The sequence below is a fragment of the Beta vulgaris genome, chromosome 4 (assembly GCF_026745355.1).
Source record: "Beta vulgaris subsp. vulgaris cultivar EL10 chromosome 4, EL10.2, whole genome shotgun sequence".
Lineage (NCBI taxonomy): Eukaryota > Viridiplantae > Streptophyta > Magnoliopsida > Caryophyllales > Amaranthaceae > Beta > Beta vulgaris.
In genome coordinates, this window is record NC_079205.1 from 12320488 (window position 1) to 12464666 (window position 144179).

The 144179-nt window shown below is 35.5% G+C and overlaps 5 protein-coding genes across 7 annotated transcripts; all 5 read left to right on the plus strand.

Annotated features, from left to right (window-relative positions):
* Positions 1-48324: 48324 nt before the first annotated feature.
* LOC104891549 (uncharacterized) lies at positions 48325-49128 on the plus strand. Its single transcript, XM_010677254.1, has one exon. The coding sequence runs from the start codon at positions 48325-48327 to the stop codon at positions 49126-49128; it is 804 nt and encodes a 267-aa protein (XP_010675556.1).
* Positions 49129-52697: 3569 nt separating this feature from the next.
* On the plus strand, positions 52698-57078 carry LOC125496338 (uncharacterized). Of its 2 annotated transcripts, XM_048641827.2 has the most exons (3): positions 52701-54763; positions 55743-55886; positions 55979-57078. In XM_048641827.2, exons 1-2 carry the CDS (start codon positions 53977-53979, stop codon positions 55751-55753), a joined length of 798 nt encoding a protein of 265 aa, XP_048497784.1. In that variant the 5' UTR covers positions 52701-53976; the 3' UTR covers positions 55754-55886; positions 55979-57078. The 2 variants fall into 2 exon arrangements, with proteins under 2 accessions (XP_048497783.1, XP_048497784.1); XM_048641826.2 differs by having other exon boundaries at positions 52698-55886.
* A 7054-nt stretch (positions 57079-64132) lies between these two features.
* Positions 64133-64864, plus strand: LOC130591058 (uncharacterized). Its single transcript, XM_057393956.1, has one exon. The coding sequence runs from the start codon at positions 64133-64135 to the stop codon at positions 64862-64864; it is 732 nt and encodes a 243-aa protein (XP_057249939.1).
* Positions 64865-67827: 2963 nt separating this feature from the next.
* LOC125496880 (uncharacterized) lies at positions 67828-70250 on the plus strand. Its single transcript, XM_048642797.2, has 2 exons — positions 67828-68009; positions 69674-70250. Exons 1-2 carry the CDS (start codon positions 67884-67886, stop codon positions 70064-70066), a joined length of 519 nt encoding a protein of 172 aa, XP_048498754.1. The 5' UTR covers positions 67828-67883; the 3' UTR covers positions 70067-70250.
* A 23314-nt stretch (positions 70251-93564) lies between these two features.
* On the plus strand, positions 93565-109676 carry LOC104891497 (uncharacterized). Of its 2 annotated transcripts, none has more exons than XM_010677199.4 (8): positions 93565-93956; positions 99080-100454; positions 102009-102197; positions 105752-105847; positions 105934-106096; positions 106209-106341; positions 106690-108459; positions 108567-109676. In XM_010677199.4, the coding sequence occupies exons 2-8, from the start codon at positions 99101-99103 to the stop codon at positions 108849-108851; spliced, it is 3990 nt and encodes a 1329-aa protein (XP_010675501.1). In that variant the 5' UTR covers positions 93565-93956; positions 99080-99100; the 3' UTR covers positions 108852-109676. The 2 variants fall into 2 exon arrangements, with proteins under 2 accessions (XP_010675501.1, XP_048498755.1); XM_048642798.2 differs by having other exon boundaries at positions 93567-93956; positions 99322-100454.
* The last annotated feature ends 34503 nt before the right edge of the window (positions 109677-144179 follow it).

A 144179-nucleotide genomic window follows, 5' to 3' on the forward strand; every position in this document is an offset into this window, starting at 1 on the left:
TTACCATATTCAATCTCCTCTTTGCGGATGATATTCTGCTTTTTGGGAAAGCCAATGTCAAGACCGTTGATGCCCTGTTAAAAACTCTTGACCAGTTTCATGATCAATCGGGACTTAAAATGAATCCTCAAAAGAGCATGGTATACATCTCAAAAAACACTTAGCCTAGAATCTGCACTATAATATCTACAAGACTCAACATTTCTCCCCATCCAGACCTGGTATGTACTTGGGTTTTCCCAACACTGATAAGAGGCCACTTAGGAACCAGCTAAGCCATATTATAAGCAAAATGCAAGTCAAGCTGGCTAACTAGAAGGCTAAATCATTATCCAGAGTAGGTCGAAAAACTACCACTGCAACCCTTAATGCAATACCTGCTTATTCTATGAGTTATATATCAGCTGGCCTACTAAGGCCATAGAACCTATTGAATCCACTGTGAGAACTTTCTTTTGGGGATTAAGGATCGGAAGAAAAACATGGCCTTTATCTCTTGGGACAAAATTTGCGAGCCTAAGGAGATAGGAGGTTTAAGGGTTATGAGGAATGATATAGTAAATCGGATTACCTTAGCCAAACTCTGTTGGAAGATGCATATTCGTCCAATAATCCTTCAAAGGTGGATCCCATATTAGGCATGACATGGGGAAGTGGTGGAATATTTTTCAAAAGTACTCAAGCTCGAGTATAGGAAGGGGACTTTTGTGCTCTTCCGGTATGATGTTTGGACACCATTTGGGCCTCTTAGAGGTGCTATTTATGTATGTTTATCTCTCCATGAGAATAACATGACTATAAGTAGTATCATCTGTGATGGAAAATGGGATCTTAGAGATCTTACATTAATCCTTCCCTCATATAGTATTATGGATATCAGGTTTAAAACCTAGCCTCTGAATATTATAAAAATGAGGATGACCTGGTTTGTTGGGCAGCCAAAGGAAGTTTCTTATATTCTAAGAAAATTTATAAAGAGAAATGGATGACCTAGTGTACTCATATTTACCCTCATGAGTTAGAATGGGAATGTATCTGGAACGTTCCCTTTCATCATAAGATCCAATAATTTCTATGAATCTGTCTATGGAATGGTAGTCCTACAAAGCAAATGCCCCATAGTAGAGGAATCAGTTATAGCCCTTCTTACTCATGGTGTCAAATTCTAGATGAAACTATGGAACATATATTGGGAGACTGCCCTAAAGCCATGGAGGTATGGAAAAGATTCACATTGTCTCCTGATTTCTTGGACCTTGACTTTAATACTTGGATTTTAAAAAATATGACTGTCGATCATGAATGATGCCTTTAAGACTACTTGGGCTACTATGTTTTCGTACTTTTATTGGAGGATCTGGTTAAGGAGGACCATTGCGTTTTCAATAAAAAAATATTTAAAATTGGATCCTTTTTGGCATCAAATTTTCTAGCTATAGTACAATTGCTCAAGACCTATAATAACTATTTATCTAACCCAAAATGATAACCTTGAAACCTCCCAGAGTCATAAATTCACTATTGTAGTGGATGCATCCTTCTCCCATAATGCTTATCATGCAAGAATTAAAGCTACCAGTAAGGATAGCTCAAGTCGCTTGATTGAAGGGATATGTGCTATCATGGTGAGTAATGATGCCAATTTGGCAGAAATTATAGCTATCATGAAGGCAATATCATGGATAAACAGGAAAGAGTGGGATGACTATATTTTCCTATCTGATTCACTTATAGCAGTAACCAACATCAATCGGGAAGCAGACTTCAAAGACAGATACACTAATGCAACAAATGCATGCAGCGTTGTTATTGCAGGGAGGTCCAATGGAGGAGGTGCACAAAGTTGATTGGAATCAGACAAGGGAAGTGGATGTCCTAGCTAAACTAGTTCGACAGGGTATTACTGAAAATGATGTAGTTCTCAAATTTTGTAAATCAACTTGGGAGGAACTTCATATTTGTTTGGAGGAAACTTCTTTTGAACATTTGTGAAGACTTTGTAATAGTGGGGATGATGAACCTTAGCTACTCTTAGTATTATGTATGAATAATCTTTAGCTTCATTGGCCCCTTTAACCCAAAAAATAATAAATAAAAAAATGTTGAGGTCCAAATATTGGCCCAAGTCCATTCAAGTTGATCTCACCTTTCTATTACAAAGTCCTTGGCTTAATGAAGGAGTCGGTCTCCTTTTGACCCAAAAGGAAATGGTCCAAAGTCTTTCACCTCACAAATACTCCACTATAAATAAACCACATGGCTCCTATGTAGTGGTAACTTTTCATTCACATGCAAACCTAATTCTTACAGTTTTCTCCATCCTAATTGCTTACTTGCTCACACATCTGACTTAAGCATTGGAGAGGGTTCGTCCCAAAACACCTAGGTTACTCTTCCCTGTTCTGCAGGATTCCATCCATTGTCGGCGTGATCCAGTTCATCAAATTTTATCACTTGGGCTGTTGAAGGACTACTTGTTGGCCATCCTTAGTTTTTGTTGTTTTAACAGGATCAAAAAGTTTAGGCATTAAATAGAGGAGCATGGAAGCGTGCTTCTACCCAGTTGCTTGGCAGTTGGAGCGATTTGCTGTTCGCTGTTATGTAAATACATTGTGGCAAAACAGAAGAACGACATATTGACACAATAACACATCAGAAGATAAATACCATCATGTCAATTGTAAAATTTATTTAATATGTATTTTTTGTTTGGAAAATTGAATCTCAATATAAGCAATGGTTGCATTTGCCGGCTAATGCTAAATAATACTTCATCTGTTTCTTTTTACTTGCAGCAGTTTGATTTTCACATTATTCACAAACTCTATTTAGTTTATCTTTGATGATTTAAAGTTATTGAAAAAAATATTCATGTAGCATCTTATTAGATTCGTCTCAATGCTTATTTTTTGAATAACTATCTTTTATAATTTTTAATCATCAATAATTAAGGATGATAATGATTGAAGTTATATATTGACAAGCGTGAAAGTCAAACTATTGCAAGTAAAAAGAAAGTAAGAAAGTATGGATTTAGTTATTTTCTCTCAATAGTATCAACTATATCGACATATTTGTACTAAATAGTACCTCGATAACCGATCAATCCTTATTATTTGGATTTTCCTTAATCAATCATCATTACAGTTTGCACATTTTTGAAGTATATAGGGGGGAAAATAAGTGAAGAAGGGGATCTCTTCGATGAGAAACATGATTTAATAGAACAACTCAATTAAAAAACAATTTATTTCAATTTTGTCAAGTTTTCTCTAGTTCATTTGCATTATAAACCAAAATCCCCTTCTTAAATTATCTTAATTACCCCATTACATGAAAATATCTATATAATACATGGATTTCTTGATTTTGCTAGTCCTAGTGTATTTTTTGTTTCACAAACATTTTTAAAAAAATGAATGTCTCTATTATACTCTTTTTGTTTTCTTTTAATTGTTATACATATTTTTGGGGGAGGATGAAGGAAATAGTGCAAAAAACAAGAGAAACGTACAAAAAAAGAATGTTTCATTGTGGGAAATGTAAAAGAAGCAAGATAATAATATAATAGACAAAAAAGATGGAATAGGTGGGAAAATTTTGTTGATTAATAAAGTGGGAGGTGGAATATAGGAGGTGAGGTATGATAAAACCACAATAGTTAGTGCCGGGCATGCTACTAACAATAATTTTTTATTTTATTTTTTTTAAAAAAGTTATCTTTTGTAAAAAAAAATTGTTAATAAAATGCTACTTTTTGTCAAAAAGTAAACATGTGACCTCTGCTATAAAGCAAAAAATTACATTGATTTTCTTGTCTCAGTCATCTTTTCCCCCCAAAAGTACAACTGATTACTGATAAGAACACTTATTTGTGTGTTTGAAATCTTGATTATTGTTAAATCAACCACTATTTGTGTGTTTGAAACCCTTTTTTTGTGAAACCAACCCATGTTTGTGTATGTAAATTGTTGAAATTTACTTTTCGTCAAAAAGTAAACATGTGATCTCTGTCATAAAGCATAAAATTGCACCAATAGCTTTTCCCCCAAAGAGGACAATTGATTATTGATAAGAAAAACCCTGTTGTGCGTTTGAAACCCTGGTTATTATTAAAGTAACCCCTGTTTATGTGTTTGAAACCTTTGTTTTTATTAAACCAACCCCTGTTGTGTATTTAAATATGTTGAAATGATGATATACTTGCTAATGGGCAAGTGTCCACTAACTTTTAGCGTTTTATCATCCCTCATATATAGGAGGTACAATAATGGAAAAGTTATTGTTGATAGTTACCTTATAAGAAAAGAGGAAAAGTGTAACAATTGAAAAAAAAAAGTAATAAAGAGGATTGTGAACAATTAAAAGAAAACATAGGGAGTATTAGGCAACATATGAGGGACACCAAAAAATAGAAAAAGAAAAAAAAAAGTTAACTACCTACTTTAATTAAATAAGAAAACAAAATAATTGTATCTCTATCTTTATTTTAATATGAAGAATTTAATATGCTTTCGCACTTGAATGTATATAAGACTAGTTATGTATTATGTTAATGCATCAATGAGATTCCTGATTAAGTTTGAAAGGGTCTGGGTCAAAATGATGTCTCAATGGGCTTTGCGAGAATCATGCACTATAATTAAATTAGAATGCGCAACGTGTTACACAGGTACAACAGGAGATGAGTTGCATGGATCTTCAAAGATTTCAAAAATACACATGGAGATATTCCCAGAAAAGTCTACATGCAGGGCCGTCTCATAAAATTAGGGGCCCTGTGCTAAAATGAATTATAAAGATTAAATTTTTTGGTGAATAGAAGAGACAAAAGAGTTATAAATGGAGCTTTTCTTTGGAGAATAGGAATAGAAGAAGAAAAATAGTAAATATAATTAATCTCTTTAAATTTGTAATTATTAGATTTAGGTTTTCTTTTATTTTTTCCTTTAGGCATACAACTAATAGAATTGAGTTCTTATATTTCGGGGGCCCTGTGCAGTTGCTCACCCTGCACATGGCCTTAGCCGCCTATGTCTACATGTATGATGTATGGAAGGCAAGGATTCTTTCATGCATGTCATGATGTCAATATGTCATGCATGCCAATAAAGCTGATCGCCTACATCTAGGAAACTATATATGCAAGTACGGAAGTACCTTTCCTGCCTAGCAAAAAACTGTGAAAGAAAGAAAGACAGAAAAATCTGAATTGGGTTTATTCTTCACGTGAAGATCTTATAGGCGTATAGCCTGCAAATTAAAGACCATGCATTGCCCAAAGAAACGAAACCTGCTATTTACGTACATTTGATATGATCCAACCATGAAGAAGATTAGAAGAATGATCATGACCGATCTCTTTAATAAATCACAATGAAAGGTTGGTCATTGGGTTACATAGCGTGCTGGTCCTAATTCTCTAGTTTACGTGGCCTGGTGACAGTTTAACACAATGCTTCAGATTTGGTCGTACTTCGTTTTCTTTCCTTGTCCTTAGAGTCTTTGAGCATTGGACATGTTTTAGTTTGGTGGATATAGTGTTATGAAATCACTGATATAGACGGATTTGGTTTCACATCACAAGTATCATTGTATCAATGTATCATATTCTTAGAGTTTATATATGAATTGAACTGAATGGCAACACCATCTTAGAGACCTTGCTTGTACCAGACATCATGTCATGTGCTAGATACGATATAGGTGTGACCTTGTGAGTATGTTGTACTCTATTTAAACTTTAGGATGATAACATTTAGTTGTATAAGCTATTAAGCTATTCTTTCTATAGCGAATTGGTTTTAATAATATAATCTTATTTCTAAATTTCTAGTATAAAAGTTGACCACATATTGATGCAACCATCACACAAGCTAATAATATTTAAGTGTTTTCAGGAATTATGGAAAAGGAAATTAAATTCAGATTCTTTTATTTGATTAATATCGGTTTGATTGCATACATTGTACATTTGCACCACATTGTATATGAAATGTTGCACAAGATAATTTGGCCTCTCGGTTCACCTCCTGCATCCCTTAACCAAGAATAACAAAACAGTATGGAGCTGATATTTCAACCAATTACGCCAAAGGGCACTCGGTTCTAAGGCAGGATGAAGCTACGCCTCCCTTAAAATCCTTCAATAAAGGCTAATCTTCTTTTGTCTTAAAACAAAGTCAGTGTTGCCCCCTACGCGGAGACTGTCTATCCTTAGTGAGTGAAGAGCTTCCCCTGTTAGGGTTTGACTTGCTGAGATAGGATATAGACACAGCGCATAGTGCTACTGTGGCTAAGGCCTTTAACTGGCAGACCGAGAATAAGGGCAAGCGTAAAGTGGGATCCCATGAAAACTCGTGAGATTAGCAACACTTGATTAGGAGGAGAGAAATAGAACACACAAGAAGCTTGAAGAGTAAATCTATTATCAATCAGTTTTAGGATCAAATCTTAAGTCGACTAAATTTTTCGCTTTTAATAGATGTTGCATCATAGACTTATTTAACTAAATATGAAATTTAACTAATTTATCTATAACAATACATTAATTTTATTTCCCTTACTATTATTTATTACGAGTTAATCAAAGTTGGATTAATCTTGATAAATGATGGCAAAAAAAGATTATATGTACTATGTTAACTTTACCCACTCTTTGGCACACCGTGGAACTAGAGATCGAATGCATCTTGAGTATAACATGTTACACCATAACGTATTGTGTAACATGTATAAGCCATAGATTCCAACAAGAATGATATGTACTATACAAAGAATGACATGAATCGCATGTCATTTATTTCATCTGATCATTTGAGTTCTTTTTACAAAAAAAAACGGTGGTTATACCATGAGTTATAGTGCAATAGTTACACCGAGAATTTTGTGTTCTTTAATACTAGCTTCTACAATGTTCCTTTTTGGGCTATTTTGCATAAACTTCCACCATTTGATCTTCTTTTGGTAAGTTCAGGCCCTCTAATGTAACTTCTCTCTTTACTTTCATCATCAATTTTTTTTACACTTCCACTCTTACTTTAATTTTAACAATATCACATGAGTTCGAGATTGTTATACGTCTTTTATTACTGTCTCTAAAGCTCCGGGTCCGGGCCATTTAAAAATGGTAGAAGCAATAAAAAAACAAAAATCTACACAAACTATTTTCTGTTTTGTAGTTCAGTATATACTTAGTAAGATATCTAAGCATATTGCCGTGAACCATGGGAATTAAACTCTAGAACTCTTTAGTCTTGAATAGGATGAATATTTTGAACTAGAATGAACCCTAGAATTTCTGCTATATATTTAACCTAATACTCCTTTCGTTCCGGTTGAACTTGTGTTACTTTTTTGCTAGAAAACTAAAGAAGAAAAAACTCAGTGAATCAATTTAAGGTCCAATCTTAAAGTACTTTGATTAACTTAGAATCTAGAAAAGTAAATATGATACTCTTTAACATATTTAACTTACAATCTAGAAAAGTAAATGTGATACTCTTTAACATATATAACTTTGACATGAGAATATGAGATGGAGAGAGTATATAATAAGTTTCAAATATAAATCAATGCAACTAAGGATTGAGCTAGAAGTGTACATACCACAAGTGAAAATGGTGAGGCATAGAGAAAAAGGTTAGCCACAATACCCAAGCTCCCTAAGATCATCGCGCCGTGTTCTTTCTTCTTCACATGGCTCATGAAGAATTTAAGGATGATGGGTGTAACAATAGATGCCAAAATGACTACTTCAACAATGGTAAAAATAAGTAGTTGTTTTCTCTTCTTGCTATCAGCGTAGAAGGTGAAAAATATGATGTAGGCAAAGCTAAGAGAGAGGCCAATGGTGCTGGTGGTTAGCACTAAAATGCGGGTAGTAGATTGTAAGAATAATCCATATGCAAGCCAAATACCGGAACTGAGCACCATGGCAAAGTATGGTAATGGAGAAAATTTCCCTACCGACCTCTTTTTGTGAATTTCTTTGCAAGTTGGTAATGGAGAAAGGAAGAGAAAAGTTGATAGCAAATTTCCTAGAATTCCTAATGCTAATTCAGTCATATACCAAACATTCATATTGGATCAATAACTCAACAATAATGTTGTTTTGCTTGCAAATAGTATGATATTAATTCTCCTTAAGAATATTGGAGGAATGTTGATGGTCACTTGATAAAGGGCCATAGTATGGGTTATATGTATGTACAAAAGGTTTAGGTCCTCCTTTGTTAGTGTGTGACTACCAGCTTCAAAAATTCCACATGATCTGCTGATCAATTTTAACCCAACAAAACACTCCCTATGTCCTGATCAAACAATTGTTCTGTTGGGTTTAATTTGGACATGCATGTTAAAAATAAAGAGTAGAGATAGTAAGTAGTAGTTGAGAGCCCTACATGGTACATGACATGAATATATATAAAGATAAAGTGAAAGCAATAGAGAGATATTTAGTGAATGGACCATGTGACATGAGTTGATAGAAGTTAACTTTCCCTTTAAGGAAACAAGAGAATCATCAACTGACTAATTAAAATAGTATATAGTCAATTTTCGAGGATGGGAGAAGTAAAAAAAAATATACTTCATTTGCTTCAAAAGATCAAATGCAATTCAATTTTCAGCTTAAAACTTAAACTTTGGAAACTTAGACAACATATACCACCACATCTATATAAATAGTACATAAGTACCGATGGGTCCAGTTATATTGGATTTAATTTATATTGTCAAATTGATAACTCTTTATTAATTTTTTTTTTACTAAGTAAGTAAGTATGTATATTTCCACCGTCAACAACTTTACAACCTATAGCACCACTCTAAATAGAACAAGAGTTCTTAACAAAGAGAAGAGAACCATACATTAAGAATACCTATAAAGACAAAAACTAGTTATAACTCTCCTTGCAACCTTTTGAGGCATTACAACTCTAATTATTTACAATCTGTTTGATGAACTCTATCAAATTCTGAGGTCTTGGCACAATATTCTTCTAATAAGCATCATTCATGCTTCTCCAAATACTATAAACTACTGCTGAAATATCAGAAAACAAAATTGCCCTCTAAAATTTGGATTTCCTACTGCGGCTAATCCAGCAAATCAAACCAGTTGAAGCATGAGTAACAGTGGTAATACCAAGCCAGTTCTTCAATTCTGAGATGCAGATCTTACTAAAATGGCAGTCAAAATATAGGTGCTTATGTGTTTCAACACCAGCTGCACATAGTAAATAATATGGGGAATTACGTACTCACACCAATGCTAGCAAGCTTTGCTGTTGCCCGTAGCCTTTAATTTGCTGCGCAGCAAGCCATACGATAAATCTGTAACGAGGAATCCTCAGACTATTCCACACCATAATGTCCCAGTGAACATGAGGAGGATCTCCCATCAAAGCATCATAAATCTTACTCACCTTAGAGTAAGGCGGTGCATAAAATTCAACTGGTTTTTCATCTCACAGATTTTACCCCAATACCAACTGACACCAGAACTGGGGGATACTCCCACCAATCTTCATATTTGAGGTAAACAGAGTGAATCCATTTAACCCACAAATTATCTTGCTTAGTGCCTATGGCCCGTACATGTTTCCCCATATTAGCCATATTTCACTTGATGATGTTTCTGAAACCCAAGACTCCTCCAGATTTATCACAGCACAATCTCTCCCAATCCATATTTCCAGGCTTCAGACAATAAGAGTCACCACTCCACAGAAAAGCTCCACAAATTTTCTCTATGTCTTGCAGCACTTTCTTAGGAAGAACATAAATTTGAGCCCAAAACATATGAAGCTTAGTAAGGCATAATTGATTAATAATGCCCTGGCTGTAAGATAGATTTTTAGAGCTCCGCATTCTAATCTTAGCATCCATTTTCTCAACTAAGCAATCACATTGAGTAACGCTGATTCTTTTAGAGCAAATAGGGACACCTAAATATTTAAATGGAAGATCAGAACTCCTAACCAAACCAAAAGCATCAACAACCCTCTGCATCTCACTCTCAGATAACCCATACCAATACAAGGAAGACTTGGACACAATTGCTTTCAAACCTTAGAGAAAATTTTAAAGGCTTGGAGTAGAAGGTAAACCGAAGGAAATTCACCTTTGCAATAGAGAATAAGGTCATCAGCAAAACAAAGGTGAGAACGTTTCATGGCTTTATATATAGGGTGAAACTTGAATTGAGATAGTTTACTCACATTCATCAACAACCTAGACAAATATGCCATGCACACCACAAAAAGCAAGGGAGACATGGGGTCTCCTTGCCTTAAACCCCTAGCAGAGCTGAAATAACCATGCATACTTCCATTCACCATTAGAGAGAACTTAGGTGAAGAGACACATACATTCCATAACAATCTCAATAAAAGGATCAGGGAAGCCCAAATGCAACAACATCTCCTTTAAGAATTGCTAATCAATTGTGTCATAAGCCTTCTGCAAGTCTAATTTAATCATACAACTTGGACTAGCAGATTTCCTTCCATATGCCTTAACCAAATCCTGAACAACCATAATATTATGGACAATGTATCTCCCATGCACAAAGCCACCTTGATTCTTAGTAATAATATCAGGCAAAACTAGTTTGAATCTACTACATATGACTTTGTTTATGCACTTATAGATTGTGTTGCAGCATGAAATAGGTCTAAAATCACCTACATTGCTAGGGCATTTATATTAGATTGAGGAATCAAGGTTATTACTGTTGCATTTAGTTCCTTAAGAAGCTTCCTCTCCCTCAAAACATCTAGAATTGCATCAGTAATATCAGCTCGAATTATATCCCAAGCATCTTTACAGAAGTGCCCTCCAAAGCCATCAGAACCAGGAGCTTTATTTCCAAAGATTGAAAACAAAGCTTTTTTTCACTTTATCAACAGTGTAAGGAGCCATAAGAAGCTGTCTATGAGCATCGGTGATCAAAGGACCACTTTGCACAATTAAGCCACCACAGGCTTCCTATCAAACATGCCAATACCCAGCAGCTTCTTGTAGTAGGATAAAAAAGCTCCATTTTCCGCATGAGTATCTTTCCAAGCCCCGTCCATGTCATTAATTGCATCGACATTATTCTGGATTCTTCTAGTTCTAATACTTTTATGGAACATAATTGTATTTTTCATCACCATCTTTTGCCCAACTTAACTTGGACTTTTGCTGAAGAAATTCCAAGTAAGCTTTGTGCTTCATTTTGTATTCTTTAACTGCATCAGTCTCAGCATCAGTTATGTTCTGGTTCCCAAGATTAGCATGCATCAAGGACTGAGCACTAATTATATTTTTCTGAGCTTTTAGCTTTGCTGCTTGGGTATTAGTGAAACTCATTTTCCAGTTCTTGCAGAGACTTTTTTATTTTTTATTAGCTTAAGCTTCCTGCTAATAACAAACATCTTTGATCCAGCAATCTGCATTTGCCAACAATTCCTAACTCTTTGCAAATTCAGGAGATAACCTCCACATGATGAAGTATTTGAAAGGAATTTTCCCTTCATTTTGCCTTGGAAAAACAGACAATAGAGCTGGAGCATGATCAAAGTCTCTTTCATGTAGGAAACTACCCTTGGCATTATCATAACAATCCAACCAAGCTTCATTTGCCATGATTCTATCTAATTTTTAATAAACTCTTGCACTCCCTTGTTGCTTATTATTTTAAGTGAAGAAACATCATGTACTTCTCACAATATCCAATCCACACTCTAACATACATCTATTAAGTGATTCCATATTTACACTCCTAACTGGAGCTCCTATTCTCTCATCCCAATTTAGATCTCCAAGAACTAACCAAGGGGCACCAGATTTCAAGCATCTCAAATCATGCCAACGCTTTTCCTTGTTTACACTTACATTGTAAGCATCAATGAAGGTGCAAAAGAACCCGATCCTACCATTGATAAGTTGAACAAAACTATGAATCAACTGATCAGTTCCTTGAATAATGTTAACATTGAAGACCCAGGTTTCTAATCTAATAATATTCTCCCTCTTGTATGATACCCTATATTAGAAGTGGAACACCAGGACTTGAAAACATTTTGATAAAGGCTACCAAGATGGCCAACCTTTACCTTAGTCTCCAAGAGACCCACTAGCCCAACATTATGCCTTTGAATGAACTTAAGCACATCCTTCTGCTTATTGGGGTTATTGATCCCTAGGACATTCTAACTCAATATTCTATCCGTTATGGTTGGGAGGGTTCCCCCTGTCTATCTCATCTTATTCCTGACCACTAACATCAACCAATTCATGCCTTGAACTCTCACCAGTCTCCAACAACTGAAAATTATTAGTAGTGTTAGTTGGCTTCACCTGAGAAACCTTGACTCTTATTGGCTTTAAGGCCTTCTGACATCCATCAGGATCAACTACATTCTTTGCATCACCACTAGTAGCAACAAGTTGTGCATTCACAACCTTCTTGGCTTAACCTTCCAGACTTGTTTCTTTTTCACTCTGCAATCTGCCTCTACATTCCCCATTATCTTACAAGAATCACAAACCATTGCTTCCATTCATAAATTATATCAATTGTAGTTTTATCACCATGTTCATTCAAAAAATTTAATCTGATTAGGTAGATTTATCCATCTGAACCTCAACAAGCACTCTAGCAAACTGAACTTTGTCCCGCTTTTTTGTAGCTTCATCTCTCTGAATAGGTTTACCAATTGGCTCTATAATCTTGTACAAGGCTTTCTCACCCCAATATTGAATATTTAGTTTCAATTGAACGCAAGCTGGCACCACCTCAATATCATCTCTATCAAAATCCATATCAGCTTCCAAGGGCTTGATGATTAATGGTTTACTATCAAAGAAGTAATGACCATTTAGAATTTTATCTCTATTCTCCATAGAAGAAAACTCACAATGAAGACTCCCTTATTAATAAAAGCTACCTTATCAATTAACCTTGAAATTCTTCAATATTCTATGGATAAAACCCTTCATTACATGAATTGGAGGGTTCGCACCAACAACATAACATACCACAGTAGAATTCCAAAAACTCAATTTCCTCTTTAATATCATCAAAATCAATGCGAATTTCCGAATTATGATTAGCATATTATCATCAGCAACCTTTTCCAATTCTTTTAAAATAGCATTTGGTCTAGGAGTTACCTCTACATTCTGATTCGAAATTGATGCTCTGGAATGTCGATGAATCGAATTCAACCATTCATTGAAGATAGTGCAAATCTCTGATTGTTGTTTCAAACTCTAAATCGAAGTTTTTGGAGTAAGAACTTCGCCAAGTCCAGCGCCAAATTGAATCGCTTCTATGCCAATTAGCTCGTCCATTGAACGGACCTTAAGCGCTTGAGAATTCGAAAGAAAGCATTTTAGCAATCTTCCCTCGACCTCCAACTTTTCTTGCCATGTCTACGGTGCACAATAGTATCTTGCACCGAAAGAAAAAAAAAAAAGAGGGAAGGAAAATCGCATAAAAGAAAATTAACTCTTTATTAATTTGTAAGTGCATATTACGGTTTCTACAAACACAAATGCAACCCTTATATAAGCATTAAATACATTTTCTAAAATGGTATTTCCTCCATTTAGAAATATTTGCACCATTTATATAGTGTTTATTATTCACATACATTTACACTTTAATTGTCTTTGATGATTTATACTTTAGGAAAAACATAGTCATATAAATGTATATATTATTAGTATTAACTTTTTTTAACTTGAATCATGCATCGGCAAGCGTGAAAACATGAAACGATGAAATTATTTTTCAATAGGGAAATTATTAATTTAATTGAATGAACGACAGAAACCACGCGGCAACAGATGTTCTAAACTAGACTGGCATTTATCCATGGATGAATGGATTATTATTTACCCACTCGCCAGATGAATGGATGAAAACCAGTGGTGGGTATGGTGATCAGTGGATAACGGGTCGGAAATGGGAGAAATTTTTTTGTCCCACTACCTGCCACCCACCCCGGCCCATCCATCCATATAATAATATGCGTATATATATAATATACTAGTATATATATTCTAATTAGAACTCATTTTGGGCATGTATTATGAATTATTAATTGATATTTAGTGGCTTTGCTTTAGTGAATGGCAAAATTTTCATTTACTAAAATTTTTTAACTATTAAGTTTACAAAATACTTTTCTAGGACTCAGTTTCTCACCCACCCCATATGTGGTTAATGAATGGGGCGAATATGGGCGAAATTCTTCACGGATGATGGATGGTATCAACGGGAATTTCGGTCACGAATTATGGGGCCGATTGAGGTCTACTCGCCTTATTTTCGACTCGTTGCCACCCCTATATGCAACTCATAAGATGATATATACATATATGTGTGTGTGTGTATCATTTTCCTTATAATGTCATTTTCTATTATTTTAACTTTTATCTATTATATATTCTTTTTTCTATATTTCACATATTAATTTTAAGCAAGTGAAGCCCATGACACAAAATCATATGTGAGAATTCATTCGGGAAGCAAAAGAAAAGAAATCAAATCCACCTCCCTCGCTCTTTCATCCTCCAACGAGCAAGAAAAAAGTCCAAATTCAGCTATCTGCAAATTAAGGGGTAAAATTGTGATAAAAGGCACAAGACACTTGCAGTTTGGGGAGGGAACGAGTGAGAAAATAAGGCAAAAGATAAAGTTAATATGACACTACTAGTCTACTATTATTCTATCTACTATCTACTATCTACTATCTACTATTATGTGAAACTGCTATTAATAGCCATTTGTATGTATAATTTATTTTTTTTATTCCAAATTTTCTTATATCAATTTTCTCTTTCTCTACAAATTGTAATTTTCATAATATAATAGTCGATAAATATTCGAACTATATATTATATATCGTCATATTAAGTAATGAACGTTATAGATAGTAAAATAAAATAGATTAAATATAAAATAATATGTTAAACTTTTGGTAGAGAGTCTAGAGAGAGTCTGAAGGATAAAGTGTAAAACTGGAATGAGTCTGGAGTGAGTCTGAAGAATAAAATATAGGTAAAAATTAGTGGAAAGCTGATGTGGCACAATCTCAAGGTAGGGTTTGAGTCTGATGGATAAACTCACCCTTAATTGCAACATACTTCCTCCGTTTTAAAATAGTTGCACCATTTGCGTTTTCACGTTTGCCAAGACGTTTTTTGAGTGTTAATATCTCTAATTGCTTATAGGTAAAATTATAAAAAGTTGACATTTAAAATCCTCATATTGAGACGAATTTAACAAGATCTCACTTTACTATATTTTCTCTTAAATAATGGTGAGAGAAGGCTTGTTAAAGTTGGTTCATAAATAGTGGCCAAATGCCAAATGGTGCAACTATTTTGAAACGGAGGAAGTATATATTGGTACCTTGAATTTGGAATTAGAGAAAGTGAAACATGAGTCTTCCTGTTTTTATTGTAAAACTGATAGCATGTTAGCTAGGTTTTTTTGGGCTAATGGTCATGCTACGGGTATACACTGGCGGAAAAAAGCTACCCCTCATCATCCTAAGGGTCTCGGGGGTCTTGGCATCCGGAGTATCGGGGCATTAAATCAGGCCCTTTTGATGAAGCAAGTTTGGCGTATCCAGAACAATCCCCAACTTCTTCTTTCGCAAATGTATTCTCGGTATAAATTCTCTACTCAGCATTCCACTAGATGGCAGGGGTGTGCTTCATGGGCTGCCCGCGGGCTGCTCAAAGCTAGCCAAAACTTCTATCTCATAGTGTCTAGAAAGTGGGAGACGGGCGGCACATTCGGGCTGCGTCAGACAAATGGGTTCATGGCAACACTCCGGTTCTACGAGACCATGTTTGTCTCCGTGAGGCCGCTTCCCTTTCAGTGGCGGACCTTATTAACTCTTCCACAAAGCAATGGGATTATGGCTCCGGGGAGTATTCCACCAAAACAGGTTATGTAATAGCGTTACACCTTCAGCAAAATGAAATGTATAGCATGACAGACGATCAGGAGCGGTTTTTTCGAACTATCTGGCGTCTGAACATCATGCCTAAATGGAAACTTTTTCTTTGGAAATTATGGCAGAATAGCCTCGCTACCACGGATAATCTTGAAAATCGCGGCCTTACTGCCTCGGCAAACTACCCTATATATTTGCTTGGAGGATCGTGAGGATCCCCAACACCTATTTCGGTTTTGTCCGCTGGCGGTAGAAGCTTGGGACCTCAATCTTTGTCCTCTTGTTCCCCTTACGCACCCAGATGTGGCTATGGACTTCAAAAGCTGGCTCGTACACCATGTCCTGCATTTCGCGGGTACGCAAGGTTTGCAGGGTCATACCTTTCCAGTGTTCATCGGGATTTTGTGGGCTATTTGGAAGACTAGGAATGCTCATATTTGTAATGCCTCACGTGCTACCTTGGAGGCCTTCCGTGCCTTCTTTCAGGAAGGACAAAATCAGCAACTCGTGTTTTCTACTGCTATAGGCACGCCTACCGATCTTCTGGGTGGTCAACCTCCGGGGTTTAAGATGGTAATGTTTGGTCTTTTTAATCAGGCTCACCATACGCTTCTAATTTGTAGTGATGGCTCTTGGGACACGGATTCTCACAATGGCGTAGCTGCCTGGGTGGCCGATGTCCCTCTTTCGGAATATCAAGTTTCCGGGACTCAGGTTATGAGGGCCGCTCAGCCTTACAAATCGAACCCCATGCCTGTCGTCTTGGTCTTCTGTGGGCTCATGCTAATGCTTTTGAAAATGTCCTGGTCTATACGGATTCAGAAATGCTTATCAATCTCTTGACGACCACCCGCTCCAGTGATAATTGCCTTTCTCACACGCTTGCGGATATCAGGCATTTGGCTACTTCTCTCTATGGTTGTCGGATTATTAAAGTCGCCAGAGAAGAGGTGGGGGTAGCTCATGACCTGGCCAGGGCCTCTAGGAATATGAGCTTCCCCTTCTCAATCCACTAAGGTTGCAGGCTACCTTGGCTCGTTTTTAGTAGTTTTATGCTTTAGTTGGTTTTAGCTGCTTTATGTTTTATGGTACGTTTACAACGTTGTCAAAAAAAAAAATCATATGTGAGAATTCAATCCGGAAGCAAAAGAAAAGAAATCAAATCCACCTCCCTCGCTCTTTCATCCTCTAACGAGCAAGAAAAAGGTCCAAATTCAGCTATCTGCAAATTAAGGGGTAAAATTGTAATAAAAGGCACAAGACACATGCAATTTGGGGAGGGAACGAGTGAGAAAATAAGGCAAAAGATAAAGTTAATATGACACTACTACTCTACTATTATTCTATCTACTATCTACTATTATGTGAAACTGCTATTAATAGCCATTTGTATGTATAATTTATTTTCATTCTTCCAAATTTTCTTATATCAATTTTCTCTTTCTCTCCAAATTGTAATTTTAATAATATAATAGTCGATAAATATTCGAACTATATATTATCGTCATATTAAGTAATGAACAGTATAGATAGTAAAATAAAATAGATTAAATATAGAATAATATGTTAAATTTTTGGTAGAGAGTCTAGTGAGAGTCTAAATGATAAAGTGTAAAACTGGAATGAGTCTGGAGTGAGTCTGAAGAATAAAAAATAGGTAAAAATTAGTGGAAAGCTGATGTGGCACAGTCTGAAGGTTGGGTTTGAGTCTGATGGATAAACTCACCCTTAATTGCTACATACTTCCTCCGTTTTAAAATAGTTGCACCATTTGCTTTTTTACGTTTGCCAAGACGTTTTTTTGAGTGTTAATATCTCTAATTGCGTATAGGTAAAATTATAAAAAGTTGATATTTAAAATCCTCGTATTGAGATGAATTTAACAAGATCTCACTTGACTATATTTTTTCTTATATAATGATGAGAGAAGGCTTGTTAAAGTTGGTTCATGAATAGTGAACAAATGCCAAATGGTGCAACTATTTTGAAACGGGATAAATATTTGTACCTTGAATTTGGAATTAGAGAAAGTGAAACATGAGCCTTATTGTTTTTATTGTAAAAGTATTAGTTATACTTATTACCAACCTCCTCATTTCACCATTCGGATCTGATCACTTTGTCATTTTGATTTCACATTTTATAGGTTAGATTTTACTTGAACTACTTCCTCTATATTTATAGATTGCACCATTTTTATTTTTTATGTTTGTCAAAACACTTCTTTAAATATTTATTTTCATTGTGTAAAAGTAAAAAAAATTAAAAAATTGATACTTGGAATCCTTGCATTGATATGAATCTAACAAGATCCCGCTTGATTATGTTTTTTTTATATAATAATACAAAATAGCTTAATGAAGTTGGTTGATGAATAGTGTCAAAAAGAAACAATACAATTTTAAAACGAAGGAATTATAATTTCAGTTGTTGTAGCTTATATAATTATGTTATTTTCTTAGATTTGGTAATGCTTTTTTGTGCGTTTTTGCTTGATTATGAAAGTTAGACGAACGCACACCCAAAATAAAAGAGTAGAGGAAAAAAGAGTTGATTCAAAAGTTTTTAGAAAGTACTCGTTTGGTCTCATAATAAATTTTACATTTCTAATCTTGGCACGACTTATAAGTAAAGAAAAGCTTTTAAAAAAATTAACAGGTAAGGAAAAATATATTCGTGTGAGATCTTGTTTGATTCATCTCAGGGTGTAGATTACGAAATCAAACTTTTATAATTTTTACTAATAAGTAATTAAAGATATTATAATATTGATATAAAATGTGCATTAATAAATGTATAAAAGAGAAATAGAAATTCATTAGGGAACAAGATAGTTTAATTTGTACAATTCGGAATAGTACCTCATAGCATAATATTGTACTTATTAGCTTAGTTAGTTGTTACATAGAAAGAAATTTATAACCATCTCCAAGTTGTACTAAGCTTCACATTTTATTTCCTTGGGTCCCAACTCATACTATAATTGATCTTACTCTATATATCATAATATCAAAGCATCTTTCGTGAGATGAGTTCTTATTGTTAGTTTATGGGATCAAATCGATAGATGTTGAGTAAAACTTATATATGTTTTGGATTAAGGGCCTGTTCTCCCCAGCTTATTTTCAGTTCAGTTCAGTTCAACTCCAATCAGTTTAGTTGAGTTCAGTTCAGTTCAGTTCAGTTCAACTCCATTCTTTTATAACCATTTTGTTAAATATTATTATTATATTGGTATAATTTATTTTACTAATTACTCTTATTATTATTATTATTATTTATTTTTATATCATTACTATTAAGTACTATTATTATTATTATTATTATTATTATTATTATTGATGTTGTTGTTGTTGTTTCTATATATTATTTTGTTTATTATAGCTTTACTCATTATCATTACTATTATTATTCGGAGGAACATGGTTTAGGTCAAACCACAAATAAACCCACGTTTTTAGCCCATAAACCAATCAAATCGCGTCAAGACGGTTTATGATGTAATTTTTGCGGTCCAATCCAATCATTATTTTTATTACTAAATATGATTATATTATTAAATTTAATTATTAAAATAGTAATATTAATTTACTTCTTAGATATTATTGTTATTATATATCATCATCAAGTATTAATATGTTAATACAAATAATATAAAATAATTATTATTAATTATCATTATTATCATTAATGGTTATTATTAATAATTTATGATTATTAATATTATATATTTATAACTATCATTTAAAAATATCCAAAATATTATTATTATTATTATTATTATTCATTATTATTACTCATCATTATAATTATTATTTAATATTCATAATATTTTTGTTTAAATATTATTTATATATTTATTACATTTAATATAATTCAATTCAATTCAATTCAATTCAATTCAGTTCAGTTCAGTTCAGTTCAGTTCAGTTCAGTTCAGCTGTTTTATGCCGAATAGAACAGACCCTAAGTTAATTAATATATCTTGGGTTAAGCAGAGTGGATTTTTAGATTAAAATGATAAATGTCAGGTTTGAACTGATACCTATCTCAGTCATATCTTAGACTAAGACGACTTGTGACAATTTTTCGCAAGACTTCTCGATTACTGTACTACCTCCGTTCCTAAATAATGGTTACACTTACACTTTTCACGCATGTCGATGTACTACTTTTAGCCTTTATATCTCTAAGTTTGTATTTATAAAAAGTCGATATATATTTTTAAAGTACATATCGAAAAGAATCAAACAAGACCCCACATAATTATATTTTCTCCTAACCATAAATCACAAATGATAGTCAAAGAAAAATTTATGAATAGTATCAAAAGTGAAAGTGTTAACTATTACTCCCTCCATCCCAAAGTATAGTTCCCAATTCTATTTCTAGTGTCCCAGAATATAGTTCCCATGTTCATATTTGGTTCTACATTTTTCCTTAATTTGTCTAAAAAAAACCGTGTCTCGTCATCTATTTGTTTCTTGAATTTTATTTTTTTCCTTTGTTTATTCAACCAAACTGTTACAATTAATGCTCTTTGACCAATTATTCTCCATTCTCTCTCCTAAAATCATCGTTTTCCATACAACATTTATTTAAATAAAAAAAAATCTTTACTATCCCTCTTAGATTTTACTGGCATAAATTACCATGAAAAAAGGGAAATGGGAACTATATTTTGGGACGGAAGGAGTAAAAAGCAACAAAAATGGTATATAATAAAGGATTTTTTGTCCATAACTACCTTTATGTGGGACTTTTTTGTGAAAAAATGCCTTATGAAATTTTTTTTGCACACAACTGCCATTAAAGGGATTTTCGATTGTTGACTGTTGCCAAATAAAGTTTTCAGGCATTGACTTGTGATTTTCGGCAACTTAAAATCACGTACTTGGCACGTGTTTCATATTTTACGTTTTTTGGACCCAAGACTCAAGTTCTTCACTCTTTCTCTCTCTTCTTTCACTCTCTCTCTTCTCTCTCCTCCAATTTGGGCAGCAGAATTGAAGCCCTACAACTTCCAGAACCAGGTAGGATTTGGTTTAGGAGCCATGGATATAGTCTTTTTGCTGGAAGGAAAGAGATGAAGAGTGACAAGGAGCTTGCTGAATTTCTTGAATCTCCAAAAAGTGATGGCTTTTACCACTTATATGTGGTCCATGAGGAGAGAGATGTGGGGGTAGATTCCAACATAGGGAACAACAATGCTGAGTCAGCTACCACTAGTCGGGGACCACTAACAAACCTAGGTTGGACCTAAATAAGAAAGATGCTTCAGAAAAGAAAAAAAAAGTCACAAAAAACACAAAAAAGTGCTCCAAAAGCCTCTGTCAACAAGAACAATACACAAACTAGATCTCAAACCCCAAACATTGCAACTTCAGCAACTCAAACACACTCAACCTCACAAAAAACACCCCAAACTGCTCCAAAAACCTTTGTCAACAAAAACACTACACAAACCAGATCTCAAACCTCAACAGAAACTTCAACCAGACCTCTTAGGCATAGAGTGGAACCAATACTCTCTGACATAGCTTCATCTGATGAGGATAGTGATGAAGATGATAGTGATGTTGAGTTGAGTGATGCAGACTTTGAGGACGGGGATGATGATGACCTCTTTGCTGAGCATGTTGATGCAGATATCATTGAGAGAATTACTAGAAGCTTGGGTGGTATAGGATCAATTAACACAAGGAGTTCTTTGGAAGTATTAGAGGGTAATTCAGAGGCTTTAGAAGATGATTTGATTGTAGATGATGATGAGATTTTAGATGACTCAAAGGAAGAGCTGCACAGCCCTAAGAATTCTGATGATGAGGAGGATGATGGTCACAAGTTGTTCAATCATGAGGTTGACTTCAAAGGGATGAAATTCCCCTCCCATAGGATATTTAGAAAAGCTTTACAATGGCATGATGTACAAGAGGGCTATGACTTTTACTTTACACATAATGGAGTGAGGAGATTGACAGCATATTATAGGAAGAGGTGTGAGTGTGAATGGAAAAAGGGTAGATTTGTTGAATGTTCATGTAAGTTAACTAGGAAGTGTGGGTCTAGAGTTCACTGTAAGCAGCTAGTGTCTAAGAATTGTGTCCAAATTAGAACGATGGACCTGAAATATTCTTGTGGTTTTCAAACTCATAACACTAAGGTGACCTCTGAGTACCTTGTTGAGAGGTATTTGGATGACTTGAGGGACAACCCTACATGGAAGTTATTTGTATTTATGTTGAAATGCATAAGGGATCTTGGATTTGAAGTGAAGTATCATAAGTGTTATAATGCAAGGCAAAGGGCATATTACATGATCTATGGGGATGCAGAAGAGCAGTATAAGAGAGTATGGGATTATGTAGCAACAATTAGGAAATATAATGTGGACAGCAGTGCATTTGTGAAGGTTGCACTAGTAGAATAATTGCTATTTGTTGCGGTGATATTGCTGCGGTTTTACCCATACGCAGCCATATATCACATAAAAAAGAAAATGTAAAATATAAAATAACGATATTGCTGCGGTTTCAGCTTAAGCAGCAATATAATGTTAACAGGAAAATTTTTGAAAAAATTATTTGACCAGTCATATTGCTGCGGTTCTTGACAAAAACCGCAACAATATTTCAAAATAATATTAAAAAATAACAATTTAATATATTGCTGCGGTTTTTGACAAAAACCGCAGCAATATTATTAAAAAAATATATATAAGCGTTTTAGGTTTTTTGTCCTCCATTCTATCTGTCCTGCGCCTCTTTTCCCCCCTTCAGATCTCACGCTTTCCTCTCTCTCCTTCTATTTCCTCTCATTCTCATAAGCGTGTTAGGGTTTTGCTGGTCCTCCTTTCATATTTTGCGCCTCTTTCCCCTTCAGATCTAACGCCCTCCTCTCTCTCCTTCTCTTTCCTCTCACTCTCTCAGCGTTCTCTCATCCTCCACCGCTTCGTCGCCTTAATCCGATGTTCCAGCCTCACGTTCACGTCTTCAGCGAAGTTTTCAGCCTCACGTTCGCGCCTTCGCCGCCTTCAACTATCCGCAAGAAGAGAGAAAGAGATCCGAAGGAGAGAAGTAAATCGAAGGAGAGAGAGAAAAGGGTCGCGCGAAGGTTCTTTGGCGTCGCGCGTCGTCAGTGTCGCTCGTCATCGGTGAATGTCGACGGTGGCGGGTTTCATCACGCCGATTTTGTTGGTTTTGATTCTTTTGTTTTTGAACTTTCTTTTATTATTTTTATTTTCTAAATGTCTGATATAAATGTAATATTTGGGGTGACATTATAGCAAAGTTAATGTAATATTCCAGCTTATGTTATACTTGTTGGAAGATGTTTTCTGGTTTGTCGAAAATTGCGAATTTTTTTTTTTTGAGGAGTGAAGACTGAAGATGATGATGATGATTTATGAGGAGAAAATTAGAGGGCCGTTTTATGGGTGGTCGGAGAGGGGCAAAACGGTCCTCGGGAAACTCCCTAAGCCTCTACTTGCGAACTGGTTACAAAGCCTACGAGGCTATCTATTGGGTCAACAAAGGTTGGCAGATGGTTTTTTTTATTATTTGGAATGAATTTTTTTCCTTTTTTTTTCGCATGTACGCTTCTTCAGTTTTTTTTCGCATGTAAGCTTCTTCAGTTCTGTTTTTCTTCTTCATTCTGAATTTTTTGTAATTTTAATGGTGATTTTCATCTTAAATCTGTAATTTTAGTCTCTTCTTTTTTGTTTTTGTTTTTTTCATTTTGAATTTGTACTTTTAGTTTTTTTTTGTTTCTTCTTAGTTTTTTTTTTTTTTGTAATTTTAGGATTTGTAAAAATATATTTATATCATACGATTCAATGTTGTTTGTTGTAAGTATTTTTGATGTAATTGTACCATAATGTTCAATATATTGCCCTATCTACTTTAGTAGGGAGAACTACTGGATTATTTAACCAAAAAAAGTAAAAAAAAAAAAAAAAATTTGACCACCACCTAGTGTTGCGGATTTGGCCTAGAAACCGCAGCAATATGCTCTTTGAACTTGATAAAATGTAAATATATTGCTGCGGTTTTGGCTTAGAAGCCGCAGCAATATTTGTAGATATTGCTGCGGTTTAAAACCACATCAATATAATTAATACCTATTGCTGATAACATTTATTTTACTAGTGTTGAATCCATTTATAGGCCCACCCCTGTTTCAAAGAATGTGAATTTGCCTTCAACCATGCAAGGAAGGCTTCATGGCAGGTTGTAGGTCTATTTTGGGGGTTGATGGTTGCCATCTGAGGGGCCCATATCCTGGCATATTACTCACTACAGTTGGTAAGGATGACAACAATAACATTTTTCTTGTTGCCTAGGCCATTGTGGAGGCTGAGAACATAAAGTCTTGGATATGGTTCTGAGAGTTGGTGGTCAATGATCTTACCAGTGTAGCAGATGCAATAACCTTTATGCTTGAAAGGGAAGAACCTGTCACCTACATGAGTGACAGGCAGAAGGTAAAACCTATCCTTAGCTATGGTTTTATACCCTCATGTATACCCTTGTTTTATTCTTTTTAATATGGTTTGTTGTGTGTTGTAGGGTCAGCTTGATGTGTTCAAGGTTGTTGTCCCAAATGCTGAGACTAGGTTTTGTTCCAGACATATTTGGGCCAACTTCAAGAGGCAATTTGCTGGTGAGATATATAGGCAAGAATTTTGGAAAGCAGCTAGGGCATCAACAAAGGTTATGTTTTGGTTATAATTTGCTTTGTTGTTGTGTTTGTGTTATAACTTGTACATTCCTTTTGCTGGTTGAAGAGTAAGTTCAATGAGTCTATGGAATTTATCAAGAAGTTGAATGAGGATGCTTGGAAATACTTGAATGCAATCCATGCATCTAGTTGATCCAGGCATGCTCTTTCTATGAAAAGCAAATCAGGTATGCTCCTTAACAACTATTGTGAGAGTTTCAACAGTGTGATTAGAGAAGCTAGGGCAAAACCTGTGTTAACAATGATGGAGTGGATAAGAAGATGGGTTATGAAAAGATGTTGTCAAAAAAGGGAGGGGCATAAAAAGTTTCAGGGTGTAATAATGCCCTCAGTGGTGAATATAGTTAAGAAACACAAAGAGTATGTTAGGAATTGTGATGTGACTCAGGCTGATGTGTGGGAGTTTGAGGTAGATTATGAGGGAGATAGTTTTGTGGTTGATTTACAAAACTGGAAATGTGGGTGTTATAGGTGGAATTTGTTAGACATTCCATGTTGTCATGCTTTGGCATGCATAGAGAAGAAAAGACTGAATTATGAAGAATACATACATGAGGCTTATCATGTGGATGCATATAGGGCAACATATGCACCTGCTTTCCATCCTATGCCTCGGTAGAAATAATGGGAGAAAGCACAGGAACTTGAGCCCAGTCCTCCACCCATCAAAATCATGCCTGGTAGGCCCAGTCTTACGAAAAGGAGAAAAGAGCCTGGAGAGGGGAAGGTGGCAAGGGAAGTGAAGAAAAACAAGTGCTCAAACTGTGGTTCTGTAGGCCATAACAAGGCCAAGTGCAAGAATCCAACACAAGCTAAACATGTCAAGCCCAAAGGAGGATGGCCAAAGTCCACTGACCCAGTGACACAAAATCATGAAAAGAGGAAGAATAGGAAGAGGAAGGCAGGAGAATCAAGTGCTCCTAACTCTCAACCACCAAGCAACATCTTAAATTAGTTTGCTCATGTAAAAGAATTTTGTCCCAATTCCTTATTTTTTGTACTTAAAATCTGCTTTGTTGGCAAGTAGGATGAATTATGTCTTACTTGGCAAGTAGGATGAATTGTGCAAGTACTGTAACTTTTGGTATCAATGTAAATTCTGTTTTGATTAGCTACTATGTGTGTCTTATGTTGTGCTTAATTCATTAGATGTTGCAAAATGATATTGCGAAATGTGAAGCTTCAATAACACCAGAACAAGATAAGGCAGAAATTTCCATGTCATTCATTAGAGTGCAATACATTATCTAACATACTATACATGTTCCATTCCCAAAATACTAAGCTTGCATTGACATAAACCTACAACTAAGGTTACATTGACGTGAACCCTACAACATTAATACTAACCAAGGAACTTGGCAAAAACAATTGCAACTACAACAACTACAAGACTATAAAATTTGACACTAAAACGACCTACAACATGCTCTAATTTCCCCCTCTTCAGCTTGATTTTGAGCTCAGTTAATTCCTCAACACGGGATGTTGATTTTGCTCTAATATCCCCTTCTTCCAATTTGCCCTTCAATGCCCTAAGCTTTGTCTTCAACGCCTTATTCTCAGCAATGAGTTGATTGGCCACATTCCTTTGCCAATCAATAATTCCTTCATAAATCCATCTCCAATACCTGCATCCCAAACCATCCCCAGTTCTTCTAAAACATAATTTCCACCTCTTGAACCTCCTTCCAGGGTTCTTCTCAGTCCAAGATATAAATTCACCAACTTTGATTCCACAATAGCACATTCCAGTTCGTGGTTTAATTACTCCACCAATTGCACTCCCAGTAGACATTTTCTGCACCAAATTTTAAAAAAAAAACATCCATCAAAGACCAATTCTTTAGAATTAACCACCAAAATAGATAGAATTATGCAAAACAACTACAAAATATAAAACCCCACAAAATGGATGAGTAAACAAGGTACATGCACCTAAGATTGAAAGATTATAAGAGGAATCAGAGGAGAATTCGCTGTTGGGAGGCTTCAATTTTACTGCCCAAATTGGAGGAGAGAAAAGAGAGAGTGTGAGAGAAGAGAGAGAAAGAGTGAAGAACTTGAGTCTTGGGTCCATAAAACGTAAAAAATGAAACACGTGCCAAGCACATGATTTTAAGTTGCCAGAAACCACAAGTCAACGCCTGAAACTTTTTTTGGTAGCAGTCAACAATCGGAAGTCCCTTTAGTGGCAGTGGTGTGCAAAAAAAATTTCATACGGCAGTTTTTCACAAAAACAAAGTCCCAAATAAAGGCAGTTATGGACAAAAAATCTTATAATAAATTCAAAAATAATGCAAAACGAAACTTAACGCTCCAAAAAAAAAATGATAATGCTATTCCCTGTATCTGGCGGTACTTTTGCTTGTGAATTAGGGTGTCAATTTGGCCTGTAACTGACCCTGGTATGGTTTTTCCAACATTATTGGCTCTCTTGAATTACTCTCTCCTCTTTTTTTTTTCTAGTATTTACTCTTTATACGTTTGACACCGCACAACTTTATTAATCACATGTATAATTAGGTATAAGCAAAAAGTCCCCTGAAAAAGGTATAAGCAAAATTATAAAAAGTTGTTTGAATGGAATTCAAAAAATCTCACATGATTATAATTTTTCTTATATGTTAATAATATAAAATGATAATAAAAATAAAATTTATGAATCATTTCAAGGGTAAAATGGTAGAATCAAAATGAAAACGGAAGAAGTACTATGTAAGAGTATAACACTATTTTTGAGCCCTCGAACATCAGTTTAGTATCTCAAATGGATAAACAAAGAAGGTGGACATCACTTGATAATGTAAAGGGACTACTCCCCTTATTACCAATTCATTTTAAGGAGGAAACTCGCTCCTTAGTCTTGTGAAGTGGATTCTCTCTCCTTATAATGGGCCGGGTCAGATCCATATTAGATTAGTATCCCACATGGATAAATGAAGAGAGGCGACTTCACTTGATAATACAAAGAGGCTACTGCCCTTATTGCCATACGATTTCAAGGTGAAACCTGCTTAATCTTATAAAGGGGATTTTCTCTCCTTATAATGGACGTGACCCACGCCCATATTTAACAAGATAACCATCTCACCTAAACTCACGGTGAATTATCTTTTCTCTTTTATGATTTTTTTAGGAGATCTCTTTCCAGAACTTTTTTTTAAAGAGGAAACGCGAGAAACCGTTCTATAATCAAATTCATTTCCGCCAAAGTTGTGATACTTTGGAGAAAGGAGTTTGTACAAACTACCTCAGCATTAACATTAACATTCACATTCCACCTAGTCATTAGATGTGTAACGGTGTTTCCCGCTCTCCTAAACCGACAACACGAAAAAGCATTAAAAGCTTCACTAAGAATGAGTAGTCCGAGAATAGAGAATAGATAGGAGCAAAATCCATGTGTTTGCTACAAAGAATAGAGATGACAGACAACGCATCCCCTTCCAACACACATTTGTGAACCCAAATCTTCGAGCTACCATTACACCATAACGACCTGCAGGTGCTTCCGCCATACGAGCATCCCGGGCACCATTCATGAACTTCATTTGCCTTATTCTTTTAATAGAACTTCATTAGCCTTATTAATTGTCATTAGGTTTGCGTTGAAATTTTTGTTCTGTCTTATTTCTAAAAGAAATTATAATTAAATTCTAGAGTAGAAGCCTCACTGAAATTGTTGATGTGCCACAAGACATCAAAACCCACAATTTTAAGACACGTCTAACAGCATTTACGTGTCATGCTACAAGCTTGTGACATACTGACATGCATGCCACTTCCTTCTTTTACGTGTCTCCAAATTTTTCAGCACTTAAATGTAGAAAAATCATGACTTTACTCCCTAGTGTAGGAAAAGTTGATAACTTTATCGATTTAACGATACATGATGAAGTTTTGGAATAGTTCCTCTGCAAGAAGTATCCTCCATGCATCCAAGGCTGGCTTTCAAAATAACACCAGTAACATGCTTAGGGCTACCCGTTTCTCGCTATTAATCGCAATGACCAGGCAAGTAATTTCGGAAATTACTTTTTCTTGTTGCTTTTTTTTTTTTTTTTTTGTTAGAAAAATTCAATCAGCTCAAAGGCTAATTCCTATAAGACTACTAGTCTGTAGGAAACACCACTACATTGGCTGATAAGACATGTATAACATGTTAAAGAAATACCCCAGTATAATGCTGAGGGTAAAAATGAAACTCATGATCTCAGGGACCAAGGGGGAGCGCGCTACTCACTTGAGCTAACTTTTTTTTTTTGTTGTTGCTTATGATGCTAAAGATCTATTCGTCTACTATTTGTACTAATCATTAACAAGTCATGTTATTGGTATATATATATATATATATATATATATATATATATATATATATATATATATATATATATATATATATAGAAAGGAGGGCTCTTGTGAGAACACCTCCTCTATGTCAGAACACTTTTTTTAGAAATTGTGTTGGTTACTATGATACAGCAGAGGGTCACTATGATATATAGCAGAGGGTTATGTTGGTTACTATGATACTACAGAGGGTTACTATGATATATAGCAGAGGATTATGTTGGTTACTATGATACAGCAGAGAATCACTATGATATATAGCAGAGGGTTGTGTTGGTTACTATGATACAACCGAGGGTCGCTATGATATAGCAGAGGGTAACCATGATATGAAATTAGTAAATAAAATTTATTTTTCTTGACTAATTTCTTTAAACATGTGATAGATTGGTTATTATGATATAATACATGGTCACTATGATATTTTCTCATAGTTTTGCAGGCTTAGTTGCTCAATGTCGTTTTCTTGATTCTCTTGGTAACCTACGGATGAGATTCTTTCTCACATGAAAAAGTGTTATCACATAGAGACCTATTCTCACCGGATCCCGACCCTATATATATAAGGGCTCTTGTGAGAACATATCCTCTATGTGAGAACAAATCTGGACCTTTGGATTTAATCTAATCTAACCATCCTAAATACACTTATGAGTAATGGCATTTTCGTAATTTAGTTTAATCCTTACCTCCTTCTTCCCCACCCCTTTCACGCTACTTTTTTTTCTCTATCTTCTCTTTCTCTCTCCTTTGTATCGTTGTTCATGGAGTTTTAGTTCTTCAAAGTTTTAGTTCGATTATTTGCGGATTCCACACTATTTTTTCCAGAAATTGTTTGGTTACTATTAGAGGTGCTAAACGTGTCGTGTCGTGTTCATTTCGTGTCGTGTCAAAAATTAAACGGGTTGAGAATCCCCAACCTGAACCCGACCCGTTTAATTATACGGGTCAGAAGCTGAAACCTGAACCCGACCCGCATAACCCGAACCCGACCTGATAACCCGTTTAACCTGTTTTTGGCTTTTTCCTGTCAATAAAATCTGATTTTCTGCCCTATTTGTAACCTGTTTTTTGCTCTAATATTCTGCCATTTTTGGCATGCAACATAACTGATTAATTTGACTTAATTGAAATTGGGGAAATTGGAAGCCACATAAAATGTAAAGCAAATACCAATTCAAAGTCTAAAACAAATTACAAATACAAACACAAAGTCTAAAACAAACATTGAAACATACATGAATTCCAAACCAAATTACAAATTCCACACATTTTATAAAAAGCCTAAATGCAAGTCAATCTAAGTAGCTTCCGATACATTCTTCGAGCTCGCATGATCATCATCATCGTCTATATCAACGCTCATTCCCGCCACTTGATTACACAATACACTAATCTCATCTTCATTTGCATCTAGCCAAGTTAACATAAATAATAATATTAGAAATTAATGGATAATGAGTAAATAAAATTTCTAATTTTCAACTTATAATAATTTATATATACCTTTGTGAAATACCCAATCCCTTACGCAAATCAAAGCTTCGGCCGTGCTTGGATTTAAAGAACTCCTATAAGCATCTAACACCCTCCCTCCGATACTAAATGCCGATTCGGAAGCCACCGTAGAGATGGGAATGGCTAAGATATCTCTTGCCATTCGAGAGGCAATAGGATATCGTCCTTGAAGTCCCTTCCAATGATCTAACACATTAATCTTGGCCGTGCGAGGTAGTTTTTGCTCCTCCAAATACTTAAGTAGATCAGATTTTTCATTACTAGAAGATGAAGTGCCTTCATAATCATCAAAATCCTAAGAGACAATGAAAAAAAATTAAAAAACAGCAATACTAAAACAGAATACAAAAACAGAGTAAAAACTGATTAAAAAAACTGATTTAAAAAACTGATTTAAAAACTGATTTAAAAAACAGATTTAAAAATAGATTTAAAAAAACAGATTTAAAAACATATTAAAAAAACAGATTACAAAACTGATTTAAACAAACTGATTTGAAAACAGATTACAAAAACAGAATAAAAAACAGAAACATAAAACAGATTAAAAAAAACAGAATAAAAAAACAGCAAGTAAAAACAGATTAAAAAATAGAAGAAATTACCTCCATGTAAGTGTCCGAGGCTAGATCATCATGAGTAGGTCCGTTTTGAGTATTTCCTTGCCTATTCATTGAAATTGGAGTTGAAGAAGCATACTCATTGTACAAGGCAAATAGTTTGCCTTTGAACAATTCCATTTCGAATTCCCATCTGTCATTGTAAAGCTTCTTGTACGCCCACTCAACAACTTGCAATTTGAATCGAGGATCAAAAACAACCGCAATAGCCATAATAGTGCTAAACTCCGACCAATACTTATCAAATTTTTCCCACATCCTTGTTGCCATAGTTTTCAAAAACCTATCCGGACTTCCCATGTGCTCTTTCAACAACAACCTTACCTTAACCACATTAGGGAAGTAAAGATTGGATGGGGATACTTAGTACCCGAGAAGGCAAGAGTTACTTCATGAAACACACCAAGGAACTTGCATATTTTGTCAATCCTAGCCCACTCTTCCGCATTTGGACAACTAACAAAATTTGCATCCGTTGCTTTCATGTGGAGGAGTGCCTTTTTGAAGAACAAAGCACTCTCCAACATTGTGTAGGTGGAATTCCAACGAGTAGGCACATCTTGTCTTAATCCTCTAGAAGTGGAACCCTCAAGATTAACATGTTGGACACATTTGAGAAACTTTTGCCTACGACTTTGAGAACCTTTACAATACTTAACACTTTCCCTAACCTTTAAAATAGCTTCATCTATTTCTTTTAGACCTTCTTGCACAATCAAGTTAAGTATGTGAGCACAACAACGAACATGAAAGTAATCACCATTACACACCAAATCTAAGTCATATTTCAAAGTTTCAACCATGGAGTCATTAGCGGAAGCATTATCTAAAGTTATTGATGCAACTCTCTTCTCAATACGCCATTCTTTCAACATACAGGTCATCTTCTCAGCCAATGCAGCACCAGTATGGGGTGGTGGGATAAAAGAAAAGGCTAAAACCCTCTTTGCTAAACGCCAATTCTTATCAATATAATGAGCAGTTAAAGTGATGTACCCATCGGTAGTAATAGAAGTCCAACAATCAGAAGTTACCGCTACTCTACCAGGTGCATGTTTTAATGCCTCATTAAGTTTTGATTTTTCTTTGGCATATATCTTCATTACATCATTCTTAATGGTGTGCCTACTAACATGCTTAACCTCAGGACACAAGTAAGAAAACACAGCCCTAATACCTTCATACTCAACAAGTTGCAAAGGTAAATTATGTCTAGCAATGGCAAGAGCAAGTAATTCACGAAACTCATCAACTTTAAAAGTAGAAATCTTATTTTCAACAATACCAGAAGCATTAGATTGTAAAATCATTTGACCAACATCCCTATAAACCTTCCCCTTGCAACTCTTAATATGTCTACGCATATTCCCCGTTCCATGACTACTTTCAGCAATGTATTTAGTCCCACATTTAATGCATTTACATTGTATATTTCCATGTATATCCAATTCATCTATCATATCAAAATGACCCCAAACATCAGAAGTTAATTTTCTTACACGTTTACGGCCTTGAAGGAGATCACCGGTTAAATTAGGTTTGCTGGTTGGCGGCACACGTGCAGCAGGTTGAGGCTCGTTGTCATTCACCTCTTCATCAGAATCTAAGTTCACTGGGCTCTCCAAAGGACTCTCAATTGGACTCTCTCTTTCATTATCCATCTACATATTTACATAACAAAAAAACAAACACATTAGTAAACAATATAATTAGAGGTGCTAATTAATAAGAAACACATAAGAAAAACATACAGTCTGGTTTGAGTATACAATTATACAGCAATAATACAGCAATAATACAGTCAGTTTTGAGTATTTACAGCAACTATACAGTCCGTTTTGACAATTATACAGCAATAATACAGTCAGAAAAAACGCAGATTTACAGTTTGGTTTGAGTATACAATTATACAGCAATAATACAGTCCATTCTGAGTACTTACAGCAATAATACAGTAGTATATATCAGAAATATTACAGCAATTCAAGGTTATTCAACAATTTTACAATAAAACGCAGGCTTAAATGCTTAATCTACAATTATACATCAATTCAACAATAAAAAACGCATCACAAAAAAGCAGAAAATGACATAACAAAAAGGCAGAAAACGAATCACAATATTTACACATCAATTCAACAATTAAACGCAGGCTTAATCTACAATAAGGTATCAATTTAAAAACATGCAAAAAAAAATAGAAATTCGAACATTATACTGCAAAAAGAATGAACATGAAACATGTAAATTAAAGTGCAAAAACAACTAAAAGAATTTAAAAAAATAGCAATTTACCTTGTACAATTGAAGATATTGGGAGATTGAATCCAAAAAGTGAAGAAGAAGAAGTGAAAAAATTGAAATGGAAACCAGAAAATGACGTGAAACCAGAAAAGATATTGGGAGATTGAATCCAGAAAGTGAAGAAGAAGAAGTGAAGGTTAGCCAAAAATCCCGTTTTTTGCTCAGTTGATGGGTTTTCTCTCTCCTCAAAGCTGCTAGGGTTTCCTTCTGTTGGACTTTTATCACTTACATATTGGGCCCAAAAGGCCAAAACATAAGATAAATGGACCTGGGCAGCTTATTTATGAAAACCTGGCTTTTTAATTAAAACGGGTTATACGGGTTTGGCGGGTTGGAGACTCAAACCCGAACCAACCCGTTTAATTAGCGTGTCGTGTCGTGTCGTGTCATTTAATTAAACGGGTCGGAAACCTTGACCCAAACCCGCTAAAAACGGGTCGGGTTCGTGTCGTGTAAACGGGTCGTGTCAGATTTTAGCAGCTCTAGTTACTATGATACAGCAGAGGGTCACTATGATATATAACAGAGGGTTGTGTTGGTTACTATGATACAGCAGAGGGTTATTGTGATATGTATAGCAGAGGGTTGTGTTGGTTACTATGATACAGCAGAGGGTCACTATAATATAGCAGAGGATCACCATGACATGAAAATAGAAAATTTTATTTTTCTTGACTAATTTCTTTAAACATGTGATAGATGGGTTATTATGATATAATACATGGTCACTATGATATTTGCTCAATATCGTTTTCTTGATTCTCTTGGTAACCTACGGATGAGATTCATTCTCACATAAAAAAGTGTTCTCGCATAGGGATATACTCTCACCGGATCCCAGCCATAATATATATATATATATATATATATATATATATATATATATATATATATATATATATATATATATATATATACATACATACATACTAGTATTTTCTGCACGCATGTGTGTTTGGATTTTTTTCAAGAGAGATATTTATTTTCTTCGACATAAGTAAGAGTCAAAATTTAAATACGAAGTATAATTGTTTTTAGTTACAATTTGATTGGTTTAGTCTTCACTTAAGTCTCTCACTATTTTTATTTTTTTACTTTTCAAAGTTAAATTCTATAAATAAAATAGAAATTTTATTGAATTTATTTATAATTTTTTAGTTAATTTTTGAATTATGTACACTACTTCATAGATTGTGAAAAAAGTGGACCCTTTGATTTTAAGTTAATTTTTTGTAAAAATATTTTTGTGAGTATGTATGGGAAAGGATAAAACAGTCTCTTCATTTGGAGACACCATAACTCCCCTTTCCTTGTATATTCCCGTGTATAATATAGATATATATAGATAAATGAAATATTTTGTGGTACTTTGTTGGTGTTGTGTCGATTATGATATCAATTTTTTATAATATCTCCCTTATTTAGGTAATTAACCATATTAATTATCTAGCGAGTAATCAAGGATTATTATATCAAATTTTAGGATTTTATTTTCAAAAATCACCTTATAAAACATGAAATTTGCCAGAAACCATCTCATATAATTTTTTTGTAAAAACAAACTCTAAAACAATTTTTTTTCAAGAACAAACCTTATTTCAGATTTCGATTATTAATCTGAGGTTCCATCGTTCACCATGTGATGGATTACGGTTCCGGCATTTACCATGTGATGGATTAAGGTTCCGGCATTAACCATGTCATGGATTTTGTTGGGTTTAAAAGGTCTAGTGTGTTGCACATGGTGAATGCCGGAATTTTGGTTCAATAATCGGAATTCGCATAAGGTTTGTTCACTTCTCGCAAAACATATTTTGTTTCCTCAAAAAAATTATACAAGGTGATTTCTCAGAAATTTCATGTTTTATAAGGTGGTTTTTGACAAAGAAAACATTCACTCATTATCTGTAATTAACGAAATTAATGATCTAGTTATTAAAGCCATATAATGGAGATTATATATGGAAATCATGAAAAAGCAAATGACATGTCTTGACTTAACTGCATTGAGTGGAAGGAGTGAAGGAGCATAATGGGTGATCATACCTCCCCAATTTCAGTTTTCCAAATTAAATGATCCTTTAACTAGTTTGCCGGATCTAAATTTTACTAGAACGTAGTATATGTGTATCTTTTGTACTTTCATTGCTTTTGATCAAAAGCTAATGCGAGTTTATATATGTACATATGACACCAGAACATTCATAGCAACAAAGTAGACATACCATTTGCAAGACCCGAGCCTAATGTAACAAAGCCTATAATGAATGAGGACGACGATAAATCTTACCACAAGAACAACAAAGAAGATGAGAGTATGACCGAACAAGTGTCACATTATGTTGCAGATAAAGCGAAGAAAGGAACAAAGGGTGATGTTGAAACTGCCTTCGATGTGGGCGCAAGACTAGCGGCTAACTGTTTAAAAGAGATACATTGTTTAAAATGCTAGCGTCGACAATTACGAAATTTCAATAAATTTTGTCCATTCTAGAAAGCAATGGAATAGGGTAAAAACCCCGATTGATGAAATATTTGCATATTCAATAGCCTCATAAATCACCACTGATATCGAGGACACCGAACCAAGGTCGGTGGATGAATATCGACGAAGGAGTGATTGGCCTAAATGGAACGAGGCCATTCAGGTAGAATTGAAATCTCTCAAAAAATGAGAAGTGTTTGGTCCTATAACCCAGACCCCAAAGGGAGTAAATCCCGTTGGATATAAATGGGTCTTTGTGCGAAAGCGAAACAAGAAAAATGAAATCGTACGATACAAGGCCAGGCTTGTAGCCCAAAGTTTCTCCTAGAGACCTGGAATTGACTATGAGGAAACATACTCTCCAGTGGTAGATGCCATGACACTAAGATTCCTTATAAGTCTATCTGCATGCAAAGGACTACAAATGCGCCTTATGGATGTCGTGACAGCATATCTCTATGGGTCACTTGACACTGATATCCATATGAGAGTCCCAGAAGGACTTGAACTACCTGAATCCTTGAGGTCAAAACCTCGGAAGCTACATTCCATAAAATTGAAAAAATCACTGTACGGTTTAAAACAATCTGGAAGGATGTGGTACAACCGTCTTAGTGAATACCTCATAAATCGAGGCTACAAGAACGACCAAATTTGTCCATGTGTCTTCATCAAACAAACCGAAAATGGGTTTGTTATAATTGCAGTATATGTTGATGACTTAAATACCATCGGACACCCGATGAAATTGAAGAAACCGCTAAATGCATGATGAAAGAATTCGAGATGAAAGATCTTGGAAAGACCAAATTTTGTCTTGGATTACAAATTGAACACCTAAAGGATGGAATCCTTGTTCACCAATATAATTATGAAGAGAAAGTGTTAAAAAGGTTCTATATGGACAAATCACATCCGTTGAATTCACCTATGGTCGTTCGTCGCTTAAAAATTGATGAAGATCCTTTCTGCCATAGGGAAGAAGGTGAGGATATACTCGGTCCCGAAGTACCATACCTAAGTGCCATTGGAGCCTTTATGTACTTAGCCATCAATACTATACCAGACATTGCATTCTCGGTCACTTTATTAGCTAGATACAACTCCGAGCCTACAAACAGACACTGGAGTAGAGTGGAACACTTACTCCGCTATATACGCGGGACAACGGATATGGGATTATTCTATCCACGAGACGGAAATCCTACCCTTGTAGGATATGCCGACGCAGGTTACCTGTCCGATCCAGTCAAGGCAAAATCGCAAACAGCTTATATTTTCAGTTATGGAAATACGGCAATCTCTTGGAAGTCAACAAAACAGACTCTCTAACAGCTACTTCATCAAATCAAGCTGAATTAATCGCACTTTATGAAGCTGGTAGAGAATGTGTATGGTTGAGATCTTTGACTCATCACATACTCAAGGAAAGTGGTATCCAAGAGACACAAGAAGGTCCAACTATAATCCATGAAGATAATACCGCTTGCATTACACAAATTAAAGAAGGCTGTATCAAAGGTGACAGAACAAAGCATATCGATCCTAAATTCTTTTTCACCCACGATTTAGAGAAGGAAGGAACAATGAATGTCACACAAGTTCAATCATGCGACAATTTAGCCGACCTACTAACAAAGGCATTACCAGCAAAGCAATTCCAAGAGCTTGTACACCTAACTGGTCTGCGTCGTCTTCGAGATATACGTTAAATTGAGGGGGAGCGCTATATGCTCTGTACTCTTTTTCCTTCGTCCAAGTTTTTATCCCATAGGATTTTTCTTGGCAAGGTTTTAACGAGGCAGAAAAGCATATAGGCATATTAAAGCCCAACTGTACTCTTTTTCCTTTATATTTGTTTTTATCCCATTACGGTTTTTCAAATGTAATGTTTTTAATGAGGCAGTTGCCACCCCGTAATTTTTAAGATCCGTTCAAGGGGGATTGTTGTAATATTTTATGTAAACAGTGAACGGATAAAACGACACCGTCCATGATTAGACACTTCACTATAGTTATGCAGTGAAATGATGTATCATCGGGTGAATTATTCACCCGGCACTATAAATACAGCACTTCGCGGGAGAAAATGAAATACACAACAACAAGAGCATACTCTCTAATCTTGCTTAAAATCTCTCTACAATACAACACGTTATCAGCATGAATTCGCTCTACTATCAAAAGGTAGTTCTTCTCAATTGCTACTATTTTTTTTTTCAAAAAGAAAAATAAAAAAAAATGGATCACCAGTGTAATGGGATCAATACTATTTTAAACAATTTATCTCTTTGTAGTATATATTTTATCATAGAACGTAATAGTGTACCTTGTACCACAAATCCGGCACGAGGAGTTAGTAGTACACCCCAACGCCATAATACTCACATTAATAGCCATGTCGGTGAACGCCGACAAACCTCCGTCCCTAACCTCAATGATAACCCTCCTCCGGAACCACCAACTGAAATCCGGCAAACTCCTAATAGTAAAAGGAGTAGGGACGATGAGGGTCCTTCCAGCAACAAGCGACGGCAAAGTAATTAACTGGCGGTATCGGCTCGGCCGCCGCCAAGCAAGTCGCGCCACCTTCATGGAGGGCAAATGCCTTGCATTTAAAGCCGACTATATGGACGGGCTATTATGTCGCACTTGCCGCCTAAATGGACGGACTCTGCCGCCTGGATGGATGGCTTACACTACAAAGAGGATGAATTTTTGGCTGAAAAGTAGCTAAAATGGTGGAGCTACCTGCTACCTTTTTCTTGTTTGTTATTTATGTCTTGTATTTCTTTTAACTGTGAAAAAAAAAGGGGGAGAAAGCATTGAAAGAAAATGATGAAAGAAGTAGCTAGATTTTCTTTGCACCGAAATGAAACAGCTTATAAGTAGCATCTACCTTCAGATTTTCTATAAATTGCAAAACTACTACTTCCAATGCAAATGTGATGACACATCAATCTGATGACTTGTGCCATGTTAATGTTTGTCAGCAACTTTTCCCATGCTAACTTGAAACTTTGTCATCTAGCAACCAAGTGGGAATTAAAGTTTATGTTTCCTATTCTGGAGTTTGATGCAAGCTATATATGATAGTTCCAATGCATTATAAGGGTTGGAGCATCTTGTCAGTATGTTGTCATTGCTTAATATTTCGTATAATATGAATTGAATCTCTATTGAATGTGAGCTAATTTTTGAAGTACTGAACATACTTTAAAATTATAGCTTAGATAAAGCATCAAACAAAATCTTATCTATGGTTACCGACCATAGAGGAACCTGAATTAATTTTGAGTGATGAGACCATCTAGGACCATAAGTCGCCTTCCACCTTATAAACCACATACTCAGTTCACAAAAAGTTTTGGTGCTCACTCTTCAGTTTATATTATTTATGGACCATGTTTTTGTACTAATGTATAAATCAAAACAATGTCAAGTGGAGTCTTGTTAGATTTGTTTCCATGTGTATTTTCTGTTAGAAATATGTATCGTAGGCGCTAACAAATCGAACAATAAAGTATAATATACGCAGTAATTTATGTATGATTGTTCCTTTTCTGTAAATTATTACATATACCACTACAAAAAAAACTGAATCTAGCAACCAATTTTGGCAACCATTTTAAATTGGTTGCTAAATTGGCAACCAAATGTTGAAAAGTGGTTGCTAAGCTTGTGTTGTTGGTTGCTATTATAGATGAACAACGAATGTATAATTTTTCGTTGCCAATATAACAACTGATTTACTTTCCCTTGCTATTATAACAACTGATTTGGATTTTTAGTAGCCAATATATCAACCTAACCAAATCGTTGCTAATTGGCAACCAAATTCCTATTTTTCGTTGCCAAGCTAATGTTGCTAGAGTTTTAAATGGTTGCTAATTGACAACCAATATAAAATGGTTGCTAATATTTATTTTCGCTACTAAAAATTTATAATCGTTGCTATTTTAACAACCAAAACTATAATTTCGTTGCTATTTAGCAACCAAAACTATAATTTCGTTGCCATATGTAACATCTATGAATACTTTAAGAACAATTGTTATACTAGTTATGTGAATAGTGTTTTTACACCACTATAAAAGGGATTTTAACCCTTCTCATTTTCTCGTCCGCCTCCCTCACTCACTTCTACCCCGTAAAATTTTCTCTCTCATAAAACTTCACAAATTTCATCTCCACTATTTTCGGCCACCATGTACAATGCCGGAAACCGCCATCCTCAAAACGACACACCAGATCTTCTAGAATCTTTTAGACAGTTGAAGGTCATGTTCTACTGGGGAATGATACTTATAACAATTTTAGTAGGAATTATTGTAATTCTGTTTCTGCATATTGTAAAACGCAATTATAATGCTTAATCATGTAAATTTTCTATTAATATGCTATTAAAACATGTGGTTTATTTTTAGACAAGATAGTCACATTCTAGTTAAACCAAAAAAATGCAGCCTTTTTATATATATTTATTGTTCACCTTTCATGTTATTATCATGTTTCGAACCCTTAACCTCTTGAACGGTTAAGGATTCTCGGAAAACTATGGCTTACATCCAGTGTGATTTTCTTTCCGAACTCTATATATTTATGCATTAATTTTCTACTAATACTTTTAAAACATCACATGAACTCGGAATGGCCAGACTTGCAAACCGAGACTTTGAGATCCTTGAAACCTCAGGCCAAAGGTATCTAGAATGGAGGGTGGATGCAAAAGCTTACCTAAAGTCACTTAGCCTCGACCACACCATTGTCGAAGGTGGTGCCCCTACCCCTTTGGAGCAAGCGAAAGCATTGGTGTATCTCAAACACCATATACATGAAGAACTCAAATCTGAATACATCCTTGTGGAAGATCCCAAAGAGTTATGGGTAACCTAAAGGATAGATTTGAGCATTTGCAAAGAATTATCGCTCCAAGGGCCCAACATGAATGGTCAGTACTCAGGTTTCAGGACTTTGCATCAGTACGCGAGTACAATTCTACAGTACCTTGCATCACTCACAGCTAAAGCTGCGCGGAGAACCTGTGTCTGAACGAGCCATGATTGAGAAAACCCTCTCTACTATGCATGCCAATAATGTTGTTCGGCAAGAACAATATCGTGAAAGGCGTTTGCAGAACAGAACAATCAAATCCTGCTCTCAATTCATAATCAAAGGCCAGCAGGTACCAGTGCAGCAGCAGTTGAAACAAATGCCACTAGAGGTGGTAAGCGCTGGAATAAGCGGGGAGGTAACTCAAACTGGAATGGCCAGTTCAAAAATAGGGGTAATGGGGAAAGAAATGACAATGGAAGTGGCAGAGGAAGAGGAAGAGGACGAGGACGCCAAAACTGGCGCCCAAATAGAGGACGCGGAGGAAGAAACTCCCAACAAAGAACACAAGAAAAATGTTTTAAATGTGGCATTCAAGGGCATTCGGCAAATGAATGCCGCACTTAAATTATTTTTCTTGTGTTCTTTGTTGGGAGTTTCTTCCTCCGCGTCCTCTATTTGGGCGCCAGTTTTGGCGTCCTCGTCCTCTTCCTCTGCCACTTTCATTGTCATTTCTTTCCCCACTACCCCTATTTTTGAATTGGCCATTCCAGTTTGAGTTACCTCCCCGCTTATTCCAGCGCTTACCACCTCTAGTGGCATTTGTTTCAACTGCTACTACGCTGGTACCTGCTGGCCTTTGATTATGAATTGAGAGTAGGATTTGATTGTTCTGTTCTGCAACCAAAAGGATGGCAATTAGCTCGCAGAACTTTTGGCAACGCCTTTCACGATATTGTTCTTGCTGAATAACATTATTGGCATGCATAGTAGAGAGGGTTTTCTCAATCATGGCTCGTTCAGACACAGGTTCTCCGCACAGCTTTAGCTGTGAGGTGATACGAAGTACTGCAGAATTGTACTCGCATACTGATGCAAAGTCCTGAAACCTGAGTACTGACCATTCATATTGGGCCCTTGGAGCGATAATTCTTCACAAATGCTCAAATCTATCCTTTAGGTTATCCCATAACTCTTTGGGATCTTCCACAAGGATGTATTCAGATTTGAGTTCTTCATGTATATGGTGTTTGTGATACACCAATGCTTTCGCTTGCTCCAAAGGCGTAGGGGCACCACCTTCGACAATGGTGTGGTCGAGGCTAAGTGATTTTAGGTAAGCTTTTGCATCCACCCTCCATTCTAGATATCCTTGGCCTGAGGTTTCAAGGATCTAAAAGTCTCGGTTTGCAAGTCTGCCCATTTCTGAGTTCATGTGATGTTTTAAAAGTATTAGTAGAAAATTAATGTATAAATATATAGATTTCCAAAAGGAAATCACGCTGGGATGTAAGCCATAGTGTTCCGAGAATCCTTAATCGTTCAAGAGGTTAAGGGTTCGAAACATGATAATAACATAAAAGGTGAACAATAAATATATATAAAAAGGCTGCATTTTTTTTTGTTTAACCAGAATGTGACTATCATGTCTAAAAATAAACCACATGTGTTAACAGCATATTAATAGAAAATTTACATGATTAAGCATTATAATTGCGTTTTACAATTTGCAGAAACAGAATTACAATAATTCCTACTAAAACTGTTATAAGTATCATTCCCCAGTAGAACATGACCTTCCATTGTCTGAAAGATTCTAGAAGATCTGGTGTGTCGTTTTGAGGACGGTGGTTTCCGGCATTGTACATGGTGGCCGAAAATAGTGGAAATGAAATTTGTGAAGTTTTATGTGAGAGAAAATTTTATGGGGTAGAAGTGAGTGAGGGAGGCGGACGAGATAATGAGAAGGGTTAAAATCCCTTTTATAGTGGTGTAAAAACACTATTCACATTTAACAGGTAAAATATATACTAGTGAATTATACGTAAATTTTGACAAAAACCAAGAGAGAAATAAAGTATATGTAATAATTTATAGATTAGGAACAATCATACATAAATTACTGCGTATATTATACTTTATTGTTCGATTTGTTAGCGCATATGATACATATTTCTAACAGAAAATACACATGGAAATAAATCTAACAAGACTCCACTTGACATTGTTTTGATTTATACATTAGTACATAAACATGATCCATAAATATAAACTGAGCAGTGAGCACCAAATTTTTTTGTGAACTGAGTATGTGGTTTATAAGGTGGAAGGCGACTTATGGTCCTAGATGGTCTAATCACTCAAAATTAATTCAGGTTCCTCTATGGTCGGTAACCATAGATAAGATTTTGTTTGATGCTTTATCTAAGCTATAATTTTAAAGTATGTTCAGTACTTCAAAACTTAGCTCATATTCAATAGAGCTTCAATTCATATTATACGAAATATTAAGCAATGGCAACATACTAACAAGATGCTCCAACCCTTATAATGCATTGGAACTATCATATATAGCTTGCATCAAACTTCAGAATAGAAACATAAACTTTAATGTCCACTTGGTTGCTAGATGACAAAGTTTCAAGTTAGCATGGGAAAAGTTGCTGACAAACATTAACATGGCACAAGTCATCATATTGATGTGTCATCACATTTGCATTGGAACTAGTAGTTTTGCAATTTATAGAAAATTCTGAAGGTAGATGCTACTTATAAGTTATTTCATTTCGGTGCAAAGAAAATCTAGCTACTTCTTTCATCATTTTCTTTCAATGCTTTCTCCCCCTTTTTTTTCACAATTAAAAAAAATACAAGACATAAATAACAAACAAGAAAAAGCAGGTAGCTCCACCATTTTAGCTATTTTTCGGCCAAAAATTCATCCTCTTTATAGTGTAAGCCGTCTATCCAGGCGGCGGAGTCCGTCCATTTAGGTGGCTTTAAGTGCAAGGTCTTTGCCCTCCATGAAGGTGGCGCGACTTGCTTGGCGGCGGCCGAGCCGATACCGCGGCCAGTTAATTACTTTGCCGTCGCTTGTTGCTGACGGAAGGACCCTCATCGTCCCTACTCCTTTTATTATTAGGAGTTTGCCGGATTTCAGTTGGTGGTTCCAGAGGAGGGTTATCATTGAGGTTAGGGACGGTGGTTTGTCGGCGTTCACCGACATGGCTATTAACGTGAGTATTATGGCGTTGGAGTGTACTACTAACTCCTCGTGCCGGATTTGTGGTACAAGGTACACTATTACTTTCTATGATAAAATATATACTACAAAGAGATACATTGTTTAAAATACGAGGCAGAAAAGCATATAGGCATATTAAAGCCCAACTGTACTCTTTTTCCTTTATATTTGTTAGGATTTTTCAAATGTAAAGTTTTTAATGAGGCAGTTGCCACCCCATAATTTTTAAGATCCGTTCAAGGGGGACTGTTGTAATATTTTATGTAAACAGTGAACGGATAAAACGGCACCATCCATGATTAGACACTTCACTTCAGTTATGCAGTGAAATGATGTATCACCGGGTGAATTATTCACCCAACACTATATATACCGCACTTCGCGGGAGAAAATGAAATACACAACAACAAGAGCATACTCTCTAATCTTGCTTAAAATCTCTCTACAATACAACAATCTGCATTTGCCAACAATTCCTAACTCTCTGCAAATTCAGGAGATAACCTTCACATGATGAAGTATTTGAAAGGAATTTTCCCTACATTTTGCCTTGGAAAAACAGACAATAGATCTGGAGCATGATCAAAGTCTCCTTCATGTAGGAAACTACCCTTGGCATTATCATAACAATCCAACCAAGCTTCATTTGCCATGATTCTATCTAATTTTGAATAAACTCTTGCACTCCCTTGTTGCTTATTATTTTAAGTGAAGAAACATCATGTACTTCTCACAATATCCAAACCACACTCTAACATACATCTATTAAGTGATTCCATATCAACACTCCTAACTGGAGCTCCTATTCTCTCATCCTAATTTAGATCTCCAAGAACTAACCAAGGGGCACCGGATTTCAAGCATCTCAAATCATGCCAAAGCTTTTCCTTGTTTGCACTTACATTGTAAGCATAAATGAAGGTGCAAAAGAACCCAATACTACCATTGATAAGTTGAACAATACTATGAATCAACTGATCAGTTCCTTGAATAATGTTCACATTGAAGACCCAGGTTTCTAATCTAATAATATTCTCCCTCTTGTATGATACCCTATATTATAAGTGGAACACCAGGACTGGAAAACATTTTGATAAGGCTACCAAGATGGCCAACCTTTACCTTAGTCTCCAAGAGACCCACTAGCCCAACATTATGCCTTTGAATGAACTTAAGCACATCCTTCTGCGTATTGAGGTTGTTGATCCCTAGGACATTCTAACTCAATATTCTATCCATTATGGTAGGGAGGGTTCCCCCGGTCTATCTCATCTTCCTGACCACTAATATCAACCAATTCATGCCATGAACTCTCACCAGTCTCCAACAACTGAAAAATTATTAGTAGTCTTAGTTGGCTCCACCTGAGAAACCTTGACTCTTATTGGCTTTAAGGCCTTCTAAAATCCATCAAGATCAACTACATTCTTTGCATCATCACTAGTAGCAACAAGTTGTGCATTCATAACCTTCTCGGCTTAACCTTCCAGACTTGTTTCTTTTTCACCCGGCAATCTACCTCTACATTCCCCATTATCTTACAAGAATAACAAACCATTGCTTCCATTCATAAATTATATCAATTGTAGTTTTATCACCATGTTCATTCAAAAAATTTAATCTGATTAGGTAGCTTTATCCATCTGAACCTCAACAAGCACTCTAGCAAACTGAACTTTGTCCCGCTTTTTTGTAGCTTCATCTCTCTGAATAGGTTTACCAATTGGCTCTATAATCTTGTACAAGGCTTTCTCACCCCTATATTGAATATTTAGTTTCAATTGAACGCAAGCTGGCACCACCTCAATATCATCTCTATCAAAATCCATATCAGCTTCCAAGGGATTGATGATTAATGGTTTACAATCAAAGAAGTAATTACCATTTAGAATTTTATCTCTATTTTCCATAGAAGAAAACCTCACAATGAAGACTCCCTTATTAATAAAAGCTACCTTATCAATTAACCTTGAAATTCTTTCATAATCTATGGATAAAACCCTTCATCACATGAATTGGAGGGTTCGCACCAACAACATAACATACCACAGCAGAATTCCAAAACTCAATTTCCTCTTTAATATCATCAAAATCAATGCGAATTTCCGAAATATGATTAGCATATTATCATCAGCAACCTTTTCCAATTCTTTTAAAATAGCATTTGGTCTAGGAGTTACCTCTACATTCTGATTCGAAATTGATGCTCTGGAATGTCGATGAATCGAATCCAACCATTCATTGAAGATAGTGCAAATCTCTGATTGTTGGTTCAAACTCTAAATCGAAGTTTTTTGAGTAAGAACTTCGCCAAGTCCAGCGCCAAATTGAATCGCTTCTATGCCAATTAGCTCGTCCATTGAACGGACCTTAAGCGCTTGAGAATCCGAAAGACCTCTAGGCTTTTTAGCAATCTTCCCTTGACCTCCAACTTTTCTTGCCATGGCTACGTTGCACAATAGTATCTTGCACCGAAAGAAAAAAAAAAAGAGGGAAGGAAAATCGCATAAAAGAAAATTAACTCTTTATTAATTTGTAAGTGCATATTACGGTTTCTACAATCACAAATGGAACCCTTCTATAAGCATTAAATACATTTTCTAAAATGGTATTTGCTCCATTTAGAAATATTTGCACCATTTACATAGCGTTTATTATTCACATACATTTACACTTTAATTGTCTTTGATGATTTATACTTTAGGAAAAACATAGTCATATAAATGTATATATTATTAGTATTAACTTTTTAAATTTTTTTAACTTGAATCATGCATCGGCAAATGTGAAAACATGAAACGATGAAATTATTTTTCAACAGGGAAATTATTAATTTAATTGAATGGACGACAGAAATCACGCGGCAACTGATGTTATAAACTAGACTGCATTTATCCATGGATGAATGGATTATTATTCACCCACTCGCCAGATGAATGGATGAAAACCAGTGGTGGGTATAGTGATTAGTGGATAACGGGTCGAAAATGGGAGAAATTTTTTTGTCCCACTACCTGCCACCCACCCCGGCCCATCCATCCATATAATAATATGCGTATATATATATAATATACTATTATATATATTCTAATTAGAACTCATTTTCGGCATGTATTATGAATTATTAATTGATATTTAGTGGCTTTGCTTTAGTGAATGGCAAAATTTTCATTTACTAACATTTTTTAACTATTAAGTTTACAAAATACTTTTCTAGGACCCAGTTTCTCACCCACCCCATATGCGGTTAATGAATGGGGCGAATATGGGCGGAATTCTTCACGGATGATGGATGGTGTCAACGGGAATTTCGGTCACGAATTATGGGGCCGATTGAGGTCTACTCGCCTTATTTTCGACTCGTTGCCACCCCTATATGCAACTCATAGGATGATAAATACATATATATATATCTGTGTGTGTGTGTGTGTGTGTGTGTGTGTGTGTGTGTGTGTGTGTGTGTGTGTGTGTGTATGTGTGTGTGTGTGTGTGTCATTTTTCTTATAATGTCATTTTCTATTATTTTAACTTTTATCTATTATATATTCTTTTTTCTATATTTCACATTCTAAGATCCAGCATTTTACTCCTCTTTTGGACCTGATCTCGTCGAAGACTGCACAATGGCGTGGGCGTAATCTGAGTCAAGCAGCCAAATTGATTATCATTAACTCATTTCTGGTTGCCTCACTGGTGCATCACCTCTCGGTCTTCAAAATTCCTTCTACCATTGCAAATAAAATTGATAGCATGTTAGCTAGGTTTTTTTGGGCTAATGGTCATGCTACGGGTATACACTGGCGGAAAAAAGCTACCCCTCATCATCCTAAGGGTCTCGGGGGTCTTGGCATCCGGAGTATCGGGGCATTAAATCAGGCCCTTTTGATGAAGCAAGTTTGGCGTATCCAGAACACTCCCCACTTCTTCTTTCGCAAATGTATTCTCGGTATAAATTCTCTACTCAGCATTCCACTAGATGACAGGGGTGTGCTTCTTGGGCTGCTCAAAGCTAGCCAAACACTTCTATCTCATAGTGTCTAGAAAGTGGGAGACGGGCGGCACATTCGGGCTGCGTCAGACAAATGGGTTCATGGCAACACTCCGGTTCCACGAGACCATGTTTCTCTCCGTGAGGCCGCTTCCCTTTCAGTGGCGGACCTTATTAACTCTTCCACAAAGCAATGGGATTATGGCTCCGGGGAGTATTCCACCAAAACAGGTTATGTAATAGCGTTACACCTTCAGCAAAATGAAATGTATAGCATGACAGACGATAAGGAGCGGTTTTTTCGAACTATCTGGCGTCTGAACATCATGCCTAAATGGAAACTTTTTCTTTGGAAATTATGGCAGAATAGCCTCGCTACCACGGATAATCTTGAAAATCGCGGCCTTACTGCCTCGGCAAACTGCCCTATTTGCTTGGAGGATCGTGAGGATCCTCAACACCTATTTCGGTTTTGTCCGCTGGCGGTAGAAGCTTGGGACCTCAATCTTTGTCCTCTTGTTCCCCTTACGCACCCAGATGCGGCTATGGACTTCAAAAGCTGGCTCGTACACCATGTCCTGCATTTCGCGGGTACGCAAGGTTTGCAGGGTCATACCTTGCCAGTGTTCATCGGGATTTTGTGGGCTATTTGGAAGACTAGGAATGCTCATATTTTTAATGCCTCACGTGCTACCTTGGAGGCCTTCCGTGCCTTCTTTCAGGAAGGACAAAATCAGCAACTCGTGTTTTCTACTGCTATAAGCACGCCTACCGATCTTCTGGGTGGTCAACCTCCGGGGTTTAAGATGGTAACGTTTGGTCTTTTTAATCAGGCTCACCATACGCTTCTAATTTGTAGTGATGGCTCTTGGGACACGGATTCTCACAATGGCGTAGCTGCCTGGGTGGCCGATGTCCCTCTTTCGGAATATCAAGTTTCCGGGACTCAGGTTATGAGGGCCGCTCAGCCTTACAAATCGAAGCACATGCCTGTCGTCTTGGTCTTCTGTGGGCTCATACTAATGCTTTTGAAAATGTCCTGGTCTATACGGATTCGGAAATGCTTATCAATCTCTTGACGACCACCCGCTCCAGTGATAATTGCCTTTCTCACACGCTTGCGGATATCAGGCATTTGGCTACTTCTCTCTATGGTTGTCGGATTATTAGAGTCGCCAGAGAAGAGGTAGGGGTAGCTCATGACCTGGCCAGGGCCTCTAGGAATATGAGCTTCCCCTTCTCAATCCACTAAGGTTGCAGGTTACCTTGGCTCGTTTTTAGTACTTTTATGCTTTAGTTGGTTTTAGCTGCTTTATGTTTTATGGTACGTTTACAACGTTGTCAAAAAAAATCATATGTGATAATTCAATCCGGAAGCAAAAGAAAAGAAATCAAATCCACCTCCCTCGTTCTTTCATCCTCCAACGAGCAAGAAAAAAGTCCAAATTCAGCTATCTGCAAATTAAGGGGTAAAATTGTAATAAAAGGCACAAGACACATGCAATTTGGGGAGGGAACGAGTGAGAAAATAAGGCAAAGGATAAAGTTAATATGACACTACTACTCTACTATTATTGTATCTACTATCTACTATTATGTGAAACTGCTATTAATAGCCATTTGTATGTATAATTTATTTTCATTCTTCTGAATTTTCTTATATCAATTTTCTCTTTCTCTCCAAATTGTAATTTTAATAATATAATAGTCGATAAATATTCGAACTATATATTATCGTCATATTAAGTAATGAACAGTATAGATAGCAAAATATAATAGATTAAATATAGAATAATATGTTAAATTTTTGGTAGAGAGTCTAGTGAGAGTCTAAAGGATAAAGTGTAAAACTGGAATGAGTCTGGAGTGAGTCTGAAGAATAAAAAATAGGTAAAAATTAGTGGAAAGCTGATGTGGCACAGTCTGAAGGTTGGGTTTGAGTCTGATGGATAAACTCACCCTTAATTGCAACATACTTCCTCCGTTTTAAAATAGTTGCACCATTTGCTTTTTCACGTTTGCCAAGACGTTTTTTCGAGTGTTAATATCTCTAATTGCGTATAGGTAAAATTATAAAAAGTTGATATTTAAAATCCTCGTATTGAGATGAATTTAACAAGATCTCACTTGACTATATTTTTTCTTATATAATGATGAGAGAAGGCTTGTTAAAGTTGGTTCATGAATACTGAACAAATGCCAAATGGTGCAACTATTTTGAAACGGATGAAGTATATTTGTAACTTGAATTTGGAATTAGAGAAAGTGAAACATGAGCCTTATTGTTTTTATTGTAAAAGTATTAGTTATACTTATTACCAACCTCCTCATTTCACCATTCGGATCTGATCCCTTTGTCATTTTGATTTCACATTTTATAGGTTAGATTTTACTTGAACTACTTCCTCTATATTTATAGATTGCACCATTTTTATTTTTTATGTTTGTCAAAACACTTCTTTAAATATTTATTTTAATTGTGTATAAGTAAAAAAAATTAAAAAATTGATACTTGGAATCCTTGCATTGATATGAATCTAACAAGATCCCGCTTGATTATGTTTTTTTTATATAATAATACAAAATAGCTTAATGAAGTTGGTTGATGAATAGTGTCAAAAAGAAACAATACAATTTTAAAACGAAGGAATTATAATTTCAGTTGTTGTAGCTTATATAATTATGTTATTTTCTTAGATTTGGTAATGCTTTTTTTGTGCGTTTTTGCTTGATTATGAAAGTTAGACGAACGCACACCCAAAAAAAGAGTAGAGGAAAAAAGAGTTGATTCAAAAGTTTTTAGAAAGTACTCGTTTGGTCTCATAATAAATTTTACATTTCTAATCTTGGCACGACTTATAAGTAAAGAAAAGCTTTAAAAAAAATTAACAGGTAAGGAAAATAATTATTCATGTGAGATCTTGTTTGATTCATCTCAGGGTGTAGATTACGAAATCAAACTTTTATAATTTTTACTAATAAGTAATTAAAGATATTATAATATTGATATAAAATGTGCATTAATAAATGTATAAAAGAGAAATAGAAATTCATTAGGGAACAAATGAGGTATTAATTTGTACAATTCGGAATAGTACCTCATAGCATAATATTGTACTTATTAGCTTAGTTAGTTGTTACATAGAAAGAAATTATAACCATCTCCAAGTTGTACTAAGCTTCACATTTTATTTCCTTGGGTCCTAACTCATACTATAATTGATCTTACTCTATATATCATATATCAAAGCATCTTTCGTGATAGTGATGGCCACTGGTGGTGCGGGCTGGGCGGGCCGGACCGTGGGCCGTATCGGGCTGGGTTGAGATTTCACGGTCCAGGACCAGACCGTGAAATTCATGGGTTGGGTGGGCTGGTCCACAGGCTGAAAAATCTTGGCTCACACCGGTTTGTTATCGGTTTTCACGGTTCGAAAAGCGGTTCTGGCGGTTCGTGGGTCTAGTGGGCTGGATCGGGCTGGTTGACCGGCATGAGGTTTTTTTTTCAAAATTATTTAATCATTGAAATTATTCATTATTGTTATATAAAATCTTTAAATTGAATAAAAATATATACGATTATTAAAAATAATGATTAATTTCATTATTTAAATTTTTTATTGAATTATAATATATGCAATTTGATTAAAATATACACAATTTGGTTCAATAATAACTTGGACTGGGCTGGTCCTGCTCATAGGTTGGGCTGGACCGGTTTCGTGGTCAGGGCTGGGCGGTTTTAGTAGCGGGCTTTAGTGGGCTGGGCTCAAGAAATCTGGCCCACGACCCACCCACCAATTTTACGGTTCGAGCCGGGCTGGACCGGGCTTTTTGCGAGGCCGGCCCACACGACCGGATTAAGGGTCTATTCTCCCCAGTTTATTTTCAGTTCATTCAGTTCAATTCAGTTCAGCTCCAATCAGTCCAGTTGAGTTCAGTTCAGTTCAGTTCACTTCAACTCCATTCTTTTATAACCATTTTGTTAAATATTATTATTACGTTGGTATAATTTATTTTACTAATTACTCTTATTATTATTATTATTATTTTATTATATTATTATTATTATTATTATTATTTATTTTTATATCATTACTATTAAGAATTATTATTATTATTATTATTATTATTATTATTATTATTATTATTATTATTATTATTATTATTATTGTCGTTGTTGTTGTTTCTATATATTATTTTGTTTATTATAGCTTTACTCATTATTATTACTATTATTATTAGGAGGAACATGGTTTAGGTCAAAGCACAAATAAACCCACGTTTTTCAGCCCATAAACCAATCAAATCGCGTCAAGACGGTTTATGATGTAATTTTCGCGGTCCAATCCAATCATTATTTTTAAATTTAATTATTAAAATAGTAATATTAATTTAATTCTTAGATATTATTGTTATTATATATCATCAGCAAGTATTAATATATTAATACAAATAATATAAAATAATTATTATTAAGTATCATTATTATCATTAATTATTATTATTATTTGTTTATGATTATTAATATTATATATTTATAACTATATATTAAAAATATCCAAAAATATTATATTATTTTTTATTTTATTATTATATTATTATTATTCTTATTTATTATTATATCGTTATAATTATTATTTAATATTCATTTTATTATTGTTTAAATATTATTTATATATTTATTACATTTAATATAATTCAATTCAATTCAATTCAATTCAGTTCAGCTACAATAAGTGCAGTTCAGTTCAGCTCTAATCAGTTCAGTTCAGTTCAGTTGTTTTATGCCGAATACAACAGGCCCTAAGTTAATTAATATATCTTGGGTTAAGCAGAGTAGATGTTTAGATTAAAATGATAAATGTCAGGTTTGAACTGATACCTATCTCAGTCATATCTTAGACTAAGACAACTTGTGACAATTTTCTGCAAGACTTCTCGATTATTGTACTACCTTCGTTCCTAAATAATGGTTACACTTACACTTTTCACGCATGTCGATGTACTACTTTTAGCTTTTATATCTCTAAGTTTGTATTTCTAAAAAGTCGATATTTTTAAAGTACATATCGAAAAGAATCAAACAAGACCCCACATAATTATATTTTCTCCTAACCATAAATCACAAATGATAGTCAAAGAAAAATTTATGAATAGTATCAAAAGTGAAAGTGTTAACTATTACTCCCTCCATCCCAAAGTATAGTTCCCATTTCTGTTTCTAGTGTCCCAGAATATAGTTCCCATTTTCATATTTAGTTCCACGTTTTTCCTTAATTTGTCTAAAAAAAACCGTGTCCCGTCATTTACTTGTTTCTTGAATTTTGTTTTTTTTCCTTTGTTTATTCAACCAAAATGTTACAATTAATGCTCTTTGACCAATTATTCTCCATTCTCTCTCCTAAAATCATCGTTTTCCATACAACATTTATTTAAGTAAACAAAAAAATCTTTACTATCCCTCTTAGATTTTACTTGCATAAATTACCATGAAAAAAGAGAAATGGGAACTATATTTTGGGACGGAAGGAGTAAAAAGCAATAAAAATGGTATATAATAAAGGATTTTTTGTCCATAATTGCTTTTACCTGGGACTTTTTAGTGAAAAACTGCCTTATGAAATTTTTTTTGCACACAACTGCCACTAAAGGGACTTTCGATTGTTGACTGCTGCCAAATAAAGTTTTCAGGCGTTGACTTGTGATTTTCGACAACTTAAAATCACGTGCTTGGCACGTGTTTCATTTTTTACGTTTTTTGGACTCAAGACTCAAGTTCTTCACTCTTTCTCTCTCTTCTTTCACTCTCTCTCTCTTCTCTCTCCTCCAATTTGGGCAGCAGAATTGAAGCCCTACAGCTTCCAGATGCAGGTAGGATTTGGTTTAGGAGCCATGGGTATAGTCTTTTTGCTGGAAGGAAAGATATGAAGAGTGACAAGGAGCTTGCTGAATTTCTTGAATCTCCAGAAAGTGATGGCTTTTACCACTTATATGTGGTCCATGAGGAGAGAGGTGTGGGGGTAGATTCCAACTTAGGGAACAATAATGCTGAGTCAGCTACCATTAGTAGGAGACCACTAACAAACCTAGGGTTGGACCTAAATAAGAAAGATGCTTCAGAAAAGAAAAAAAAATCACAAAAAACACAAAAAAGTGCTCCAAAAGCCTCTATCAACAAGAACAGTACACAAACTAGATCTCAAACCCCAAACATTGCAACTTCAACAACTCAAACACACTCAACCTCACAAAAAACACCCCAAACTGCTCCAAAAACCTCTGTCAACAAAAACACTACACAAACCAGATCTCAAACCTCAACAGAAACTTCAACCAGACCTCTTAGGCATAGAGTGGAACCAATACTCTCTGACATAGCTTCATCTGATGAGGATAGTGATGAAGATGACAGTGATGTTGAGTTGAGTGATGCTGACTTTGGGGACAGGGATGATGATGACCTCTTTGCCGAGCATGTTGATGCAGATATCATTGATAGAATTACTAGAAGCTTGGGTGGTTTAGGATCAATTAACACAAGGAGATCTTTGGAAGTATTAGAGGGTAATTCAGAGGCTTTAGAAGATGATTTGATTATAGATGATGATGAGATTTTAGATGACTCAAAGGAAGAGCTGCACAGCCCTAAGAATTCTGATGATGAGGAGGATGATGGTCACAAGTTGTTCAATCCTGAGGTTGACTTCAAAGGTAAAATTCAACTCTTTCTTGGCATGAAATTCCCCTCCCATAGGATATTTAGAAAAGCTTTACCATGGCATGATGTACTAGAGGGCTATGACTTTTACTCTACACATAATGGAGTGAGGAGATTGACAACATATTATAGGAAGAGGTGTGAGTGTGATGGAAAAATGGTAGATTTGTTGAATGTTCATGTAAGTCAACTAGGAAGTGTGGGTCTAGAGTTCACTGTAAGCAGCTAGTGTCTAAGAATTATGTCCAAATTAGAACGATGGACCTGAAACATTCTTGTGGTTTTCAAACTCATAACACGAAGGTGACCTCTGAGCACCTTGCTGAGAGGTATTTGGATGACTGGAGGGACAACCCTACATGGAAGTTATTTGCATTTATGTTGAAATGCAGGAGGGATCTTGGAGTTGAAGTGAAGTATCATAAGTGTTATTATGCAAGGGAAAGGGCATTTTACATGATTTATAGGGATGCAAAAGAGCAATATAAAAGAGTATGGGATTATGTAGCAACAATTAGGCAATATAATGTGGGCACCAGTGCATTTGTGAAGGTTGCATCCATTTATAGGCCCCACCCCTGTTTCAAAGAATGTATATTTGCCTTCAACCATGCAAGGAAGGCTTCATGGCAGGCTGTAGGCCTATTTTGGGGTTTGATGGTTGCCATCTGAGGGGCCCATATCCTGGCATATTACTCACTACAGTTGGTAAGGATGGAAACAATAACATTTTTGTTGTTGCCTGGGCCATTGTGGAGGTTGAGAACACAGAGTCTTGGACATGGTTCTTAGAGTTGGTGGTCAATGATCTTACCAGTGTAGCAGATGCAATAACCTTTATGCTTGAAAGGGAAGAACCTGTCACCTACATGAGTGACAGGCATAAGGCAAAACCTATCCTTAGTTATGGTTTTATACCCTCCTGTATACCCTTGTTTTATGCTTTTTAATATGGTTTGTTGTGTGTTGTAGGGTCAGCTTGATGCCTTCAAGGCTGTTGTCCCAAATGCTGAGACTAGGTTTTGTTCCAGACATATTTGGGCCAACTTCAAGAGGCAATTTGTTGGTGAGATATACAGGCAAGAATTTTGGAAAGCAGCTAGTGCATCAAGAAAGGTAAAATGTTTACACTAGGTTCTGTTTTGGTTATAATTTGCTTTGTTGTTGTGTTTGTGTTATAACTTGTGCATTCCTTTTGCTGGTTGCAGAGTAAGTTCAATGAGTCTATGGAATTTATCAAGAAGTTGAATGAGGATGCTTGGAAATACTTGAATGCAATCCCTGCATCTAGTTGGTCCAAGCATGCTTTTTTTCTATGAAAAGCAAATCAGGTATGCTCCTTAACAACTGATGTGAGAGTTTCAACAGTGTGATTAGAGAATCTAGGGCAAAACCTGTGTTGACAATGATGGAGTGGATAAGGAGATGGGTTATGAAAAGATGTTGTCAAAAAAGGGAGGGGCATAAAAAGTTTCAGGGTGTAATAATGCCCTTAGTGGTGAAGATGGTTAAGAAACACAAAGAGTATGTTTAGAATTGTGATGTGACTCAGGATGATGTGTGGGAGTTTGAGGTGGACTATGAGGGAGATAGTTTTGTGGTTGATTTATGGAACTGGAAATGTGGGTGTTATAGGTGTATTTTGTTAGGCATTCCATGTTGTCATGCTTTGGCATGCATAGAGAAGAAAAGACTGAATTATGAAGAATACATACATGAGGCTTATCATGTGGATGCATATAGGGCAACATATGCACATGCTTTCCATCCTATGCCTGGGCAGAAACAATGGGACAAAACACAAGAACTTGAGCTCAGTCCTCCACCCATCAAAATCATGCCTGGTAGGCCCAGTCTTAAGAAAAGGAGAAAAGAGCCTGGATAGGGGAAGGTGGCAAGGGAAGTGAAGAAAAACAAGTGCTCAAATTGTGGTTTTGTAGGCCATAACAAGACCAAGTGCAAGAATCCAACACAAGCTAAACATGTCAAGCCCAAAGGAGGAAGGCCAAAGTCCACTGACCCAGTGACACAAAATCAATAAAAGAGAAAGAATATGAAGAGGAAGGCAGGAGAATCAAGTGTTCCTAACTCTCAACCACCTCAGCAAAGTCAAGCATCCCAATCAAGCTGCATCTTAAATTAGTTTGCTCATGTAAAAGGATTTTGTCCCAATTCCTTTTTTTTTTGCTTTTTTGTACTTAAATTTGCCTTTGTAGGCAAGTAAGATGAATTATTCCTTACTTGGCAAGTAGGATGAATTGTGCAAATATTGTAACTTTTGGTATCAATGTAAATTCTGTTTTGATTAGCTACTGTGTGTGTCTTATGTTGTGCTTAATTCATTAGATGTTGCAAAATGATATTGCGAAATGTGAAGCTTCAATAACACCACAATAAGATAAGGCGGAAATTTTCATGTCATTCATTAGATTGCAATACATTATCTAACATACTACACATTTTCCATACCCAAAATACCAAGCTTGCATTGATAAGGCAGAAATTACTGAAATTTCTAGAATTTGCTCGTCAAATTGTTCAATTTTCGCACAGCTTTACAATTGCTATAACACTAATGGGAGGTTGAAGATGGACTGTTCAATAGAAAAATCAAAAAATCAGAAAAGAAGATATCAATTAAACTACTTACTAGGCATAAATTAATTCACAGCAAGTCAGCAACTAAAATAATTCAGCATTATAACTACAATCAAGTGTCAATTGTCAACTAATAGAAGTTCAATTTATATTTCATAGCATGCTCTATTTAGCTATGCAATTGTATTCAAATCATCAAATAGACTTCTTAGACACTAAACTTATATTCTCAATTAAACTACAATAGTAAACATGTAATCAGGAACTGGTAAAATCAGCTTCAAACTTAGCTAACTTAAATTAAAAAAAAAATCAGTCATCTTTTATATACAATTAGTTTAACAACTAAAACTAAAATTCTAAATACAACTAATTTCACAATTTGCAAACGCTAAATTGAAATATGAAATTTGAAGGACAAAAGAAGAGTTAAGAATTTGAGACATACCTGATGAGCGCGCTTATTGCCGGCGGCGGGACCGACGGCGGCAAGTCAGTCCGTGGCAAAAAAACACGACATGCAACTGAAATTAAAAAAAAAATTGAGCAAGACTAAAATTCGCACATTCTACAAACAGGTGCAGCACCAGCGAGAGTAAGGACATTGTCTAATAGGGTAAAGGAAGAAGAAAAAACCTGTTGTAGGTTGGGGAAAGAAACCAAGAAGCGACTGTGGGTGGTTGTGCAGCACCGGCGAGAGTAAGGACGACTGCGGAGAAGCACCGAGAGTGAGAGAAGAGAGAGAGTTTTTTTTGCCGACAAGATAATGCCGTTGGGAGAAGCGCCGGCCGCCGGCGATAGTGAGGACGAGAGTATGAACGAGGGTGTCGCAGGAGAGAGAGAGAGAGAGTAGAGCAGCAGTTGATTCAAAGTTAGGGCTCGAAAAAAAAAGGCCGTTGGGAAATAATATTGAGATAGTGGGCCAAAGACATTTTGCGTCGTACCCACGCGCTAGTCCGACGCAGATTAGTCTCGCTCAGCTTCCCTGGACGCAGAATTGTGCGTCGCACACTCCTAACATGCGACGCAAAACCCTAATATGCGTCGCACATACGTACCATGCGACGCATATTAGGCGTGTCTGGGTATTGTTTTTGTTGTTTTGCGTCATACACTGTCTGTCATGCGACGCAAATATGTGTTTTGCGTCATGTCCGTGTATATGCGACGCAAATACGGGGACGCAAATCATGCTTTTTCTACTAGTGTGACATAAACCCTACAACTAAGGTTACATTGACGTGAACCCTACAACATTAATACTAACCAAGAAACTTGGCAAAAACAATAGCAACTACAACAACTACAAGACTATAAAATTTGACACTAAAACGACCTACACCATGCTCTAATTTCCCCCTCTTCAGCTTGATTTTGAGCTCATCAGTTAATTCCTCAACCCGGGATGTTGATTTTGCTCTAATATCCCCTTCTTCCAATTTGCCCTTCAATGCCCTAAGCTCTGTCTTCAACGCCTTATTCTCAGCAATGAGTTGATTGGCCACATTCCTTTGCCAATCAATAATTCCTTCATAAATCCATCTCCAATACCTGCATCCCAAACCATCCCCCCTTCTTCTAGAATATAATTTGCACCTATTGAACCTCCTTCCAGGGTTCTTCTCGGTCCAAGATACAAATTCACCAACTTTGATCCCACAGTAGCACATTCCAGTTTGTGGTTCAATTGCTCCACCAATTTCACTCCCAGTAGACATTTTCTGCACCAAAAAATTTTTAAAAAAAAAACATCCATCAAAGACCAATTCTTTAGAATTAACCACCAAAATAGATGGAATGATGCAAAACAACTACAAAATATAAAACCCCACCAAAATGGATGAGTAAACAAGGTATAGGCATCTAAGATCGAAAGATTATAAGAGGAATCAGAGGAGAATTCGCTGTTGGGAGGCTTCAATTCTACTACCCAAATTATAGGACAGAAAAGAGATAGAGTGAGAGAAGAGAGAGAAAGAGTGAAGAACTTGAGTCTTGGGTCTATAAAATGTAAAAAATGAAACACGTGACAAGCACATGATTTTAAGTTGCCAGAAATCACAAGTCAACGCCTGAAAACCTTTTTTGGCAGCAGTCAACAACCGGAAGTCCTTTTAGTGGCAGTTGTGTGCAAAAAAATTCATATGGCAGTTTTTCACAAAAAAGTCCCAAATAAAGGCAGTTATGGACAAAAAATCTTATAATAAATTCAAAAAAAAATGCAAAACGAAACTTAACGCTCCAAAACAAAAATGATAATGCTATTCCTTGTATCTGGCGGTACTTTTGCTTGTGAATTATGGTGTCAATTTGGCCTGGAACTGACCCTGTGTAATATCCCAAATTTTTTTAACTATTATTATAAAATTTATTTTGTTATAATAAGATTTTATAAATATAAAATTCTGAAAAATAAAAAAAATCATAATAAATCAGATTTTTTATGTAACTGTTTTTTTATTATTTATGAAATCAAATTTTTATCTCTAAAAAAAAATTTCAAAATCAGAATATTTTTTTTAAATCAGATTTTTTTTTCGTTCAAAAAAGAAAGATAGAGAGAAAAGAAAATTCTGAAATTTTTTTAATTACTTATCTTTTAGTGAAAACCCTAGATTTACACACATATATATACCCTAAACACCCAAAAATTCTCACGTAATACACTTTCTTCATCTTTTTGGTAAGTTTTAAACTTCAGTTCTAAAAACACCATTGTTGTGTTTCGAAGGTTTCAACAGGAAAAAAAAAAAACTTTTAAAACCCGACGACTTGGCCGGAGTCCGGCGTCGGTCTTCTTCTTCTTCTTTCTTATTTCTCTTTCTTCTTTCCTTTCTTCTTTCCTTTGACCTTTCTTCCTCCTACTTCTTGTTGCTGCGTGCAGCAGTTCTTAAAAAAAAACATCTTGTCAAGCTTTAAAAGTTTTTAATACAAAAAAAAAAGAAAGGAAAAGGTGTATTAGTATAGTGGTAGAATGGAAGTAGGTGCCAGTGTGTTCTGTCACACAGCAAAACCATTAACCATATACAAATTTTCCTTTTCATGGTGACATGTCACGTGTTTTAGTAGAGATTTTATTATTATCAATTCTTCTTTTCTGTTTTCGGATTTTGGTTAATATTAAGCTTGTAAATTTTGGTTAAATTATTTTTCGGAATATTATATCAAGTGACTAACTTTAGGAAACTGTTGATAAAAAATCTCGTACTTGGAAAAGGCTTGCTAGAGGGAGTATGGAGGATAAAGGCCAAGCACAAGGTATGGATATGGACCATTGTGATGTCTCCCACAAACGTGCCCAAGAAGAATTTTACAATGTGGAAACTGGAGTACCTGAGGGTGCAACGAAGCGTACAAAGCTGAGCTCACCTCAAGATTGTGGTTCCCTTTTTTCGGCGGAGGTTGGTGACGACCAACCCCGCCACTCATTATGAGTATTATGTGCTGGAACTGTCGAGGGATGGCTAACCCTCGGTCAGTTCGTCAACTCCAACGTTGGAGCTCTAGCCATGGTCCGGATTTACTCTTTTTATGTGAAACTATGATTAATAAAGGTGAAGTGGAGAAGCTCAAAAGTCGTTTGGGGTTCGAAAACGCATTTGGTGTTGCAAGTAGGGGTAACTCGGGGGGGCTCTGCTTGTATTGGAAGGAGAATCTAAAATTTTCTTTGACGTCTTACTCCCGAAACCACATTAGTGGTGACATTGAAAATGGTGACAAGTCTTGGAGATTTGTAGGTGTGTATGGTTGGCCTAAGGAAGAGGAGAAGCATAAAACTTGGACTCTTATTCGCCACTTGTGTGAAGAATCACCTCTCCCCATCATTTTTGGAGGTGATTTTAATGAGATACTTAGCTATGATGAAAAAGAGGGTGGTGTGGATCGAACTCGACATGAAATCACTGGGTTCCGTAGTGTTGTTGATGACTGCTCCCTTCGTGACCTCGGTTACTCGGGCTCATGGTATACATGGGAACGTGGACTTACTGCCTCAACTCGTATTAGAGAGCGTCTTGACCGCTTTCTTTGCTCCACTTCATGGCTCTCTATTTTTCCTGACATGTATGTTCAACATCTTATTCGCTACAAATCTGATCACTGTGCCATCATGACTCGGGTTAAGAAGTATGAAAGTGTTGGGAGAAAAAAGAAGGGGTTCCGTTTCGAAACAAGCTGGTTGCTAGATGATACTTGTGAAGCCACTGTCCGTACATCGTGGGCCAATTCTGTGGGAGATAATTTAGCCACACGGCTGGCAGCTCTAGCGGGGGAATTAAAAATGTGGAGTGCACAAACCTTTAACAAGCTAGGGGATAAGATAAAAAAAGTTGAGAAAGCTCTGAAGGAGGCTCAAAATTGTCCCATAACTGATGACACTTGTGCGCGGTGTACTATGCTTGAAAAAACGTTGGATGACCTGAATGAGAAATATGAGGCCTACTGGCACTTACGATCTAGAGTTTCGGAAGTTCGTGATGGTGACAAAAATACAGCGTATTTTCATCACAAAGCTTCCCAACGGAGGAAACGAAATTATGTTAACGGTCTTTGTGATGACCAGGGAGTTTGGCGTGACAATATTGATGACATTGAAAATGTTTTTGCCCACTATTTCAGTAAAATTTTCACCTCTTCTCACCCTTCTGATGTAAGCATTCAAGAAGTTCTGCAATATGTTACTCCTATTGTTTCTGATGTCTGTAATCAGTCACTTCTTCGTCCTTTCTCTAAGGATGAAATTTTTGCAGCTCTTAATCAAATGCACCCTTGCAAAGCTCCTGGGCCAGATGGTATGCATGCTATTTTTTATCAAAGGTTTTGGCATATTGTTGGTGATGATGTGACTAGCTTTGTGAGTAACATTTTACATGGCTATTCCTCTCCTGCTAGTATTAACAACACTAATATTGCCTTGATTCCCAAGGTGAAAGAGCCTATCTTAGCATCTGAATATCGCCCTATTGCTCTCTGTAATGTTCTCTATAAGCTTGTCTCTAAAGCTATTGTACTCAGGTTGAAGGAGTTCCTACCTGATATTGTTACTGAAAATCAGAGTGCATTTGTCCCAGGTCGGTTGATTACTGATAATGCTCTAATAGCTATGGAAATTTTCCACTCTATGAAGCATCGTCTCAAGAGCCAAAGAGGTACTATTGCTATAAGCTTGATATGAGCAAAGCTTACGATAGAGTTGAATGGGGCTTTTTGAGGAAGCTTCTGTTAACTATGGGTTTTGATGGGCGCTGGGTTAATCTGGTTATGGATTGTGTCTCTTCTGTCTCCTATTCTTTCATCATCAACGGTGGTGTCTATGGATCCTTGATTCCAGATCGCGGCCTTCGCCAGGGGGACCCTCTATCTCCTTATTTATTCATTTTGATTGCTGATGCATTTTCTAAAATGATACAGAGTAAGAAGCAGGAGAAGTTAATCCATGGTGTGAAGGCTAGCCGCAGTGGCCCAGAGATATCTCATTTGTTGTTTGCTGATGACAGCCTTCTCTTTACTCGAGCCACCCGACAGGAATGCGAAGTGATAGTTGATATTCTCAACAAGTATGAAGTAGCATCCGGACAGAAAATTAATTATGAAAAGTCGGAAGTCTCTTTCAGCAAGGGTGTTAGTGTTGATCAAAAAGCAGCTCTTATGGGTATTTTGAACATGCATCAGGTGGACAAGCACGAGAAATATCTTGGTATCCCCTCTATTGTAGGAAGATCGAAGACTGTTATCTTCAATTCTCTCCTGGATAGAATTTGGAAGAAACTCCAAGGATGGAAGGAAAAATTTTTATCGAGAGCCGGTAAAGAAGTTCTTCTTAAGTCGGTTATTCAAGCGATTCCCACTTATCTTATGGGGGTTTATAAAATCCCAGTTTCGATAATTCAGAAGATCCATTCAGCTATGGGGCGATTTTGGTGGGGGAGTTCGGTTTCTCATAGGAAAGTTCATTGGAAAAATTGGGATACAATGTGCACTCTAAAGTGCTTTGGTGGAATGGGATTTAAAGATCTAAATGTTTTTAATGATGCGCTTCTAGGGAGGCAAGCGTGGCGTTTAACTCGTTCCCCTCACTCTCTTTTCGGGCGTGTCATGAAAGCTAAATATTTTCCCAACTGTGATTTTTTTGATGCTCCCTTAGGTCACTCATGTAGTTTCTCTTGGAAAAGCATTTGGAGCTCTAAAGCTCTTATAAAAGAAGGGTGTTTATGGAGGGTTGGCAGTGGCTCTTTGATTGATATATGGGAGGCGCCTTGGATTGCGGGAGATAATGGCAGGTTCATTACTAGTGGCGCATAGCAGGGCTTCACCAAGTCAGTGACCTAGTAGATGTTGACACGATGGAATGGAATGTTCCGTTAATAGAATCTTCTTTTAATGAACATGATGTGCGAGGCATTTTAGCTATCCCCCTAAGCTCTACTGTGCTCCAAGATGAACTTACATGGGCCCTCACGAAAAATGGTGACTATTCAGTGAAGACCGCGTATATGCTCGGGAAGGGAGGAAATCTAGACAATTTTCATCAAGCTTGGGTGAATATTTGGGGTTCGGAGACCAGCCCAAAGGTGCGCCATTTCCTATGGCGATTATGCTCCAACTCGCTCCGGTTCGTGATCTTCTGAAATATCGACATTTTATTGAAGAAGCTGACTGCCCGTGGGTTGCGGTGAAGCTGAAACTATGGCTCACGCTATTTTTGGGTGCCAAAGAGTCAAGGATTTATGGGATGAATTGGCTGTGAAGTTATGTGCACTAATGCTATGGATGTGCCCATGTGTGATTTATTGGTGTCGTGGCAGCAAGTTGACCCAAAGGTGAGGAAGACTGGTATGTTCCTTGCGTGGGTAATATGGGGCGAAAGAAATAGGAAGGTGTTTGATAATCACACTACTCCACTGCAAGTGTTAGTGAACCGAGTTAAAAGATTGACCGAAGATCATGATAAATATGCGTCGCGTATTTACCACACCCTGCCTTCCAGGTCAGCTTCAACCCTGTCAAAGACGTGGTGTCCTCCCCCTCATGGTATAGTTAAACTTAATGTTGATGCCTCCCTTTCTGTCGAGGGATGGATTGGCTTAGGTGTGGTAGCTCGTGGTTCGACTGGGCAGGTTCTGTTTGCTGCCACAAGACGCATCAAAGCGTTCTGGGCCCCTGAAGTTGCGGAGGCCAAAGCAATAGCTTTGGGTTTGAAGTTGGGTAAACGCTATGGGCTCCAAGAGATTATAGTGGAATCGGATTGTCAAGTTGTTATCAACCGGCTCTCAAAAAGTGCTCTTTTTCTCTCTGATTTAGATCTTGTTCTTCATGATATCTTTTCTTTATGTAGTTCCTTTAGCTCTCTCTCTTGGTCTCATGTAAAGAGAGATGGGAATTTCGTAGCTCATCATTTAGCCAAACTATTTCCTTTCGGTGTCGAACAAGTTTGGGAGAACCATTATCCGGTGGAGGTGGCTCCTTATGTTCTTGTTGACAATTTGGTTTTGAATTAATATAAGTTTGGCTTTTCCCCTCAAAAAAAAAAAAAAAAGGTAATATTATTTGTTGTAGATGGATATTTCGTAGAAGGCGACTTTTAGTTGATATTGCTATATTTGGGACGCGTTCGAGGTAATTCACAATGTCCATCAACAACTAGAATCCCGTTAGAAATTGTATGTGCTATGTGTAATACATGTGGTTATGTGATTCTATGTTTATATTAGATGTATATTATGTGGCATAAATAGTATTATTACTTGTTATGACTAGAATTATTATTATTATATTTATAGTACCTATTATTCCTACGTAAAATACATATGTATCTACAGGTGTTTTGTTATTACTTTTGGAATATAATGTACATATGTAATCACCATGTTCAAAATTATATTAATGTTGGCAATATAACTTAACGGGTACAACTAGTGAGTTATTGAGGCTTCAAACGGTTCTATAAGTTGGTATTGTGACTTTATGAGGTTCTAATGATGGACGCATTGGTTATTATGAATTATGGACGTTGATTATTATAATTCTATAAAGTGGTTAAGTTGTGAAAAATATTTATTGAACTGAAGATGTTCCTGTTAATGTTAATGTGATGTTTGGTGTGTCACAACTTTTAAAATCGATTAATCACGTAAAGTGGAAATATTATTGAGGGAATTATCCTGTGGACTTGGATCCTCCATAGGTGATGAACAGTATTTGATTTTATTAGTTACAACTCTTTATTGTCTTCCTCCTAATACTATTGGTGCGCATTGCGGATACCCATTAGATTAGTAAGGGTGTGCACACTAGGGACGTTCTGCAAAACGATATTGGCCATTACTCTTATTATCTGGGTACGACCCATGTTGAAGTAGGTGGTTACTGGGATTAGTCCCGGCCTACTGACGTTCAATTCCCTTCTAATAAATAAAATTGTTGTGTATGACTCATATAAACTTGGATAATTGAAATGGTTAATCATATTATATACTTGTCTGTATTATGTTATACTTGTCTATATTACGTTATATTTGTCTGTATTATGCTATAAAAATTATTTTTAAAATATAACTATTATTATTATTATTTTACGGGATGGAGTTGTAATTACTTAGCTTTCACTAATTTTTGTATTTTTGTTTTTCTTTGCTCTTTTCCTATTTATATTGTGCAGGTTGGTGAAAGGGACTACGTTGCAGGAATGAGTGAATTTATAGTTTTTAAGTTCACATAGTTTAATAAACACTACAGTACTGTCATTTGAGATTGTTTAGTTTTGTTTTGGTATAAAGTAGACAACTTAGTTTGGTTTATTTTGATACTTTGGTTTGTGAGTAAAATTTTTATTTCTAATAATTAGCCTTGCATTTATTTTGAACAATAGATGCGGCGGTAACACCCTAAAGGTTTGGTCAGATATTTTAATGAAAAGTGAATATTTTATAAAGTTTTAGAACCAAAGTTCTGGGGTGTTACACCCTGGTATGATTTTTACAACATTATTGGCTCTCATGAATTACTCTCTCCTCTTTTTTTTCTAGTATTTGCTCTTTGTACGTTTGACACCGCACAACTTTATTAATCACATGTATAATTAGGTATAAGCAAAAAGTCCCTTGAAAAAGGTATAAGCAAAATTATAAAAAGTTGTTTGAATGGAATTCAAAAAATCTCACATGATTATAATTTTTCTTATATGTAAATAATATAAAATGATAATAAAAATAAAATTTATAAATCATTTCAAGAGTAAAATGGTAGAATTAAAATGAAAACGGAAGAAGTACTATGTAAGAGTATAACACATTTTTGAGCCCTCGACCATCAGCTTAGTATCTCAAATGGATAAACAAAGAAGGTGGGCATCACTTGATAATGTAAAGGGACTACTCCCCTTATTACCAATTCATTTTAAGGAGGAAACTCGCTCCTTAGTCTTGTAAAGTGGATTCTCTCTCCTTATAATGGGCCGGCTCAGACCCATATTAGATTAGTATCCCACATGGATAAATGAAGAGAGGTGACTTCACTTGATAATACAAAGAGGCTACTACCCTTATTGCCATACGATTTCAAGGTGAAACCTGCTTAATCTTATAAAGGGGATTTTCTCTCCTTATAATGGACGTGACCCAGGCCCATATTTAACAAGATAACCATCTTACCTAAACTCACGGTGAATTATCTTTTCTCTTTTATGATTTTTTTAAGAGATCTCTTTCCTGAATTTTTTTTAAAGAGGAAACGCGAGAAACCGTTTTATAATCAAATTCATTTACGCCAAAGTTGTGATACTTTGGAGAAAGGAGTTTGTACAAACTACCTCAGCATCAACATTAACATTCACATTCCACCTAGTCATTAGATGTGTAACGGTGTTTCCCGCTCTCCTAACCTGACAACACGAAAAAGCATTAAAAGCTTCACTAAGAATGAGTAGTCCGAGAATAGAGAATAGATAGGAGCAAAACCCATGTGTTTGCTACAAAGAATAGAGATGATGGATAACGCATCCCCTTCCAAACACACATTTGTGAACCCAAATCTTCGAGCTACCATTACACCATAACGAGCTGCGGCTGCTTCCGCCATACGAGCATCCCGGGCAGCATTCATTAACTTCATTTGCCTTATTCTTTTAATAGAACTTCATTAGCCTTATTAATTGTCATTAGGTTTGCGTTGAAATTTTTGTTCTGTCTTATTTCTAAAAAGAATTATAATTAAATTCTAGAGTAGAAGCCTCACTGAAATTGTTGAAATTTTTGTTCTGTCTTATTTCTAAAAGAAATTATAATTAAATTCTAGAGTAGAAGCCTCACTGAAATTGTTGATGTGCCACAAGACATCAAAACCCACAATTTTAAGACACGTCTAACAGCATTTACGTGTCATGCTACAAGCTTGTGACATACTGACATGCATGCCACTTCCTTCTTTGTGTCTCCAAATTTTTCAGCACTTAAATGTAGAAAAATCATGACTTTACTCCTAGTGTAGGAAAAGTTGATAACTTTATCGATTTAACGATACATGATGAAGTTTTGGAATAGTTCCTCTGCAAGAAGTATCCTCCATGCATCCAAGGCTGGCTTTCAAAATAACACCAGTAACATGCTTAGGGCTACCCGTTTCTCGTCTATTAATCGCAATGACCAGGCAAGTAATTTCGGAAATTACTTTTTCTTGTTGCTTTTTTTTTATTATTAGAAAAATTAAATCAGCCCAAGGACTAACCCCTATAAGACTACTAGTTTGTAGGAAACACCAATATATTAGCTGGTAAGACATATATAACATGTTAAAAAAATACTCCAACATAATGCTGAAGGTAAGGATGAAACTCATGATCTCAGGAACCAAGGGAGAGTGTTCTACTCACTTGAGCTAACTTCTAATATTTTTTTGTTTTTTTTGGTTGCTTATGATGCTAAAGATCTATTCGTCTACTATTTGTACTAATCATTAACAAGTCATGTTATTAGTAACTTTATATATATATATATATATATATATATATATATATATATGTATATTAGTATTTTCGGCACGCATGTGTGTTTGGATTTTTTTCAAGATAGATATTTATTTCTTTCGACATAAGTAAGAGTCAAAATTTAAATACGAAGTATAATTATTTTTAGTTACAAAATTTGATTGGTTTAGTCTTCACTTAAGTTTCTCACTATTTTTATTTTTTTTACTCTTCAAAGTTAAATTCTATAAATAAAATAGAAATTTTATTGAATTTATTTATAATTTTTAATATTATAATTTTTTAGTTAATTTTTCGAATTATGTACACTACTTCATAAATTGTGAAAAAAGTGGACACTTTGATTTTATGTTTATTTTTTGTGAATATTTTTATGAGTATGTATGGGAAAGGGTAAAACAGTCTCTTCATTTGAAGACATTATAACTCCCCTTTCTTTATATATTCCTTTGTATAATAGTGATATATGTAGATAAATGAAAAATATTTTGTGGTACTTTGTTGGTGTTGTGTCGATTATGATATCAATTTTTTATAATATCTCCCTTATTTAGGTAATTAACCATATTAATTATCTAGCGAGTAATCAAGGATTATTATATCAAATTTTAGGATTTTATTTTCCAAAATCACCTTATAAAACATGAAATTTGCCAGAAACCGTCTCATATAAATTTTTTGTAAAAACAAACTTTAAAACAATTTTTTTCAAGAACCCTTATTTCAGATTTCGATTATTAAACTGAGGTTCCGGTGTTTACCATGTGATGGATTACGGTTCCGGCATTTACCATGTGATGGATTAAGGTTCCGGCATTAACCATGTCATGGATTTTGTTGGATTTAAAAGGTCTAGTGTGTTGCTTATGGTGAATGCCGGAATTTTGGTTCAATAATCGGAATTCGCATAAGGTTTGTTCACTTCTCGCAAAACCTATTTTGTTTAAGGTTTGCTTCCTCAAAAAAATTATACAAGGTGATTTCTCATAAATTTCATGTTTTATAAGGTGGTTTTTGACAAAGAAAACATTCACTCATTATCTGTAATTAACGATATTAATGATCTAGTGATTAAAGCCATATAATGGAGATTATATATGGAAATCATGAAAAAACAAATGACATGTCTTGACTTAACTGCATTGAGTGGAAGGAGTGCAGGAGCATAATGGGTGATCATATCTCTCGAATTTCAGTTTTTTCCAAATTAAATGATCCTTTAATTAGTTTGCCGGATCTAAATTTTACTAGAACGTAGTATATGTGTATCTTTCATTACTTTTGATCAAAAGCTAATGCGAGTTTATATATGTATATATGACACCAGAACATTCATAGCAACAAAGTAGACATACCATTTGCAAGACCCGAGCCTAATGTAACAAAGCCTATAATGACTGAGGACGACGATAAATCTTACCACAAGAACAACAAAGAAGATGAGAGTATGACCGAACAAGCGTCGCATTATGTTGCAGATAAAGCGAAGAAAGGAACAAAGGGTGCTGTTGAAACTGCCTTCGATGTGGGCGCAAGACTAGCGGAAGGGATGGAACAGACATTTGGAACTGTTAAGGAGACTACCCAAAAGGTTAAAGACACTGTGTTAGGCAACTATGATGAAGGTGGAGACATAGGTAAAGATAGTCATGAAAAAGTTGACAAACATGTCGAGGATTTGAGGAAGAAAGCTGGAGGATATGACAAGAGATCTTACTAATTTATAGCCAAATGTTGAATGCCTTCAGTCTATTTTCCTACTAGGGAGCGTATTCTATTTTTACTATCAAGTCTAGGGATGTAAGGAGAAGCTTTGACACTTAATTTGCTAGAGCTTGAACCTCCATGTTAAGGGCAAAGTTTTTGTTTCAATAAAATGAATCATAACACCACAATATCACTAATTGTTGGAGTTTATAATAAATGCTTGTAAAGGAAACTCTAGAGTTGCTTCAAAAGAGAATGTGAAGAGTCCCACATTGATAGAATAATAGGTAGTGTAAGGGGTTTATATACATTACACTTTCTATACCCTTTGAGTTGTGTGACAAAAGGACTTTTAGTGGGCATGTGGTGAGTGGAGTCACCACACGCGCCCGCCCTGTCCGGGCCTTGGGCCTTGGGCCTTAGGGAATAAACTCAATTCATCACGCCACGGTTTTCCAGATAAGTTAAATTTATATTGTTAGCGGTTTTAGTTCCTACACTAATAAATCATATAAGCTTGGCTGAGAATGTCTCGGTCAAGTTAATGACTTAAATTATACTTCTTTCATTTTAAAATAAATAAATATTAGAGATTTTTTTTAGAAGTATTTTTGACTTATTTCATAATGGAAGAAATACAAGGACGATGGAGATCCATGTTCAACTTCCTAGCTTCTCCCTTGTCTTTTCTCTCGTCTCTTTTGTCAGATTTAAATTTTGACCACTCTTTGTTTTTTATTTCTTTTTTTTCTTCGTTAGATTTCAATTCTAACTAGTCTTTTTCTTCACTCTACTCTTCGATGCCCTGTGGGTACTAACGAATCGCCTTTCTCGACTTTTCGGTTGAGGCTAGTCACTTCTTGGTTGGCATTGGTGGTCTAAACTATTATTAACCTTCTGGCAGGCATAATCCATCTTATTTCTCTCAAAAGTACCCATCTTCCCCAAAAACCCAAACCCTAGAAAACCCTAAAAGCCACCCGACCCCGCTGGATCGTCGGCTAGCCTGCAATGGATCCTCTTTTTCATTCTTAGGTTAATTTCATCCCCCTGTATCGAGTTCATCCCCTCCCCTGTTCGTCATTCCCCGTTCCCCTTCCCTGTTGGTCGACCCCCGCTCCAATGCCATGTTCGTTTTTCTTTAGCGTCGTGGTTTCGTCAGTGTCATTTCCTCCCGCGTCCCCGGCGTCGTGTTAATTCGCTAGTCGAGTCTTCCCCCCTCCTTTGGTGGTGTCGTGTCTCTTCTCCCTTTCCTCTATAGTTGTCATGTCTCCCTTCCCCCTCCCCTTGATGGTGTCGTGTCTCACCTCCCTTCCCCGTGGTGGCGTCGTGTCCCCCCCCCTCCGGGATGGTGTCGTGTCTCCGTTTCTTCCTCTTCAATTCATATTTGAGTTTTCTAGTTTAAGGCAGTGTGGTATTATGAATCTAAAGATGGTTTTTCTGTTTGTTTAATGTATGTTTCTTTGAGATCCAATATCCCTTGCCTATTTGTGTATGGTTGTGCTTGGATGATCCTTAGTAATTATCGGTGGGTAGTGCAAGGTTCTTGATTTCCTATGATAAAGAAAGATTTATAAACCTGGTGAATAGAGCCAATGGTCCTGGAGTTGGCTATGCTGTTTTAGGAATTCGAGTGTTGGTCAAGATGATAGGAGGTTCTCTATTTAGATATGTGCATCGTTCTCCTAGGTTTGGGATTGTAAGGTTGGATCTTCATATCCATAAGTGGGGCGAACTTCATCAATCTAAGTCGCCCCAATTTCTTGTGATGGCTTTAGGTGTCATCACACCTAAAAAATGCATCTTGTGGGAGATTCTTCAATTTAATTTGGTGTAGTTTTTGACCTCCACTTATTTCGAGTTTCAGTCTAATGACTAAATTCAGGGTACCCTCGCAGCAGGGTCAGAAGTCAACAAAGGACTTGACTTCATTATTAGTTGTTCAGTAGAATCCGAGGAGGATGTTTCTCTTCAATGACCTTGGGAGTTAGCGTCTAGTGGACATTATTGAGGTTTACTAGTTGTTGTCATCTTGAAGACCCATTTGCATCCCGTCATTGCGTAAATCAACCAAGTAACTTGATTTTAACCCATTGATTGTATCTCGAATTTCATGGCTTTAAGCCATTTTGCGGAGTCTGGACCCTTCATTGCTTGTTTGTAGCTTGTAGGTTCATTACTTTTTAAAAGCATGATTTCATGGTTCTCGGTCATAAGGATACTTAAGTACCTTTGTGACCAATGAGGGGCGTGAACAACTTCAGCAGTAGTCTCTAAGACTTTTGTAGCATTTTCTTGAACTTCTTCTTTGAAACAAAAGTTTTCACGGAGTCAGTTATTTCATGTGTTATTTATTGCTCATCTTGTCCCCAAAAGGTTATAGTTAAATCAGCTTGACCCATCATTGACGGAACCATATCCAATAAGGTTCCATTTCTTCTCTCACATACATCATTCCATTGAGATCTACCAGTAGTGTCAGTTGTGAAAGAATGACGCACTCTTTGTCTCTTTCAGATAGTCATCAAAATTCTCGGGTCAAATATTTTCCACCGCGATCCGATCATAGTGATTTTATTGTCTTGCCTAATTGATTTTATATTTCATTCTGAAATTTTTGAATTTATCAAAAGATTCACACTTGTGCCTTGAATCTTTTGCCTCATCATCAAGTAAACATAGCCATATCTACTGAAGTCATCAGGGAAAGTTAAGAAGTAGCTAAAACCTCCCCGTGCTATTGAACTCATTAGTCCACAAACATCTGTGTGAATGAGACTCAATAAGTAACTAGCTCTTTAATTCATTCCCGAGAATGATGATTTTGTCATTTTTTCAATTATACATGATTCACAATTATCAATTGGCTCTAAGTCAAAAATTCCAGAATACCTTCCTTTTCGAGTTTCTATATGCGTTTAATGTTAATGTGGCCTAATCGACGATGTCAACGGAAAATAGATTAAAATCATTTGGTTTAGCCATTTTATTATTAATTTTATAGATTGGTTTGTCACTTTGTCTAAGTCTAGCACACTACGTTACTAAGGTAACAGTCTTCATCCCACAATGAGGTCTTTTTGGAATGCTATGATCTCTTTTTTGAGCTCCTTCGTAACCAAAGTCTTGCAACTCAGCTCCTTCATAACCAGATCATTTTCTGAATCCGCATTTCCAGAAAAACATTTATTCCATATAAATACAACATTTCCTACGACTAATGCAGCCATCCAGGCACCATTTCTAAATTTTCTTAGTGACTGATAATACGAAATAACAATTTTACAAATCCAAAACAAGTCCATTAGGCAAAACCAAACTATAAGTGCCGACGAATCCAGTAACACAGACACCATTTTCTACGCACATGTCCACTTTTCATTTTGCTAAGCTCCTACTTCTTTTTATCCCTTGTACGTTAGAATAAATGCAAGAATCACAACTGGTATCTAATACCCATGAAGTAGAAATTGGAAAATTACATTCTATAGTATAAATACCTAAGATGAAGCAACGCAACTGTTCTTGTCTTCAAGATATATGTGACATTCTCTTCCGATGTCCTTTGCCAATGCAGTAGAAGCATTGGAAATCAAAAGCGAGGTTCACAAGCTTTTGCTTTTGGACAAGAGGTTGAGTCTTTGCTTGAGATGTCACTATCTAGGTCTTCCATTTACCTTTGTAACTGACCCATTTGCGTTTTTCTTGTCTCTTTTGCACAACAAGTAGGGGTATGCAGTTTTTGGACTGTGACCAGAATCCAGAGCGAACCAGACTGGAACAATTCGGTCCGGTCACATATCGATAAAATTTTATGATTCCGGATTTCCAGTCCAGTCCGATCAAACCCGAAATTTTTCGGTTCGGACTGGTGGACAGGAGGTTGTGTCTTAGTAAAAAAAAGTTTATTTTATGGGCTAAAAAAAGTTTAAAAGTTAGAAAGGTAAAACCTAAATTGCCATTACGATTATTGATTTTAGAATTATTAAATCTATATGTATCAAACTTATAAATATGTTTAAATCTAATTAAAAAAAATAAGATTAATTTTTTAAAAAAATTACAAATTCTGAGGTTCGGTCCTGGTCCACAGAATTTTCAAATTCCGATCCACGGGTCCCACGGGTCCAACCGGTTTCGGTTCGGTCTTGGAACGATGCATGCCCTTATGTCCTAAACAACTAGTATCTCAGTCTTGTGTTTTCCTTTTACATTAGGTTCAATTGTCTTGAGCATGTCATGCAACTCTGTCAAGCTTTTCTCTATTTCATTCATGTAAAAATTGAGCTCGAATTGCTCATAACCACCGAGAAGGAAGTGAAGAATCATGTCAGTTGCAATTTCCTTTCTAAAAGGAAATCCCAGTCTCTCCATTTTGTCGAATAATCCAATCATTTTCAGGACATGAGGACGCACTAGCTTGGCTTTTTCAAGAGTAGAATTGAAGATAGTCTTAGAGGTTTCAAACCTCTCAACTCTTGCTTAAACCTAGAAAAGATTCTTCAACTCTTGAATTATGTTATAAGCATCAGAGTTTAAGAATTGCTTTTGCGGGTTCGGGCTCCTTGTGTCCACTGGCTAGCATTATACAAGTGACATCAATGAAGCATTAAAGTGCTTCTTATGTTCATTTTTCTCTGCATGTGTAGGAAGTAGGAACCTTAGAGAGTTCAAGGATTATCAATGACAAACTCCTTTTTCTCTTGCATTAGAACAATTCTCAGTTCCTTTGCTAATCTAAGAAGTTTGTTCCAGTCAGCTCATCCTTCTCAAGGATTGAGCGGAGGTTAAATTGTTTAAGTTATTGCTAGACATGATTACTGCAATAGAAAAGAAATGCAATAAATAAAACTATTTATCATGATTTAAGTAACTTTTGAATAGAAAAACATTCATGCATAATAAGTTCTAATTGTATTTATTAACCATGGCCATATGAATAAAATAATTGAAAATCCTCAAAACCACAAAGTTTTAAGCATGCTTTGGCTTGTCTTAATTATTTTGTTTCTAACTAGGTAAGCAACCCCATTGCTAATAGCTTCCAATACTATTATTGGTTGATAGGTTATATTTAATGTTAGTACCGATCACAGTTACCTCAATACTTACTGATATTGATGAGCTTATCGAAATTAGCATGTAAGTCTCTTTATTAGACCTACCCTTATTTATCCTAAGATTAGAAGTGATATTAGTGCTTTAATTTAGCAAAACCCATCACTGGTAATAAGCTTAATGGGTGTTACTTATCTTGGAAAGTAAAACTATAAGCTCATATTATAGTGAGACTTAGTTTATTATGCTAGATTGAAAATATGTGAATTCTTAAAATCATCAAACTTAATAAGTAAACTAATATGCATTCAAAACATTAAGTACAAGCAAAATATTAACACAATTTTTTTTATATACGGCTAGCCATATCTATAAAAATAGGCGTGGCCGACCATTTAAGAATCTTAGACGTACTTCTTTCTTTCTCAGTTATTCGAGAACTCCCCTCTTCTCTTTCTCTCTCTCTAACTCAACCCCGCGTTGAAGGATAGGATGTGGGGGAGGAGTACGAGCCAGGACATCAGGTGGACAGTGGTGGTGCTTGTTCTAAGACCTGCTACCCAGTGGCGGGACGAGATGGGTCAGTCATCAGAAAATAGTCATTTTTATGTCAAATCGAATTGTTGGAGTTTATCAATGTAGCAATGTAGTTGGGTAAGTCAGGGTTAATCCCACATTATTGAATTGAATTTATTTAATTATTTTTAGTGTTTTAGAAACCTTGTTTTTAATATAATATCAATTAAGTAAATAAACTACTAACTAGAAAATATTTATTTCCTCCGTTTCATATTACTCGCTACACTTCTCAATTTACGGATTCCTAGGCAATTTTCGGAGAAGAAATAGGTAGAAAGTAAAAAGAAAAGGGACCCATGTGAGAGGAGAGAGATAGAGAGAGTTTATTGCCCAAAAAGAAAGTGTAGCAAGTAATGTGAAACTTACCATAATAAAAAAGTGTAACGAGTATTATGAAATGGATGAAGTACTAAATAACTAAAACTAAGAAAGGGATAACCAAAGATAATAAAATAGGGATCGGGAGATATATATTGGTATTGGGATATTAATAGATCGTTGAACTAAATAAATCATACATATATTTGACGTTAACTCAATAATGCACATAAACACTCTTAACTTTCCAAAATTGCAAATAAACCAAACAAGCTCTCGGAATATTGTCTAACTAATTAATAATCCGTAACACGCTCTCTAGACTCGATTAATTAGCAGCATGAAATCTGTAGAAATAATTAACTCAAGCCACAATCTCACAAGCTCGGATTGTGCAACTTAAAAGATTGATAATTTTAAGTATTATGACAAGTTTTAGTCACTAGTCAAACACCTAATTGCTACAAACGGAATTAACAAGTACAATTACGTATTACAAGTCAAGTCCTAGCGATAAAACTAAATTACACAAAGATGGCCAATCTAAAGTATAATCAAACTAGTCCTAAACAATAATAATAATAAAGAGTATCAATCCAACCAAAATATAATCATCACCCAAATATGAAAAATCATAGCTTTTCCATTCTAACAACATAATACCCCAATACTAAATATATCTCCCTATCCTAAAAATATTTAGCCTAACATATTAAGAACAAAATTGATATTGAGGGGTCGTTTGTGATAGAGTATAAATCTATTCCTGGGGCCTCAACCAAAAACTTAAGCTTTTGGTTGAGTTGGTCCCTTGACATGGTATCAGAGCCAGCATGACAAAAAGGTCACGGGTTCGAATCTCCTTCACCCCTCCTTTCTCAGTGGAATATTTAGCGCCAGGTATGAGAGAGACCTATGCTGCATCCACACTTTAAGCCCAAAGGGCTCTTGCGTGAAGGGGCGTGATAGAGTATAAATCTATTCCTGAGGCCTCAACCATCAGCTTAAACTTTTGGTTGAGTTGGTCCTTTGACATGGTATCAGAGCCCGAGTTGTGGGTCTCTTCTAAACTGCGCCTCTAATCAAGCAACTGGTAAGGGTTTACCTCGACGGGATGTCCAGCCCCTAAGAGGATTATTTCTGATTACCTTTCCAGTTAGCTTTAAATTCTAAAGACACTCACAAGTAAGATTAGGAGTTACTCCTCCTCTCACCAATTGGTTTTAGGATAGAACCTCCTAGCTTGTAAGTGGGCTAAACTCTCCTCCTCCTTATTGAGTTACCCAGGGTTATTTTCATATAATCTGAAATTTAACAGTTTGATTCAAGATATGAAATGGAAAGAAAATGAAAACAAATATGGGAGAAGAATGGTAACAATAATGGTTACTTTATTAGGTCTTTGGTTCAAGCTATGGAATGGAAATGGCATGGTATATCACCAAATAATACATTTTCTTACTTGAAGGGAAGGGAAAGGTATTAATTTAGGGGAGTGCATTACCACCAAGTAATGGTAATAGATTGATGAAGGGCTTAAGCAAACAAAAAGAAAGAGAATCGGTAATTAATTTCGTTTCTTGGAGCTCAAAATCATGAGCCACACGTGCTCTAATAGGAACCAACTTATTCATTATTGAAAACTAAACAATCTAAAAGCTATGTTAATAATCCAAATCTAACTGTCATGGAGATGAAACTAGTATAAAAACATCTAAACTAAAATACCAAAAGTTGAAGAAGGAAGCAAGATATTCCTCTGTTCGCTCATTGTTGTACACTGGTGTTTGTAATTCGCAGCATGTTGGTATCCGTAATTCACAGCACGCTCGTGTCCGTAATTCGGTGCTATTCTGTAATTGTTGCTGCGCATCCCCTCCTTCCAACTCTTCCTCTTCGCTGCTCTCCCCCTTCCCTTTATTAAAATCCCTCCTAAGATCTCCTACACTTTCCTAATGTTTGAATTTGTGTTTTAAGGAGGAAGAAAAGAGAAAAGAGTGAAGTCGGCCATTGATGGCTTAGCGGGAGCTCGAAGAGCATAGAGAGAAAGAGAAATGAAATGGGTAGATAATTCTGATGTAAGAAGTAAAAAAGTGAAGTATTAGAATATTACAACCTACCTATTTATACTAATTACAATAGGTAACCAAGCTAATGTTAGAATTACATCTACTAAACTCTTAACAATCTAAATAACAACAATAATCAAATCTAAACTCCCATAGCCCCCTCAAACTGGAAATGGTTGAAGAACATTTTCAATTTTAATAGGAGTGAACTATTGATGTGATTGTGCCGTGAAGAAAGCATCGTGTTGCCTACAAGTAGCTGAACATATCCACAACAGTTGAGAAGATCAGAACAGGATTGAAGAGCCTGCATTAGAAATTGGCGCAGAAATCCCTATGTGCTATGAGTAATAACAAAAATTTGTTATGATCTTGTAAAGGATTTCAGAAACAACACTCTTGAAGCTTTACCCCAAAATTTGTTGTTATACACAACAGCTATACCACAACACCAGAGGCGGAGCCACGTAGTAACAAGGGGTAGCACATGCTACCCTTGCTTTTTTTATTAAAAAAATTCAAAAAAATCCTAAAAAACCTAAACCTAAGCGTCGTTTCCTTTCACTCTCTCAAATTCGCTTCACTATCACTCATTCTCTATCGGTACCTCTCAATTTCTCTCGGAGATCGATCATCGGTTGTCACCTCCTCTCTCTCTCTCGGCTTACTGGTCATCAGTAGTTATCGGTTATCTCAGTTTCTCTCGCTTCTTCCGTCATCGGTCATCGGTCGTTAGTTGGTATCTGTAAGTCTTAGTTCCCTCTCCTCACTTAACCACCTTCCTTTCAATTCTGGATCGGCTATATTATTTTTTGGGTTTTGGGGTTGGTTACTTCTTCTTTGATTTCTCTGTGGTTTATGAAAATGAGAGAAAAAGTGAGAGAATCAGAAATTTACAAACCACGCTATGACTCTGCTTTGCTGTGGCAAAATAATAATAATATAAGTAAACAAATATATATTGTATTTTATGGGTTGCTTATCTTAAAAAAGAAGCATTATCTATATTAAATTCTTTTCGTGGTGTTTGTTTTCACATTAGTTGTGCATAAATTTTGAATCTCCGGTTGGCAAAAAAGACTCTGTTAATGGGTTAGGTAGTTGAATTTTTCCCATTATTCATCAACTATGGTGATTTATATATCCGTGAATTTGATAATTTGGACAAGTAAATTTTAAATAAACATAGAGTGATGTTGTGTTGTGAATTTTGATTAGTGAGAAAGGTGGTTATTTTGTATTATGATGTTGAATTATAATAGGGATAAGAAATTACTAGTTTAGTTGATTAGTGAATTCTTGTGTAGTAATTTGTTGATTGGATATTGTTTTATGTGTATAAATGTATTTTAAAATCATGAAAAGAAAACTAAAGAACTAGTTTGTATTCTTCCAAAACTGATAGCTCATAAAAATATAGATGATTCTAATCTAAGTCTTCCTCAACTCAATCAAAAGCTAACAGAATTATTTTCCATTAAAAGAAAGTGTTAACTAAATGACAGTATAATTGCTTTGACTTTATGAGTTTTTCTCGAGTAAATTGTTTCAAGTGGTGAACTATTTTTTTTGAACTCAATTTGAATTAGTGCAATTATCTTCTATTAAACTACTTTAGATTTGGATAGCATAACATAGAACTTCATACGAAGTAGTTTTTGGAATCCTATACTATCGCCACATTACACTACCCCTCATCCAAAATCCTAGATCCTCCCCTACATAACACCATTGGAACCAACCATGAACAAGTAGTGTAGGAACCTAATAGTTGCAAATGAATGTGCTTGCTTGTCTTTTTGTGATGAACATGCAAAGGTGCAAACTTGTTGTGTTGAAGAAACATATATGTTGCTATCACATTGAGTACTCTCCCCATAACCTACATACACACCATTATAACCATCCACCAATCACACTACATACACCACAACTCCAATTTGAGATAGAAAAATAAAAGAGAGAAAAAGAATGGGAAAGAAGAATGTGTTTAGAAGCTGAAAAACAGAAGAAAATGATCAGTATGGATCTTGAGAAAAGGCCGCAATGGGCAAGAAAGGATCTCTATGGGTCGATCTTTATGGATCACAGAGAAAGGCCTCTATGGGCACAACAAAATGACCAACTATGGGTCTCAAAATTTAAAGCTTCTATGGGCAAATGACCAACTATGGCTCTCAAAATTCAAAGTTTCGATGGGCAATAAGCTACTACGGACAAACACAAGCCTCTATGGGGAACAAGCCACTATGGGCAACAAAACAGTTGATGATCACTCAAAAGGATCATCCGAATGACCTCTATGGGTCTACCAAAAAATGATTTCTATGAACCAATAAGTGGACAAAAAAAAAAGGTTCATAGAAAATCATAATTGTGTTCAGAATGTGATTGGAAATCATCAAACAAATCATAATTTTAGGAACCTAACAATGAAGGCTTAGAAATTAGAGGGAAAAAATGAATGAGATTTAGAAAAGGAACAAAAGAATGAATGTGTTTATAGAAGAAGGCAGTAAGGATTTCAGGAAAAAGTGCATAGAAGAAAAAAAAATCTTAAGAATAAATTCAGCACCAAACATCACCAATAAAGTGATCCAAATCATCAATCATCCTCCACTATCATCAACTACAACAATTTCATACAAAAAATACAACCAAATGAACCAACAAAATATTATCACTATTAATATGAGTGACATTGATGATAAATCTTTTCAAAAAAATAGTCACATAAAATGATTTATCCAATCCAACTTATAAATCGTCCCAACTTAGTTCACATCCAACAACACAATTTTCACCAAAAAAATTCACCGACGTTAATCGAATGCAACTATTTCAGAGACAAATTTCAACTCAACGAATTATATGAAAGAAGAGTATATGAGCTAAAATTCAAGAAAACCACCCCCAAAAAATCTTTTGTCCAACTTGATCGAAGCCAAAAACTAAGACGAACACGGAAGAACACAAGCATGAAGCAAATGACGTACAACCTAGAAAAAAATTGCAAAAAGCCCTCTCAAAACAAGCTTCAAGGATCAAGGAAAAACGAAAATATTGAATTGAAGAATCTTGAATCTCGAATACCCACAAAACTGACTTGGGAAACCAATCTAATTGATCTAATCAAGCGATTGAATCAGAGTTTGCGATTTACCGAAAAACCCTAACATATGGGGAAAAATCTCAAGAATCAACAATTGTTTGATTCAAGGTTCGAAAAGATATTTTGTGAATGAAATTAGATGAAAAATAGGCAAATTGGATCCTAATCGCTCAATTTTGAGCGTGAATTCAGAAAACTTCGAACAGAAAATTTTGGGGAAAATTATGATGAATTAAGGATTTGATTTGAACACAAATTTTGTGCAGAATTTAGGGAGGAAGAAAAGAGAAAAGAGTGAAGTCAGCCATTGATGGCTTAGAGGGAGCTCGAAGAGCGTAAACAGAAAGAGAAATGAAATGTGTAAATAATTCTGATGTAAGAAGTAAAAAGTGAAGTATTAGAATATTACAGCCTACCTATTTCTACTAATTACAATAGGTAACCAAACTAATGTTAGAATTACATCTAACAAACTAACTAACAATACTACTAAACTCTTAACAACCTAACTAACAACAATAACCAAATCTAAACTCCAACACCTAATCTAACGATTTTCTAATGTCAGCCAATTTTTCAATTTGCTTTCCCCTCAATTTCTTCCGTCAGAATCTTCTTTTCTTTTTTCTAATCTTCATGTCGTTTGGGTTTCAATTATTCTTTTACTTTTCTTTCTCTTCTTGTTTTTTCTTGAGCCGCTAGCGTTTTATTATTGTAGTGGACCCATTGAGCTGACAAATCCAATATAAGCCCAAATAAAAAAGAGAACTTAAATGGACTGGCTAACTCATTTGCGAAATTGTCGCTCAAATCGTCTATATGTAGACAAATTAATAAAATAGTAATAACTCATGACTCAAAATAAAATTAACTTAAAACTCCTAAAGTATAAAACTCAATGTTATATTAAGGGTTTAAGATAATAAATGCTCAAGTCACCTTTACATGTTCCAAAATGTATTATTAATCAAAATAATAAACATAATTAGTCCAATTAATTTTTATTATTTTAATAAAATTTCTATCTTGCTCAAATTTAAAAAAAAAAGGAAAAAGAAAAAGGAGAAAAAGAAAACCAAACCGGAGCCTAGCTCCCATTTCCTGCTTTTGGACCGAGTGGAATGGAAGGAGGAGGATCCCATCTCTTCCTTTTCTCCTTTCTGTTCTGGTGGCCCATGTGTAGACGTGGTTATTGGACAGGGTAGCCCAATGGATAAAGGGTTAGGGTCAATTTTACAGGGCTTTTATTGGACAGATTTTTATTGGATAGGATCATTATTGGATAGGGCCAACAAAGAAACCCAATAATTTTAAAAAATAAAATAAGTTTTGTAAATATAATTACATATTTGGATTCGCATTCGTTTATACTTACTTTTGGCTCTCTTTGTTCCTTGTTTTTCTTGCTCGTTTACCGACCCACCCATTATCGGCCCGCTATAAGCCCTCTACCCATTTGGCCCGGCCCGTTACCGATCCTTTATGAGGCGACCCTCTTATGACCCAACCCGCTTCCGACTCGCACTGACCCTGACCCGACCCGCCCAATAACTAGGTCTACCCATGTGGAAGAAGAGAAGCCCAACTCCATTCCTCTCCTTTTGGGCTGCGTGGAAATGGAAGGAGAGGAGCTCAACTCCTTTCTTTTCCTTTCAATGCCTCTTCTTCCCTTTTTTTTCTTTAATCTATACAAATATATGAAAAGCCGTGTCTAAAAAAATTTATGTGTTACGTAACACCCTACTCAAACTTCTAATGTTAATACTTTATGTCCATGTACCCTTCAATGAAAAAAATTGTGTAATTGCAAGGCCTCAAATACGTGACCTTTTAAATGAAAAGTAAGAGAGAGTTGAACCATCAATACACTTTGACTTTACTGTCTAATATTTGAAATAATATATGATAAAGTCTTATAATAAATATATTTAATTAAAAAGTCTTATAATAGACTATTGATTTTTTTTGATTGGGAAATTAAGTCAGCCCAAGGGCTAACCCCTACCAAGGCTACTAGCCTTGTAGGAACTACCAGCACATTGGCTGGTAAAGCATGCAAAGCATGCTAAGGAAATACCCCAACATAATGCTGGGGGTAAGGATCGAACCTCTGACCTCAAGGATCAGAGGGAAGTGCTCTACCACTTGAGCTAGCTCCTCATCCTTAACAATAGACTATTGATTTTAATAATAAAAAAAGACTATTGATGTCATATTCTCTTACCACAATTCCTTTTAAGCTATTATTTTCAAACTTAAACCTTTCAGATTTTTTTACTTATTACGTCATGACGTAAACTTTTCAATTTCTTAATGGAAAAAAAAAGTGGCAAAATAAATTATGAAATTTAAGAATAATAGCATATTTGTTTATTGTAACTGACCCGAGGCATCGCCTGCACTCAAATACTAGTTACGAAAATTAAAATTCAAAATTTTTAATTATAAAATTTGTTAAGATATTTAAATATGAGCAAAAAAAATTAGAATATCCAATATTTGATTTTGATGATAGATATAAGATGAGATCGAATTTTTAAGTTTTCAATCAATTAAAATTAATATTATCGTCGACAAACCTGCAAAAAAATCAAAAAAATAAGAATCACAATTGCAAGTTATACGTAGAACTAGAAAAAAAATCTTGTTCTTCAAGTTATTTTTTAATCTAATGAATATATATAATTAAGGTTATTTCTTGGAGCAATCTATGCATAAAATCAATATGAAACAATCATGCTTTTAAATTAAATTAAAACACATGAATACATAATAAAATTAAGCAACTTAGTATAAAATTCAAAGCAAATATTCGAATAAAATTAACCACAAAATTCGAAACATATATAATATGCAAAATATATGTACACGAATAAAAATCAAATAAAATTCCATGTCATGAATTCAATATCAACCTTTAAACTAATAAATAGGTATATGTGATTAGATCAACATTATTATATACAATAGACTCTTGATACCACTATTATGTATCAATTATTCGGTGGATTATAACTAAAATCATGATCAGGATCTCATGTATATAACTAATATGAATATAAACACACAAAAGTATACCTCTTGTAGATTGCCTACCATTTAGCTGATTCAATCACTAAACAAAGAACTCCAATGCACAATTCCTCTATCGGTATCCACATTTTATGAATGAACCTCATTGATTTGACAGCTTAGATCTTGGGTAGTGAATTGATGATGGAAGAAAAACGCATGCTACCTTTTGTGAGAAAACACACATATAGAGGAGAGGAGAAAGACAATGTGAGGAGAGAGAAAATATTATGAAACAATATTACGTAATGTTGTGTGCTTGAGGTACTAATATCCTGCTTATAAGCATAAATACCAGTATCCTCTCACTCATCACTTTTGACACAATCAAAAGTCTTCCTTTTCCTCTCCTATCACACGCCTAACATCTCTCTCTCGGTCTTTTTCTCCCCGGGTTATCAATACCGCGATTTAAATCATAAAATCGCATGATTCCATGATATAACTTGAACTATTTGAATCATTCATAGAATCGCAATTGAAGAAAATTGGATATAGAATGGTACAAAATCTGCAGAATCAGCAAAAATCGTGATTTATTACTGATTTTAACGATTCTCCATTTACCCTTTCTATTGAAACCTATTGCTGGATATTAAAATAAATAGACCAGGCCCGTAAGATCTCACTTAGTTCAAGCGTTAGCTGCCACATTTTCACCCTCATATCTCACAGGATCACATATATTTCTCTATCTTCTTCGGTTCTTCTTAGTGCAATATGTTTATTGAGTTATTTCATTTGCTTTTGAGTTACATAAACATGTATATTCTATACCTCTTTTATTCCCTAGGCGACATCATTTCTCATCTCATATGATTATAATTACGGCTATAATTAAATTTTTAGTGTTGTCCATCGAAAAAATAGGTAAACAATTTATATATCATATCATAGAATCTTATTCCTGCAAAATTCGTAGAATTTACGATTTTACGATCTGATTTTGATATACCCTTCCGATTTAAATTAAAAGTAGAATCGCGATTTTGACAACCTTAATATCTTCCTTCATTAAGGTTATTTATGTCCTTCCAGCTTTAATCTTTAATTAAGTTTAGGTGTATATCATATTTGTGTATTACCCTATAGGTTCAGTTATAATTAAGTTTACTTAAAACAATTCTCATCGAATTAACATATCAAAATAAAGCGATTTTTCAACTAAAAAAATTTGATAACATAATATAATTGAATTAATTATTTTGTAATTGATTCTTTAAACTATCATATAAATCAATACACGATGTTAAAAGGACGTTATTCCAACAATAGACACTGTAGAATACATTATACCTTATTATTTGGTGGAGAGACATTCTTCATGAGCAATGTGTTTGTAATCTATTGTTGCCACCTTCGCGTCATTCCCTTATCTATTGCCAAATGATTGTCTTAAAATAATGGAAGGTATATGAATGTGTATAAAGCATCGATTGAAAGAAATAAAGATTGTTCAGTAAGAAACTGTAAAGTCACCAAGATATTGGATGACAAGTTTGAAACATGTGTTGTTGTTATGATTGTGATTGAATGGTTTCCCAATAAAGGATCACCAAAGCATGTTTTAACTGTGTTGACCTGTAGAGTATTTTCTTCCATCTGCCTTGGTAGAAGTGAAGACTTCTTTCTTTAATCTTGCTTTTTTTTTGCTTAATCCACGTGGTTCTTGAACTTTTTGTGGGGGTGTTGTGTGGTATTTTTGTCATCGAGGAAAGCTATGGACACAATTCTGGAAACACAATTGAAGGTATTAACATTAACAGAAGAAGAAGAGGAGGTTGTAACCTGTGAGCATGAGGAGTGTGATGAGATAGAAGATCAATTGAGACTATGTCTAGTTGGTTAACTTTTAACGTTCAATCCATTCAGTATTGAAGCCATGAAGAATACAATGAGAATTGCATGGAGATTGGGGCTGGGAATGATTGTACATGAGATTGGGGCTGGGAATGATTGTACATGAGATTGATAATAAAACCTTGATTTTTCAATTCTTTTCCATGTTAGATAAGTTGAAGGTTTTGGAAGAGGGGCCCTGGTAATTCGATGATGGGCCACTTTTGTTGAAGGAAGTGTAGAAGGGGATTTAACCATCTGAAATCAAATTTGATACAATTCAACATTGGGAGAAGGCTGAGGATGTCCCCTTAAACAAACGCACATAGGCGATGGCAATATCGATGACTACTATTATGGGGAAATTTGTGGAGTATGATGAATCTTACCCGATTGGGTGGAGTAAGTATATGCGATTTCGAGAGGATTTGAGTTTAGAGAAGCCGTTGAGAAGGGGTATGAAGATTGGAGTGGCGGGGGAAGCAAGTGGATCAAGTTCTACTATAAGAGGTTAATGGATATATGCTTTGCTTGTGGCATTTTCGGCCTTAATCTCCAACAATGCTTGATATATGATTCTATCACTCCTATCTCTGAACTCCCATATGCACATGGTTGAAAGCTTCACTTATGAAGCGCTGGGGGAATTATGAGGCAAATAAGGACGAGGAGATTAGAATGTGTCGAGAGTTTAAAAGCTCCCTTGAGGCATCATAAGCTAAAGAAAAATACAATTTTGAGAAGGGGGTGAAGAAGATAGGGTTTGATGAAGGAGATAAGGCGAATAAGGGACAGGTAACAGTGTATGACAACCCAATTTCAAATGAGTGCAATGAAGATATAATCACTGAAGGTGAGGGTTGTGGGGGAATATAATGAAGCACTAAATTCTTCGACGTTCCTCAAACGTCGTAGAGTTGACCAGGCACAATTACAGAGCTACACAACCAATTTAAAAAATAGTTCCAACTATGATACCCCCCCCCCCAATGTTTGTTAACACAAATGTTATTAATTTTTCTTCTCTTACTGTGAATGATGGTGAATTGCATAAAACTTATGATGATATATTGACGGAGATTGGTGCTAACCAATCCCGCTGGTGCAATGAGTCATTTAAGCTACAACTGTCGGGGGCTTGGCAACCAACGGGCATTTGTAGGTTTAAAAAGTTGCTGAAAAAGGAGGTATCGCAGATGTTCTTTTTCTTATGGAGACTGCATAACGCTGTAGAGATGGTGGTTGTGAGGAAGAGGTTGAATTTTTCGGAAAGCTATGTTATGGATTCTACTAGCCGAGCTGGAGGGCTTGCTCTTTTTTGGAATGATAATGTGGAGATTAATATCTTATCTGCTTCGTTACATCATATTGATTATTCTGTTAAGGATCTTTTTTGTTAAGTTCTTTGGAGATGGACGAGTTTTTATTGGCGGTCAGAAGCTACAGAGTTGCATTTGTCTTGGGAACTATTGCGCTCTCTAAATTTTTTTCAGATCTTCCATGGCTCGTGATTGAAGATTTTAACTAGATTTTTTTTGAAGTGGAGAAGGAAGGTGGGGTCCCGAGAAGCCAAAGGAAAATGGATGAGTTTCGGGTAGCACTAGATGACTATGAGTTGCAAGATTTAGGATTTAATGGGGAGCCCTTCACATGGTGGAACAAACAAACAACCCAGTTTGCTGTTTTTGAGCGACTTGAAGGAGGGGTGGCGTCTTGAGTTGAATTTTGTTACTGTCGTATATCGGAGTTGTTCATATGCCGAGTGACGGATCAAGTCCCGGTTAAGTGGCAAATAGACCCCTAGGTGTTGTTGCCAGAAAAAAGAAGAAGCTTTCCAGATTTGAAGACATGCGGATAATGTCCCCTAATTGTGAAAATGTTATACAAGAGGCCTAGTGTACTGTTTCGGGTCTCCGTGATGTTGATGATGTTGCTGTTAAAATAAAAAGATGCAGTGAAGCTCTTGATCAGTGGGTTCGTCACGAGCTTGGGAATATAAAGTCAAAGATTGGGCAGACATGTAAGAGAATGGTTGTGATGGATGGTTGTGCTCCTACGGAGGATGTGGTGTAGGAGCGTAAGAAGCTATGTGAGGAGATTGATGTGTTACTGAGCCTAGAAGAAACAATGTGGCGTCAACGTTCTCGAGTGGCTGATCTTCGAGAATGTGAGCAAAATACGAGCTATTTTTATATGAAGCTAGGCTTCGGATAGAAAGAGAATGAATACGATTCGAGGAATTCGGAAGAATTTTGGTGAATGGGCTAGTGACAATGATGAGATTATAGGGGCAGCTGTAGAGTATTTTGTTGGGATGCTCACTTCGGTGAACCCACAGAGCATGGATCAGGCTTTGGGGGGGGTTTATTCCCCGTGTGACGTATGAGACGAATCAACAGCTTATGAAGCCTTTTGTGCAGGAGGAAGTTCGTACTGCTCTTTTTCAGATGAAACCAAGCAAAGCTCCTGGGCCGGATGACACGAATGCTAATTTCTTCCAACGTCATTGGCACGTTACTGGTCGCGATGTCGCGGAGTATGTAATCTCAATTATTGAAGGCAGGCGTGAGATGATATATATTAATGCCACTCATATTACTCTGATTTCGAAGGTAAAGAATCCTTTATCTTTTGAGGAGCTTCGCCCTGTCAGCTTATGTAATGTGATTTATAAGATAATCTCTAACATGTTAGCTAATAGGATGAAATTATTGCTGCCAAATATTATATCCTGTAATCAAAGTGCTTTTACTCCTAAAGGACTCATTTCTGATAACACCATGGTTGTCTACGAAACTTTTCATTATATGAATAGTGTATGCTCTGGTAAGAAGGGTTGAATGGGGTTTTTTAGAGAAGGTATTGGATAGGATGGGTTTTGATATGGTGTGGGTTCAACTGATAATGAGGTGTGTATGTCTGTTTCTCATTCGGTGGTTGTTAATGGTGTGCCATTTGAGGTTTTTGAACCTAATCGAGGACTTAGGCAAGGGGACCCGATCTTTCCCCATTTATTTATTATTTGTGTAGAGGTGTTTTCTCATATACTTCAGATGGAAGTTAATCGAAGTTCTCTTCAAGGGATAAGAGTCTGCAGGAATGCTCCGAAGGTTTCTCACTTACTATTTGCGGATAATAATATTAGTTTTTGTAGAACAGAGGACAGAGTTGTGAATGCTATCAGACAGGTGCTTAGCTTGATTGTTATAGTAGTCACTAGTGTAAAAATAAAGAAGGGCTGCGCTAAAAAAAACATGTAGGGCTGCGCTTTTTGACAGCAGCCCTTTCAGTAGCAGCCCTTCACTTTTTAAGTAGGGCTGCGCTAGAAAAGCGCAGCCCTTAAGCTAGAAAGGCTGCGCTAGTTAGGAAAAAGCGCAACCCTTCTGGCTTAGAAGGAAAAAGCGCTAGAAATTTTTTTTTTTTTGACATTTTTTTACTCATAATCTCACATTTTCTGAAATTAAACAGAAGAGAAGAGAAACGAAACGAAAATACTAAACCCAAAACAATAAAAAGAATGAAACGAAAATGAAAAAAAGGAACAAAAACTAATATACAAAGAGAAGTATACAAGAAGTATACAAGAACATTAATCAAAACAAAGATGAAATAAAATACAAGAAATTATATACAAAGAGAAGTATACAAGAACATTAATCAAAATAAACAAAGAGAAGTATACAAGAACATTAATCAAAACAAAGAGAAGTATACAAGAACATTAATCAAAATATATAAACAAAGAGAAGTATACAAGAACATTATAGATCTGAAAATACAAGAACTACCTCCAAACATTAACCTAATAATGTTTAAATACATAAAACAAAACCCTAATACATAATTTAAGGGAAAAAAAAAATTTCGAAAAAACTTAAAATGGCTATTTGGAGGCTTAAACGAACTCGGATGGCTTAAACAAAAACTTAAAATCCGCTTCCGAAAAGGTATCACAATAGGCAATCGGACTCCGTCGGCATGATTCGTGCAAATCATTTCAGCATTTTTGTCGCAACATTTCTGGGAGTTTTTGAGAGGATTAGAGAGAAGGAGGAGAGGGAGGAGGGATGTGAGAGAAGGAGAAAAAGGAATAATGAGGGACGTGAGAGAGGAGAGAGAAGAATGAGGGATATATTTGACTAATCCCGCTTAATATTTGAAGCCCGCGAAGATGAATTTTTCAAATTTTTTAAAGAAGGGCTGCGCTTTTCTTCAAAAGCGCAGCCCTACTTAGTCAGAAGGGATGCGCCTTTTGTAAAAGCGCAGCCCTTACTCCGCAGCCCTTCCTTTTTTTTTCCCCTAGTGAGTGCTTCTAGTCAGGAAATTAATTTTGGAAAGTCTAAAGTGATGGTGAGTTCAAATGTTCAGATTACTAGGAAGGAGGAGTTGGCTTCGATATTAGGAGTGAAACTTGTCTGCTCTCTTTCAAAATATTTAGGTGTTCCTTCCTGTGTTGGTAGAGCAAAGTCACGGGTGTTCGGTTTTTTGAAGGAAAGGGTGTGGAAAAGACATAAACGGTAAAGCAACAACTCATATCGTTCGCGGGTAGGGAAGTGCTATTGAAGGTTGTGGTCCAAGCAATTCCTACCTATATAATGAGCTTGTTTCGGCTACCTGCAAGTCTTTGTCATGATATCCAACGCATGATGGCTCGATTTTGGTGGGGGGTGTAAGGATGATGAGAGAAAATTTTCTTGGGTCGCGTGGGATAAGCTGAGTAATTCCAAGGCCCATGGTGGCCGGGTTGGGTTTCCGGCGCTTGGAAGATTTAATAAAGCTCTCCTTGCGAAACAAGGATGGAGAGTCATGAACAATCCCGAGCTTCTTTCTTCCCGAATATGGGCGTTGAGGTATTTTCTGTCAACTAATTTCTTTGGTGCGTTTGTGGGTCATAGGCCGAGTTATGTGTGGAGAAGTGTTTGCAGCAGCATGTGGGTGCTTGAGAAGGCTTGTAAGTGGATTGTTGGTGATGGAGAAAATATACATAATTGGAGGGATCCATGGCTAAGTCGCCCTCATCGTTCAAAATTATTTCAGCAAGAAAAGAGGGGTGCACATATGAAAAAGGTAGCGGAGTTATTTGCATTCAGGAGGATGGAAGGAAGAGGTGGTTCGAGACAATTTTATCCAGTTTGAAGCTGAGGAAATTCTGAGCATTCCATTTGCATCCTTACCCATTAAAGATATGTTGGTCTGGGGTTACGAGAAATCTGGAAATTATTCTATTAAGTCAGGATACCATTTCATAATTTTCTACAGGAGCTTAGATGACGAGCATACTGGTTCCTCTAATGTGTCAGTTTTCTAGAGAAAAATATGGAAGCTCGCTGTACCCCCTAAAGCTCGTATGTTCATTTGGAGACTTTGTAGTGGTGCGTTGCCTACACTTAAAGGTCTTCATAAAAGGATTGACAACACTTCTCCTATGTGCTCTCGGTGTTTGTGTGAAGTAGAATACGAGTTACATGCCGTCTGGAAATGCAGCTTCGCAGGGAGTGTGTGGGATGCTTCTGGGCTCGACATTCTGAGTGAGTGTCTAGAGATTGGGTGTACATCTGATGGGTCCATTGGTGGCTGAATAACATGAAGGAAAATGACAAAGATGTTGTGGCTTTACTGGCGTGGAGTGTGTGGAACGATCGCAATGCAGTAACCCATGGTAGCCTCCCTCGTCATCGCGCTGAAGTGGTGGCAGCTGCAACGTCATTGCTGGCAGCATATGTGCAGATAAGTGATGATGATAGAACGAGGTATAACGGGGGTGGGTTGGGGCGTGCTGAAGCTAGGTGGTGTTTGCCGGCAGGGTTCATTAAGGTGAATGTTGATAATGCTATATTTAAAGATGTTGGGGGTGGGAATGGGTGTGGTGCTTAGAGATGAAGTTGGTGCTGTGCTTAGAAGTGCATGCCAACAACCAAGGGTAAGATGAGATGTGAACTTTACAGAAGCAAAAGTTGTTGTGCTTGGGTTAAGGATGACTTTACAATGCAATGAAAGAAGAATTGTAGTTGAGTGTGATTGTCTTTATATGGTGAATTTGATCAACAACAAGCAATTTGATGGATCTTCTCTTGGAGTTATTATTAAGGAGATTATTTTTCTTACTAGTTGTTTTGATGTTGTTAGTTTTTTCCATATTTTTAGGGAAGCCAATTGTGCGGCTCATGCTATGGCTCATCTCTCCCCGCTTGAATATTCAACAAGAGTGTGGGTGGGTCGTGGGTGGTTGTCCTAGCATTATAAAAGATGTAATTGCTTCGGATTTTTGCTTAAGCCATAATAATATCTAAGTGATCGTTTTGCCTTCAAAAAAAATTGTGTTTATGAGTTAGTACTCAGCTTTGTTAATATTTGTGCACATATTCTTTTGACGTTTTTATGACCTATCACTTGGTGGGTGGTAGTGTCCTATTTGTTGCAAGTTTAAGACTTAAAGTTTATTAATTTTTGAGGGTTCGAGAATGCTAGAAGTACGACTGTGTGTATTAATCTGTATTTCGAAGCCATACTGCTCAACTTTGTAATACTTTAGTAATTAATGTTGTAAAGTTTAGCTATAGTTGTTAATAGTAATTAACTTGAGTTAGATTTAAATTTCTTTTCCACATTCTCTGATATATTTTAGCGAGTGTGATGGTAGCAATTTGTCAGTTCGACTAGATTATTTGATTCCATTGTGCATTAATCCTCTATAAACTGGTCGAGAAAGACCATCTATTACATGCAACATTGAAAAATATGGTGTACTCCCTCAGTTTCCTAAAGATCTTCTCTCTTTCCGTTTAAGGGTGTTTCCAAAAGATCTTCCCTCTTTTGCTTTATTCCTTATTTGGCAAAACAAATTTCCCTATTTATCCTCTCATGTCACTATCATATGGTCCACCATTACATTATTAATTCAATTTTACTCCTTTTCTCTCTCCTACTTTAACCCCTTTATATTTGTTTATTTATCTAAACCCCTTTCTCTCTCCTACTTTACTCACACCATGCCCCACACAACTTGATTTTCCTTGGTATCTATAGGAACAGTCAGTGGGAAGATCTTTAGGAAACGGAGGGAGTATTCAAGTACTAACTTTGACTGCATTTTAAAATTGATATATAAGTACAAATACTATCATATAACATATCGTTGGATTAGTTTCAAAATTTATTTTCAAAATATTAAATTTTTATAAGTTCTACTAATTGATAATTAAAAATATTAACAATTAAACTATTTGATTGACATATATAAAAGTCAACGTATTACATATAACAAAAAAAAAACTTTTTTCGATATTTGTATATCCGTTATTTCATTTTCCACAAGGATGAAATTTGAAAAATACAATATGAATATGAATATATCTTTCCTAAAAAAAACTTTATATTCACAAATTGACCTATTTAATTAAAAAGGTTATACTAATAAATTAATAATAATCCAAGAGAGTGTATAATTTAAAAAAAGTGTAATCCAACTCCAAATTGGATTTGACAAAAAAACCCTACTCCCCCGCGTGCCATCCCAACTTCCCCCGAGTCTCTCTCCTCCTCCTTGGCCCTTCTTTCTCACTCTCTGAATTTCCCCTCACCCAATTTCAGGAACCTACAAAAACCCCTTTCTTCTTCTTCTTCTTTCTCAGATCTACACTTGTATTCCTCCATTCTCTCTCACCTTCTATTCATATCAATTCTATCAGTCCTTCTACTTCACTCACTTTCTCTCTCCTCAATCGCCGAGTCATCAACTCGTGACTCGTCCAATCTCACTCGCCAAATCTTGACTTAGCAACACACGCTTACTTCAAAACGCGCAAATTTCGATTATTAACGGTGGTGGAGTCGGTAGCAGCAGTAGCGGACCACAGGTCAGTTCATCGATTCTCGTTTCGTTGATTTTTGTATATATTTGTTCTGATTCTTGATGAATTTGAATTAGAATTTGAATTAGAATATTGAGTTTATGCTCAATTGGAATTATATTGCTGAATATGTTGAATTTTAATGCTCCACGCAAAGTTGATTGATTTTGTTTCATGTTTTTTCATGTAGTGAATTTGTACTTGTATTTTGCTCGATAATTTGCTTTGAGTTATTGGAATTGTTACATATTGATTTGAGAAGGATTGATGTTGGATCAATTTATGTAATCGTTGCTGTGGAATTGATGTTATAGGAAAGTGATTTTAAGATGAATATGATATAACTTTTCTAGAATGAAGTGAAGTTAAGAATTGATTTTTTGTAAAAAGCAATGCATAAAAGAATGATGCCACTAGTTTGCCGATTTATGATGGTTGTGATTTGATATTATATGATGTGTTGAATATAATTATTCTGGTATTGTGTGAATTGTTTGGTGCTAACACTTAGTCAAAAATCTTGGATCCGCCACTATCTAGACCTATCTTATCACGAGTTTCAGGTTTTCAGATCATATTTGATATTAGTTTTTTTTGAGGTTTTTGGTTTCTTAATAAGTGTGTAATAGATATTGGTAAGGTTCTTTGACATCTTACTTAAATCACTAGCCAAACAAAGGTAGATGTTTTTCATGATTTTGAAGATTTTGTGTAGTTCTACTCGTTTCTTGGTTATGTGGTTTTTTTAACGAGAGATTGTTCAACTCTTTTCAAGTTTTGGTGCCACCAAGGAGGTGACTGGGGTTCCATAGCAGTTCAAGTTCAGAATAGTCCTATAGAACTGCCTTATACCTAAAAGCAGGAACTTTTAAGTCCTGATCAACACGATTAATCTGATTCACTGTTATGTCGATTACTTTTCACCAAAATGATGCTCACTTGGCTATGTTGTTACAAAGAGTTTTTGTTGTCAGATTACGCATGGCTCTGTTAGTAGAGTTTTTTGCTTTTGCCCCTCTTTTGAGATACCTTATACTCCTATGACATTTTCGCTGGTTGTAGATAGTGTTTTGTCCTATAGAACCTTTTAGTTCTAGTCTTATTGAACTTTTAATCTAGTGGAATGTAGATACACTATTTTTAACACAAAACCCTTCATGCATTTGGAAATATTCTATTTTTGTGTTTTCTGGTTTCCTACTGAGGTATAGTAAGTCAAATATTTAACATCAGCTTGAATTCTAATGCTTGCTTTCTTCTATTTTTTGGGATCAGAAAATGCGTCAAGAAATGTAGCATCACAATATTGTTATATTTTACTTGTTAAAAATGATAGGAGTGCTCTTTTCAGTGCTAGCTGACTGAAAAGCATCGCTTTTGTGCAATGTCAATAGGGTCCCTTTAAATCATAAAGAAGTTATTATAACCCTTTTCAGTTCAGCTAAAAAAATTTAGGGTTCCATACATTGAGCTTTGTGTTAGCTGGACGGAAAACACCAGTTTTGTGCACGTCAACAGGGTGTAACATCCACAATGATTGGCCATGCAACTGTTATGACACTATCCATAATGTGATCGTGCAGTTTATGTTGATCATGTATGGTATTGACTGAATTTTTTTAGTGATTGAAACCTCTCTTGGGAACAGAAATGGGTTTATTATCTGCTCTCTTGACTCTGAGCTAGACATCTTCATGGTTTATTTGGGCAGTCCTAAAATAATAAGTGAAAGTTGAGTCATTGAGGTCTTCGTTATTTGTTGCATATTGTTGGGACATAAACTTTTGTTTTCTTTCACAGCCATCATTTTCTCTGTAGTGGCTATTCATTTATGTTTTAGTAGAAACATATGATGGCTGAATTTTTTTTTTCTCACTTTAGTAATTAAGACTCATCAACTAGGTATTGGTTATGCTTTTATCACGTGTTGGGTTGAGTCAAGTTTCAGGTTTTTTATTGGATGAAGTTGGATTGCATCGGCTTATGGAGTTTCTCAGGTTCGAAATTATGTCAATAATGGGTTGGATTAATGTGAGATTGGGGTTTTTCCGGTCAGATTTGGTGCATGTTTGGGTTTCAAGATATCGGTTAGGTTTCAGGTTTACCATTTCCTTGGGCCGTGAACTTTGATATCTTTAACTATCGACCACTACATTTCCTTCTTTATTCATACTCATGGGTTGAATTTTCTCGTCCAACTATCTTTGGCAAGGTTTGAGAATCAAAAAGCGAGAAACAATGGTATGTACACCTTGAAGAATGCAGATGCTGTATGTATACTTGAATAATAAACCTATAATTAATGTTTAGCATGAAATAAGGATTTGAAAGAAGTTCTCAACCACTCCAGTGAGCTCATGTTGTTTTTTAATAGAAGATATGATGGGGGTAGGGAGAGATGATAAGGTAAATTAGGGAGACAAATGTGGAAAATAAGGGTGAATCAGAACATGTAATTTTTAGATAGTGTAAGAAGATGACTGTTATCACAAATGTTAGGATTAATATTAACCTCTTAAAAAGAAAGTACAAGATATGGTAAAAAAACAGACAAACCAGAATTTGAAAGTTGCCCAGCCTATACTCGTCTGAAATTTGAGCTAACCTAACTTGAGTCAACTTGATGTAAATGAACCCAATGCCCAATTAGACCTGACCCTAAATTTTGAGGACCAACCTAACATACATAGTAGATGACTTAAATAAAATTCAACTTGATGCTAAGCTATGTTACATGGACATGGGTACCAGTATTCGATACGAGTATGGATTCGAGTGTCTGGTATGTCAAATCTGAAATTTCTTTGTACGGGACGTCCTTTGGGCATGGGCGCGGGTACAACAAAAGAAATTCCCAAGAAGAATATTATCGTACATTTTTCTTAAAAGCAATATTTTCCCATAGGGAAATTAGCATTTCTTTAGGGAATAGATGAGAAAGTGTGATATAAAATAAACTCAAATTGAAAAGCATCTTTTCCCAAAAAAGAGCCCACATAGCTATTGTGCTCAAAACTCAAAAGCCCGTTTGCGAATTAACAAACACTATTGTGGGATGAAACAGAGAGCACGGAAAAAAGAAACAAAATGCAGTTGTCTGTACTTGAGAGAGAAAAAGAAATCCACGTGAAGTAAACATAGCCCAACCTTTGTTTTTCTCTCTCCTTACCCCGACTCTTGTGTCCTCTCGCAACCAGTCTACCACCCATCTCTGTGACTTTCTCAGGCGACTTCCTGACCATTTTCGATGGTGCATGAGGCATATTAGGTAACCCGTCCTCTCTTTCTTTACTGGTTTCCCTCCTCCCAGATTTAGCCATATCCGAGTGCAAATTGAGGATCCGGTGTGTAATTCTTGTTCATATCCATATCGGGTAGTACTGACATCGCCATGCCGGGGATTTTGCCGTCTCCGAATAACATAGATGCTGAGATATGAAACAATAAATACTCCTAACTTGATCGTAATGATATGAATCAAATGTGATTTGACTTCAAATAATAATATTGTTCCATCATAACAAAACCCGACATGAACACCCCGATTGACTATTAATTACTATAGCTATCCATGCGTCATGGTCGGTGGTCATTGTTGGGGTGTACATTTGGGCCAGTGATGGCATTGTAACAGTCTTCCTTATCCTCTCTCTGTTTTCCCCATCACTTGGCGTCAGACACCCCTCTCTCTTGCCCCTGATTGGAAAGTTTATGAAAAATCGGTTAAAATTATACCAAAAATATGTTTTATTATTGCCTGAGATTCAAAAGGACCTTTAACCTTCTTTTGATGTTGTGTAATGATAAATTAGGAGTTGGTAGACTTTGAATTTGAGAAAGAATGAGACTCTGTTTAGTAAACATTAGAAGGAATGTTAGTAAAAGGATGAAGTAGCTGAAAGTTGAAAAATAGCTTGTTACAAGATTTCAAGGTATTGAAGGTTCTTTAGGAAAGCTAGCTGAAATAACTGAAATTGTAAATTGTCAGAAGAGGACATGCTTGTACCAATAGATATGTAGTCCCTCCGTTACTAAATAGAGTTCCCATTTCTTTTGGGCACAAGTATTAGGGAGAAATCGTAAGTAAAACCTTAGTTGTATTAAATCAGAATTAAAAATTGAGGTTTGTTTACTATTCATAAATTATTTATGGAGAGAGAGAAAGAGGGTCACTTAACAAAGTCATCTTGTTTATCGGGAAGTGAGATTGTGGGCCACTTTACAAAGTCATCTTGTTTATGGAGTGTTTTAATTGGTGGACCCATACCAAATAAGGAACAAGAAATCTATTTGGGACAAACATAAATGGAAAAATGGGAACACTATTTAGGGATGGAGGGAGTATATAGCATCTAAACATTTTTTTTTTAAAAATATAAGGTACTTTGAATGCTGAGAAGCTTGTGTGAGTAACTTTTAATGTGTGCTCCTTAACATTTTGAAGTGTCACCTTGTCAATCTCTCTTAGAGCAAAGCTATCTTCTCGTGTCAACTAGATGGATGCTTTGCTGAATAGTCATAAGTTTAAATCTCATATTCGGTAGTTGGAACCTATATCTCTTATTATTGACCCTATTTTTGAAGTGGTATCTATGTGGGAGGGGGACATCATAAAAGATAGTGGAGCAATGTGAAATCACGAAGGTCTTTGAAGACTTTTGTATAGCTGTAGTCAGGTATTAGTTTCTGAGTGATACAGGGCGGTTGGACGTTTCTCAATTTTACATATCCATCACTTCATGTTGGTACTTAGAGCTCCTTGTCTCTTCTTAATATGTCTATATATTGCATTATCACAAAACAAAGTTTTCTACCTTGGACTGCCTTGTTCACTAGTAAGCTACATCTCTGTATAATGCCTTAAGGTGTTTCTCCTTAGAGGGTATATTAGTCGTTTAGGGTGGACACCAGACCCTCTCCTCTTCCCTTGTATAATAGAGATATATGAATTGGCTGTCATATATGGGCTGTTTGATCACTTTGATCAACAGAAGTCATGACATCTATATCAAAATGACTTGTATACTCAGCTTATTTTTCCAAGTCATTTTCACCTCTATAATTAGGGTATTCGATAAGTTAGTATAGTTGAAAAGAACTGAAAATCTTATTTTTAAATTATGCTGCAGGTTTATGAATTTATGTGAGAAATGGGATCCCGTGGGAGGCCATTCTTTGATCTTAATGAAACCCCCATGGAGGATGATGACGATATTGATGGTTCATCTGGTGTCCAGCCTCAAAAAGTTCTCCCCTCTCTGAATTCCTGTACATCTGATCTTCTTGTTTCATCGGTTGCTCCAACCAACATTGGAAATAATAATGCCTTTTCTCATGCTTCTTCGGTTTCTGGTTTTCAACCTTTTGTCAGAAATAGGATTGATGATCAGAAAAGGGCAAGGGATTTGGGTTCTGATACTGCCCCATTGCCTGAAGTAGGTGAGAGTAGTGTTAGGAAAGAGGTGGCTTTGTTGAATTCAGGTACTATGTATACTCAAGGTATCGAAAAAGAAGAAGGAGAATGGTCCGATGGGGAATGTTCTGAGCACCACGTAAGCCAAAGGGTTGAAGAAAAATTAGCGAGTGGTGTCAAAGACTTAAATGAGCAAGGATCTGTTGGTGTAGCAGCAAATAGTTCTCCTGCTGGGAGGTCCTTGAAGAGAATTTCTCGTGATTCTAGTCCTGCTGAATCTAGGAAAATTCAACATGATTATTCTTCAGCAAGATCAGATACTTTGCCAAATGATATCACAGGTGGCACCAGCCAGAATTTGAATGGAAATGTTGAATGTAACTCTTCCATGGATTTTCAGGAAGATTCAGACTCAGTCCCTAAACAAAAGGAAGTCAAAGGAGTTGAAGCAATCCATACTTTGAAGTCTGCTAATAGTCTTGGTAAACACAAGCTTGATGAGCACAAAGAAGCTATGCTTGGAAAAAAACGGAGCCGGAAGACAATGTTTCTCAATATAGAAGATGCTAAGCAAGCTGGTGCAGTAAAGTCTTCAACCCCTAGAAGGCAGAATGTTCCAACACCTAGCAGCACTCGTATGGTCAAGGGAACCCGAAATATGCGGTTATCTGGAGAGCGTAATGGAGAAAAGCAGAATGAGCAGGCTATCAAGGATCAGAATCAGGTTGATTTGTCATGCAATGATGATCGTAGTTCCACGGAACCTATTGAGCGTAAATCTGAATCCAACAGTGATATTAATGCAGGGCTTCTAGCTAGGCCTAGAAGATTAAATAGTTCCAATGATCTCTCAGCGGAGGGAAACAGTAGACATAGTTCATGGAAACAGCCTAACGATACGAGGCAGTTCAAGGATCCACAGACCCAATCGAGGAAGCTAGCTTCAAGTAGTCATGGCTCGACTGATCTAAAGCTAGTAAATAAGAAAAATCCTCCTAAGCGTCAACTTGTGACCAATCATCAATATCAAGATACATCAGTGGAGCGTTTGTTGCGAGAGGTGACTAGTGATAAGTTTTGGCATAATCCAGGTATACTTATTTATTTATTATATATATGTAATATGTGTGTATAGTATCTTGCTGGATTTTTTTCCCTTGTATTATATTCTTATCTTTTTTACTTGTTACTCTTTAGGGGTAAATGATACATGCAAATCTTGTAAGGTTAAATGAAATGGAAGTTTTGGATTGCTCAAATTTTGTTATAGTTATTTTTCTGTGCTAATGGGCTACGTTACTCCGACACCCTGTTCTACCTTGCGTGTCGCGTGTCGACTCGACACGACGCGCGACACGACGCGCGACACGCCTGGAAATGGGTGTCGATACGCGTATCTGAAAAGTGTCGGTCATAGCGGTCGAGTTGAGTTGAAATTTGCCGGAAAACTCGCCGGAAATTTTCTGCCATTACTGATTAAAAGAAGAAACAGAGAGAGGGATAAAAGAAGAACCAGGGAGAGGGAGAAAAGAGAGAGAAGATATGGCATGATGGGGAAGATGAATAGTGTCCTGGTGTAGTGCTTTAATACTTGGGACTTGTGTGCAACAAAAATAAAATAAATGAGGGTACATGAACAGCTGTAAAGCAAAGCAGTAAACTGAAGTACTGAACAGTCAACTTTACTTTTATATATTTTACATTAAAAAAAGCTGATGACTTATGAGTTTTTTTTCTTTTTGAAAAAATCTTTCTTAACTCCTACATTTCCCACGTGACCTCTTCCTCTTTCTTTCTTCTCCTTTTTAAAAATTCACTCTTTTTTTTCACTTTTTGCATACTATATATATATATACGTACTGTTAGTGTTTAATAAAATTAAATTTATATTAATTTTTAAAAAAGCTATATTTTAAAATTATTTTTTCATCAAAATAAAGTATCGAAAAATTATTTCCGACACTTTCAATGATAGACGTGTCTAGAATGTTGGTCAAGACACTTTATTGACCGTGTCGCCGTATCGGCCAAATTTTTGGAGTAGGGTGTCGGATCCTCCGATCCCTACTTGGATACGACACCCGTATCCGTGTCGGAGTAACATAGCTAATGGGTTTCTTTTTCTAGAACAATAACGGCGATGGAATGACGAATTTGGTATACAAATGAATGAAAATTTAAATGTGCATTCCATTGTTTTCTGAATTTTGGAGCGAACTTATGAGATTCATTTGTTGCTGTGTGTCTTTTGTATTCATTTCATCTTGTGGAGGAGGTTACATTTTCTGGTAGAAAAATTTTCAATGCTAATTCTAGAGATTTTAGGATTCCAAGCAATCATGTGATGATTCTACCTAGGTCTATTTTCCCTTACAATTTAGTTTTAGTTACTGTTCATATTATTTGATTGGACATGGAAGATGAAGTGCAATTTGCTGGCAGGAACATAGTAGCCAAGAATAAGAGCATGCATCAACTTTTGCACTCCTGCACTTTTTATAAAGTTACTCCTGGACAAATTTGTATTAACCATCAGTTGCTTAATTCATGTAGTAAAGGGTTCTTTCTTGTTCTACACCTGAATTTATTGCTTTCATTCTTGATTGTGATATTTTATCTTAATTTTTCTTCTTACTGTTTGGCAGAGGAATCAGAGCTTCAAAGCGTCCCTGGTCGGTTTGAATCTGTAGAAGAATATATCAGAGTGTTTGAGCCTCTGCTTTTTGAGGAATGTCGGGCACAGCTATACAGCACATGGGAGGAGTTAACTGAAACATCTTCAAGAGATGCACATGTGATGGTTCGTGTGAAATCTGTTGAAAGACGAGAAAGAGGTAACAATTATGTTTCTTTTGTATATATGGTTCAATAGTTAGCTAAGCAAGTTCATACCTCTTGATGCAATAGGTCTTAGGTAATGCTGTTAGCTGTTTTAGCTGGTGGTTTGATCTAGTGTCGCCTAATTTGGAGCATGATAATGGGTACAAAAAGGCAGTCTGCTTAGTTTTAAAGATTAAATAGTAAATGCAACCCTGATTAGATAATTTATCTCTGATATTATTGATTCAAAATGGAACATTATTTAGAATATGTTTTTTTTAGCTTATTCCAAGGTTTCATTAGTTGTTTTTCATACAATAAATCCTTTTGATTCCTGGTAAAAAGGGATTTAGCTAAGGAAAAGGCTTTTTACTTTTTATTTTTTGGCAAGTAGAAGAAACTTAATGGCCAATAACTCCACTTGGAGAGCCTAGTGACAAAGAGAACTAAGTACCATAGGAAGATTACAACCAACTCTATTCAAGATTTTTAGTGAACAGCTTGCGAGCTCAGCATAGTCCTGTCAAATAATAGAATGTCTCTGACCCCCAATTGCATTCACAGTTTCACACATTAGAGCTCCATGAACAGTATTCCTGTCTGACTTGTGCCTTAATATTCTTCTGGCAAGATCCATTTCCCTGCTCACAGAAAGAACAAGTGCTGAACTGTTACCTCAGTCTGCTGATGAAGGCAGCAATTATATTACATTGAACTTTCCAGTTGATGAACCTATCCGTGGTTGCTAGACTATTTTGAATGGCTAACCAAGTATTAAATTTGCTCGCAGAGGTAGCTTTAGTATTACAACTTAGCTTCCTCCATGGAACTTTCACCTGCACACGAGATATCACATTGTATGCGTTTTTAATTGAATAATCACTATGACAACAGAACCTAGTCCATCCTCTATGTCTGCTTGTTGGTGAAATATTTTTTCTCAAAGCAAGACACCAGTTTTGACCTCCCTTGTCCATAAATTCCAATGGACCCATCTAACCCATAATTTATCTCTCCTATGAGTTAGAGCCCAGAGTAATTTACAAAATTACAACCAGCAGCATTATTCCGAACACCTAATTCTTGATGTTTAAACCACCAGCAGCATTGGGCTAGCAAACAGATTCCTTGGCTATAGAAGTTCGCTCTGATTTGAGCATGCCCATAAATATTTCCTGCAGTAAGCTTTAATTTCCCTAATCAATTTCCTACAGAGAATAAATAATTGACTCCAGTATGCTTGCACACCAAAAAGGATACTTTTGATCATTTGAATTTTTCCAGCATAAGGAAGAAATTTAGCTATCCAAGATCTAATTCTTTTGGTGACCTTCTCAATCAAAGGCTTACACGGTATGTAAGACAGTTTTTTAGAAGAGAGGCACACCAAGATATCTAAAAGGGTGCTCAGACTGCTCACCCTTGTTCATATGCAACACATCTAGATCTGCTGTTCCACAGATGAACTCCAGAGATATACACATTGCTTTTATCAACATTAGCACTTAAGCCTGAGACAAGAGAGATGTGCTGGATACCCCTTTTTTGTCCCTTTTACAAATTCTCACTTGCATGCACTAATTTGCTTTTTTCCCATTCTTGCTCAAATCCTGAAGTGATGCCACTTAACTACAATAACTACCGCAGCAGTGGTTGCTGAAATATCGTTCCCATTGTACCTGAGACTTGCTAATTTCGGGATGGGGGAAAGAGAGAGAAGAGAGGGGGGGGGGGGGGGGGGGGGGGGGGGGGGAGAGAAAGATCTCTTTGTTATGCCTTCAATTTCTGGATTCCGGCCTGGAAAAGTAAGCAAGCACAGCCCCTCTTTCTTGGACGGCGTCGGTTGTATAAGTAATGTCCAATGTTGCCACACACTCGGGGGATACCAATACGTAAGACCACCTAAGATGGGCTCTTTTGTTGTTTCACATTTTTTAAAGTTTATGCAAGGCATGATATCCTCCGTTTCAAAATAGTTGCACAATTTGCTTTTTCACGTTTGCCAAGACGCTTGTTGAACGTTAATATCTCTAATCGCGTATAATTAAAAAATATAAAAAGTTGATATTTGGAATCCTCGTGTTGAAACGAATTTAATAAGATCCCACTTGACTATTTTTTTCTTATATAATGGTGAGATAAAGCTTGTCAAAGTTGGTTGATGAATAGTGACCAAATGGCAAATGGTGCAACTATTTTGAAACGGAGGAAGTATATGATAATATGTTGTCTCTTATCTTTAAAAAGCGAAGGCGCATACGAGTCTAGGCGCTAAGGAAAAGCATCTCAGAAGTCCGGTGCAGCGACCTATGACAGGCTCTTCAAGGCGGCGCCTCAGGCCGCCTCCGGTGAGGCACCAGGCTCACGCGTTGGCCGTTTTATGTAGAAACACGAGAGAAAGAGGGGAATGTGATAAAAATCATAAACTTGACTAAATTCTCATGAATTAGGTCTCATGCAGCTTTAATACTCTCATTCGACAGAAACCTGTGAAGTAATTACATGTTTTTGCTATAATCTGGACCCTAAATAGAAAGCCCTAAGAGAAAACCCTAATTTGCAATTTATACGAAATTGGACGTTGTCAACTGCTATGTTGCTCGGACTCTTCATTTCACCTCAATTACCCGTGTCGGATCCTCGACACTCGGACATGGGTGGGACACTTGGACACTTTGTTTTGGGCTAAGAAATAGAAAAAATTCCAAAAAATAGATTGCTGAATTGTCTCGACAGATGGACGATGCTGGCATGCCCAGCTCTGGTGGCCATCGCTGTGTTTTTTCCCCTCAGATCTGTCGAGTATTCTTGCTTCTTTCTCTTTGCTCGATGTTGTGTTCTCTTTAACCTCTCTCATGCTCCCTCCCTAGGGGCTAGGGGCAGGTGAGAAAAAAAAATCACGTGTTAAAAATTTTCTACTTACCCTCTCTGCCCAGCCCTCTGTTGAGGCAAAGCAAGTCTGACCTTTGCTTTTACTCTTCCAATGTTGAGTTGTCATTTAATTTTCAGCTGTCGCATAATTTTGAGCTGTCTTTCATCTCTCCTACTGCTTTTCATTTTTTATTTCTCTTTTAATCAGTTGTATTTCCTTCAACATCCTCGTGCCTTTATATTATATTTCCTCTTTTGTTTTGTTGCAACAATTTCCATATATAGGTGTTTTTATTTAGTTGCAAGATTTCCTTTCTTGGTAAAGGTTTTGGGGCAATTTGACCATTTTATCCTCACTTTACCTACCCCACATGCAAAAAGTATGGGTAATTAGGTCAAATCTTACTCTTTCTCCCCTTTCCTTAATATTTGCGCAAAAAGGCATTTGTTGCAACTAAAAAAAACAGAGGTAGTACTTGCTTTTGGGGCTTTTTCAACTGAAACTTCAACATAAAAATATTTTCTTAGAAAAATGTAAAGGTACGCCTCGCCTACGGGGTGCGCGTGCCTTTGCCTTACGCCTTGTGCCTTTTAAAACTAAGCATTGTCTAATTGTTAAGACATAATTTCTATTATTAGATCTCGCCGTGTGTATTGCATTCATTGCTTGACTTTTAATGGTTATTTTGGGAGCTAGGATGGTATGATGTTATAGTTCTACCTGCAAACGAGACTAAGTGGACTTTTAAGGAGGGTGATGTTGCAGTTCTTTCTTCTCCAAGGCCTGGTTCAGGTTTGTTTTATATCTCTTATTCGAGGTGAGGTTTTTACTCTATCAGCAGATATGTCGTTGATATTCTTTATTGTTCTCTCGAGCAGTTAGATCAAGGAGAAATAGTAATTCATCTGTTGAAGAATATGAAGAACCTGAAGGCTGTGCACGTACTGTTGGTACAGTCAGAAGACACACCCCTCTTGATGTTCGTGATCCTCAGGGGGCAATACTTCATTTTTTTGTTGGGGATTCATACGATCCAAATAGGTCAGCTAAAAGATCATATATATCTCTTACTCTTGTTTCATGCTCTGTACTTTTTGCTATTGTTCCACTGATGCTTTTTTGCAGTCTTAAACTTTATCCTTTTTCTGTACAGCACTTCTGATAATGATCATATATTGAAGAAGCTTCAGCCTAGAAGCATCTGGTTCTTAAGTGTGCTTGGCTCTCTTGCAACAATACAACGTGAGTACGTTGCACTGCATGCCTTTCGTCGGCTAAACATACAGGTGATTTCTAGTTTAGTGTGTTGGATGGAACAATTTAGTGGGTAAGGGAGTAGAGGGAGAATATGGGATTTATAGTCCCTATCTGGAAATAGAAAGGTAAGGGAAGAAAATGGAGGGGTCTATTTTCCCTCTTATAATTAACCAAAATTCTTTTAATACTGGAAAGATTTGAAAGAGAATGGAAGCTTATTTCTTTCCTCTTCGCACCTCACTTCCTTCCCTCCTCCCTTTTCCTTCATAGTTTCTTACCAAACACATTGTTAACTGTTTTTTATATGAAAAAGAAATGTTTGTTCAATTAATTTTCTAATGTTATTGTTAATAAAATCTGAAAATTATAAATTACAGATGCAAAATGCAATCCTCAAACCAAGCGCAGAACAGTTCCCCAAATACGAAGAGCAGACTCCAGCTATTCCTGAGTGCTTCACTCCAAATTTCATTGATCATCTCCATAGGACATTTAATAGTCCTCAGCTGTCAGCAATCCAGTGGGCTGCAATGCACACAGCAGCTGGTACTAGTAATAATGGGGTGACCAAAAGACAAGACCCATGGCCGTTTACTTTAGTTCAAGGTCCTCCTGGAACTGGAAAGACACATACAGTATGGGGAATGCTAAATGTGATTCATCTGGTTCAGTATCAACATTACTATACAGCATTGCTGAAAAAATTGGCACCTGAAAGCTATAAGCAAAATAGTGACAGAAATGCTGATGCTACTTCTTCGGGATCCATTGATGAAGTCCTCCGAAGCATGGATGAGAACCTATTTCGTACTCTACCAAAACTATGTCCAAAGCCTAGAATGCTCGTATGTGCTCCATCTAATGCTGCTACAGATGAGTTGCTTTCACGTGTACTTGATCGTGGATTCATTGATGGAGAGATGAAAGTTTATAGGCCAGATGTAGCACGTGTTGGTGTTGATACACAGTCACGAGCAGCACAAGCTGTCTCCGTTGAGCGCAGAACTGAGCAGCTTTTGCTCAAAACCCGTGAGGAAATTTTTGGGTGGTTGCAACAGCTGAGAGGCCGTGAAGCTCATTTGTCTCGTCAGATGACTTCACTTCAGGTGCAGCTGAATAGTGCTGCAGCTGCTGGTCGTTCCCAAGGTTCAGTTGGAGTAGATCCTGATGTTCTTATGGCTCGGGACCAGAATCGGGATGCGTTGCTTCAAAATCTTGCTGCAGTAGTTGAGGAAAGAGATAAAGTCCTAGTTGAAATGTCTCGTCTTCTCATATTAGAGGGAAAATTTCGTCCTGGCAGCAACTTTAATTTGGAGGAAGCTCGTGCCAGTCTAGAAACAAGTTTTGCTAATGAGGCTGAGGTTGTGTTCACTACACTCTCTAGTAGTGGTCGCAAGTTGTTTTCACGTCTTACTCACGGCTTTGATATGGTTGTGATTGATGAGGCAGCTCAAGCCAGTGAAGTCGGCATCCTTCCTCCACTTGCTCTTGGTGCAGCCCGTTGTGTTCTTGTAGGTGATCCTCAGCAGCTTCCTGCTACAGTCATTAGCAAGGCAGCTGGAACATTGTTTTACAGTCGAAGCCTCTTTGAGAGGTTTCAGCAAGCAGGCTGTCCCACAATGCTGCTATCTGTCCAGTATAGAATGCATCCTCAAATCCGTGACTTTCCTTCAAGGTACTTTTACCAGGGACGGCTTACAGACAGTGAAAGTGTTACCAGCCTACCTGATGAGAGATATTACCAGGATCCTTTACTTAAGCCATACCTTTTCTTTGATATTACGCATGGTCGGGAGTCGCACAGAGGTGGGTCCGTATCTTATCAGAACATACACGAAGCTCAATTTTGTCTCCGTCTGTATGAGCATCTACATAAAACTGCTAAAGCATTGGGATTGGGTAAAGTGACCGTGGGTATAATAACACCATATAAGCTGCAGTTGAAATGTCTGCAACGTGAGTTTGATGATATCCTTAATACTGATGAAGGAAGAGATCTCTACATAAATACTGTGGATGCTTTTCAGGGGCAGGAACGTGATGTCATTATTATGTCTTGTGTCCGTGCCTCGAATCATGGGGTCGGTTTTGTTGCTGATATCCGTCGTATGAATGTTGCTCTTACTCGAGCACGAAGGGCCCTTTGGGTATGATGAAAAAATATCTATGCTAGTCAATATTTTATTCATTCATGTAAAGTGTAGTGTTTTGTTCATTCAGGTCAATATGTTCTGATTTTGTTATTGCTTGACAGGTTATGGGAAATGGCAATGCTCTAATGCAGTCTGACGACTGGGCAGCTTTAATTACGGACGCAAAAGCTCGGAATTGTTACACGGATATGGATTCTCTTCCCAAAGATTTTTTGATGACCAAAGGACCTCCTTATAATTCTTTTCCAAATAAGTTCTCCTCTGGTGCTAGGGGCGTACGCCCTGGTGGTCCACGATCAAGGTTATTTGATATGCACACAGAGTCCAAGCCTGGGCCAATTTTAGAAGAAGAAAAGCCAAAGCATTTCTCTAATCGCAAGGACTAAGATACTCGAATCACTTGAAACATTGATAAGAATTTCTTGAAGACATTCTTGGAAGTTCTTGCACTTTGGTGTTCTGAAGAAGCAGCCATGTTGTGGTATTAAGTGGAGCACTTAACTGGTTAAGCCCTGAAGATGCTCTTGCTCTTTGTGCTGTCAGAAATACTTGCTACTGATATGACAGCAACTGTTATATGAACAAACCTTTGTGAGAAGATCATATAGCTCAAGGATACCTGATTATCTTTTGGCGTGAAAGTAATGGTGAGTATCAACAGCTCTTAGCCCACGTCGTTGGCTCCGCATGTATATGGGTATGAAGGTTTCCTGCATGACATGCCAATGCTTCAGCACATAGTGGTGTATGGCTGTATGCTTTGATTTGAACCTCTCCAATCATTCCAACACGATCTTCTGGAGGGTTAAAGGAATTGACTTGCTTTTCTGAGCACCAACTATTGACAAGTATATGAGAGCTTTGATCTTGTTGGTAAGCTTCGTCATTCCATCTTTATGGAATTTAGCGGCTTGAATCAATAAGAATCCATGCTGGCTTCAAAGATGCCGCTACTGGTCATAAGCTTGCTGCAATTTCATTTTAGGGATGCTGTGCATTTTTTTTTTGAAACGTGCATGGGCATTTTGATAAAATGCTTAATTATTTATATCTTCCAGGAAAGTTCGTTTTTTTTTTTTCAAAAACAAAATTATAGAAGAGTACATGATTTGTACAAGAAAACACCAGTAGTCAACAGGCGTAAAGGATGCTTGTGGGACAGTTTTGTACATAAACAATTCAGCAATAGATGAAGAATTCTTTCCTTCGCCCCTCTTGTGCTTAGCTATTTTTTTAATTATGCTTGGGAATGCTGTTAGTCTCCTTTGTTACAACGTTTTCGTCCTCTAAATTGAAGGCAATTTAAACTTTGTTTTTCCAACAATTCAAGTTTATAACGAATTTGAGCTAAGGGCAAACTCAATGGATAATTCAAAATTTCGGATCATCAATTATTTAATTATTTTCTTCTCCATTCTTGCATCTCACACATGATTTACTATTGATTTTACCATTATTTCTTTTTATCCTAATGAATTATCTACAATTTGAGATTTTTATATTCTCTTTTGTACTACTAATTCTTTCTCCTCAATTTCCTTTCCAACAGTTGACACGTGTCCTCCTTTCTCTATTATTCTGCCAGATTGCCACGTGTGATCCACTAGGCATAATCTAATGCTTTAAGATCACGAAGTTATAAAGCAGGAGAATAAAAGGAGCGGATATGTAGAAAATACATACTTGCGTGTGTGTTCTTAGTTTCTTCCTATGTTAACCATCTTCTGCGCTGTTACGGCTAATATCATCCTTGTATCACTAATTGAATTTTATTAGATACGAGTCATACGACTAGGGGTGTTAATGAGCCTAGTTGACTTTTGCAAACTAGTAGAGCTTGGCTCAAAATTTTATAGAGTCGAGCGTAACAATATTTGATCTGAATAGTTCGTGAGTAGGCTTGACATATGTTTTAGCTATATTATTATCCATTTTATAGTAATTAAATGAAAAGTTATACTTTAATTGTGCATACTACTTGTGAAAAACTCAAAGTAAGTCGTCTAAACCTATTTATAGAATATGTGTAATGTAATTTTTTTTTTTTAATTCAAGTTGAGTTTTAAGGTAAATTGAACTGAATTAGAAAAATTAAGCTCGTAAAAGCTCATGACTTGACTCGAATTCGGGTAAATTAAAAGTGTTATGAACTGAGCTGAGCCGAGCAACCCCATACCCGGTCTCGGTTCAGCTCGTTAAAACCTTCCGATACGAAAATCTTTACTCTTTTGTTCAACGTCATACTCTTAGACTGTTTTCTTTCGATGTTATTGATATTGTATCGTGTCACCCTAAAAACGTACAACTTTTTCCGCAACAAGAGCAAACAACCAAACAACGAAAGATAAAAGTTATCCAACATTTTCACCTCTAGCTGCTATAGCTAGATTGTGGCTTACTTGGATAACACTTCTATCAACCTTACTAATTTCATAGTAATTAAATTTATTACACATAACTAGAATATCATAAAAGATACTGGCAATTTGAATGCGGAACTTTTTTCTTGAAAACCTACATTGTACCCTTACATTTTTACAAGTCTCCATAACGCTATTTTGGTTTAATGCCCTCGTTATTCTCTCTTTGTTGATAAAGTCAAGGAGAAGTGTTCTAATAAATCTAGCTCGTTTAAGGTTCGAAGCCAGTTTAGTTACTCCCTATAAGGCATGTAAATCGCTTTTATGTATATTAAGAATTTAGTTAGTTTAGAAATCTTGTTTTAAAGTACGAAGAAATTACTTTCAAAATTTTTTATCCACTTTATAATATAGACCTAGCTAATTAATCAGTTTTAGACAAAAAAGAGAGAGTTTAAGCCTACATATAATTAAATAATAATGGCACTGAATAAAAATGACAGACGATATGAGAATAAAAAAAACATACAATTAGAATAATTGGCATTTAGATTATATTATAGTTCTTGTAAATTTACATTTCCTTTTTTTCCGTTTGTTAAGACACATTTTGTTTTTTAAGCCATTATATTCAGCTATGTAATTATGCTGTTTGTAAAATGATCTTATACTCCCTTGTTGATATTCCTTTGTGTTGATGATTTGGACATTCATGATAATCGAGTTTCTTTGTCTTAGTGTTCCTCAATTCCTAGGTAAAATGATGGCTTCCCACTCAAAAATCAAAAGCAGGAATAATAAAATAACCAAGGTATATAAGATCAAGTTAGGTCAATTTTGTAAGAAAGTGAGCAAAATTGAAAATTTCCTTTTTCAGGAGCAAAGGAACAAAAATACAATGGTTTGAGTTCATGGATAGAGACGGGAAGATCTGATGTACTAATGCTAAAAGTGGTCCGAATTAGGTCACCTTTTCTTAATACTATGCATCACTGGGTCCGGATCCTCTAACTCTACCGTGTAGAGTTATTTTGAAACTCTAGAGGATCTCAACACATAATCACTTGTCACTTACTCTTAAGATATATGAGTACAACAACAACAACAACTAAGCCTTATTCCCAAGGTGATTGGGGTCGGCTAACATGAATCGTCAACTGGAATCGTGACCAGAGGAGATGGCATCGTCACGAGTGATAAAAGTTTTTTTTTTAGAAAAAAACAAGGTTTACACCAAAAAGTGTTTAGAAAAGGTTTTCAGCAAAAGATTTTAATACCAACACAATTGAGAAAAGCAAATTGTTATTTCCCTAGGAACACTACAAGAGGGGGGGTGAATTGTAGGTGTAGAAATAAACGTAACTTTTTGCGGAAATTAAAACTTAAACGAATAAACAAACTAGAGGAACACAAGGGATTTTTACGAGGAAAAACTTCTTGGGCCCAACAAGAAGAAACAACCTCGACCACTAGGGATTTTAAACTCAACACTTTCACTAATTAGGCCAAACAACTTTGTTACAACCTAATTCTAACTCGAGCCACACCTTGAGTTCCTAAACTCAAGTTCTTGAGCCACTGTTCCCTTAACAGCAGTTCCTCTCAACTTCACTCGAAGTTTTCTCACACATACAAGCTTCACTCAAAGCCTCTCTCTTACAGAACTTCACTCAAAGTTCCCTTACCCCAAAAACCAAAATACAATTGATCGAAATAAGTTTAGTGGAATTAGAGTAAGAAGGCAAAGAACAAATGGCTATTATGAGAGAATGAAGCACTGACACTTAATTAGTAAACTCACTTAAACTAGTAAACGTTAAACTACTTATCTAGACTTCTATATTTATAGTGTTAATCATGAAGAACGTGGGATTAAAACTAGAGTACATGTTTAGTCCATTAACCCATGATGTTCCTTCCCCTAAGGAACACGTTTCACATTATGTCCCATGATCCCATGAACTATAAACGAACGTGGATATATTTTAGCCATTACTCCTAAGTAATAGGAGTTCCTTGAGCTTTATCCGAAAACCAGTTTTCTAAAAACACTTTTTATCTTTAAAACTGAATTTTTAATCTTTAAGAAAATAATATCTTTTAAACAAATTCTTTCTAAAAATCGGATATTTATTTTCTTAATTTTTCCGAAAAATAAAATCTTTTTCTTAAACAGATTTTCTTTTTAAAACTGATTTTACATTTGAAATTAGATATAACTAATTTCCTATAATTTAGGCATGACTTACTCAAATATATTTTTAACCGTTATATTGTTGCACGCCTAAGTCTAGTTCCTTTTATTTAACTAAGTTCCTTTTAACATATTCGTTTAGTGCCACTTAGTTTGTTCCTTACAAAGGAACAAACTCTCATTCTCAAATAAACTGCCACTGTTCCTTACCATTCTTTCTTTGTTCCTTTACATTGGAACTAGAAAATAAAACTATTCTTCTTGATCCAATTCTTGCTCCAGTATTAATATAAAAACTTCTTTACTTAGCCTTTGAAATCCTCTCTTGACTTCTTCCTTGACTTCGTATTCTCCCAGTTCCTTTCATTGATACCTTAAACACCATACACTTAAATAACTCACTAGTTCACTACTTAGTTTGCATCTTTGTTTCTTTGTCATCATCAAAACTAGGGTTCAACAATTCCCCCCTTTTTGATGATGACAACAAATGTACAAACTAAGGAAAATAACAAATAATATAAGTGAATGATAATGATAAAAACATAAAGAAGAAAATGAAAAATAAAACACAATTATGTGAGTAACTGAATTTTGATTTTTCATTTACCTTAACTTATTTTTGATTTTTCATTTACCTTATCCATTTTTTTAATTTTTTTCAATTTTTTCAAGGTTATGTACAGTTTGTTCCTTAAATCATTTTCCCCCTTTGTCATCCTAAAAAAGAATAGACTCTGCATGTATTGATGAATTGATTTAACACCTTAAGACCAATATACAAGCACCATTGGTGGTTAAGTTAGAAAATCAAAGAGTAAACTGGCTCAAACATCAATCACATAATACTAGTCATTCCAAGGAAGAAATTATGCAAATCATTCGGAAACACAGACATAATAGCAAAAGTCATTGATTATATAGCACTTGTTCCATAACAAAACAAAGAAAGAAAAGAAAAAGGATTAAACAAAAGTTGTGTTCCTTGATTAAGGAAACAGGAACAATAAAACAAAAAAAACTAAGAAAGGGAAGGGGAATGGTGTTCCTCTACAACTTCTTCTTCTACCACATCCTCTAATTTCTTCATCACCACCCCATGGTTGAGTCCAACCTGTTCCTTCAACTCCTCCAAGGCACGGGCCATAGAGTCCATCTTCTTTTGTTGCGCAACCACTGTATCACTTAAGCTCTTCATAAGACTTACCATTGTATCAGTTTTAGCATCCAAAGTCCAATGAAGATGATTATAAAATTTGATCATATGTTGAGCAGGAAGACAAACATCATTTACCCAGTTAGCATCATCCGGAGTGTCCTGTTCCTTACCCTTGGAACTTGAGGCAGATGGTGGATTTTGTGGAGGAACTGGAGGGGTTAGAATGGAAGGTTCATCTGTTCCGGGAATAGAAACAGAAGGTGAAGGGTGATAAATGGAAGGAAGAAATGGTGGTGTGGGTGGAAGAGTTGTGGAGGTGGAAGCAAAAGGATTTGGGCCTTTTATTTCATCCTTCAACTGCTCAAAACTGGAAGGAACAGAGAAGGATGAAGGTGAAATGGAGGGCAATTTGGTGAAAGGAACAGAGAGTTTAGGAGATGGTGGTGGAGTAGGTTCCTTGAGAGTTGAGGATTCATGTTCCTCATTATCCGAAAGGACTAATGGAGAGTCCTTGTTGGAAGGAACAGAAACTTGAGCAATCTTTATATGAGTGCTCTTCCTCACTCTCTGAGGAACAGAAGGTTTAGGCTTAATGGCAATATGTTTGCGCCTCTTAGGTTTCGGTTCCTCCGGTTTAGGAACAGGGTCATCCAAGATAACATCATTATCTTCTTCTAAATCAAGCTTAGGCAGTTTTCTTTTACTTGAGGAACTTGGAGCCATCCTCCCTTCAGTGAGTACTCCTTCTTGGACAGACAGACCAAGTCCATTTAGAGTCTTCTCATTCAAGATGTTCCCTTGTTTGACTCCTATTGTGGTCCAACCCGTAAGTCTTACTTCAAAGTGATGAAGTAAAGATGTTATCAAAGCACCGTACCCAATAACACAGTTATTCTCTATACAATGAGTAAGATGTTGAATGAAGAGGGAAGGGAAGTTGATTTGTATATGGTGGTCCAAGCAAAACATATAACACATATCCAGGAGACCCACTTCATTCCTCTTCTCAGTTCGAGGAATGAGTGCTCTCCATACCAAATTAAATAGTACTTTGTGAAGGGGAGAGAGTAGGTTATGGTTGAGTTTGTTTTGGCCAGCAGTTCCTCCAAAATATTCTAAGATTTTGTCTTGAGGAAAATTCGGAAAAGAAACAGTTCATTTCCGTTTAAAATACAAATCAGTTCCTTTGCAAGGAACTTCCCATACTTTTCCCAAGTGGCTTGATTAAACCTAATTTTCTTGCCTCTAACCTCAGTTGTGCAAATACCATTAGTATTAACAAAGTTTGCACAGAATTCATCCATAGCTAGAGGAACAAGAGCATTGTTAAAGGCGAATTCAAACAAGAATTCCATGCCTTGTTCCTTTAGAATGGAAGTTAATTCTTGAAATTCTACTTTATTTGCCCATTCTAAATCGACGCAAAAACCCAAAACGTACCTAGATTCACTTCGTTCGACCCGTTTCTTGGAAGATGAAGAAACAGTTCCCTTGGAAGGAACAGGTGTGATTTCTTCTTCTTCCCCCTGAGATTGTTCCGGGGTTTCTTCTTCATCGTCTTCCCCAATTAACTTTCTTCTACGCATACTCCTTCTAGGAGATTCTAATTGTTGTTCCTCTATGGGGTTTTCTTGAATTATGTCGGTTTCAAGGGTTTTGGTTGGAGATGAAGTATTTTCCATTTTTGAAGTGTCGGTAGTTTTTGATGTGGGAAAAGGAGAGTTTCTTGAAGTTTTTGCCATGATTTGTGAAGAATTTGAGGTTTTTATGGAGTATCAAGAGGTGTGATGAAGTTTCGGCTATGGTGAAGATGAAGAGATTGAGAGGAACACGGTTTCTTATGATGAATTAAAGGAGGAAGTTTTGCATGTAATAGTAATTATGACACGCGGGAAAAAAAATAAAGCAAATAAAAATAAAAAGAAAAAAAACGAAAAGATAATAAATAAGAATCAAGACTTAATTAAATCTGATTTCCCTTATTTTGGGATTTTTCGGCTTTTTCGGATTTTTATGAGTTTTAATTTTTGAAAGAAAATAAATGCTAAGGAACTTGTGCTATAGGAACAACTAATGCTACATATCAATGTCCTTCATATCATGCATGTTTCTTAACCTTAGGAACAGTAAGGGGAGTATTATGTGACATTTGTGAGTTGTTTAATTTCTTTGAATTCATGTTTATGTCTTGCAACATTCCAATTTGCAATGGTCTTAGGCAATTAAACACAATTATTTTTAGCACACAAAGTCACTCAAATTGATTCAAACATGGGGGAATGACATAGGAACAATCACTTAATTTTTATTAACCCTAACTCAAGCCTTAATTTTTCATATCTATCCCTTTGCAAAGGCTTAGTTAGAATATCAGCAATCTGATAATCTGTTTGACAAAACTCAAGTTTAATCAAACCTTTTTCAACATTTTTCTTAAAAAGTGATGTCTGATATGTATATGCTTTACTCTAGAATGATGCACTGGATCTTTAGATATACTAATAGCACTTGTATTGTCACAATAAATAGGAACACATTCAAAGTTTATTCCATAGTCACTAAGTTGTTGTTTTATCCAAAGCATTTGAGAGCAACATGCAGCAGCTGCTACATATTCTGCTTCAGCAGTGGATAAAGCAACTGTGTTTTGTTTCTTGGTACTCCAAGAAACTAAACTATGACCAAGGAATTGTGCCATACCTGAGGTGCTTTTCCTATTTACAAGATCTCCATCATAATCTGCATCTGCATATCCTTTTAGTTCGAATGTATCACTTCTTGGATAGTAGAGTCCAATATCATCTGTTCCTTTAAGATATCTAAGAATTCTCTTCACAGCAGTGAGGTGAGACTCCTTTGGATTTGCTTGAAATCTAGCACACAAACCAACACTGAAAGCTATGTCTGGGCGACCATCATACTCATTTCAAATTCATTGCTCATGAGACTTGAGAATTCTTTGCACAATGTTTCATTAGTAGCTCCGAATATGATGTCATCAACATATATTTGAACAAGCAAAATATCAGTTCCTTTAGATTTTAGGAACAAGGTTTTATCAACCTTTCCTCTTTTAAAATTGTTTTCTAAAAGGAACTTTGATAATCTCTCATACCATGATCTAGGTGCTTGTTTTAACCCATAAAGAGCTTTATCAAGCTTGTAGACATGATTTGGGAGATTATTATTTTCAAACCAGGGGGTTGTTCAACATATACATCTTCGTTTAGATAGCCATTTAAAAATGCACACTTAACATCCATTTGATATATTTAAATCCCATGTAAGCAGCAAATGCAATTAAAATTCTAATGGCTTCTAATCTAGCTACAGGAGCAAAGGTTTCTTCATAATCATTCCTTCTTGTTGATTATAACCTTTTACTACAAGTCTAGCTTTGTTTCTTACAATGGTTCCATATTCATCTAGTTTGTTTCTAAACACCCATTTTAAGCCAATTACTTTTGTTGTTTAGATGAGGAACTAGATGCCATACCTTGTTTCTTTCAAACTCATTTAATTCAGCTTGCATTGCAGTAATCCAATCAGAGTCAGTTAAGGCTTCTTCATGATTTCTTGGTTCCATCATTGATAGGAACGCATGAAATGCACAAAAGTTCCTTAACTGAGATCTAGTTTGCGTACCTTTGGATATGTCGCTGATTATGAGTTCCACAGGATGTGATTTTGTAATCTCCAAGGTTTTGGTTGAAACTCTCTTATAGGAACATGTTGTTCCTCATGAGTTCCTTGAGTAGATGAGGAACTCTGCTCAGTTGTTCCTCTGTTAGCCTCGGTGGACTCAGTTCCTTCTTTGAGGAACAGGAGCATCTTCTCCTCCTTGAGGAACAGGAACATCATTGATTCATTATTTTCAAATTCCTCGTTCCTTTCCTCTTTCACTTCTTCTTCTTCTTGTGAATCTGGTTCCTTGTACTTGGTTGTGCTAACCCTATCTCATAGTCATCAACCTGTACTTGGATTATGTTTGTCAGATTCATCAAAGATTACTGAATGCTTTCTTCAACACACATAGTTCTTTGTTATATACTCTATAAGCTTTACTATGTGAGGAATATCCTAAAAATGTTGCTTCATCACTCCTTGCATCAAATTTTCCAAGATTATCTTTTCCATTATTATGCACATAACATTTGCAGCCAAATGTTCTAAAATAGGTGATATTTGGTTTCTTTCCAAAATAAAGTTCATAAGGAGTTTTATTAATGATAGGTCTCATCATGGCACGATTAATTATGTGACAAGCAGTATTAACAGCTTCAGCCCAAAAGTTCCTTGGAAGTTCACTAGCAATTAACATGGTTCTAGACATTTCCTCCAAAGTTCTATTTTTCCTTTCTACAACACCATTTTGTTGTGGTGTTCTAGGGGCAGAAAAATTATGATCTAGGCCATTATCTCTGCTTAAGTCATCAAATTTATAATTTTCGAATTCCTTGCCATGATCTGATCTAATGTGCATTATTTTATGTCCACTTAAGTTTTGAACTCTTTTAGCAAAGACAAGGAACTCATCATAAGTTTCATCTTTACTGATGAGAAAAATAACCCAAGTGTACCTAGAGTAGTCATCTACAATACAAGTACATACCTCTTTCCACTTCTGCTTTGAATTCTCATGGGTCCAATAAGTCCATATGAATTAATTCTAATGGTTTAGTGGTACTTACAATCGTTTTAGATTTGAAAGAGGATCTTACTTGCTTACCTCGTGCACATGCATCACAAACTTGATCAATATGAAATTTTATGGATGGTAATCCTAAAACAAGTTATTTTGATCTAAGTTTCTCAAGTAATGAAAAGCTAGCATGTCCTAGACGCTTGTGCCAAAGAAGTGAATCATCTTCAATAACACTAAGACAAGTTAAATTGATTTGAGGAACAAGGTCTAGATCCACAATGTATGTGTTCCCTTTCCTTGTTCCTTCCAAGATAACCTTCTTAGTTTTAATGTTGATGATCAAGCATTTTTCTTTATCAAATTTTACAGTATTTCCTTTGTCACAGAATTGAGAAATGCTTAATAGATTATGTTTTAGACCTTCAACTAAAAATACATTTTCAATGGAGTGTAGTGGTGACTTACCGACCTTACCCATAGCAACTATGTTACCTTTCTTATTATCACCAAATGTTACACTTCCACCTTCATAGGTTGTGAGTGAGAGAAACTTCGTTTTGTCTCCTGTCATGTGCTTGGAACAACCACTATCGAGATACCATGTGTTGTTCCCCCTCACTCCAACCTGCAAAAATCAACTAGTGTTAGTTGTAGGAACCCCATCTTTCGTGGGTTCCTGTTCTTGACTAGGATTTGTTTTGACAACCCATTTTTTCTTACTTATTGTCACGTTTTTCCCAATCATTTCAGATTTTAATTGACATTGATTTATGTAATGACCTACCTTGCCACAATACATACAAACTTTCACTAGGTAGATCAACATATTTCTTTTTTTCTTGTAGTTTTCAAAACCAAGACCTTCCTTCCTCTTGGTCTGTGGTTTCTCAATCCACTTAGGAACTTTCATGATTTTGCCTCTGTTCCTTGCGACAACCAGTTCCTTTTTAAGATTACAGATCTGTTCCTTTAAAATAATTTTCTCTTTATTAATTTTTCAATCTCAGATCTGTATCCTTTCAAAGGGGTTGATCTTATATCAAAGGAACTCAGAACAGGGACAAACTTCCTTCAAGTGTGAAATCTCTAAATTAATTAGATAATTTTCATTTTTCAAACTTTCATAATATTCTTTGATTTTCAGATTTTTATCAAATAAATCAAAGAATCTTGTTTCAACATCTGTTCTCATTTTCTTAAGCCATTCTATGTGTTCCTTGCAGACTTTTAAGGCTTGTTCCGTTTGTTCACGTTTTTCACGTTCATCTCTACATTCAAGAATTGCATCATAAAGAAGATCATATATTTCGGCCTATTTTACCATCTAGTCTGACTCAAGTCCATGTTGACTTACCTCAACTTTTTCTTCATCTTCTTTTTCGTCAGTGTTTGCCATGAGGCAAAGGTTTGCTGTTTCTTCAGTGTTGTTGTTCCTCTTCTTCTTCCGTCTCTGAATCTCCCCAAGCAGCTATCATAGCTTTGCGCACATTTGCCTTAGAGAAAGGTGCTTTTGATTCTTTGTTCCTTTCAGCAAAGCGTTCCTTGTTCCTTTCTTTGGTTTTGTCATTTTCCCAAAGAGGACATTCCTTGATGAAGTGATCTGTACTACCACATTTATGACAAGCAGCTTTGTTAGAAAATTTCTTAGTTTTACCTTTGAAGTTTCCATTCTTCATGTTCCTGTACATCTTTCGAAATTTTCGAACCATGAGGGCTGCTTCTTCTTCTTCTGAGTGTCGAATCATCTTCATCATCTGCTTTGAGAGCAATTGATTTGATTTGGAGCTTTCACCATATTCAGTATCAAGGTGAAGCTCATGAGTCATAAGTGACCCTGCCAGCTGTTCTAAGTTGAACTTAGTGAAGTCTTTTGTTTCTTGAAGAGCAGTGACTTTAGCCATCCATCTGTCCTTAGGAAGACTCCTAAGAACCTTTCGAACCTGTTCCTCAGATGAAATAAACTTTCCAAGAAAGCCAACTCATTAATAATGTTAGTAAAACGAGTAAACATGTCTCGGATGCTTTCCTTAGATTTCATGCAGAACAGTTCATATTGATTCATAAGTAAATCAATTTTCGATCTTTTAACTTCATTAGTTCCTTCGTGGGTTACTTCTAGTAAATCCCATATTTGCTTTGCGGATTTGCATCCCATGATCTCTTTTTATGTCATGGGTCCAAGTCCACAATGAACATATTTATAGCCATGGCATTTACTTCCATTTTTTCAAAATCAGATTTGTCATAATCAGAGAGGGGTTTTAGAGTTACCTCATTTTTGTCATTTGTAGTTGTGACTTCGAAATCACCAACTTCAATGACTCTCCATACCTGATAGTTTTCAGCTTTGATGAATATCTCCATGCGGTTCTTCCAATAGTTGTAGTACTTCCCATTGAACATAGGAGGCCTTTGAGTGGAATAACCTTCTTCAAGTTTCTCGGTGGTATTCATTGTTCCTTGGATCTTTTTCTCAATAGGGTTTCCTATCTTACGTGAGTTCTAGCTCTGATACCAATTGTTATTTCCCTAGGAACACTACAAGAGGGGGGGTGAATTGTAGGTGTAGAAATAAACGTAACTTTTTGCGGAAATTAAAACTTAAACGAATAAACAAGCTAGAGGAACACAAGGGATTTTTACGAGGAAAAACTTCTTGGGCCCAACAAGAAGAAACAACCTCGACCACTAGGGATTTTAAACTCAACACTTTCACTAATTAGGCCAAACAACTTTGTTACAACCTAATTCTAACTCGAGCCACACCTTGAGTTCCTAAACTCAAGTTCCTGAGCCACTGTTCCCTTAACAGCAGTTCCTCTCAACTTCACTCGAAGTTTTCTACACATACAAGCTTCACTCAAAGCCTTCTCTTACAGAACTTCACTCAAAGTTCCCTTACCCCAAAAACCAAAATACAATTGATCGAAATAAGCTTAGTGGAATTAGAGTAAGAAGGCAAAGAACAAATGGCTATTATGAGAGAATGAAGGCACTGACACTTAATTAGTTAAACTCACTTAATTACTTAGTCAGACACACTTTGGAACTTATCTAGACTTCTATATTTATAGTGTTAATCATGAAGAACGTGGGATTAAACTTAGAGTACATATGTTAGTCCATTAACCCATGATGTTCCTTCCCCTAAGGAACACGTTTCACTATGTCCCATGATCCCATGAACTATAAATGAACGTGGATATATTTAGCCATTACTATAAGTAATAGGAGTTCCTTGAGCTTTATCCGAAAATCAGTTTTTAAAACACTTTTTATCTTTAAAACTGAATTTTTAATCTTTAAGAAAATAATATCTTTTAAACAAATTCTTTCTAAAACCGGATATTTATTTTCTTATTTTCCGAAAAATAAAATCTTTTCTTAAAACAGATTTTCTTTTTAAAACTGATTTTATCATTTGAAATTAGAATAACTAATTTCCTATAATTTAGGCATGACTTACTCAATATATTTTTAACCGTTATATTGTTGCACGCCTAAGTCTAGTTCCTTTTATTTAACTAAGTTCCTTTTAACATATTCGTTAGTGCCACTTAGTTTGTTCCTTACAAAGGAACAAACTCTCATTCTCAAATAAACTGCCACTGTCCTTACCATTCTTTCTTTGTTCCTTTACATTGGAACTAGAAATAAAAACTATTTTCTTGATCCAATGCTTGCTCCAGTATCAATATAGAAACTTCTTTACTTAGCCTTTGAAATCCTCTCTTGACTTCTTCCTTGACTTCGTATTCTCCCAGTTCCTTTCATTGATACCTTAAACACCATACACTTAAATAACTCATTAGTTCACTACTTAGTTTGCATCTTTGTTTCTTTGTCATCATCAAAACTAGGGTTCAACACAAATAAATGCAGTAATCAGACCCCTTCCTCCATATAGATACTACCCCTCCACCCACTTCTATCCAACGTCATGCTCTCCTCAATCCCAAGTAACCTCATATCACTTTCAATTACCCTCAGCCAAGTCATTTTAGGTCTTCCCCTACCCTTTACAATTTGATTACTCCTCCACTCTTCAATTCTTCTCACCGGTGCTCTTAAGATATACGAGTAAATTACAAAATTCCGCTCGGCTTCCATAGGAATAAGACATGCATTTTTCATTTTTTGACACATGTAAAGAAAATATAATGCGACTCTCATATGTAGATGTTTTAGGTTAATTTTAATATGTTTTCTCAAATTCACAAAAAACAATCTTATGTATAGTTGGTCTTCTCATAATAACTTTTAACTTCTGATTATGTTAGAATTATTCCAATTCTAAAAGTGCCTTTATGAAATGATCTTAAGTGATATGGCGATTTGTTTAATCAATTAAATATTGTTCAATTTAAATCTATTATATAATTTATTTTACGTACCCACTATTGATCTTTATTTGAAATATTAAATTAGTTGTTTTTATGTCACTATATATCATTTTGAGAAACCATTTTCTATAAGTATGTATTCTCCAATAATTCATAACTCAGATTATTAAGGAAAAACTAAGTGAAAGTATTGCGTAAGTAAGACCGTCTGACCTAAATATTTGCTTAGACGTCCCACCCATAATTTATGAATTTTTGCACCTTTCATAACCCTAATTTCCTAATTCGATCAAATTTCATAGGAAAATTATTTTTAATAAGTCAACCTTTAGTTGATCTTCTCAAAATAAGTCAATCTTTTGATTATATTAGAATAAGATAACTTTATTGTCTCTACTTCTGCTGTAAACGAGTCATGAAGTTGAAATTATGATACGTATCATATTTTAATAGGATGACATTGTGATTTAACTCATTCATAGCGCGTAAATTAAAAGCAAATATAAAATCAAGTTATTCATAGTTAATCGAAAGGTTGACTTATTATAAAAAGAACTCGCAAATATTAACTTATTGAAAATAAACACTTCGATAATGGTGAGAAATCGCCATCAAAACTATTGAGTAACCGAATTTTGGAAGTGGAGTAGCACAGAGAAAAGGTGGGGAAGATTCGACTTCAAAGAAGGGAGATTAATGGTGATTCAAATGAAGACAAAGTATTTAGAGAAAAACAATTCAATCATCAACTTCCACTTCCTCTCTCCTTCCATCCAATGGCGGATCTTTTAAGGGGCAGGCCTGAGCCTGGCCCCTAAAAGATTTTGAGAAAAAAAAAAGAGTTGCAGCATTCTATCTAGCCCAAAAAAAAAAAACCCAAATATCAAAATATATGACTGAGTCTATAGTCTAATATCCATAGTTCAAAGAAGAAAATTTGGAGAACTAGGGGGACCACAATGATGTTGATGTTTTTCTCCTCATTTGGAATCACGTGACTATACTTACTACTTAGGCCATTTCTTTCTTTTTCTTTTTTTTTTAGCTAGTTTTTCCTTTTCTTTCATTTATTAATTGTTACCATTGTTTTATCTATAATTTTTCTTATACATGATTTACTTTAACTTTATACTATCTAAAAACTTTAAACCTTGACTTTTGACTTTTTTATTTCATGTGTATATTAATAATTATTATTTATCAGGTATAAAAATTAATTTATAACTTAGTTCATTTTAATATTTTATACAATATATATTTATTTGTATACTTTAGACCTGAAAATAATGTTCATATGTTACAGTTTTTAAACTTTAATATTTAATGTGAATTTTTTTAGCCCCCCGTAGCAAAAGTTTCAAGATCCGCCACTGCTTCCATCCATGGCTTCCTCCACTTTCTCTCCCCTTACATCAACCACCTCGACTCCTCCTCTACCACTTTTGCAGGCCTGCACCACAACCACAAACTTAGAAACTCCTCATCGAATCCGTTCGACATTCTGGTCGAACAAAACTTCTCGAAGAAAACTTCATTTAAGAATGAAGAGGCTACGAAGAATTCTGCAATCGTCTTGAAAGCTTTAAAATGAGATTGTTGCGGTGGTTGTCGTCGTAGTGGAGGATGCCGTGGAGGTTGGAGATGATGGCGACGGTGGTGGTGGTGATGAATGGAAAAGTGATATAGAGTTATTGATATTATAATAGTAGCTACTAGTTTTAAAGCTCGTGCGTTGCATATTGTTTATTTTATTTTTGTAAATTTTTTGTTAACATTGTTGATTTTTTGTTGATATGAAATGAGATTTTTCAACACAATTTCTATATAATCTATCCATTCTTTTTCTATTGCAACAATTACTATTTTGAGTAGTTTCATCTATTCGAATCACTTCACTTTTGGTAAAAAAAAAGCAAATATAGCTGACAACATCGCCTTTACTTTATGTTAATAAAACCATCATTAATTACTCAAATTGCCTCATAAAGTTGCGTTTATTTTGTTAAGGATTTACTTATCCCCTACTCTAGTTTAACCCACTATGCTAAACTACCAATTTTTTATTTTCTTACAAACCATGCCCAAATTCATTGTTGCAGTAGAAAAAGATAGAAAAAGTATATGTCGTTATACTTTAATTTCTAGATTTGTTATTGTGATATATAAATTTTATATTTTTAATGTTTAGTTGAATATTGTAGTTAAGTCTATTGTTAAATAATATCCCAATAGTTGGTATGACTAACAATAGCTAACACATTTTTAACATGAAAAATACCCGAATCATACTTTAACAAAGTAGAGAGTAAAAATTTAATAGATGCAGGAGAGAAAGAATAAAGAAAAAAATATGAGTGTCGGCCACAACTTCAACCTTTAATTATTAGCACATAAATACTAACGCATATAAAATAGAAGATGGAAAAGCAAAAAAGAAGATCATTATGATGGTATCATGAATAAATTAAATTAAATATAAAACTAACCTTTATTAGTAGTCAAAAATACAATATAAGAGAAAAAAATATATTCATCAATTATGACCATATCAAGACTTAACAAACTTCCCCTTTTTAATGATCCCCGACCTCAAATAGTCTAGAAACTCTAACCTTAATTTCCCAATTAGTTTTAGTAGAATTAAGTTCATTGAGAAAAGAATAACATCTGACATACATATATATATAAATATATATATGAAAAATAAAAACATAAATAATTATTTATACAACAAATATTATGGGAATAAAATAGTTAGTCAATTACGTAATACCTATGCAATTTCGTTGACAAACTTTCATTTGATTCTTCGTGTAATGTCATCATGGTATGCTATAGGTTCAAAACTATATATTTGTATTTTTTATCTATATATAACTCAAATTTTAAAAGTCAGATTTTGAAAAACATAATTTCTATTGTTACATATAATACACTATTTTTATAGTTAGTTTTATATGTATTTAGAATAAATAATAAATAATACGTTATTGTTCATCTTAATAAATGTATTTTCATAAGTTGTAAAATTAATATTGTATATGGAACTTATTTGGAAACATATTTCAAATACTCTCGATGGTAAAAAAAATATAATATTGGAAATTATGTAGCAAAAGTTATATTCAATTACATAGTTGCATAATTTAGGTTGTTTATTTAAAATCAGAGTGTAATCTTCACTTATTAAAAACACCTTATATGTAATTATATCTATGTTAAATACTATTTTTTTTTAAATGGAAATAAAAAAGAATGACATGTCATGCTTAGGTGTAGTTCTATATAATATTGTAAGGTTGTTTTTGTAAAATCATACTCTAATTTTTTCATCATATCACTATAGATTTTAATTTTTGTTGTAACAACAAAATTTCTTTGATAATTTTTGTTGCAATACTAAACTGTTTTGGTTCAGTTGACTAAGGCTGGTGTTTGGATCCTCTAGAGTTCTAAAAGAAATCTACAATGTAAAGTTTGAGCAATATCAACATTGAATAAGAAATCAATAGCTCATTTATTATCTTTCCAAAACCCACTCTATTTTTTCTCATCAAAATCCACCCCCTTATTTTCCCCCTTTCACCAATACACGCTCTTGATTTTAAAATGTATCGTTCATATACAACTCTACCTTGTAGAATTTTATTAAAACTCTAGAGGATCCGGACTCGTAAGACTGAGGTTTTGAAAGATAATATGTTTAAGGGTTTTTTCACCAGGTACCCCTGTACTTTAACAAAATTCATGGGGTACCCCTAACTTTAAACTAATGCACTAGGTACCCCTGATGTTTGCAAACAATGACCAGAATGCCATTAATGATGAACGACGTTACAGGACCGTTAACCTCAATCTTTAATTCACGAAATACCCTTGAGGTTTTACTAATATGTTCAAATTTTGATAACGGCTAGTTTTTTTAAACTGAATTACTTTTTCTGACCGTTGCAATACCTGGGATTGCTATAAAAGCAGTTCTACTCTTGGTATTTTGCTCCCTCCTCATCCGAAGTATAGTTTTTCAATCCAACTCCAATAATACTCATGAGCTCACAATCTCACACTTCTAATTACTTAGAATCCTCATACATTAGAGTTCCTAATAGAACTTGCAAATGTAGGAAAAAATTTGCAATCCGGAGCTCGGATTCCTCAATGAATCCAGTAAGACTGTACTACAAGTGCGATGATTGCAACACTTTTAGGTGGTGTGTTGGTATTATTGACCATAACTCCATTGTGAGACAAGTAGCGGAAGACGAGGCAAGTAATGTAAACTTGAAGGAGGAAATGAAGCTACTCAAGAAGAGAATCAAACAACAACAAAAAAGGATGCAAGGAGCAATAAAAATAGGCGTATTTATGTTTGTGTTACTTATTTTTGTAATGAACAAATGAAGGAAGAATTGTAATGTAGCACCAAATTTGTAACAAATAACATTCAATATGCAATAATATTAGTAGCTTTACAAAAACGATCCCAATATTTCATCCACAAAATATTTAAGCTTTTAAGTAACTTTACAAAAAAAGATGAGTATATTGTTTGCACTTTACCATATTTCATCTACAAAATATTGTTTATGCTAATTTGTACCCAAAAAAATACTCCCTCCGTTTCCTAAAGATCTTCCCACTTTCCGTTTAAGGGTGTTTCCAAAAGATCTTCCCACTTTTGCTTTATTCCTTATTTGGCAAAACAAATTTCCCTATTTACCCTCTCATGTCACTATCATATGGTCCACTATTACATTATTAATTCAATTTTACTCCTTTCTCTCTCCTACTTTAACCCCTTTTTATTTGTTTATTTATCTTAACCCCTTTCTCTCTCCTACTTTACTCACACCATGCCCCACACAACTTGATTTTCCTTGGTATCTGTAGGAACAGTAAGTGGGAAGATCTTTAGGAAACGGAGGGAGTAGTTAGCAAATTAAAGATTAGTCCCCTAATTACTCAAACTGCATCCTTGCCTTTTTTCTGTTTTTTGCTTCCACCCTTGGAAGTTGATGGACCAGCGGCACCCTTTCTTTTCCTTCCATGCTGAGTACTCCCATCAGATGGTTGTGGTTGGGATGTTGATGCACCAGATTCCTTCCTTTGCTTCTGTGTAGCCCCTCCCTTGCATGTCCTTGAATTGTGGCCTACTTCTTTGCACTTGCCACACCTAATAGTGCTGCTCCTCTTCCCTTTTTTCTTGTCATTTGGACCTCTCTTCCTCTGTTTAGCATGCCTTCCAGCACATCTTTTGAATGGGGGAGGGTCAATTATAAGGAGTTCAAACTCAGGCCATTGAGAGGAGTCAAGCATGGGGTGTATGTGGCTTGCATAGGTCTCTTTATATGCAGCCCCCTTGTAGTAGTCAGAGACATAATCATGTGGGTTAAGCCTCTGGTCAAAAATAACCCTCAAACCATGTTTGCAGGGTATACCAGTGTCCTGTCATTTGCCACAGCCACATGTCCTAGTTTCTAGCCTAATAGGGAAGTGCACATGATCATCCAGCACCTCAAACTCCCCTCCACCAGCTTCCACTACATGGCAGAACCTGCTTTCATCAGCCCTGACCTCCAACAACTTAGTGGCATACTCAGTGAGGTCAGTGGGTTCCATGTCAACAGCTCTATCAAATCTAGCCCCCACCTTTTTCATACACCAACCCCTAATTTCTGCAAATGTAGAACAACAAAATAAGCACCTAATAAGAGGCATATGTAGAACAAGAAAACAAAACAATTTCTTTACCTTCCAACAAAGTGAGGACAGGGAGATCTCTGAAAGGTTTTGTGCACGTATTGAAAGACTCAACAAAATTTGTTGTGTTGTGATCACAACACACAACAGGGTCAAATACATGCCTAGACCACTGCTCCTCTGCCTTGTCCAGATATTCTGCAGCTTTAGGATCAACCTTTGTTATCTTTTCCGATCCATGGCTTTGTTGTATACATAAAGGTTGTAGGCATTAGCAGCAATCCAAGAAGATTTGTGGAAAGCAGGGCCAGTGAATCCAGCATTCTTGCAATTGGAATATAGGTGTTGACAGCATATCCTCCTAGTAGCTTTAGGGAACACCTCCAACAGTGCTCCCTCAACACCCTACATGGAAGAGAAAAAAAATTAGCAGTTAGTTTGGAACAAAAAAGGATGTAAGGAAAGATAAGTTAGATATTTAATTATGGAAGGAAAGAAATGTTACCCTCATCCTGTCACTTATGAATGTCCAGTCATCCTTGTTAACACCTTGTGACTGGAAAACCAATTTCAAGTTTCTGAAAAAATAGCTCCAACTATCTTTACTCTCTGTGTCCACTATCCCATAAGCTATTGGAAATATTTCATTATTTCCATTAATACCCACAGCAGTCAACAAGATTCCTTTATAGAACCCACTTAAATGTGTCCCATCAAACCCAATAATAGGTCTGCACCCTCTTATAAACCCCTTGAACTGAGCTGCAAATGAGAAGAAACAAGCCTTGAACTTTGGTGTGCTGTTTGAAGAGTTGGCTGTCCAAGTCACCAAAGCATAGCTACCAGTGTTAGTCCTCTTTATCATCTCTGCATATGCTGGTAGCAGCCCATAGGATTCAGAGAAGCCCCCATACATCTGCTCCTTTGTCATGCACTTCACCTTATATAACAACCTTTCCTTCACCTTTATCCTAAACCTTTCCAAACACATTTTCTGTAATGAGTGCACAGGTACATCAGGGTTTGCACTAATTACATCACCCAAATGCCTTGTTAACCAAACACTGGTAACCATTGGGTTCTCCTCCATTCTGCCACACAACTTATGCTCACCTGTTACAGACTTTATGGCCCAACTAATGCCATCCATCAGTTTGGATGCATGAATTCTCCACTCACCGTCCTCTATTATACACCTAGCAGTGAACCTAAGGTTGTCAGCCTTCTCAACCCTCACTGCAAACCCCTCTTGAATACAGTAGTCCTTGAACACTCCAAGGAAGTGATCTTTGTTTGAAAAGATCATCCACTGATCAAGCTTCACCTGCCCAAAAAGGGTTATGATTGAGTTGTGAAAAATGAAATGAAGTAAAACACAAACAAAAAGGTGAAAAATGAAATGAAAAAGAAGTGAAAAAAAGAGAGTTATGAATAAAGTGAAATAAAAAGGGTTATGATTGAGTTTCTTAAGTGAAAAAGGTTGTTGATTAGATTTGGAGATTGTTGGTTGTTGCATGGAGTTGTTATGACCTTTTATGGTCATGTTTTCAGTTATATGATGCTCCCCCTTCTTGGTTTTTCCACCACAATTCCCAAATTATTTCCATACCTTTAACCCCAACCCCATTACAACCCTTAAAAGTCCTCTTGATCATTATGTATTGTATTGTTGAGTATTAAGTGAGTCAAAAAGTCAAAGTTAAAGAGTATTTGCTTCATCTGAGTCGACTGATTTAGGTTGAGAGTCATTATTATTCAACCCTTAAACACATGAGAGATTTGAGTGCACATAAATATAGTGAGGTCTGTCATGTTTTGTTAAATCCAGCTTGGGGGAGATGGTTTGCTCGCCGACCATACGCCGTCCATCCTACCACCAAACCATCACTTTCCCTGCACAACACCACCAGAAACCCATTGGAACCCACCGTCTTCTCTTCGCGCCTACCACCTCCCTCGCATCTCCTGCTCGCCGCCCAAATGGCGCTAGTCGCGACCCACGCCACCACCGTCTGTCCGTCCACCTGCGCAGCATCGCCATCGGCTTACTACCCAGGCCCTTCCTTCTCCGGCAGATAGCCGACACCACTGCACCGCCACCATAGCCGACACCTTCCAATTTCCCACCACTCGCGACTCTCTAAGCAGCAATCCCATTGCCTTCGCACCAGCAGCCCCCTGTTTTTCGTCCCCCAAACCCCTGCTTTCTTCACCGTTTCTCTCACAAACCACCACTGGCCGACCGCCGGCGTTTCTCCCATCCTTCGCAGCATCGTCACCACACAAATCACGACACACCAGCCACCATCCCCCAGCCCCAATCCTTCCATGTCCTGTTTCAACTTTCACGCACCTTTTCCCTTCTTTTCTTTGGTTTCTTTCTTTGTTTCTCCTTTTTATTTTATTTCTTATTTCTCTTTTCCTATTATTTTTGTATTATTCTGATTTTTCTTTTCTCTTTTCTATCTCTTTTCCCTTTTGTGTTTAATTTCTTTTGTTAGTATTTTTTTCCCCAATGGATTTCTAATTTTTTTTACTAACGATTCTTATAGGATTCTTTCAAATAGGCATCAAATTGGTCCAAGTCCGCCGTCGTGAAGCATTATGACATGATTTTTGAGCACATTTGACTTTTCTCCCCAATTAATTGGGTAGTAAGCATCTTTTCTCACTTCTAATTGTCATTAATGTTCATCTCAGATTTTTGCTTGGATTTTTGTTTTGATGCCATCTTATTGAGAATCTTGTACATTGATTGAATTATTAGTTTGCCGGATTGTCGGGATTTGTGTGTAGTTTGTGTGGTGTTGTGGCTTTTGGTGGACGACTTTGGTGTTGAATGATTGTTGGGGTTGATTGTTCCTTTTCTGAACTGGTTTATGCAGTGAGGACACTGCAAATTCTAGCTTGGGGGAGGAATATTCTATCTTTTATTGCTTTTTAGTGTAGATTTCATTGCTTTCGTAGGATGTTGCACGGTTTGTACTGCTTATTAGGAGGGAGTTTACGTGTAACCAAAAAAATTGTACTGCTTTCTTAGTTGCATTAGCATATTTATCTCATATTAGATTTCATCTCATTTTAGTTGCATCTATGGGACTACTGCTAAGACTTTTTGAGACTTGTTGATATTTTACTACATTTGTTAAGTGTCACTCATCTTGTTCATGATACTTCATAGCACGATTGTTTCGCAACTGATTGTTTGTGGTAAGATTGATTGATCTCTTCTTGGCTCGATTTAACATTACTATGCAGACACCTTAACCTAAGTGAGCTTTTGTGCCTATAAACTGACGTATCTGTGTCATATCTGTTCTTTCATGTGTGATTAGTTCCTCGTTGTTGCATTGATCTTGACTTTGACTTGGTACTCCTTGATATTTGATAGTGCATCCATTTTGATATGATTGAGGCGTTTCATTTGATGATCTTAGCTCCAGAGTTATTCTTATTTTCATATTATCCTTCCTTTACCCCGCTGAGCCTTTTCTGACTTTGTTTGATTGTTACCTACATTACAAGCCTTGACCTCATTTGATTCTTGTCCCAACCTAGCTTGGGGGAGCGAGTATTAGTTTTGGTTTAGTTTGTATTGAATTAAAGTGCTCTATTTGTGGTTTAGAAGGAAGGAAAAGTATGTTTGGTGAGCTTGGAAATTGAAATGAAAGTTTGAAAAAAAAAGAAACACAAAAAAAAGGTGAAAAATGAAATGAAAAAGAAGTGAAAAAAGAGTTGTGAATAAAGTGAAATAAAAAGGGTTATGATTGATTTCTTAAGTGAAAAAGGTTGTTGATTAATATTGGAGATTGTTGGTTGTTGCATGGAGTTGTTATGACCTTTTATGGTCATGTTTTCAGTTATATGATGCTCCCCTTCTTGGTTTTTCCACCACAATTCCCAAATTATTTCCATACCTTTAACCTAACCCCATTACAACCCTTAAAAGTCCTCTTGATCATTATGTATTGTATTGTTGAGTATTAAGTGAGTCAAAAAGTCAAAGTTAAAGAGTATTTGCTTCATCTGAGTCGACTGATTTAGGTTGAGAGTCATTATTTAACCCTTAAACACATGAGAGATTTGAGTGCACATAACTATAGTGAGGTCTGTCAGTTTGGTTAAATCCAGTTGGGAGAGATGGTTTGTGGTATGATTGGAGAGTCGATTGCGATACATGATATGCTATGCGGCTTTGTTCGAGATTGTTTCGATGCTTGGTTTATGTAGTGATTATATCCTTGTGTTTTCAATTGAGTGTTTAGCCCTGTTGTATTCATATATTGTAGGTTGTCTAACTTTTCCGATGTCTATGTCTTATTGCTTGAGGACAATCAATGGTTTAGCTTGGGGAGTTTGATAAGTCTATTTATATATAGTTTTTAGTGCATTTAGGTTGCATTTTAGAGCATTTAGTTTCATATTTAGGTTCTTGTTGCATTATATTCTTAAGTTATCTTTTCTACTCCTATTCGGTATGTTTTCTTGTTTTTTGATGAATTTCTGGCATTGAGGACGTATTTGGAGTATGATTAGCTAAACTTGAGGATTAGGAACACTTGGAAAGAAGCTACAATGAATAAGGATCGTGTAGATATATGTTATAGTACGATTTGAGCAAAAACGAGCGGAAAATCATTAGAAGAAATGTGAAAAAGGAGTCATGTCTACTCTTCTGATCATAACTTTTATGTGATTCTTAGAATCGAGTAATTCCACAGATTTGGAAACTAGACTTGAAGATCTTTCCAACGATAGGTGGCACGCCCCGAGGAGACTTCTAGTCAAGGAGTTATGCCTTTCGGAAGATTGCACTGTTTCTGCTGGAATCTGCCAAGCGTACGCGCGGATCACTAATCCGCCTATTAATGATTTATTTAAGACTTTCCTTATCTTGTAAATTACTTTCCAAGTCATATTAGGTTATTGAATATTTATTTAGATAGGTTTTCATTCTTTTCTCTCTCCTCTCCCTCTCACGTTATTCTTTTTTAGGTTTTAGGTTTAGTTTTCTCTCTCTTCTCTCTGAGTGTAAACCCTAGTTTTTATTCTTCTTCATTAATTCATGATTCTATTAGTTTCTTTCTTGATTTCTTTATTATGTTTTTTTTATAGTTTTAGATTTCATTATTTATTCATGATAGAGTAGTTTCTTTTATCTATGGTTAAGTTGAACCTAGTATGATTTAATTCATGATTGTTTCTTTAAATTCTCATATTATTGTTGATTGTTCTTGCTTAATTGATTGTGCATATTCCAATACTAGATTAGGGATAACTAGTATTGTTATGATTCCATTGTCTTGATCACAACGGGAGTTGGATTTTGACGGATTTGAGTATTTCAATTAAGGCATAAGTTCTCCACGGGAGTAGGTAGAATGGATTGTTAGGAAGTTAAAGTGTCGTGTTTAATGTCTTTAATTTGCATGATTCCACGGGAGTAGCTTGAATGCATATTAGAGAAGCCATAGATACTCGGGAGAGGTTTATGGTACTTTATAGGGTGTACTTTTCCTTGTGAACATTTAATTTATTAGTTTGGGAAAGAAATTATTTTGTATTATTTCGTGCTAGTAGGGATACTTAACTGTAGAGTCTTTTATTTATATATTGATTAGTATAGTTTAATTCCACCATTATTCTTGATATTAATCTCTCTTAGTCTTACCATTATTTAAGGGTTAATCATAGAACAACTTTCTCTCTGTGGGATCGACTCTGACTTACCCTACTACATAGTTAGGAGGATTAGTTAGGTTATTTATTTTTGTTAGGTGCGCGACACGCCTACCAGTTGCTGTGTATCCTCTATGAATACCTCAACAGTATCCAATCCTACAAACCCACCCCACATATTTGAAAGATGTGGATCATCATACAACTCCACTAGTTTTTTGGTCCTTGGATGCTTGTAATGGACTCTAAAATTTTCAGGCAACCACACACCTTGCTTGACAGACTCATCATGTATCTCATTGAACAAATCAATAATACTAGTTAAGTCTACATCTTCCACCCTAACATCAAACTGCTTACCCTTATAATCACACAACAACCACATCCCTTCCATCTAAAATGAAATCACACAAACAAAATAAAAGAGAATTTGAGAATGCAGAGAACCCTAAACCAAAAACTACAGAATTTCAGCATACATGAAGAAATAAACACACCCATTCAACATTATACGGAATTCATGCAAAAAAATTGCTAAAACAACAAAAATACCAAAAACTGAAAGAATTGTGATATCAAATAACCCTAAACAGGAGAATACTTGAAATATAGCATGGATGAACATAAATAACACACCCAGTGAGATTTAACAACTAAATAATGCAAAATTTTCAAAAAAAAAAGAGTTACAAAATCTTACCTTTGTGGAATTTCGAAAAGATCACCCTTAAAATTTGCGAACTCACTTCCTTAGCTTACCCAAGGACGATTCCTTTTTCGCGTCAACTTCCAAGTGCACAGATTTTGATTTTTTCGCAGAATAATTCAATCCCAGATTTTTTTGGAAATTTTTTGCTAACCGACTTGAAGGAGGAAGAACAGAGGAAGAGGGAAGATGAATGGGAGTTGGAGGGTTTTTTTTTGAAGGATTGGGTTTACTAGCGCCTTAATGAGGGCATTAATGTAATAACCCACTAACGGCAACTTAACGCCGTCAATGAGTAAGGTATTTATTGTTGTTTATTAAATTGTCACGGGTACCTAGTGCATTAGTTTAAAGTTGGGGGTACCCCATGAATTTTGTTAAACTACAGGGGTACATGGTGAAAAAACCGTATGTTTAATTATGTAAGTTGAACCTATGTTAAAATATTATAGTCACATACAATACACTATAGTTATAACTAATATTATATTTATCTAAAAAAAGACTAAATAATACCTTACCATTCATCTAGTTAAATGCATTTTTATGATTTGTAAAACTATATTGTAAACGGGTCTTATTTTGAAGTATATGTCAAGCACTATCAAATAATGAAACAAAAATTATAATATGTCAAATTACGTAGCAAAAGTTATACACAATTTACATAATATAATAATTTAGGTTGTTCATGCAAAATCAAACTATGATTTTAGCTTATCTAGAACTTCTTATGTGTATTTAAATTTATGTAGAACTCTATTTTTAAAAATATTTAAAATAAAAATTAATGACACGACAATCCAATGTGATACTCTCTATTTCATAAGTTGTAGAATTATATTGTAAATGGATCTTATTTAGAGCATATTTCGAGCAATATTCAATGTAACAAAAATTATAATATTCCGAATTACGTAGCAAAAGTTATACACAATTTACATAATATAATAATTTAGGTTCTTCATGCAAAATCAAACTCTAATTTTAGCTTATCTAGAACTCCTTATATGTATTTAAATCTATGTAGAACTCTATTTTTGTAAAAAGAGTTCTCTTTATCCAAAACTCCTTTTATGTATTTAAATATATGTAAGACTCTATTTTTTAAAATATTTTGATATAAAAATTAATGAGATGACAATCCTACGTGCGTGCGCTCTCTATTTCATAAGTTGTAGAACTATATTGCAAATGAATCTTATTTCGAAGCATATTTCGAGCATTATCCAATGGGAAAAAATTATAATATTTCAAATTACGTAGCAAAAGTTATACACAATTTACATAATATAATAATCTAGGTTGTTCATGCAAAATCAAACTCTAATTTCTACTTATCTAGAACTTCTTATGTGTATTTAAATTTATTTAGAACTCTATTTTTAAAAAATATTTAAGATAAAAATTAATGATATGACAATCCTAGGTGGCGCTCTATATTTCATAAGTTGTAGAACTACTCCATCCGTTTTCTAAATATCTTCCTTATTACTATTCCTACCGATACCAAGGAGTGAGGATTAATAATGTAATGGTAGACCATATAATAGGGACACAAGAGAGTATAAAGGGGAAAAAAAATTCCAAATAAGGATTAAAGTAAAAGAGGGAAGATCTTTTGGAAACACACTTAAACGAAAAGAGGGAAGATTTTTAGGAAAGGAGGGAGTATATTGTAAATGGATCTTATTGCATAGCATATTTTGAGCACTATCCAATAGAACAAAAATTATAATATTTCGAATTACGTAACAAAAGTTAAACACAATTTACATAATATAATAATTTAGGTTGTTTATGCAAAATCAAACTCTAATTTTAGCTTATCTAGAACTCCTTATATGTGTAATATTCAAATCTATGTAGAACTCTATTTTTGTAAAAGATTAATATGAAATTTGATGACATGACAATCCTACGCGCTCTATGCTCCCGTAAGTTCCTCCTTTATATATATACTAGAATTTTTTGCACACGATGCGTGCTTGAATTTTTTTTTCGAAACAGAAACTCGATTTTCTTCGGCATAAGAGTCAAAATTTGAACATTAGACATACGAAATATAATTGTTTTTAGTTGCAAAATTTGATTGGTTTAGTTTCTGTCACTTAAGTCTCTCACCATTCTTTTTGTTTGTTTTTTTTTATACTTTTCAAAGTTAAATTCTATGAACAAAATAGAAATTTTATTGAATTTATTTATGATTTCTAATATTATAATTTTTTAGTTGATTTTTGAATTAAGTACAATACTTCATAAAGTGTAAAGAAAGTAGACACTTTGATTTCAAGTCAATTATTTCATAGGTTGTACTCCCTCCGTTTCCTAAAGATCTTCCCACTTACTGTTCCTACAGATACCAAGGAAAATCAAGTTGTGTGGGGCATGGTGTGAGTAAAGTAGGAGACAGAAAGGGGTTAAGATAAATAAACAAATAAAAAGGGATTAAAGTAGGAGAGAGAAAGGGAGTAAAATTGAATTAATAATGTAATGGTGGACCATATGATAGTGACATGAGAGGGTAAATAGGGAAATTTGTTTTGCCAAATAAGGAATAAAGCAAAAGAGGGAAGATCTTTTGGAAACACCCTTAAACGGAAAGAGGGAAGATCTTTAGGAAACGGAGGGAGTAGTTTGTTGCAAAGTTTCCCCATTTTAGTGATTTGCATAACGTAAATTATGCATTTTTATGATTTTAGTTGACTTGTGAGTGATTGTTATAATTATATTTTTGATATTTTTGTTTGAAGCCCCCTTTGATTTGTAAGTGAATTTGTAATTTAGAATGGGAAGGAGGTAACATAGTCTCTTCATTCGAGGACACCACAGCTCCCCCTTTCCATTATATAATAGAGATATGTTGTACTTTAATTCTTGAATGATATTTTACATAAACCTTTTTACCTCGATAATTAATCGCTATTATATAATAGAAAAAAATAGGTCCAAATATATGTAAAAGTTTCATTATATATAGGAAACACTATAAAAAAGTAAATAATTTTTTTCCTTGTCTAACTTCTAAATTCTGATTTCAATACAAATACACCTCTATTTTTTTTTATCCTGACCCACCATTAATTGTGAATAGTTCTTGAGAATAGTGATTTGTAAGTAAAGTTTTGTAAATGTTTTTGTATGTATTGACGTTCTAGGTTATTAGCTAGTTTTAGTTTGTATGTTAATTTTAAGTTTTAACAAAGTTTCCTCATTATTTGAGTGATTTGTGTGATTTTTATAACGTGAGTTTATCAATTGTATGGGTGAATTGTAAAGTATCTTCTTTTAAGTGATTTGTGAGTGACTGTTGTAAATTTATTTTCGTTAGTTTTATTTGAGTGCCGATTTTGATTTTGACATTCCTTTTGTAATTTAGAAAGGGAAGGGGGGCAAAATAGGCGTTTCAAAAGAGGACACCATTGCTCTCCTCTTCCCTTATGTAATATACTAGCCTTCATATGCACGCGATGCGTGCGTTAATTTCAAATTTTGGTATTCTATTAGATACTCCATTCGTATTTTATTTATGATTAAACTTAAATGTGAAAAATTCAACAGTTAGATGAATTTAGATATATTAATTCGCTAATGTAAAAAAATAAAAAAGTTGTGAGTTATTGTTAACATTAATTTTTGTGAATGAGTATTGAACATAATGAACAAATTTTTTTTTTTTTTTGAAAGAACATAAAGAACAAAAATAATGAGTTGGTTTAACTGAATTAAAGAGTATCAAAGGTAGTGAATGTTCAGACTTTTCATGTGCACGTTATGTATGCCATTTTTTTTATAAGGTCTAAATATTTTGTCCATTTAATTTTTGATTGAAGTATTTGATGCATATACCATTTTAAACTTGTTTTAAGTGGAAAGTTGGAATGAGAATTTTTAAATGATTTACTTTTGTAATTTTTTTCATTCCATTAATTAGATCATTAAGGGTATTTTAGTCACTTCAAAAAAAGACACCACACCTCCTCCCTTGGCTTATATATATATAGAAGTGAGTTCATATAAGAATGCATACTTATATGAGAAATGAGAAAGAATTTTACACGCTATAACTTTTATGAATAAGTGATGTAACTTTAATGAAAAAGTGATGTAACTCCAAAAACAGAATATTTGAAAAAAAAATTAAAAAAAAAACAGTTTTGAATTTTGAATTCAAATTTTTTTTAGAGGGATATAATATCTAAATGAATAAGTGTTGTAACTCTAAACCAATCGTGTGGTTGAGATTCATTCTCATTTCTCATGTAAGGAACATTCTCATGAATAATATCAATGGAAAAATTTCAAAAACCTTTTATAATCACCTTTTTTTTTCAAAAAATTACCTTTTAAAATTTTTTATTTAAAAAAACTATCTTATATAACAAATTTCTTTCAATATACTACAATTTTACGTTTATATTTAATATTAATCGATAAATGAGAATCGCCATAGGTGTTGCTGCCGGTGGAGTAGCGAGAAATGAGGAAAGAAACGAGAGGAGAAGAATTAAAAACAATTAATTGGTGATTCAATTATTGTGATTTAACCCCATATATGTTAACATGATAGTATATTGAAAGAAATTTGTTATGTAAGGTAGTTTTTTGAAAAAAATTGATTATAAAAGATAGTTTTATAATATTTTTCCTAGTATAATATCAGCTATTTAAATAAAAAAAATATTAGCCAATCCTGTTAGATAATCAGGTATAATTAAAGTTTCATATCAAATATTGAAAATTTTATATATCAAAAAAATCAAAATTTAAAATCATATATGTAAAGTTTAAAATTAGATATTCAAAGTTTTCTATCAGATAATTAAAATTTTATATCAAATATTCAAAGTTAAAAATCATATAATAAAATACCGGTTACCTCACATTTGATGTAGAATATCTGAGATTAGGAATTGATTATCTGATATCACATATTGATTATCTGACATTCAATATATACTATAAGACGTTCAATATTTGATCTAAGGCATTCATTTTCTTATATCATACATCCAACATCTGATATAAGACATCAAATATATAAATTAGACATTGAATAATATCTGACATGAGGTATTCAATTGCACTAGTCAGATAATATAAAATTATACATGATATTGAAAGTTAAATATCATATTATCAAATTTTTATATCAACTAATCACCGTTTCACATCATATATTCAATGTTTTTTTTTATCAGATATCAATGTATACTTCTTTGACCATAGTTACGGTTAGATGAGTGTAATCCAATTCCTCATCGAAAGCTAACCATATATAATTTGACTTATACTTATGAAATTTGCCATTTTTTTTAGGTTGGTAATAAAATGCCTACGCAATTTATTGAGTGCAAAAAAATCATACGTTAGTATCCCTACATACCAATAAATTTACGGCTTTTTCACCATATATCACGACAATTATTTTTTGCACCATATGCCCTTTAAAGTTTCCAAATTCACCATATGCTATCCATTTTTTTAAAAAATACATCCACTTGCCTTTAATAACTAACGACAATAACGTTTAGTCATTAACCTCCTAATTTCCCCTAACCCTAATTAACTAACCTAAACCCTAACCCCTAACCCCCTCTAGCCTAATTAACCTTAAATCCTATCCTAATCTCCCTCTAACCCTAATTAATCCTAAATTCTAACCACCCACCCACCACCCCTCCCCCACCCCACCCCTTCCTCCCACCACCCCCGCAGCTCCCCTCCCCGACAGCCCTACTCCCCCTTCCCCTACCCCCGCAACCCCCCTTCCCCGGAGCCCCCTTCTCCCTCCCCCTTCCCCGCAGCCCCACAACCCCCTTTCCCCGTCCCCTACCTCGCGATTTTTGCAGATTTGCGACAGCAGTAGTGTGCGGCGGAAAAAGGCCTATTGTGTTCGAACATAAGCTTGGGAAGAAACAAAGGACGAAAAAAGAAAAGGATTGCACCGCGGGGTGCAGCACAGTGCATAGGGGTTCCTGCGCAGGGTCAGGGGGAAGGGCTGCGGGGGAAGGGGGAGGGGCTATGGGGGGTGGAGCTGCCGGGGAGGGGGCTGCGAGGGGTGGTGGGGGGAGTAGTGGTGGTTGGGTGATTAGGGTTAGGGTATTAGATTGGGGGGTTAGGGTTTGGGTTTGACATAGGTTTAAGTTATTTAATTAGGGTTAGGGGGAATTAGATGGTTAATGACTAACAGACGTCAACGTCGTTAGTCATTAATTAAGGGTAATTGAGATTATTTTTTTAAAATTGGAGGGTATATAGTGAATTTGAAAACTTGAAAAGATATATGGTGCAAAAAAAATTTGTCAGAAATATATTGTAAAAAAATCAATAAATTTAAATGTCCTTCTCTAAGGGTCGGGCTTTTAAAAAGGCAACCTTAATCCTAATGTTGAAGAAAAACTTTACAGTTACACCATATCGAGTACCCTTGGATTTGTTGGTCCTCCATAGAGGCAGATCCATAATGATTTGTAATTTGGTGGGACACGAGACTATCAAAATCATATATATACAAACTTATTATTAGTGATCCATCGCATATATAAAAAAATGCAATATTTTACTTTCATGCTCTATTCACAACCTTGTCATTGATATATTATTATAAATTAAGACAAATGTAACAACATCTTACGTTGTTGTATTTGTCTTTATATATTAGTTTAAAGATTTAGTACGTTAAACTTAAATTATAGGTAATACACAAATTAAATTATTGCATTTATTTAAAAATAAAGGAACTCGCTTAGAATAACGAAGGCAGTTATTTCTTGCAACAAACTATAGTGGCATTTGGTTTAAATATTTCGAATGGAATGATATGAGAATTAAAATAATCCCATTTGCATGGATTCAAAATCTATTATACTTTCACTATTATTCTCAAATAAGTGAAACATTTATATCAAAAAACTCTCACATATTTTAGAACGAAGAAAGTATTATTTAGTTGTTTGTTTGACTCAAAGTATGGATTTAGAATCCATTAATTAAGAGGAGGATGAGAATCTAAATCCTTACGGGATAGTGGGATCAGATTCCATGGGTTTAAAAGGAGATAAAAAACATGTGGGTGTGACCGTATGAGGTTCATACAAATACCTCAAATTCTCAACCAAATACTTTTTTCATTATCAATGGTATTACATCTATTTTGTTACATTTCATTTTAAGACCTTCAACCAAATATCCCCTAAGAACGAGTATGCTGCGAGTGGATGAACTAGGTCAATGAGTCGTGATTCTCCCATAATAAGACCGCTACAAAATCTATATAGGCAAATATATATTACAATTTAAATAACCAAAAAAAATGGATTTGAAACCTTAACTAAACATAGTTACAAATTTATATATCCTAAACTTAGAATGAGAATATTTTGTGTATATTCACTATCAAAACAATCACGCGACATGTTGGTTGTATTGCACACTAGATCTTTCAAAGTTGACATCTTTTAATTCGCATCTTATTTACGGGATAGTAATAAGTTGTCCATGATTATCTTATTAATGTGATGACAATTAGATGGTCATGATACAAGGTGAAAAACAAGATCACGTACATCACGAGGGTTATGTTTTTTGATTTTGTCTTGGAAGAGACCGTTTATTTTCAAAATTAAAATTAGGTAATGGTAAGTTCAATATTTAAAACAGAATTAGCCCAATAGTGACTAGATTAATTTCTTTCGGTGACTAGTTTAATCCATTTAATGACTAGGTCTACTTTTATATTAAAATTAAACTATCTCTTTTAATAATTTTTGAAATTATTTTCGTCTAGTTTGATCTGAATTTTTCTGATCTAATTTGATCTGGTTTGATCTGATTTGATCTGAATTTTTATGATCTAATTTGATCTGGTTTGATCTGATATGGTCTGATCTGGTCTAATCTGATCTAACCTGAACTTTTTTTGTTTGTTTATTCTTATTATTATGAATGTCCAAGAAATTATAATTATAATTGTAATAATAATAATAATAATAATAATAATAATCATAATAATAATGATAATGATAATAATAATAATAATAATAATAATAATAATAATAATAATAATAATGATAATAATAATGATAATGATAATAATGATAATAATAATAATAATAATAATAATAATAATAATAATTTGCACGAGACTCAAATTTGGAGAACTTAGATCCAATCGATTCAATTTAACTTTTTTGTTGATTTTTTTTTTGGGCTGAAATCACTGAAATGACTTTACAATTTGAAAACTTCCTTGTGACATCAATTTTTGGACAAATTTTGGAAACGTATTTGATTTATCCGTTCATATGTAGGTTCCTACAAATTTTTCTTTGGTCATATCACAACAGTGGAATAAAAAACTTCTTCTCCCAACTCCCAACCAATGAGACATACACATCAAACCAACTTTTGGTGGTTGGAACCAGGTCTTAAAGGGAAAGAAGATGAGGCTAGTACTACTGGCAAGGGACTAAAGAACTAATTGGAAGCTTGATGAGTGGACCACGCATTAAACGTAACAGAAGAAATTAAAGGTTCTGAGTTCATGGATGGTACTTCCTCAAATTGTTGCATTAATTGCCATCCAAGGTGCGATGGCATTGAAGATATATATGTACTGCGTACGCTAACAAAATATAAAAGGCGTACTTCACAAACGAGACTTGTCCCTCTCAGAGCATGTCTTCCCTCAATTTGGGTGAGTAAGAACTACTTTGCATCTCAGCTTTGGAATTTATACGGCCCCCCTTCTTTTGCTTCAACTTCAATTTTGTTACAAGCAAGTGCTCTCTGCTCTCTTTAAAAATATTTTTTCCGTTTTAAAATAATTGCACCATTTGAAATTTGTTCATTTATTCATCAACCAACTTCCAGTGGGAGGGTTTAGGTTGACCCAATCTAGATTAAAATGATTTGGATAAATCTGGT

What these genes read in the sequence shown, in the direction of transcription:
- LOC104891549 (XM_010677254.1), top strand. Translation starts at nt 48,325, where the DNA reads ATGACAGACGATAAGGAGCGGTTTTTTCGAACTATCTGGCGTCTGAAC.
- LOC125496338 (XM_048641826.2), top strand. Translation starts at nt 53,977, where the DNA reads ATGAAGAGTGACAAGGAGCTTGCTGAATTTCTTGAATCTCCAGAAAGT.
- LOC130591058 (XM_057393956.1), top strand. Translation starts at nt 64,133, where the DNA reads ATGGATGTGCCCATGTGTGATTTATTGGTGTCGTGGCAGCAAGTTGAC.
- LOC125496880 (XM_048642797.2), top strand. Translation starts at nt 67,884, where the DNA reads ATGATGAAGTTTTGGAATAGTTCCTCTGCAAGAAGTATCCTCCATGCA. An exon ending in CTATTAATCGCAATGACCAG is followed by an intron (nt 68,010 to 69,673) that starts GCAAGTAATTTC and finishes ATATGACACCAG; the next exon opens with AACATTCATAGCAACAAAGT.
- LOC104891497 (XM_010677199.4), top strand. Translation starts at nt 99,101, where the DNA reads ATGGGATCCCGTGGGAGGCCATTCTTTGATCTTAATGAAACCCCCATG. An exon ending in TGTTGAAAGACGAGAAAGAG is followed by an intron (nt 102,198 to 105,751) that starts GTAACAATTATG and finishes TTTGGGAGCTAG; the next exon opens with GATGGTATGATGTTATAGTT. An exon ending in TTCTCCAAGGCCTGGTTCAG is followed by an intron (nt 105,848 to 105,933) that starts GTTTGTTTTATA and finishes TCTCTCGAGCAG; the next exon opens with TTAGATCAAGGAGAAATAGT.